The sequence below is a fragment of the Cannabis sativa genome, chromosome 5 (assembly GCF_029168945.1).
Source record: "Cannabis sativa cultivar Pink pepper isolate KNU-18-1 chromosome 5, ASM2916894v1, whole genome shotgun sequence".
In the NCBI taxonomy this organism is placed as follows: domain Eukaryota; kingdom Viridiplantae; phylum Streptophyta; class Magnoliopsida; order Rosales; family Cannabaceae; genus Cannabis; species Cannabis sativa.
This window is the reverse complement of record NC_083605.1, coordinates 70,255,041-70,399,219: the sequence shown is the minus strand read 5'-3', so window position 1 is coordinate 70,399,219 and position 144,179 is coordinate 70,255,041. Positions and strand designations below refer to the sequence as shown.

Sequence of the window (144,179 nt, the reverse complement as noted above, 5' to 3'; positions counted from 1 at the left end):
TTTGAACTTCAAGTTCACATTGATTTGTACGAGGATCAAATTGAGATAATGATTGTGCATTCCATATAATTTCTTTTTCCAACTGTTTCTTTTCCCCTCCCCCTAAAGCTGGGAAACTTGTCTCATCAAAATGACAATCAGCAAAACGTGTTGTAAATACATCTCCAGTTGTGGGTTCGAGATATTTAATGATAGATGGAGATTCATACCCAACATATATTCCCAGCCTCCTTTGAGGACCCATCTTTGTTCGTTGTGGTGGAGCAATCGGAACATATCTTTGTACAACCAAAGATTCTTAGATGGGAAATATTTGGCTCCTGACCAAAAGCCAATTGTAGTGGGGAGAATTTGTGATATGATGTTGGCCTAATGCGTACAAGTGTCGCAGCATGTAAAATAGCATGTCCCCAAGCTATAATTGGGAGTTTTGTTCTCATAAGTAATGGTCTTGCAATTAATTGGAGGCGCTTAATAAATGATTCTGCTAGACCATTTTGTGTATGTACATGAGCAACAGGATGTTCAACATTTATCCCTATTGACATACAATAATCATTAAAAGCCTGTGATGTAAATTCACCAGCATTATCAAGGCGGATTGTCTTGATTGCATAGTCTGGGAATTGTGCTCGTAATCGGATTATTTGAGCAAGCAATCTTGCAAATGCTACATTACGAATAGATAATAAGCAAACATGTGACCATCTAGTTGATGCATCTATCAATACCATAAAATATTTGAATGGTCCACATGGTGGGCAAATAGGCCCACATATGTCGCCCTGAATTCGTTCAAGAAATCCAGGGGATTCAATTCCAACCTTTACCGGTGAGGGCTTAATGATTAACTTTCCTTGAGAACAAGCAGCACATGAGAACTCACTGGATAAAAGAATCTTTTGGTTCTTCAATGGATGACCATGTGAGTTCTCTATTATTCTACGCATCATAATTGAACCGGGATGGCCTAACCGGTCATGCCAAATAACAAATAAATTTTTCTGGTTTGTGAACCTTTCGTTCACAATAACATGAGTTTCTATTGTACTTATACGTGTAACGTACAAACCTGAAGACAAACCAGGTAATTTTTCTATTATGCATTTTTTTCTTGAAACAATAGATGTAATGCAAAGATATTCAAAATTATTTTCATCTATTGTCTCAATATGATATCCATTACGACGTATATCTTTGAAACTCAACAGATTCCTTTTTGATTTGGTGGATAATAAGGCATCATCTATAATAATTTTTGTTCCTCTAGGCATCAATATAATTGCTCTTCCGGAGCCTTCAATTAAATTTGCAGTGCCTGATATTGTATTAACATTTGCCTTCATTCTTGATAAATTTGAAAAATATTTATCACTTCTAAGTATTGTATGAGTGGTTGCGCTATCCACCAAACACATATCATCACCATTATTTGTAGAATCATGTATAGAATGACAAATGTCCATTACTTCATTAACAAAAAAAAAACATAATAAGTTCAAAATATAAATGCTTAAATATTAAAAGTTCATAACATAAACATGCCAAATAAAATAAACACCTTAAAGTAAATAAATGATAATAAAAAAAACATAACAAAGAAAAGTGACTAATTGTGGACATTCCCATCTCCATTATCGATATTCATGTTGTTGTTAATGAGATCTTCATTAAAAAAATCTGCAACATCTAAGTGCGTAATATCCAAAGGCTCTTTGAGAAAACCATCATCTTGATAGGCAAAATTTGCTTCTATTTTCTCCTTTCCTTTCACAGATGCTTGATAAAGATCAGCAAGGTGTTTTGCCATACGACAAGCACGTGCCCAGTGTCCTTTTATTCCACATCTGGAATATAAATTTTCAAAATTTCTATGATTATTATTTTGAGGACTTTTTCGCTTGTTCTCAGTAGTTGTGCTTTTCATTGGAGTATATGAATTTTTATTTTGACCATTACGATGCCAAACATTGCTTCGACCGCGATCGCGACCTCGACCGCGACTTTGATTATGGTCACGACTACGTCTATTACTTCGATTATGATCAAGACTACGACTATGATTATGATTGTCAGCAATTGTAGCATTCACTTCAGGGAATGGAGCAGACCCAGTTGGGCGAGATTCATGATTTTTCATCAAAAGTTCATTATTCTGCTCAGCTACTAGAAGACATGAAATCAATTCTGAATATTTTTTAAAATTTCGCTCTCTATATTCTTCTTTGCGGGAGCACATTAGAGGCATGAAAAGTAGTATATGTTTTTTCTAACATTTCATAGTCAGTAACTTTTTCTCCACACAACATTAATTTAGAAGTGATATTAAACATTGCAGAGTTATAATCACTTACTGATTTAAAATCTTGCAACCTCAGGTGCAACCAATCATTCTTAGCCTTTGGCAATATGACAGTTTTTTGATGGTCATATCTTTCTTTCAAATTTTGCCAAAGCACAAGAGGATCTTTTACGGTTAAATATTCAGATTTTAACCCCTCATGGAGATGATGGCGAAGGAAAATCATAGCCTTGGCCTTATTTTGTTTTGTTTCAGTATTTTGATCTTTGATGGTGTCTCCAAGACCCATAGCATCTAAATGGATTTCAGCATCAAGAATCCATGACAAATAGTTTTTTCCAGAAATATCAAGTGCCACAAAATCAAGTTTTGCAAGGTTTGCCATGGATAAAACTATATCAATATAAAGTGTAAATTATTAGACATATACATAAACTTTGAAAAAAAAATACAACAAAATATAGTACAATATAGAATAAGATAATAAGATTAAACAATATAATATGATAAACAAATCAACACACATATATAATATATAAGCATCTATATAGATATATATAAGCATAGACATATATTGTATAAATATTAATTCATTAAAAAAAATAGCTAACTCGAATGTGTTTCAGTCAGATGAGTATATATATATATACATATATATATATATTTAGTGTATCATGACTTTGAAGCAATTCGAGATCACATAACAAAAACATTGTCATACCTTGATTAGAGGCTTGTGCTGATAACGTGTTATAAAATATTAGTATTATGTAATGTTATAATTTAGAGAAAGAAAATAGAGAAGAGATGAGAATTTTCTGAGTGATTTATTCCAATAGGTGATCTCCTATTTATACACATACAAGAGTCAAATATTAAGAAACTAAGAGAAAGGGAAACTTAGAAAAAGGGAATGTTGATTACATTAATGGTAATAAATAAAAGATTTGGACATCCACATAATTAATACTATTTATAACATTTTTAAAATTGTTTTCATATAGTTGTGGGGTTTAATTTTTATCACAAAATATGACTTTTTAACTTAAATTAAGCTTTTAATATAACCTTTTTTTTTATATTAGGCAAATCTATTACCATATTTGAAATTAAAACATTTTTACTATATAAAATACTTCTTACAAGTACATATTTGTTATAAAATAATATAAAATAGATGAGAAGAAAGAAGAAGAAGATGAAGAGAGAAAGAGAAAGTGAATGAGAATTTCTGAGTTGTTTATTCCAATGGGGTGAACCCCTATTTATACAAATACAAGAGTGAGATATTAAGAAACTAAGAAAAATGGAAACTAAGGAAAAGAGGAATGTTGATTACAATTCATGGTAATAAATAAAAGATTTGAACATCCACATAATTATTAATATTTATAACACTCCCCCTTGGATGTCCATAATAACTGCCTTATTAAAAATCTTATGGAAAACTTGATCAAAAGAAAAAGAGTATAGTGTAAACTAACTCCTCCTCATTTAGGCATTTGTGGAGATCTTCTAATCGACGAATTTCGATCTTGTCTGCCGTCTTCTCAAATGTTGATGTTGGTAATAACTTTGTGAATAAGTTTGTAAGATTGACACTTGATTGAATATGTTGAACACCAATATGCATTTTCTTGAAGTGTATAAAGAAGAATTTCGTGAAATGTATTCTAACTCTATCTCCTTCAATGTACCTCCTTTTAGTTGAACGATGCAAGCAGTATTATCCATAGAGAATTGCTTGGGTTGATACTTCTTTATTGAGTTCAATCCATATGTTTCCCGAATATGCTATGTCAATGATCTCACTCACACACATTCTCTACTTGCTTCATAAAATGCAAGTATGTTAACATGATTTATAGTTGCCTCGTTAAAAACCTTGCCAGAAAAACCCAGTGGGACAAAATCTGAGCTAGGGAAAAGAGTACAATATATATTTCATATTCATAATTATTTGTAAGTTGCCTCGTTAAAAACCTTGCCAGAAAAACCCATTGGGACAAAACCTGAACTAAGGGAAAAAGAGTGCAACATGAATATGTCTCCCCCTCATGCACATATGATTCATAATTCTTTTGGTGATAATATATCTCACAAGATTATTGTTATCACTTTTAAAATATCACCATATATAATCTTTGATCATATATTTTCTATAACTCTTCCAGAGTATGTATGGACTTCTAAATTATAGATGAGGGGTTCATGGAACATTAGTCTTTATCCAACTAATTGTATCATTCATGTGTGTACACAACTTTGTTCATACGGAAATTTAAAATTTCAAGTAGATATGAATATAACACATTAATGGTACTATAAATTTTCATTTGTGACAATGATGGTACTCCAAGACCATATATTTATTCCATCTTGTTTTATGATCTTAATTTCCATATCAAATGATCATATATCTATAATTCTTGATACATATGAAGTACTTCAGGACTTCAATACTAATGAACAAACTTTATACATTAATATTTCTCGAAATACAAAAGAAATAAAAGTTTGTTCTTCAATTAATCAAAAACTCTTTAAGAGTCTATCACAACGTATAATTTACGTATTTATATTGCATAGACAACCATAGGTATTTTTCAAATAATAATTTACTTACATGTCTTTATTTCATACAAAGATCTTTGTCATATAGTGCGCGCGACTTTGAATTTATATCACTTAAGACATGTATTAAATTCTTCTAGAATTTTTAGATAAGGCTTATTTCAAATTCTCACTATATTAGGAGCTCCAAATAAATAACCTTTTGTTGCAACATTTATGTGACGCTTATAAATCCTCATAAAATATATTCCAGGCTATAATCAAATCATGATTATATTTTCTCAATATTTAAGCCTTACTTCAATCAATCTCATGTCTATGCAAACTTTGTACAACAATTCATTATGTACAAATACATATATGCAAATTTCTCATTATAAATATTTATTTGCACACCCTACAGGTCTTACTTCACTTTATGTGAGTAAATTTGCCTAGATTGCATCATAATATTTTGGCCAAAAATCAAAATGTATGTCGATGATTCTCGACAAATCTAATACCATGATCCTTGCTATCTCATGTTAGTTTATTGCATATGCAAACATCCAATATTTATTATCGACAAAAATTTCAATAAATGATAATTTCCTCCCATATTGACATAACTTATAGAGATCTCTTTAAATTACATATTTTTCAAATATGTTTATCATTTATAGGTACCTATATAGAATCACTTCAGGGATTCAATTATGATCAAATGTGTTATGTCTAACTTCTCTTGGGAGTCTTTTCGAGTACCGTTTTCATCACGGTTATCATTTTAATACTTTATAACATTAAGGTATCTCCATGAGTACCTCTAGATTTAACAACTTCATGGCAAATCAAATGAACATTTATTAATAATTTCTACATTGTTCATTTACGCTTCAGGCGTTTTCAACTCATTCTATCTCAACTTTGAATAATATTGATTTGCAGTTGGTATATATCATTTTGAACTATATTGTTCTTATATACTTTGTGCAAGGATCATTTTTCAAAAATTATCATCGATCCCAACTGCTTCTCTCCCCCTGATCGAGAGAATTTTTAAAAATTGTGATATCTAATAATATTAATATACCTGTAGGGATTTCAGTATATCACAATGAATCAATATTTGTTTAAACTCATATATACTATGACATTGAACTTCAGGTTCAATAAACTTCAGTTTCAAGTTCAATCCTTATGAACTTAATTCATTTCTAAGAATGAGTCATACGTGTATAATTAGAAATACATAAATTTACACATTTTGTAAATGCATGATTATATAATCTTATCACATCGATAAGAAACTATGCAATAAAAATCTAACAATGACTCAAGATTGTTAAGAAAATATAATTTAAATATTTTCTATGTGCAAATATATGCACATTCTTCTTTTGAGCCTTATAAATAACAATGAGAAGAATCTTCTGGTTCTTCAACAAAATTTAGTCAAATTCTTTGACAATTTATTGCATATGATTGATCATGTCAAAATAATTCAATTCATGAATTTCAGGTTCACTATAATTTGTATTTCAATGAAACTTTCAAAATGTAATGTAAATTCATTACAACATAATCATTACAAGTTTCATTTTATATACACGAATAATATAATTATATTATTCTCCAAAACATATACACTCTTCAGGAATCACTATCATCAATTCAATGATGTGTATAATTTAAAAGATACATGACAACTTCATCATGTTATTGTAATGGTCAAATAGATATAACCATAACATATCATTCATTTTTCCTGATATCTTTTTAACAAGTCGTCTAATTTATTAATAGACTATTCATCAGTCTAATTATCATGACTTGATATATTATATATTTAAATGTACAACAAGTACATATAATAAGTTATTTATTATCACTTTCATAACTAGATAAAAGTTACACATCTAGGTACATACAAAAACATTTTACTACTCAAAGTAGCAATTGTATGTAAGACTTCTTCAGGAAGCTTTTCAACTAATCATTTTGTGATTCTTTATCACTTTGATTATATTGGATCACTAACAAATATTAGTAAATTATATATCCACTTTAAGGAATATGCAAACTGAATTATATGGTAACTATATATTTACATATCATGTACCAACAATAGTTTGAAACTATTGATTTCAAGAAATAATAAAATATGTATATATTAATTTGCTTCTGGCATTACCAATATATGTGAAATCTATATTCTTTGAAATAGAATTTCATGTCTGTTCATTCTCTTTAGGTAATGATATTTAAATATTCTAAATGTACAATAAGTTTGTACAATTCACATTCTATTAAATAATCAAGTATACTTTTATCTTGATTACAAGTGTGTCCGTACTACAAGTACGCGACCACTATTATTCAATTCCACACATGATATATAGATTTCATGCACTTTGATTGTGTGTGGTATCTCATCTTTTGGTTGTTTCCACTTTTTTTTGGAAATATTTGAGTAGTAAATAATGTCATTGATCATTTAAAATCATTACATTTACTTCGGGGAATGACGTTGAACAAGTAGAACATTATTATAAATTTCTTAAAAATTTATTACTTGTTCATCCATAAAAATATAAGAAATTATTCAACAATTTCTTTTACGATATTTCAAAGAATATATGAATGCAATTTTTGCATAGTCTCCAAGATGTATGCAAAATTTAATCTTTAATATATGTCAAATTCAATAATTTCCAACATTGCAAGTAATAACAATGTATAATAACATGACTAATACGAGGAATCTTTAAAAGTAATTGACTTCAATTCGTATCATTCTCTGCAGGGAATGATGAACAATAAATACATGCCTCATGTATTTAAATAACATTAGTCATGCTCATTGTTATTCTTATACTTTGATGTTTCAATGCAATTTTCTTAACATTCTTTTTGGATATTCAAAACCCACTATAAAATTGCATCAATAATAATCATTTTTAATGATTCTTTAGTTGTATTCACGTAAATACAATCATTTTTTTTTGACAAATATAAAACATTTACTTCAGGAAATGTTTGTCAAAATCTATATCGATATTAGATTACTTTTCATTGTCCTCAAAGAATACAATAACATATATATAAATATGTATTCATCTCTTTCATTATATATATCCATCAACTATATAATGAATATTACGTTTGCATAATCTTCAGGATATATGCAAGATTTTATTGAGGACGCATAATCATCAGGATAAATGCAATATTTTATCGAGGATGCATAATCTTCAGGATAAATATAATTTTTTTTATCGATGATGCATAATCTTCAGGATATATGCAATATTATATCGATGATGCATAATCTTCAGGATATATGCAATATTTTATCGATGATGCATAATCTTTAGGATATGCAATATTTTATCGATAATACATAATCTTTTGGATATATGTATAATTTATATAGATTTTCTCTATCATATCATAGGCACACATATATTGTAAATATTATGAATGATAAGAACATAATATATATATGAAATTAATAATAAATATATAAAAACATATACATACATATATAATATATAGATATATAGATAAAAAGAAAAAGGAAACCAAATGATTCTTGAAATTGTTTCAGTCAAATGAGTATATATATAAATATATATTTAGTGTATCGTGACTTTGAAACAATTCAAGAACTTTAACAAAATACTTACATTGGGTCTTAGGCAGAGATTCATGCTTGAAGCTTGGGCAGAGACTCGTGCTGATAACGTGTTATAAAATAATATAAAATAGATGAGAAGAAAGAAGAAGAAGATGAAGAGAGAAAGAGAAAGTGAATGAGAATTTCTGAGTTGTTTATTCCAATGGGGTGAACCCCTATTTATACAAATACAAGAGTGAGATATTAAGAAACTAAGAAAAATGGAAACTAAGGAAAAGAGGAATGTTGATTACAATTCATGGTAATAAATAAAAGATTTGGACATCCACATAATTATTAATATTTATAACAATATTCAATTTTTTTTTTTGAAGGAACAAGTACATATTCAATTAATAATAAAGAAATAAATAAAAATTTATAATAAAATCAAGTTATATATTTAAATTTTTCGAAAAGAAAGTGTATATATTAATATAAGTAGGGTGTGCCTTCTATGGGGCCATATTGTGAAAGTCCTCAATAGTCAATATTGTTATTGGGAACTCTTTTCATTCAATTAGATATGACATGTTGGTTTACGTTTTGTTTTAAGAAGCATTGGATAATTTCTTGTCCACTTTTTTTTTTTGGAGCTTTTTTCATAAATGTACAACAAAAACAAAATAATTATAAAAAATGTGCAAAAAAAAATTATTTAAAAAATTTATACATTTTGAAAATCTATTACATAAAACCATACATTTTAATCATTAAATAATATAAATCATTAATAATTAAACTAATTACCATAAATAGAAAACTGTAATTAATGTTTCCAATATTATTTTGTAATATTTTATCCTTATGTTTATTATATTAATGTTTTAAAAATTATTAATAATAAAACATGTTTATTAAAATTCAAAACAAAGAATTCTGTAAAATTAATTAAATAAATAATAAATAGTTTTATAAAAATAAACAAATAAAATATTTTTTTTATTAAAGAAAAAATGTTTATTATCTATTTTAGTATGAATTATTATAATTTAATAAGTTTTTTTCAATAAAATACAATATCAAAATTATAAACATTAATGTATATAAATATAAATCAATGCTTAAAATTACTAAAAATAAACATGACACACATAGTGATATAATAAACATATGTGAATATTATTATTTTATTTATTAAATTAGTAGGTTTAATAAATAGAAAACAAAATAAACATATATACACAAAGTATTTTATATTATTAGTATGTTTATTATAATTGTAAATATAAAAATAGACATAGTCAATTTATACTATACTAAAATAAATATATTTTCTTTTTATTGTTTCTATATATTCATTATTTTCTAATGAGTAAGTAAACGAATTAAATACAACTCTTACATCAAAAAATAAATAAACAAAAATAACTTTATAAACTCCAAATATTATTTAATTAAAAAAAAAATAAACAGGACACAATAAACAAAAACAAAAGAAAAAGATAAACAATTTTTTTTATATATATATTATTTATTTTATAAAAAAATTACTAAAAAATAAACATGACACACATAGAGTAATATAATAAACATATGTGAATATTATTATTTTGTTTATTAAATTAGTATGTTTAACTAATAGAAAATAAAATAAACACATATATACATACAAAATATTTTATATTATTGATATGTTCATTATAATTGTAAACATAAAAATAGACATATCTAATATTTATACTATAATAAAATAAATATATATTTTTTTCTATTGTTTCTATATGTTGATTATTTTCTAATGAGTTAGTGAACGAATTTATCTATTGAAAAATAATTCTTATATTAAAAAATAAATAAACAAACATAACTTTATAAATTTCAAATATTATTTAATTAGAAAAAATAAAATATAAATTGTAGATAAGTGGAAATTAAGATTTTTAAAAATCAGCTAATAATGATATTGGACATAGTTAATCAAAAAAATTATGATTATATATGTTTTGAATTTTAAAAATATATCATTTATGTTGTTGACGTGATTTGTATGATAAATACAAATTTTATTGTTTATTATTAGTATCTTATTATGTTTTGTAATTATTAATTTATAATTTTATGTAATTAGTAGGCTTACTCATTAATACTATATAAATTAGTCATAAAAATAGTTATACAAATCTAAATATAGTAAGTTGACTCATTAATTTATCTATTATAATTTAATTAAGAATTTGTATGAATTTTTGTAAATATGTTTTCAAATGTGTACTGTTGACCGAGATTTTCGGCAACTAGTAAAATATTATAATACTATTGAGCTGTAAGAAAGTGAGAGAAGGATTTTACGTGGTTGGGGCGTTAATGAGCCTTAGTCCACGAGTCTTTGTTATTTATGGATGTATTTAATACAGAGATTATACTTGGGGGAATGTCACCCTTATAAATACAGAGAATGTTCTTGGTGAGTATTTGCTCTACTTGCTCATATGCAGCCCAAGATCCTCGATCCCATTAAATGAGCTTTGAGGGGGTATTTATAGTGTTTTTGGTGGGGTAATCCCTAGAATTGTCCTTACAAGTGTAGAATTGTCCTTACAAGTGTATCTGTAAGTATCCATAAAGTTGGGTATTCCCAATGAATATACCATGGGTAATGCATGGTCAAATCCCTAGGTGTTGTAGGGTTTTTATGTGGAATGTCCTTATTGCCTTTTGATTGACGTGACTCTTCACAGTGTAGCCGTCGCTAGACTTAAATGATCATTACTGTGGCGCTGCTGGTTGGAGGTTGTGCCGTCAGACTTTATTGCGTGTTGCAGTCCCAACACACTTCCTCTCATGCGGCATTTAATGCAACTTGATTGCTCAGGAGAAGCCTGACACCTCGCGGAGATGCCTTAGCGTTGTGTGAGCCTCCGGGAGCACCTTAAGCTCCATGTGCCTTCTCCGGGACCTATGTTCGGGACGTTACCTTGTGGCATAAAAGACTTAGCAAATATTGTGATTGCTTGATCCACGTGTCCCTGTCCGGTTGGTCCACGTATATTGGGCGAAATCAGGGGCAACATTTACCCCCCAAGCCTTGTTTATTTGAAAAATGAAACAAGGCTTGCTCAGGTGCCTCCGGTTGACTCCTCGGTTTCCTGGCACGAGCTTAAAGCGCGTGAGGGTGTATTTAATGATGGCATTTAATGCAGCGATTCACTTTTTGCAAAGGTCGATTCGTTTCACGCCCATTGATTGATACGGCGCATTAATGGTGTCAGACGGATACTCAAGCGTTTCCACTGCCTTTATTGTAAATTAATCTGGTTTGTTGATCTTTGGGTATTTGAATCGTGCGCTTCCCCCACCATTCGATTGGTAGGTGGTGACGCCTGTTCCTCATGTATTTTTGCCTATAAAAGCCACCATCTTTCCTTCATTTCGGTTACTTCCCATTTCTTGCCAACTTTGCTCGAATTTCCTAGAGAGAAAATTCTCAGACCTAGCACGAAGCCTTTGAACACTTTGCGATTTTCCCAGTTCTTCTTTGCTTGCTGCTACCAGTCCTTCTCGTCTTCACTCGACCTGCATCAGGACCCCCAGTTCAACACTTCATTGTAAGTTTTTTGCATCCTTTGGTATTATTGAATGGCATGCTATTACTCATTCTGTTTGTTCTTTTCTGGGTTTGCATTCGAGATTTCTGGGCATGCAAGTGTTTAAGTTCTTCATGTAGTCTGTTTTGAATTTACTGCTCTAGTTGTAGGATCGCCATTGTTATGCCTCTGTTGTTATTGTGTATTTTCTTTGTAGAAGACCATACGCTCTTCGTACAATGGTTGCTTAGGGCATAGAATAGGATCTTTTCTTTCTGTTTCCTTTATCGTGTAAAGCCATCTTCTGCGAATTTACTGCACCCGACACTTGTTCAGGGAATCCTTATAGGGTTTCCCATGTGACACGTGTCCGGAGGGGGCCTCTTTCCAGTGGTTAGGGGACCCCCATTCCCTTTTTCTTGATTTAGGGTTTGGTACGGGGCCTAACTGCTGGAATTTTACTCTCTTCTTTTTTCACAGAATAGAAAAATGTCTGCTTCTGGCTCAAAGTCCTCAAAGAAAAGTGGAAAGCGCATCGCTACTCTTGAGGAGGTCTCCTTGGGGCCCGTTGCCTAGGAGGGGTTTAAGTCCCGGGAAACCGGATGGGAAGCGGCCGAGCTTCATTCCACCTTGACCTGTCCCCACCAACTGGAGAACATTGTGGAGGTTGCTGGGATCAAGCCTTCCACCTCAGGAACCTACCATCGGCCACCTCGCGACGCGAAGACGCCCAACCACAATTATGGCGGCTTCGGAGCCTGGAGCCAAACGCACCTGATGGCCGGTGCCATGCTTCCTCTTCAGGATTACTTTGTCAATTTTCTTGTTTTTGTCGGCCTTGCGCCATATCAACTCATTCCCCAAGCTTACCGCCTGCTTTCAGGCTTGTTTATTTTTTATGCCGCCCGAGGATGGGGATCTCCCCGCCCGGCGGAAATTTTGTACTTTTATGAACTTGTGTCCGTCCCCAAGAAGGGGGACAAACTTAAGGACGGTTTTTATGGGTTCCGGATCCACCCTGCTAACGAAGGGGTGGTCCCGTATAATAGGCAGACTCACGTCAAGGAGTATCACCATCGCTTTTTCTTTTCCTCCGGATTTAGGGCAATGGACCACCCGGAGCTCCTCACTGAGTGGGTGAGGATCCCTCCATATCAACGGACCGCCCCTACCCAGACCTTTCTCCGGAGAGCCCAGGCCTTTGCTTCTTACGACCGAGCCGATCTTGACGTCGGGGGTTTGGTCACTACGGAGAACTGCAGAAAGGCCAAACTTATCCTTCCGCATCAATCCGTGGAGGACTCTAACCTCTCCCGGGTCATCTGTCCCAATGTGAGGGCGCCGGTCGCGGAGAAGACCTTCCGGGACGAGATCATTGCCACGGCAGAGAAGAAATACCAGGATTATCTCTACCGGAAGGCCCAGGAGAAGGCGTACTCTAAGGCCCAGGCGGCCTCCAGGAGGGTGCTCTGTGTGGGGAGCCCGGTGGAGAGAAGAAGCCAGGCGATTGCCGGGAAGTCCGAGGCTAAATTTTTTGACAAGATTCTTCAAGAAGAGATTGGAGATCGTCGTGCCAGGAAGCCCCTTCACATTGAGGATTCATCGGAGAGAAGGGCTCCCAGGCCACAGCCTTCGGTTCCAGAGCCAAACACTGGGGCTCCTGGTGCCAGCACTTCCAGCGCCGGTGGTAAGTCTCCTTTGATAATTCCTTATGTTCCTTCTGTTGGCGAATATGCCAGTCGTAGGCCCGTAGGGTTCGACGAGCGTCTGTATAGGTTTAGGATGCCCTCGACCCGGTGGGGGGATCGTTTGAAGGAATTTTATTTTTCAAACTTAGGAGATTTCCTAGGTCGGTCCCGGATGGGTTCTGGTCCTCCGGAGCCTGTTCCCTTAGGTCCTTCAGCTTACATTACATCCAGCTAGTTCTGGCCTTCGGACAGTTATCTCGGAGATGATGCTGCCAGCATAAAAGTTCAGAACTTTGCTAGGGCCGAATTAGGAAGTCCGGGTAGGAATAGCTTATTTGCCATATCTTGTGTAAGTGGTTTCTCACGGATGTTCTAACACTTGCTTATTTTTGTTGTAGCAGGTATCTCCATGGACGCCATCTTGGATCAGCTTGCTGGGGTTCACACTCCTGAGGCTCCTCCGGCCTTTACTTCTTCCTCAATAGCCCCTGCTCTAAAGATTTCTTCCAGCGCTCCCCCCGACACTATTGATTTAGTGGATGACGAGGAGGTGCTGCCGGGAGAAGGTCAAGAAAAACAATGGGGCTTTTCTGAGGAAGTTGCAGAAGGTGCAGGAGAGCTCCGGGCTCTTCCTGAGGAAGCTGAAGAAGGTGAAGAAGAGCCTGAAATTGCTCTGATTCGCAAGCGCAAGGGCAAAATGATTGCCCAGGATGAGCCCAAGCGGCCTCGGAGAGCTGACACTCTGGCCCATGGTCTTGATGGTGGGGTCTCTCCCATGGAAGAGCATCCTGCTCCTCCCAACATTGTGCTGACTCCGGTTCCTGGAGATGAGGTGAGGCAAGAGCTCCGGATAGCCAAGCATAACTATGCTATGGACGAATACTCCCGGGGGTATGCCGAGGTGGAAGCCCTTAGGAGGGTTTTACGGGTTGAGGTGCAGGAAACCATCAACAACCTAGAGTACCAGGATCCGTGGGACCTTAACTTGGACCCCCTATCGGACTGGTTCCGTCGCTTCCTTGGGCCCACCTTGGCTCCCTTCCCCGCGGAGATGACTGGCGAGTTCGCTTCTCAGCTTACCCGGTGCGCGCCTAAGCGGTTCGCAACTTGCGCCTCCCTGAACTCTATCTTCCAGGTCCAGGACCTCAGCCACTCCCTCACTGTGGTAAGTGCTTTGTAGTTTTGCTTTTCCCTTTATTTTTCTTTTTGGGGATTCTTTCTTACACTTGTGTTGTTGTTCAGCTTGCTGCTGAGGCTGGCCGCCTCTCCAAGAATATTATTAACCATGGCTTCGTTCTGTCTGATTTTGGGGACATGAACGACGTTAGGAAGGTCCTTCAGGATCTTACTGCGGAGAGGCAGCTCTACCAGAAGGCTGCTGAGCGCTGGGAGGCGGCTGCCAAGGCCAATGAGGAGGAGGCCAAGCGGAGGGAAGCCCAGGCGGAGGCCATGATCCGAGATGAGGCCCAGCGGAGGGACAGGCTGGAGGCCCAGCATCAAGAGGAACTGAGGGCGGAAAGTGAGGCTGCTGCAAAGACCAAGAGGGAGCTCCGGGAGGCCAGGGAAGCCTTGGACGAGATGGTTGCCAAGGTGAGATCCTTAGAGAAACTCACCAAGCAAACTTAGAGTCCAGGGCCGCTCTAGTCGCGGAGCTGAAGGAGCTCAGGGACTTCAAGGAACAAGCCACCAAGAAGGCAAAAAGAGCCGAGCTCCTTTCTCCTGTTTCCTGCGGCCGGTGCCCAAAGCACTTCGACGATGGAGTCTTCATGGCTTGGTCTACCAACGACCAAAATATCAAGCTTACCTTCTACCCCAAACCTGAGGAAATGATTGCCAAATTTCGGGAGAAGAAGAAGAAGCTTGATGCCATGGTAGAGGCGCGTATTGGACCTCGCCTTCCTCCGCGCATTGACTGAGCTGCTTCGAGATTAACCCAGTGCAACCAGGATTCCACCCACTTCTTTTATTATTATTATATCTCTTTTTTTTTTTTTACATATTTGCTGCTACCTTGGGACAATATATTTAGGTAGCAGTTTTTTATTTGAAGGGGAGACAATTTTTTAAGGCCTGTCCCCGGGCCATTTGTATATATATGACCTGCCCTTTGGGTCAGGATATTTATATGTGATCTCTCTTTTGCCACATATTTCTCTTTTTTGACCTGTCCTTTGGATCAGGATTTTTATACTTATGCTTTTTATTTTTGTGCATATTTTTTGATCTGCCCTTTGGGTCAAGATATTTTACTTAGTTTGTTTTTCGTCTGTCCGTGCGGTATACCCTAGTACCCCCCTGAGTGGCATAGAAACTTTGTTTTTAAGGCACTTAGTTTTATTCAACATGTAGAGGAGGTATACATTTGGACGGTACAAACTCTTTGAACAAAGTCTAAGTTATATTTTTGCTATTGGTAATATTTTCTAAGGTGATCGGCATTCCAGGCTCTTGGCACAATGGTTCCATCCATTCTTTTTAGCTTGTAAGTGCCGGAGCCGATTTCGTCCTCGATTTCATATGGTCCTTCCCAATTTGGCCCAAGTACCCCCACTCCGGGTTCCTGGGTGGCTGGGAAGACTCTTCTTAGGACCATATCCCCAATAGCAAATTTTCTGTTTTTAACCTTAGAGTTAAAATACTCGGTCACCTTCTTCTGATAAGCTGCCATCCGTATCTGAGACTCATCCCAGAGTTCTTCGACTTGATCCAAAGCCTCTTGAAGTAAAGCTTGATTCGTGGCTGGGTCGTAAGTCGTCCTCCTATGGGATGGGAATAACGTTTCTACCGGGACCATCGCTTCACAACCGTACGCCATTGAAAAAGGCGAGTGACCGGTCGTGGTTCTGGGGGTCGTCCGGTAGGCCCATAACACCCTTGGCAACTCTTCAGGCCAGTTGTTTTTGCAGGCCAGCAGCTTTTTCTTCAAAGTGACCTTTAGGATTTTATTGACTGCTTCCGCCTGACCGTTTGTTTGAGGTCTAGCCACCGAGGAGAAGCTTTTCACTACTCCATGTTGGTTGCAGAAGTCAGTAAATTCCTCGCAATCGAATTGCTTTCCATTGTCAGAGACTATTTTGTGAGGCAAGCCATATCGACACACTATGTTTTTAATAACAAAGTCCAATGCTTTCTTAGCAGTTATTGTCTTCATACGCTCAGCCTCTGTCCATTTGGTGAAGTAGTCTACTGCTACTATTGCATACTTTACTCCTTCATTTCCTGTTGGCAGGGACCCAATAAGATCTATTCCCCAAACCGCGAAGGGCCAGGGACTAGTCATCAGGGTGATTTCATTTGGAGGAGCTCTCGGTATGTTCGCGTACCTTTGGCACGAGTCACACTTTTGGACATAGTCTATACAATCTTTTTTCATTGTTGGCCAGAAGTACCCTTGCCTCAATATTTTCTTTGAGAGACTAGGTCCTCCCGTATGATCTCCACAGAACCCTTCGTGGACCTCTAGCATGATTTGTCTAGCTTCAGGGTCCGATACACACCTTAAATAAGGCATGCTGAGTCCTCTTCGGTAGAGAATTTGATCCATCATTACATAACGATGAGTCTGATATTGAATCTTCCGAGATAGTGCCCTTTCTTGGGGCAACTCACCTGTTGTTATGTATTTTATGATGGGGACCATCCAGCTGGGTTCTTGCCCAACCGTTAGTGTGGTCTCTTTTATTTTGATGCTTGGCTCTGCCAAGCGTTCCACTAGTACTACCCCCAGCTCCTCGATTTCGCTATCTGAGGCTAACTTAGCCAGACAGTCCGCGTGAGCGTTCTTTTCTCCAGATACCTGGTTTACGACCAGTTGGGAGTCACTGTAGACTTCCACTCTTTTGGCTTCTACAACTTTTGCTAATTTCAGCCCTGCTATCAGGGCTTCATATTCGGCCTCATTGTTTGAAGCTGCGAAGTCAAATCGGAGGGCCGCCTGGAGTCGCAGTCCAGTTGGTGATATCATAGCCACTCCAGCTCCGGAACCGTTCTCATTGGAGGCTCCGTCCACAAATACCCTCCATGTGGGGATTGGCGGTACCGGCGTATTCGCGGTTGCCTCGGCTTCGTTGTATTCAGTAATGAAGTCCGCCAAGGCTTGGCCTTTTATAGAAATTCGGGGTATGTAGTGCAAGTCGAATTGACTTAGCTCCATTGCCCACTTGAGGAGCCTTCCGGATGCTTCAGGTTTTTGGAGAACCTGCCGGAGCGGGTGATTGGTCAGAATTTTGATCGGATGGGCTTGGAAGTATGGCCTCAACTTCCTTGACGCCATTAGGAGGCAAAACACCAGTTTTTCAATGACCGAGTATCTTGTTTCGGCCCCTATCATGCGCTTGCTGACATAATACACGGGATGTTGAGTTTTCTCTTTTTCCCGGACCAAGGCAGCGCTGACCGCGTGTTCGGAGACGGCCAAATAAAGAAATAGGTCTTCTCCGAGGACGGGTTTTGATAGGATAGGAGGCTTGGCCATGTGCTCTTTTAGCTTTTTGAATGCCTCCTCGCACTCGTCCGACCATTCGAACTTTTGGCACTTCTTTAGCACATTGAAGAAGGGTATGCACTTGTCCGTGGACCGTGAGATGAAACGGCTTAATGCAGCTACCTTCCCGGTCAGGCTCTGCACATTGTTTTTTGGGAGATGGCATATTCAGGAGAGCCTGGATTTTTTCCGGATTTGCCTCAACCCCCCTTTGACTGACGATGAAACCCAGGAACTTTCCTGATTTGACTCCAAAGGTGCATTTCTTTGGGTTGAGCTTCATGCTGTATCTCCGGACAACTTCGAAGCATTCTTCTAAGTCGCTTGCATGGCTGTTGCATGCTTTGGATTTGACGAGCATGTCGTCCACGTAAACCTCCATGTTTCGCCCTAGGAGGCCTTTAAACATTCGGTTAACCATTCTTTGATAGGTTGCTCCGGCGTTTTTCAGTCCGAAAGGCATGACTAGGTAACAGTATACCCCCTTATCGGTCCTGAAGCTAGTGCACTCCTGGTCCGCCGTATGCATTTTTATTTGATTGTACCCAGCATAGGCGTCCATGAAGGATAGCAGTTTGAATCCGGAAGTGGCATCTACCATCTGGTCGATCCTGGGCAGCGGGAAGTAGTCCTTTGGACAAGCTTTGTTTAGATCGGTGAAGTCTATACAAACTCGCCAAGTTCCGTTCGGCTTGGGCACCAGGACCGGATTGGCCAGCCACTCCGGATAGTACACGTCGCGGATCATGCCGTTAGTCAAAAGTTTGTCCACCTTTTTCTCTAGAGCTTCGGCTTTCACCGAGTCGAGCGGGCGTCTCTTTTGCTCGACGGGAGGCATGTCCGGATTGACGTTGAGTACATGGGTGATGACATGAGGGCTTATGCCAGTCATGTCTTCTTGGCGCCATGCAAAGATGTCGATGGCGCCCTTCAGTGTTTTTATTATTTTTTCTTTTTCCTCCGGGTCTAGGTTCTTCCCTAACCGGAGTACTTTGGTGGAGTCGACGTCGCACACTAATACTTCTTCGATGTCCTCCATTGGTTCCACGATTCTTTCGGACCCTACACGGGGGTCCAACTCATCCTCTTCGGCCACTTCTGGCTCAGCTGACTCCCGGACCATTAGCACGGGCAGGTGGGTTGCGACATTGTAACATTGTCTTGCTTCCCCCTGGTTTCCCCTTACAGTTCCGATTCCGGCCTCCCGGGTAGGGAACTTTAGGCACAGATGTCGGATTGAAGTGACTACGCCAAAGTCTACCAGGGCCGGTCGGCCAAGGATCGCGTTGTAGGCTGTCGGACAGTCCACCACTACGAAGGTGCAGTATTTGAATGTGCTCTGGGGGGTGTCCGGGCACAAGGTGACGGGGAGCCTTACTTTTCCCATTGGGATAAGTGTCGTCCCGTTAAACCCTGTGAGCTGGGACCCATTGGGTGAGAGGTCCCGATCTGTCAAGCCTATCACGGTGAAGGCTTCTTTGAAGAGTAAGTTCACGGAGCTCCCATTGTCAATTAAGACTCTGGCCACCACTTTATTCGCGATGGGGGTCTCTATGACCAATGGGTCATGATGAGGGAAGCGCACCGTCTTGGCGTCTTCTTCCGTGAACGTGATGGGTTGGTCCATCAACCGGGGCCTTTGAGCTGGGAGTTGAGTAACTTCCCATACCTCATTGTGTTTCGCGGCCCCGGCGTATCGCTTACGCTCCTTGCGAGTAGTCCCTCCGATATGGGGACCTCCAGAGATCATGGCTACCCTTCCATTAGGCTGGGGCGACAGACCGGGGATATGCTGGGCGTCGCCCGTGGGAGCAGTTGGAGCCAATACTCCTGCTGTACCCCCCGGTGTTCCCTGAGGCATACCCGCGGTCACCTGACCCGGATTGAGGTGGGGCAACCTATTCTTGATCCACTCGTAGAGGTGGCCCAATCGGATTAGATTTTCGATCTCGTCCTTGAGATTCTTACATTCATTGGTGCTATGACCAATGTCGTTGTGGTACTCGCATCTTTTGCTCGGATCTCTCTGGGAGCTATCTTTGTACAACGGTTGTGGTCTCCGGTAGTGTGTATTTTGCCTAGTAGCAAAGTACACACGCTCTTGGGAGTCTAACAGCTCCGTGTATTGAGTATATTGGGGGGTGTACCCCTTTTTCTGGCGCTTCTCTCCCGTTCGGGTGCTGCCCTTAGAGGACCTTTTACTCCTTGATCCCTGGGAAGGGCCTGTCAGGCTAGCAGCCGGAGTAGAGTGTGAAGGAGCTTGCCCATTCACTCCGGACGGGTTGCCAAAATGAGATGATGCTGGTGCCAAGGCTTGGCCCTGGCTATACCCGGGGGTAGTAGAGAATTGTATGCCACTGGTTTGTGGAGTTGCGGTCGGGGCAGTACCCGAGGGCGATACTCCGGGCATATACCCTGCTATTCCGGTGGGATAGTAGCCTCCATAAGCCACGATTTGGGCTTCTTCGAGGTTGATATATTTTTGGACTCTCTTCTGGAAGTCCTGGAGGCTAGCAGCTCCTTCTTGTTGCAACTCATTCCAGAAAGGAGTCCCAGTACGGATGCCTGCTTGGAGAAGTGCAAGCTGTTATCCGTCATCAACCTTCTTGGTTTTCGAGGCTTCCTCTCGGAACCTCTTGATGTAATTCTTCAAGGTCTCGGTGGGCAGTTGCTTGATATTAGTAAAGGCACTGACCTCCAGATTGACCTTTCTTGCGGCGACAAACTGTCTCCGGAAGTTGGTCTGTAGCTTGTTCCAACAGCCCACGGATCCTGGTTCCAGTTTTTTGAACCATTACTCCGCGGACCCACTTAGAGTAAGTGGGAAACACAGACACTTCGCGTCATTGCTGACCCTCATGACCGTCATGACACGGTTGAACCGTGACAGGTGGTCGCTAGGATCGGAGTTCCCGGTATAAGCTGCCATTTCGGGCATCTTGAAGTTCTTAGGGAGCTCTGCCTCTAAGATGTGCTTAGCACATGGCTCTCGATCCTCGCTGTCCGAGTCGGTGTCGTCTCCCTTCTGCCTCCGGGAGACTCGGGCAATGTCTTTTCGAAGTATGGCGAGTTCCACCATAATTCCTTCATTCAACGTACTCGAGGAGACCACGGGTCCGTATCTTTTTTGGTCAAGGTGATCTCGGAGATCACCTTGGTTCCCGTTGATTTGATTTCTCAGATCAACGGGAGGACATCTCTGTCCTCTTCTTCCTCTACCCCGGGTTCTTGGTGTACGAAAACGCTTTTTCGGTCCCCTCGGTCCTGAGGGCCAAGGCTCCCTTTTTGGGGCTTGCCCCTCTGCGGACCTCTCCCTTTAGGAAAATCTGAGCGGACCTTTCGCGGATCCTGCACCTTTTTCTTTCGCCCTGGGGTAGAAGTAGGGTTTTTTGTTTGATTCCCTTCAGCAGGGTATCTTATAGGGCTAGGCTCCCTAGATTTCTGCTGCTGGGAATTAGGCGAAGACGTCTCTGGCTCCTTGTCGGGTCCAGCGGTCATTGCCTTGGGGTGCACGTGAATGCCAGCTACTTCCATGGCTTTTTGCATGGCCAGCATCACTTCCTGCATTTTCTGGTTTTGTGCTTTCTAAGCTTCGATCTCGGCTTCGTGATCGATAGCTTTTTGTCTGAGAAGCACCAATTATGAGTAAGTACCTTCGTCATAGGCATACTCGTCGAGGTTTCCCTCGTAGTCATCATCGGGGACTATTTCTTCTTCCTCGGACTCCTCTGCTGCTCTTGAGGCTACATCTTCCTCATTTGGGTCTTGAGCGTCTTCCAGAGGACGAGGCTGACGAGTACTTCTTGTCTCCACCATGTTTGTGAAGTCAAATGTTTGTTTATAGTAGCTTTCTTCAGCTCTTAATGAAAGCACCAAAATGTTGACCGAGATTTTCGGCAACTAGTAAAATATTATAATACTATTGAGCTGTAAGAAAGTGAGAGAAGGATTTTTCGTGGTTGGGGCGTTAATGAGCCTTAGTCCACGAGTCTTTGTTATTTATGGATGTATTTAATACAGAGATTATACTTGGGGGAATGTCACCCTTATAAATACAGAGAATGTTCTTGGTGAGTATTTACTCTACTTGCTCATATGCAGCCCAAGATCCTCGATCCCATTAAATGAGCTTTGAGGGGGTATTTATAGTGTTTTTGGTGGGGTAATCCCTAGAATTGTCCTTACAAGTGTATCTGTAAGTATCCATAAAGTTGGGTATTCCCAATGAATATACCATGGGTAATGCATGGTCAAATCCCTAGGTGCTGTAGGGTTTTTATGTGGAATGTCCTTATTGCCTTTTGATTGACGTGACTCTTCACAGTGTAGCCGTCGCTAGACTTAAATGATCATTACTGTGGCGCTGCTGGTTGGAGGTTGTGCCGTCAGACTTTATTGCGTGTTGCAGTCCCAACACGCTTCCTCCCATGCGACATTTAATACGACTTGATTGCTCAGGAGAAGCCTGACACCTCGCGGAGATGCCTTAGCGTTGTGTGAGCCTCCGGGAGCACCTTAAGCTCCATGTGCCTTCTCCGGGACCTATGTCCGGGACGTTACCTTGTGGCATAAAAGACTTAGCAAATATTGTGAATTGCTTGATCCACGTGTCCCTGTCCGGTTGGTCCACGTATATTGGGCGAAATCAGGGGACATTTTTTGTAATTATTTAAGAAAATGTATACATTTATGTAAAATGCCTTTTTTTTTTTCTTTGTTGCCCCTTATTTGGTGTTAAATAACATCCTTTTTTTATTATTATTATTTTATTTTGTGAAACAAATAAAGAGAGTTCAAGAATTTGAAACGAGGGAGAGAGAGAGTGGTGAGTTTTGTTCAAGTGTATTTTGAGATTTCACTGTGCAATTGTTTAGAGGTTTTACAGGATCTTCTTTACTATTTAGAGACCACCAATTACCAAACCACCCGTCGCACAAAAATCGTCAAAAATCGCATGAACATCGCATAATATAACAGAGAACCCATTGTTCAGAGTAAATCGCACAAAAATCGCCAAAAATCGCATAATATAACATAAACTATCTAAGCTAGCAAAAATCGCACAAAATCGCATAACATCGCTCAAAATCCCTAACAAAAACTTGAATTCAATATTAAATCGCATTAAAGTCACATAAAATCGCACAAAACACCAAAATCCAGAAAAACTAATTCCCCAGCCTACATTCATCCCCAAACACAAAAACTAGCAATTCGAAACTTTAATAAACTACATATTTCAGTTATATCACAGATTCACAATTTAAAGGATAAATTGCAAAAAAAAATTAAAGGAAGCCCATACCTGGTTCGTCGACGGTGCCGGGGACGATGATGAACGGATGGAGTGGCTCGTGGGTCGACTGGGATCGAGTGGCTCTCGTGGGTTGACTAGGATCAAGTGGGTTTCGTGGGGTTCGGGTCTCGTGGGTCGTCACTGTTCGTGTGGGGTCGAATGGGTTCGTGTGGGTCGACGTCGACTAGGTTCGTGGGTCGACTGCGTGTGGTGGTTCGAATGGTGTGGTGGTTCGAATGGTGCGGTGGTGAGAATGAGGGTTAGGTTCGAATGGGGGAACGGTGGTGAGCTTGAAACCGAGAAAGGAAGAGAGAGTGAGGAGAGAGGGAAGTTAGAGAGATTGGGGAGAATTGAAATGAGGGGGGTATTTTTGGAACAAAATTGAAAGTTAAGAATAATTATTAAATGTATATTTTCTGTGTATAAAATAACACCATGTGCATTTTTTTAGCATAAAATGTCAAATTTCCCACAGAAAATCATCTCTATTAGCATATTATTTAATAAAAAGATAATATATTTATTAAATGTAATTTAGGTTAAAAAAATATTAAGAGAATATATTTATTAAAACTTATTTTTGAAAAACTTATTTTTGAAAAATAATTATTTGATGATAGGAAGGAGCCATGTGACAACCAATTAATTTTGTTAGAATATGATAACTAATTTGATTTGTCACATGGAATGAATAACAGATGATGTGTAGGATTTTCGTTCTTTAATGTTTAGAATAGCGTAAGTTTGTTTCAATTTTATTTGTGTCGTGTTTGTGTTATATTTTATGTGACTCGTTTCTATATTTTGTGTTATGCTTGTCGACGTGTTTTTTGACTTTATTTAATTTTCTCAACCCTAACTCGACCTGTAAAAAATCATATCATATTAACCCACTTTGACCTGTTTTGCTATTATTAAAGCTAGAATTGTAGAGAAAAATAATAAATTTAGATTGCATTGAAAAACTTGTAAATATTTATGTGTATATAGTTTGTTATATATATATAATAAAAATTAAAAATTTTAAAATGTTTTTAATCTCATGTTAAAAAAAATTAAATTTAAATTTTTTTAATGAATCATGAAATATTTATTTGTATATAATTATATTATTATTAATAATTTTTGTATTTATTTTATTTAAAAAATTGTGTCAAACGTGTCAAATTAGTATTAAGAGGATCGTGTTGTGTTTGACCTGTTTTTATTTCGTGTCAAGTTGTGTTGACTCGTTTTCAATTTGCATCTAATTTTTTGATCCTAACTCATAAAATTTGTATCGTGTTCGTATTCATGTGTCGTATCGAAACTCGTTTTGCCACTCTTAATTATAGTTGTCGAGATAAATAAAATAGAAGAATATAAGAAGAAAAGTAATAGCAGAGGAAGAATTGAAGAAATGAAATTGCGGCGAAACCCTCTTATGTTTTAATTTTTATACACTTAACCCCCTTATCTTTTTTTATGGTGGCAAAACCCCTTTATGTTTTAACTTTTATACACTTATCCCCCTTATTTTTTTTTGTGGCAAAATCCCCTTATGTTTTAATGTTTATACACTTAACCCCTTATTTTTTTTTGTGGCAAAACCCCCTTATGTTTATTTTTCTTTGTAAATTTGACACGCTAGGTAAATATTACCGTTTAATATCAACTAGATGACCACTGTATACACCTGTGTATATGTAACGGTAAAACCTCGAAGTCAATGCAGTAGTAATCCAGTTAGTATTTAACGGTAATATCTAACTAAAACTTTAAATTTACAAAAAAAAGTAAACTTTAGGGGGTTTTTCCACCAAAATAAAAGATAAGGAGGTTAAGTGTATTAAAACTAAAACATAAGGGAGTTTTGCCACAAAAAAAGAAAAGATAAGGGGTTAAGTGTACTTTAAATTTGCAAAGAAAAGTAAACTTTAGGGGGTTTTTCCACCAAAATAAAAAATAAGGAGGTTAAGCGTATTAAAACTAAAACATAGATAAGATGGTTAAGTGTATAAAAATTAAAACATAAGGAAGTTTCGCCGCAAATTACTCTTTATTTTTTAATATTTTTGTAATTTTGTCTTTTTAAATGATTATTTTTTATTTTGAAATAATTTTAATATTATTCTAAAAAAATAAAATAATATAAAGTAATAAAAATATGTCACGTACACTTGTGTACACAACAGTAACATTTAACAAAAGTGTAAATAGTAAAATAGAAGTGAAGTTGATAGCGTATCTTCTATATCCAAATATGTCAAGGAATTGGATACCAATCGATATCTTTTTCAGTTCTACCATGAAATCGATATCCAGGCTGTTATTGACGGAAGTCCATGGACCTTTAATCGTATTCAATTTGTTTTTCATAGGTTGAAGAGGGGGGAAGACCCTCGATTGATTCGTCTGCATAAATTGGATATGTGGATCCAATTGCATGATTTGAAGTATGGATTCATGTCTGATTGGGTTGTGAAACATGTTGGCAATTATATTGGCACGTACGTGAAGTCTGACCCGAAGAATTTTGTCGGAATATGGCGGGATTACCTCAGAGTTCGAGTCACTATTGACATAGAGAAACCTTTGAAGAGGCGCAAGAAACTGATTAAGCCAAATGGGGATTGGATTTGGACTACATTCAAATATGAACATGCTCCTATGTTTTGTTTCATATGTGGCCTTATTGGTCACTCTAAAAAATTTTGTCCAAAGAGATTTGAAGAACACTATGATGATTCGATTCGTATGTATGGAGAGTGGATGAAAGCGCCTACTCGAAAGAAGAACTATTTGATAGGAGCCCAGTGGCTGCGTACAGGGCGTGAGGAGGAGGAAGGAGTTGCTGATGGTGGTGATCGGAGCCGGAGCAGGCGGGTGGAGGGGATAATTAATGATTCTGCTGTAATTGGGATTGATAGAGAAAATTATGGAGGAGATCATGGGATGCGAATGGAGATAGCTCAGAGAAATCGGCAGAGTGAGAAATTTGTGGAAGTTAATGCTAAGGAGAGTAATGACCAAGATTCTCATGAGGAGGCAAGGGTAATCAGTCAATCTGAAAAGGAAACTATGTTAATTTTGGAAACAAAAAGGAGACGTACAGAGAATGTTGAGCAGAGGATATCACGTATGGTTGATGATACTATGGTAGATAATGTTGATGAAGTCAACTATAGCCAAAAAAACGAAGAGCAGGTGGGCCTTGGTGTTCAGGCCCACCAATCATCATGAGTGTATTATCCTGGAATTGCCATGGGCTTGGGAACCCGTGGGCCATACAATTCATTAAGGATTTAATTATCCAAAAGAAACCCAATCTAGTTTTTCTATGTGAGACTTTGTCAAAGAAGGAAACAATAGAAAAGCTTCGTATTGCAATTAATTTTGCTGGTGCTTTTTCGGTTGATGCTCAAGGGAAGAGTGGTGGAGTGGCGTTGCTATGGAGAGTTGAAGGGGATGTTAACTTGCTTGGGTTTGGTCAGAATTACATTGATGCTTCGGCTATGGGAGGGGATAAAGGTAATTGGAGGCTTACTGGTTTATATGGGGAGCCGAATAGGAGCTTGAGAAGAAACACTTGGACCCTCATGAAAATTCTTAGAAATCGCTCAACACTTCCCTGGTGTATTGTTGGGGATTTAAATAACGTTACTTCTCAGTCTGATAAAAGGGGAGGGAACCCCTATCCCAACTGGTTAGTGGATGGTTTTTGTGAGACTTTGGATGCTTGTGGCTTGGTTGACTTGGAATTGAACGGTTATCCCTTCACATGGGAGAAGGGCAGAGGTACAAATGCGTGGATTGAAGTTCGTATTGATCGTGCTGTGGTATCCCAAAACTGGTTAGATTTGTTTCCCATTGCTAAGTTGCTAAACTTAGAGGTATCTACATCAGATCATTGTCCTTTATTATTGATGTTAGATAATGTAATTCAAGTTGCTGCCAGTCGTTCGTTCAAGTTTGAAAATTCTTGGCTCCGTGAACCAATGTGTTTGCAAATTGTTAAAGAAACTTGGGAGAGTAGTGGTGATTGCTCGATTACCCAAAAACTTCACCACTGCGGTGAGAAGCTGAAGGCTTGGGGAAGTGATTTTAGTGGAAATTTTAAAAAGCGAATCAAAGAGTGTAAAGCGGATTTGAGATGTTGGAAGAAAGGCAGAGACCCCGTGGCCATTCAAAAGTATAAGGAAGCTGAAGTTAAGTTGCAGGAGGTGCTTCTTCAACGTGAAATTTTTTGGCGCCAAAGATCGAAGCAACTTTGGTTGAGAGAAGGGGACCAAAATTCTAAATACTTCCATGCTATGGCAAGCTCTCGAAGAAGAAATAATTCCATACACAAGCTTCGACGGGAAGATGGTACATGGTCGGATTGGGAAAGTGATTTGCCCCATGTTATGACGGATTATTTTCAGAATTTATTCACTTCATCTTCGGCCGACTGTGTTGAGGTGGTGAATTCCATTCCTCAGGTGGTTTCGAATGAGCATAATTTTTATCTCCAACAGCCGATCACAGATGAAGAAGTAAAAAAGGCTCTATTCCAAATGCACCCGGATAAATCACCGGGCCCAGATGGTATGACACCGGGTTTCTTTCAGAAGTTTTGGCATGTGGTAAGCAGTGATGTTATTAACCATGTTAGAGGTTTCTTTGATTCAGGTTCTTTCTGTTCTGAATTAAATGAAACTAACATTGTGCTTGTTCCTAAAAAGAAACATCCCGAGTCTATGAGTGACCTTCGACCGATTTCGCTGTGCAATGTCATATACAAGGTAATTTCTAAGGTTCTAGCCAATAGAATTAAAGGAATTCTACCTTCGGTCATATCTGAAAATCAAAGTGCTTTCTTGGAGGGAAGGTTGATCTCTGATAACATCATGATCTCATTTGAAATAATGCACTATTTGAAACGAAAAAGGATGGGTAAAGAGGGGTATATGGCGTTAAAACTTGACCTCAGTAAGGCCTACGATAGAGTGGAGTGGGTTTTTCTTGAGCAAATGATGCTTCATATGGGGTTCAATCAGAAAATTGTCTCCTTGATCATGCATTGTGTCTCTACGGTTAAGTATAGCATTACTCATGGTAGTCATGTAATGGGGCCGATTACTCCAAGCAGAGGGATTCGCCAAGGTGACCCTTTGTCGCCTTATCTTTTTCTTGTTTGTGCTGAGGGGTTCTCTTCATTAGTCAGACGGTTTGTGCAAAAACGATGGATATCTGGTTGTCGGGTGGCTAGAGGAGCTCCTATTGTATCTCACATGTTGTTCGCGGATGATAGCTACGTGTATTGCAAAGCTAATACCTTCGAAGCTACCAATGTACTTAATCTATTGGCCATCTATGAACAAGCTTCTGGTCAAAAGGTTAACATCAATAAGTCATCTGTGTTCTTTAGTAATAACACTAATGCTATAATTCGTGATCAAGTGTGTAGTCTCTTGGGTATGGCAGCTGCTTCTGAACATAGCACTTATCTTGGACTTCCCTGCACTATGGGGAGAAGTAAGAATGCCATTCTGGGATTCTTGAAGGAAAAAATGAAAAAGAAAATCAATGGTTGGGAAACTAGGTTCTTGTCTAAGGCTGGGAAAGAGATTTTATTGAAGTCTGTGGCCCAAGCTTTGCCTAGTTTTGCTATGAGTGTCTTCCTCCTTACTAAAGAGATTTGCTCTCACCTTGAAGGATTAATGTCGAAATTTTGGTGGAAATCACAATCTAACTCTACTACTAAGGGAGTTAGTTGGATGAGTTGGCAAAGATTGAGTCGGCATAAGGATGCTGGGGGGCTTGGATTTCGTAATTTAAGGGACTATAATTTGGCTTTCTTGGGTAAACAAGGGTGGAGACTAGTAACTAATGATAATTCTCTTGTGGCAAAGATTTATAAAGCAAGATATTATTCGAATGGGAGTTTCTTTAGTGCTGAATTGGGTCAGAATCCTAGCTTTATTTGGAGAAGCTTATGGGAGGCTAAAAGCTTGGTTCGGATGGGAGCTAGAAAAGCTATTGGGGATGGGAAGTCCACTATGATACTGAATGAGCCATGGTTGCCTGGAACTGGGTGTAATTTTATCACAACTTCTCACCCGAATCTTGTTGGCAGAACTGTGGATAGCCTGATGAAAATGGAAGACAAAGCCTGGGATGAGGAACTGATATATGACATGTTTACTGAGGAAGAAAGCATGAGAATTTTAGCAATCCAACTCAGCGATTCTGATGCTGTTGATACCTGGTCTTGGTCTGAGGAAAAATCTGGCGTGTACTCGGTTAGCAGCGCGTATAAAATGTTGCAGCAGCAAAGTGGGGCGTGGCCGTGTACTGGTGCAGAATCATGTTGGCAGAAGCTTTGGCAGATGCAAGTTCCAGCTAAGGTGCATCATCTGGTGTGGCGTGCGATGTCGGGGTGCCTTCCAACAAAGGTACAACTCACAACTAAACATGTGCATGTGGATTTAACTTGTCCATTATGTAATGTTGAAGTTGAATCCATTTCCCATGTATTGTTACATTGTCCATTTGCAAGATCTTGTTGGAATATATCTATGGTGGGATACAATGGAGAGGCAGCCACTGATTTTCATAGCTGGTTTGGGGATTTACTAGCAAAAAACCAGCAGTCTGTTGTCGAAGAGGCTGCAATGGTAGCCTGGAGGATTTGGTTGGCCCGAAATGACATTCTGTGGAATAATAAGAGTACTAAAGCTTTGGATGTGGTAAAATTAGCTAGAACTAATCTTGTTAGTTGGAGAAATGCTCAAAACCAAAAATCAGAGGCTTTACTTAATGTGAATTATAGTAAAGATCTGGAGCATTGGAGGAAACCGATTGTGTACAAATACAAGATCAATGTTGATGGAGCCATCTTTGAAGCTGAAAATTGTTTTGGTGTGGGAATAATCATAAGGGATCAGGCCGGTTACCTAGTTGAAGCTGTGTCAACTAGAAAAATTGGTGTAGTGACTCCAGAAATTGCTGAAGTTATTAAAGTCAAAAAAGCGTTAAGCTGGATTAAGAATCATGATCTTTCGGATGTTGAAATTGAGAGTGATTCTTTAGTTGTGGTGCAAGCTATTAATGGTGAGGTTCAAATGCCTTCCCAATTTGGTATGATAGTACAAGATTGTCGTCTGATGATCTCTACTTTAAATAATGTATTAATTTCTTTTGTTAAGCGATCTGCTAACAAGGCCGCGCACTGCGTTGCGAGAAAGTCTTGTTTTTTGTCAGGTTGTATCTTTAGTGAGCTTAATGCTCCTTCAGATTTACTATCTATTGTAATGGATGAACGTTCTGGTAAAATAAAATCTTATTCCATTTCAAAAAAAAAAAAAAAAATTACTTTGCAAAAAAAAGAAAAAACCAATATTATGCTAATCATTAATTCATGAGCCATCTATTTATTTAGAGATTCATAAAATAAATTTTGCAACAAAACCGAAAAGGACCAAAAGTTTCATAATCTATAAAGGAGGAAATTCATAACATAAATTTTGCAAGATTTTCAATATACAGAGAAAAGAAGGAAACGAGCAAACATCCCATTCCAATCTCAACTGAAACTTGACAAAGTGTATACAAATAAATTCAACCCAAAAAACTAAAAAAAAAAAAACAATTTTTTTTATATATATATATTTTTAAGAAAAGGTCTTATGAAGAAGTTTGATTTGAACATATAAATTTTAATTTTGTGTAGTTGGTGAAGAGGACAATAGGTTAAAAAGGAAGCCCACCATTATTCCGATGAATCCCACTATTACGGCGAACCTAAAGGAGAATCCAGGGTCGCCTTTCCTGTTTTTTCGCCTTCTAGCCAAATCCTAAATCACACATATAAATAAAATATATTAAATTGAGTAATCATGCTACAAATTTAAAAAAACTATGTTACAAATCCAATTTGTTATTACAATGTTTTCTATTATTAAATTCAAGTTCCCATTTCAATAAAAAAATCAAGTTAATAAGTAGAAGAATAATTATTGTACTAACCAGTTCCACCTGAAGCTGCAGTGTTTGCCTAATCGCTAAATCTCTTTCTTCCTTGAGCTGTTGTATAGTCTGGTTCTACATAAAACGAAACACTTTTTTTAGCAACAGACTTAATAATTTCAATAACTTTAAAATGTAATTTTTAACTATATCACATATGTATTAATGTTGTTAAGCAGTGAAAGAAAACCCGAGATCAAAAGCAAAGAAAACTACGCAATTTTTATAACTTACAGAAGTGGTATCGGGGCTGCGCATAGAGCTCCTTGTTGTTTCATCGTCTAAGTTTCCTTGAGCTGTGACATACACAACTCTAAGCTTGCACTCCTCTAATGCCCTTCCACCCTCCTTGGTAAACTGTTTAAAATATGGAACAAAATTCCGCAAACATTAGTGTTTTCTTCGAAGGTAGGGGTGTTCATAAAAACTGAAAAATCGAAACCTACCAGACCGTAACTGAATTTTCAGTTTCACGTCATCACTGAATTTGGCGGTCGGTTTCAATTTTTTTGACATGACAGTTTTATACGGTTTTTGAAATATAGAAATGGTTAAATTAAAAAACTGCAAAAATCATCAAAGACTGCAATAAACTGCTCAAAACTACAAAAAATCGTCGAAAACTACCAAACTGAAAAATCACTAAAAACTGCCAAAAACCGTACGGTCGGTTTTATACGGTTATAATTTCTAAACAGTCAGTTATAAAATTATAAAAACCGACCATAACTGACCGATTTTCACCACTATTCGAAGGAAAGACAAATCGAGTATTCAAACAAAACATTAATTTTGTCATAATTAAAAGCAGAACATCTTACAGTATCTTGTGGAAGGTCATCCACATCAGTATTTGGAGAAACTATTGTACTCTGCAAGAGAAATTTGTCTTTACATTGCATATCCGGGGGATAATCTCGTTGCGCTTGGAGGGTCACTGAAAATTCAAAAGTTAGTATCCAATCTTTGTTTATGAGTACTCATAGTATGGAGTGCAGGTTACATATTGGTCAAGGACAATATGTTTCTTCTTAATTTTGGCTGCAATAAGCTAATTTTTCATTGTTGTTTGTGAAAATAAAATAGGCTCATTTTGTGCTAGTTAATTCAAATTCAAGATGCTAACAATGTAACAAGCAACACCTCTTATGACACATGAGTCCCAAGGGAGTATAACACCAGTGTTTGGCCGCACGAAATACTTCTTAGGAGATGTGGTTTTGACCTACACAATAAAAAAGAAAAGAAAAAACATCATGTAAATTTATTATTAAATAGTGAGAATCAACAGTAAGATAGTCATATTTACTTACTTTATTAAAATTAAAAAAGAAAAACTTTATAATATAGCATAAAAGAAATGGAATACTTTCCCATTATTTTTTTAAAAGAATGCTATTAAAAGTAAAAAATTTTATTTATTTTTATTTTCGTTTTTAATGTTAAATATACAATGACAATTTTATCTTTTAAAATATGTCTTAAGATAATTACTATATATTATAATATAACAATAAAGGAAAATTTAATCAATTTAAATATTCTATTACGTTTCTTCATAAAGGAAAAAAAGATAAATTATTATTATTTTATTTCTAAATAATTTTAATAAATAACATATTACAAATATTGATTCAAATTATTCTTTATTTATTCCATTATATTTTCCTATTAATTTATTCTAATTCTGAATACTGTATAATAAACGTGTCATTACAAAAAATGTGAATAATTATAATTAGGACTGCACTTAGTAACGTTTGGTTGGGAGGAAATAAAAATATAAAAATAAGAATAGAATAAAATTTAAAATTAATAAAAAAAATTATTAAATTTTTTCAAATCTTAGAATATACATTTTTTTTCATTAAATTTTAATAATGCCACATATATTTTAAATAAGGGCCTTCCAAAGGCCCAATAAATCTCAGGGCCGGCCTGATTGTAATGAATTGCTAGTGTAAATGTAAGTTCATAGTGGTTGACATATACCTTAAACGCAACATGATGTTCTGTGTTATTGACAACTTTTAGATCACAAAAGGTTTGCTTTTCCAGCTCAACTGATCACAAAAACCACAATCATTAGTCCAATAATAACTTAAGAATAAGAGAAGAAAAATGTCCAATCGGATTAAACTCGAAGTTAAATATTCACAACACTGCAGATTCAAAGAAAACCTGATTGGATGGTGCAGCAGAATTTCTGATTTGTTTTTCTTTCTCAAATTGTTAATAACAAGCATCCAATAGGCCTAATCACAGATTTTCTATCCCTAATTAAACTCAATCTTCATAATAGCAATTCAGTAAGGTAGCATCAAATTATGATAATAAAGTTAATGTTATGGTACATGTTTCCTATTTGTTAAGTATTTGCAAAAGTACCATTTTCTTTTAATTTTCTCTATTCTACCAAACTATTTTTAAACTTGTTTCAAGTTGGCTAACTTGCTTTGTCTATAGAAATCACTAAAATAAAAAGGTAAGACATCATTCATTGTAAGTAACTTGGGAAGAAAGCAAACCTCTTAGAAATAGGAACACTGTATATACTTTTTGGTTTTTAATGCTTAAAGGGAAGATGTTTACATAATATAATTAAGTTGTAATCACTTTCCTTAATTTTTAATCCAAGAATTATAAGCAATAATAACCCTGAAATTATCTACCTTGCCACCTTTTGATCTTTCTTAGAACCAAAAGTGAAGAAAATTCATGTTTGAACAAACCCTTCTCTACCCAACAAGTAAACAAACATATTGCTCTAAAAATCCATACTAACCTTGTTCAATTAAAAAAAAAAATCCATACTAACCAACACAGCACAAAATTCAAAGATAAATCACCCACTTAATAATCTCTTCTACATCAATTCTGCTCTTTTTATCAACCCTTTTCATAAAAACCCAAACGATTTACACAGTCAAATCTATTCAACAATAAATAAATTAAAAAAGAAAACTTTCCCCTGATGGTAGAAAAAAGAAACACAAAATTTGACACTTTTTTGAGACATTAAGAAAAAAAAAGCTGTAAAATGAAGAAGAGAAGAAGAAGCATACATTGAAACTTGAGCTCATCAGGAAGAACAGAGATCAGACTATTAGCATTAGAAGAAGGAGCAGTCATGATCAACAACCTCTTTCAAAAAAGTAGTATCTCATCAATCAAATTTGAATCCCTGTTTTTGTATTGCATTCAATCATTACCAAAATACCATCCCATCTATTTTGACAATTAATAATAATAATAATAATAATAAAGCAATGTTTTGAAAAGAGAGAATGGTTGTATGTTGATGAGTTTTAGAGAGAGAGAAAGAGGAGAAAGAAGTGGAGATGGGATTGGATATGGCTTGGTCCAAATGGTGAAAGCAAACACTCCTTGTTCGGCACCAAGATCGGTCTCCAACTCACTCACTCACCCTTAATCTTCAATAATCACATATAGAATAGAGAGAGAAGCTTTTGGATTATGTGCTATGGCAGACCTTCAATCAAGGTTGGTCCCTAGAAAGAAAGAAAAAAATAAAACAGAGAGAGAAACCTTATGTGTGACACGTGTCAAACTATGGGAGTTTGATGCCCGCTTCAAAAGAAAAGAAAGGGTGTACCAGAGTGGATGTGGGTCCCTATGACGTGTCACCTTAATCATATGTCGACGTGTCACCTTAATTATTATGTATATATGTTCATTCTGTTCTACCTTGTTTTGTTTCTCAACTAAACAATAAATTAGCGGGGAGTGTTCTCATTTTTATTTTATTTTAATCCATCATTTTCATTTATTTCTTATTAAAAATAGGGCAGGAAATCTTTTAATGGAGGCGAGAATTGGACGAAAAATCTCCTAATAAAAATAAAAAGTAAAGTTTATAATAAAAATTTAAATATATAAAAATATTAAATTACATAAAAAAAAATTAAAATATTACTCATTAATTATTATTTAATACATTACTTATTATTTAAAACACAATTTAAAATTTATAAAAAAGATACTAGTAATTTTCAAAAAAAAAAAAATACTAGTATATTAAAAAAATACAAATATAAATTATAAAATATTATTAGAAATATAAAATAAAATACTAAATGAGTCACCATCGGGACAAAGAATGTCATTCTTGTCCCCGCATCATTTAATATTCGGAAATAAAAAATAATTCATATCCGCGTCGTGTTCTCTATTTAGACAAAAAAATTCTGCACACAAAACCATCCTTATAGATGAAATGTGCATCCATTGTACATAAAATCATTATGAAAATTAACAAATCATTTTATATTTTAAAATTTCTGTTATGCACTAAATAAAATCTTAATTATCTACCATCCCTGATAATTCAGAATACATATTTTAGCCATGTCAAAAAAAAAAAAAAAAAAAACAAACAATCGGAATTGAAAAAACCATTTGATATCTAAAACTTAATAATCAAAGCTAGAAGTATCAGTTGAACAAAAAAAATTGAAAGTCACGGTTTGGAAAAATATGACCAAAAATGAATGTCATTTTAGAGTTTAAGATTTTTTTTTTTTTAATAGAAATTGATTAAGATTCTCAATTAGAATCGGTTGCTGTATTTATTATTTTTATTTTTGCTGTTAATTTTTTATATTATCATTGTGGAACTTTAATTTCAATTATTAAATAACAGATTTCGGTTGTCTGAAGTTTTGGGTACAAATTACAAATACAATAATTTCAGATTTATCATTTATTTATATTTGAGTTGCTAGTTTTCTTCTTTTAGACATAAGTTTGTTTTGAAACGTATACCATTTTAGGCAAATACTAAATACGCAATTTCTTAGGAAAAAACAATGATGACATTAATATAGGAATAATTAATTAATTAATTAAAACTTGTCGCCATTACCATAACCGGATAGTTTGCTTTGCTGTCTCTAATAAATCTACCTCAAATATAGGACATTTAATTACGTTTTTTTTTTCTGAATCTAAATGTAATGATTCTTTCTATTTTTTAGTGAATTAATAAAGTAAAATATTAACAATAAAATGTCAAACTCCCATTTTTTTAAATGTGTAGGGAATATTTAAAACAACATAATTATATTAGAGGCAAAATAAACATATAATAAAGATATTTTATTGTCGACAATTAAATTACAAAGAAACAAATATTAAAACAGGCTAAAAATAGTAAATTACTAAAAAAAAAAAGTAAAGAGTGAAACCGCCCCACTCGCACTATGTAAACATACTACAATTTTTTCTTCTTCTTTTTTTTAATAATAATTTTTCGGATGCTTAATATATTATAGTTATTTTTATCTTAAAGTGCTTTAATGCATTATAGTTCGCTTACCTAATAATTTTACTCCAGTTTGTTCAAAATAATAAGACATATATTTTTCTTTTTTTAATTTTTACACTTTAAAATAGTTTTCTTATTTACTGTTATGAAAATTAATATAAAAACTCACATAATAACTAATTGAGCGATTTAAATCGCAACCAAAATTTACATAGAAACCTACATAAAAATCACCTGAACAACCACTAAAGCAACTAAAATTATAAATTAAAAAATAATATATAAAGTAATTCTTCAAAAACATACTAAACAATAAATTACATATTTGGTCTAACAATTTATTTATTTGTAAATAATTGTAGATAAAAATATTTAATTGAATAAAATTGGCTCATGGCTTTTTATTCTTTAACATTTATTTTTATGTCGTTTTTAATTACATACGAATTTTTACATTATTATATTTGAATAATGTTTGAACAAAATATATTTAAATAATACATATTTTCTTTTCCTGTGTTAGAAAACAAATGTGATATTTCAGAATTTAAGAGTTAAAAGATATATAAGCATAAAAATTAAATTTATTCTTTATGTTTTATTGTGTTTAGATTATACATATAGCTGGCAAAGCAAGTGGGTGTTTATATAATCTACAATTTATATATGGTTCCAAACTCCAACTAATTCAGACCAAATCATTTGAGACTGGACCAAATAAATTCAGTATGTATGATTTGATCAATCCGAACCGTTTTGAATTCGCTGGTTTAGTCACGTTTTTAAAAATCTTGGTAACGGTTCTAACCAAACCAATCAGTATAATTATCATATATATACTTAATATATATTTTTTTAGACAAAATGTTGACATTTAGAACAACTTTAAGTAGAAAATATTGATATTGAATTTATATTGCTATGATAATAATTTTTTATTGTTACTCATGTATTATAAATTTATTAAAAGTAAAAAAAAATATCAAAAAAATAAACAATTATTGTAAAAAAAAATAGAACAACTACCAAATACAAACTATAGTTTGAACCAAACCAATTTGTTTTTAAGTGGTTTGGTTTGGTTTGATCATTTCATTAGTTTGGTTTTGAATTTTTAAAAACTGAAATAGTGGTTTGGTTTGTAAAAATTGAAAATTCTGACCAAATCAATCCATGAACACCCCTAAGCAGTGGCCATGCTTAAGGCCTCCACGATCAGTCTAAAAAAACTTTTAACAAAAATATTCTAATTAAATTTATTTTTTAAAAATATTATATTTTGTATATTTACCATTATTTATTAAAATATAACTATTTGCTTAAAAAATATCTAATTTACTTTTTAAGATACTTCATTTGATTATATTTTATTAAGAAGAAAGCTTGAATATATCTTTAAAATACTATATAGATTTTTACCATTATACATAAAATAATATATTTTTTTATATAATAAAAAACCCAATTAAATTATTTTACGATCCTAATTAGTTTGAGACGGGTCTGATAGATGGTATTATTTTTCTCACCTAATCAAACCTTTGTACATCTATATAAGTAAAATATAATTCATTATTTTTTATTTAAATTATTATCTTCTCCTTTATAATATACAGAGATGGATGGATACATCTTTTATAATGTATACAGAAATGTTATGGTGAGATAATATTTAGGATGAATAAAGAAAATATTAAAGTAAAATTTTAGTGATATAAAATAGAAATCAAATAACTCACTCAAGCTCACATATGATTTAAAGTAATATGTGCCTTTGTAAAGAGATTATTTCACAAAAACATAAAAACAACAAAAAAAAAATTACAAAAATACAGTTTTATGGAATTTTAAACATTTTTATTATTTTTTTGATTTTATTTACAGAAAATATGGTCTTTTTATGTTGTAATCTTGTTAATTTGTTGTTGATTTTTTGTTATATGTATGTTATTTTTTGTTGTTATTTTCATGTTACTTTTATGTAGTTTTCTTGTTGATTTTATGTTGTTTTCGTGTTATTTTTTAGAAAACCGTAAAAATATAAAAAAATATTCTTTGAACGTAAAAATGTAAATATTTTATAAAAAATGGTGCTTTATGTAATTATTCCATTTATAAATTACATATAAATGTCAAGTAAATAGTATCCATCTTAAATTAATATTATTCATATAATTTATGTGTGGATATGATTATATTAAATTGTCACATAGATTAATCCATACCAACTTGGAACATTTTGTTGGTGTTGATAAGTCTAATTAATCCCTTTACTCAAGTGTCTAATGGAAAAATGTTATTAGTGTTATAAAATAATATAAAGTAGATGAGAAGAAAGAAGAAGAAGATGAAGAGAGAAAGAGAAAGTGAATGAAAATTTCTGAGTTGTTTATTCCAATGGGGTGAACCCCTATTTATACAAATACAAGAGTGAGATATTAAGAAACTAAGAAAAAGGGAAACTAAGGAAAAGAGGAATGTTCATTACAATTCATGGTAATAAATAAAAGATTTGGACATCCACATAATTATTAATATTTATAACACTCCCCCTTGGATGTCCATAATAACTGTCTTATTAAAAATCTTGCTGAAAACTTGATCAAAGGAAAAAGAGTATAGTGTAAACTAACTCCCCCTCATTTAGGCATTTGTGGAGATCTTCTAATCGACGAATTTCGATCTTGTCTGCCGTCTTCTCAAATGTTGACACTTGATTGAATATGTTGAACACCAATATGCATTTTCTTGAAGCGTATAAAGAAGAATTTCGTGGAATGTGTTCTAACTCTATCTCCTTCAATGTACCTCCTTTTAGTTGAACGATGCAAGCAGTATTATCCATAGAGAATTGCTTGGGTTGATACTTCTTTATTGAGTGCAATCCATATGTTTCCCGAATATGCTATGTCAATGATCTCACTCACACACATTCTCTACTTGCTTCATAAAATGCAAGTATGTTAACATGATTTATAGTTGCCTCGTTAAAAACCTTGCCAGAAAAACCCAGTGGGAAAAAATCTGAGCTAGGGAAAAAGAGTACAATATATATTTCATATTCATAACTATTTGTAAGTTGCCTCGTTAAAAACCTTGCCAGGAAAACCCATTGGGACAAAACCTGAACTAAGGGAAAAAGAGTGCAACATGAATATGTCTCCCCTTCATGCACATATGATCCATAATTCTTTTGGTGATAATATATCTCATAAGATTATTGTTATCACTTTTAAAATATCACCATATATAATCTTTGATCATATATTTTCTATAACTCTTCCAGAGTATGTATGGACTTCTAAATTATAGATGAGGGGTTCGTGGAACATTAATATTTATCCAACTAATTGTATCATTCATGTGTATATACAATCTTGTTCATACTAAAATTTAACATTTCAAGTAGATATGAACATAACACATTAATGATAATATAAATTTCATTTGTGACAATGATAGTACTCCAATACCATATATTTGTTCCATCTTGTTGTATGATCTTAATTTTCATATCAAATGATCATATATCTATAATTCTTAATACATATGAAGTACTTCAGGACTTCAATACTAATGAACAAACTTTATACATTTAATATTTCTCGATATACAAAAGAAATAAAAGTTTGTTCTTCAATTAATCAAAAACTCTTCAAGAGTCTATCACAACGTATAATTTACGTATTTATACTGCATATACAACCATACGTATTTTTCAAACAATAATTTACTTACATGTCTTTATTTCATACAAAGATCTTTGTCATATAGTGCGCGCGACTTAGAATTTATATCACTTAAGACATGTATTAAATTCTTCTAAAATTTTTAGATAAGGCTTATTTCAAATTCTCACTATATTAGGAGCTCCAAATAAATAACCTTTTGTTGCAACATTTATGTGACGCTTATAAATCCTCATAAAATATATTCCAGGCTATAATCAAATAATGATTATATTTTCTCAATATTTAAGTGTTGCTCCTAAAATCGCCCAATATACGTGGACCAGTCAGGAAGGGACACGTGGATCAAATTACTTGAGAAGAACTGCTAAGTCTTTGTATGGCACCAGGAAGCATTATTCGCATGAGTCCCGGATGATGCTCCCGGAGTACAAGGTACTCCCGGAAGCGAGCATAGCTTAAAGGCACTCCGGGATGTGTCAGGTCTCTCCCGAGACATCAAGTCGCATTTAATGCTGCATGGGAGGAAGCGTGTTGGAACTGTAACACGCAATAAAGTCTGACGGCACATCCCCCAAACAGCAGCGCTACAGTAATGATCATTTAAGTCTAGCGACGGCTACTCTGCGAAGAGTCACGTCAATCATAAGACAAAAAGGACATTCTCCATAAAAACCCTACAGCACCTAGGGATTTGACCATGCATCACCCATGGTATATTCATCGGAAATGCCCAACTTTATGGAGACTTACAGACGCATGTGTAAGAACAATTCTAGGGATTGCCCCACTAAAACACTATAAATACCCCCTCAAAGCTCATTTAATGGGGTCGGAGAATCTTGGCTGCTTAAGAGCAAACAGAGAAAAAACTCACCAAGAACATTCTTTGTATTAAAGAGAGAAACATTCTCCCAAGTGTAGAATCTGTATTAAAGATATCCATAAATATCAGTGGCTCGTGGACTAAGGCTCATTAACGCCCCAACCACGTAAAAAGTCTTCATCTCGCTTTCTTACAGCTCATTATTATATTCATATTTTATTAGTTGCCGAAAACCTCGGTCAACATTTTGGTGCTTTCATTGAGAGCTGAGGAAAGCTGCTTCACAACAAGCATTTAACTTCACAACAATGGTGGAGACAAGAGCTACACGTCACCCTCGCCCTCTAGAAGACGCTCAAGATCCCAACGAAGAGGATGTAGCCTCAAGGGCAGCAGAGGAGTCCGAGGAAGAAGTTCCAGATGAAAACCACGAGGAACACCTCGACGAATACGCTTACGATGACGGAAGCTACCAAGAGCTGGTGCTCCTCAGACAAAAAGCCATCGATCACGAAGCTGAGATCGAAGCTCAGAAAGTGCAAAATCAAAAGATGCATGAGGTGATGCTAGCCATGCAGAAAGCCATGGAGGCAGCTGGCATTCACGTGCATCCCAAGGCAATGGCCGCTGGACTCGATGGGGAGCCAGCTACGTCTTCGCCCAATTCCCAAGAAGAAAGGCCTAGTGGAACCTAGCCCTATAAGGCACCCTGCTGAGGAAAACCAAATAAAAAACCCTACTTCTGCCCCTGGTCGAAAGAAAAAGGCGCAGGATCCGCGTAAGGTCCGCTCAGATTTCCCTAAAGGGAAAGGTCCGCAGAGGGGCAAGCCCCAAAGAGGGAGTCTTGGCCCTCAGGATCGAGGGGACCGAAAAAGCGTTTCCGTGCACCAGGAACCGGGGGGTAGAGGCAGAGGAGGACAGAGATGTCCACCCGTTGATTTGAGAAATCAAATCAATGGGAATCAGGGTGACCTCCGGGATCACCTTGATCAAAAAGATACGTACCCGAAGTCTCTTCGGGTGCGTGAACGAAGGGATTATGGCGAGCTTGCCATCCTTCGAAAAGATATTGCCCGAGTCTCCGGAGGCAGAAGGGAGATGACTCCGACTCGGATAGTGAGGACCGGGAGCCCTGTGCCAAGCATATCCTGGAGGCGGAGCTCCCTAAAAACTTCAAAATGCCCGAAATGGCGGCATACTGGGAACTCCGACCCCAGTGATCACCTGTCACGATTCAACCGAGTCATGACAGTCATGCGGGTCAGCAATGACGCCAAATGCCTATGCTTCCCCCTCACTCTGAGCGGTTCGGCAGAGGAGTGGTTCAAGAAACTAGAACCAGGATCGGTGGGATGTTGGAACAAACTCCAAACCAACTTCCGGAGACAATTTGTCGCCGCCAGAAGGTCAATTTGGAGGTTAGTGCCTTGACTAACATCAAGCAACTACCCACCGAGACCTTGAAGAATTACATCAAGAGGTTCCGAGAGGAGGCCTCGAAGACCAAGAAGGTTGACGACGGACAACAGCTTGCGCTTCTCCAAGCAGGAATCCGTACTGGGACTCCCTTCTGGAACGAATTACAGCAAGAAGGCGCTGCTAGCCTTCGGGACTTCCGAAGCGAGTCCAAAAATATATTAACCTCGAAGAAGCCCGCATCGTGGCTTACGGAGGCTATTATCCCACCGGATAGCAGGGGTACATGCCGGGAGTATCGCCTCGCATCGTCCCGACCGCGACCCCTCCGGTTAGTGGCATACGCTTCGCCACTCCCGGCACAACCAAGGCCAAGCTCTGCCCCCGGCATCTTCCCATTACGGCAATCCGTCCGGGGTGAATGGACGGGCTCCTTCACAGGCTGCCCCAACCGCTAGCTTAACAGGCCCTACTCAAGGGTCTAGAAGCAAGAGGTCTTCCAAAGGCAGCACCCGAACGGGAGAGAAGCGCCAAAAGAAGGGGTACACACCCCAATACACCCAAGACACGAGCTCACGGACTCTCGGGAACGTGTCTATTTTGCCACAAGGCGGAATACACACACGGAGACCCCGGCCATTGTACAGGGACGGCTCCGGAGAGATCCGAGCAAAAGGTGCGAATATCACAACGACATCGGCCACAAGACCAACGAGTGTAAAAATCTCAAAGATGAGATTGAGAATCCGATCCGGTTGGGCCACCTCATGAGTGGATCAAGAATAGGTTACCCCACCTTAACCCGGGCAGGTGGCCGGGGCATGCCTTCGGGAACACCAGGGGGTACAGCAGAGTATTGCCTCCTACCGCTCCCGCAGGTGACACCCAGCATATACCCGGACTACCGCCTCGGCCTAATGGACGGGTAGCCATGATCTCCGGAGGTCCCCATATTGGAGGAAACACTCGAAAGGAGCGAAAGAGATACGCCGAGGCCGCAAGGCACAGTGAGGTGTGGGAGGTCACTCAACTCCCAGCTCAAAGGCCTCGGCTAATGGACCAACCCATAACGTTCACGGAAGAAGACGCCAAGACGGTGCGTTTTCCCCATCACGACCCACTGGTCATAGAGACCCCCATTGCAAATAAAGTGGTGGCCAGGGTCCTGATTGATAATGGGAGTTCCGTGAACTTGCTCTTCAAAGAGGCCTTCACTGCGATAGGGTTGACCGACCGGGACCTCTCTCCTAGCGGATCGCAGCTCACAGGGTTTAACGGGACAACTCTAATCCCGATGGGAAAAGTCAGGCTCCCAGTTACCCTGTGCCCGGACACTCCACAGAGCACGTTTAAGTATTGCACCTTCGTGGTGGTAGACTGTCCAACAGCCTACAACGCAATCTTAGGCCGACCGGCCCTCGTCGACTTTGGTGCAATAACTTCTATCCGACACCTATGCCTAAAATTTCCTACCCAGGAAGCCGGAGTCGGAACGGTGAGGGGAAACCAAGGAGAGGCTGTGCAATGTTACAACGTTGCCACCCACTTGCCAGTGCTCATGGTCCGGGGGCCCCCTGAAGTAGAGAAGGCTGAAGAAGACGAGTTGGATCCTCGTATAGGATCCGAAAGGGTCGTAGAACCAATGGAGGACGTCGAAGAAATACCAGTGTGCGACGACGACTCCACCAAAGTACTCCGGATAGGGAGAGGCCTAGATCCGGAGGAAAAGGATAAAATAATAAAAACACTGAAGGGCGCCATTGATGTTTTTGCATGGCGCCAAGAGGACATGACCGGCATCAGCCCTCATGTCATCACCCATGTCCTCAACGTCAACCCGGACATGCCTCCTATACAACAAAAGAGACGCCCGCTCGACTCGGCGAAAGCCGAGGCCTTAGAGAAAGAGGTGGATAAACTTTTGTCCAATAGCATGATCCGCGACGTATACTATCCGGAATGGCTGGCCAATCCGGTCCTGGTGCCCAAGCCGAACGGGACTTGGAGGGTTTGCATAGATTTCACAGATCTAAACAAAGCCTGCCCAAAGGACTGCTTTCCGCTGCCCAGGATTGACCAGATGGTGGACGCCACCTCCGGATTCAAACTGCTATCTTTCATGGATGCCTATGCTGGGTACAATCAAATAAAGATGCATACGGCAGACCAGGAGTGCACTAGCTTCAGGACCGATAAGGGGGTATACTGTTACCTAGTCATGCCTTTCGGATCGAAAAACGCCGAGCAACCTATCAAAGAATGGTTAACCGGATGTTTAAAAGCCTCCTGGGACGAAACATGGAAGTATATGTAGACGACATGCTCGTCAAATCCAAAGCATGCAATAGCCATGCAAACGACTTAGAAGAATGTTTCGAAGTCGTCCGAAGATACGGCATGAAGCTCAATCCGAAGAAGTTGTACCTTCGGAGTCAAGTCGGGAAAATTCCCGGGCTTCATAGTCGACCGCAGGGGGATCGAGGCAAACCCGGAGAAAATCCAAGCTCTCTTGGACATGCCATCCCCCAAGAAACATAAGGACGTGCAAAGTTTGACCGGAAAGGTGGCCGCCTTGAGCCGTTTTATCTCACGATCCACGGACAAGTGCATACCCTTCTTCAACATACTGAAGAAATGCCAAAAGTTCGAATGGACGGACGAATGCGAAGAGGCATTCAAGAGGCTAAAAGACCATATGGCCAAACCTCCTATACTATCAAAGCCCGTCCTCGGAGAAGACTTGTTCCTTTACTTGGCGGTCTCCGAACATGCGGTCAGTGCTGCATTGGTCCGGGAGGAAGAAAAGATCCAGCATCCCGTGTACTATGTTAGTAAACGCATGATAGGGGCCGAGACAAGGTACCCGGTCATTGAAAAGCTAGTATTCTGCCTCCTGATGGCATCGCGGAAGTTGAGACCATACTTCCAAGCCCATCCAATCAGAGTTTTGACCAATCATCCACTCCGGCAAGTTCTCCAGAAACCTGAAGCCTCCGGAAGACTCCTCAAATGGGCAATGGAACTGAGTCAGTTTGACTTACATTACGTGCCCCGGATTTCTGTAAAAGGCCAAGCCTTGGCAGACTTCATCACCGAATGTAATGAAGCCGAGGCAACAGCCAATACTCCGGAGCCACCCATCCCCACTTGGAGAGTATTTGTGGATGGAGCTTCAAACGAAAACGGTTCGGGAGCCGGAGTGGCTATGATATCACCCACTGGGTTGCGGCTCCAGGCAGCACTCCGATTCAACTTCTCCGCTTCGAATAATGAAGCCGAGTATGAGGCCCTGATAGCAGGACTAAAATTGGCTAAAGCTGTAGGAGCCAAGAGGGTGGAAATCTACAGTGATTCCCAGCTGGTCGTAAACCAAGTATCCGGAGAATACCAAACCCGCGGCGAAAGAATGGCCGCATACGTAACAATAGTCCGAGAACTGCTCCACGAGTTCACGGACTATAAAATAGAAAGAATCCCCCGAGAAAAGAACGCTCATGCGACCGTCCGGCTAAGTTAGCCTCGGATAGTGAGATCGAAGAGCCGGGGGTAGTACTCGTGGAACGCTTGGCGAGCCAAGCATCAAAATAAAAGAGACCACACAAACGGTTGGGCAAGAACCCGTTGGATGGTCCCCATCATAAAATACATAACCACAGGTGAGTTGCCCCAAGAGAGGGCACTGTCTCGAAAGATTCGGTATCGTGCTCATCGTTATGTAATGATGGATCAAATTCTCTACGGAGAGGACTCGGCATGCCTTATTTAAGGTGTGTATCGGACCCTGAAGCTAGACAAATCATGCTGGAGGTCCACGAAGGGTTCTGTGGAGATCATACGGGAGGACCCAGCCTCTCAAAGAAAATATTGAGGCAGGGATACTTCTGGCCAACAATGAAAAAAGATTGTATAGACTATGTCCAAAAGTGTGACTCGTGCCAAAGGTACGCGAACATACCGAGAGCTCCTCCAAATGAGATCACGCTGATGACAAGCCCCTGGCCCTTCGCGGTCTGGGGCATAGATCTCATCGGGTCTCTACCTACGGGAAAAGGAGGAGTAAAGTATGCAATAGTAGCAGAGACTACTTCACCAAATGGACAAGAGGCCGAGCCTATGAAGACAATAACCGCTAAGAAGGCGTTGGACTTTGTTGTCAAAAACATAGTGTGTCGATACGGCTTACCTCACAAAATAGTCTCAGACAATGGAAAGCAATTTGATTGCGAGGAATTTACTGACTTCTGCAACCGACACGGAGTAGTGAAAAGCTTCTCCGCGGTAGCCCGGCCTCAAACAAACGGCCAGGCGGAGGCAGTCAATAAAATCCTAAAGGTCACCTTGAAAAAGAAGCCGCCGGCTTGTAAAAATAATCGGCCCGAAGAATTGCCAAGGGTATTGTGGGCCTACGGACGACCCCCGTAACCACAACCGGTCATTCGCCGTTCTCAATGGCATACGGTTGTGAAGCAATGGTCCGGTGGAAACATTATTCCCATCCCACGGGAGAACGACCTACGATCCGGCCACTAATCGTGCCCCGCTCCGAAGCTCTGGATCAAGTCGAAGAACTCCGGGATGAGTCCCAAATACGGATGGCCGCTTATCAAAAGAAGGTGACCAAGTATTTTAACTCCAAGGTTAAAAACAGAAAATTCGCTATCGGTGACATGGTCCTAAGAAGGGTCTTCCCAGCCACCCAAGAACCCGGAGTGGGGGTACTTGGACCAAATTGGGAAGGACCATATGAAATCGAGGACGAAATCGGCCCTGGCACTTACAAACTGAAAAGAATGGACGGAACTACTGTCCCAAGAGCCTGGAATGCCGATCACCTCAGAAAATACTACCAGTAGCGAATTAAACTTAGCTTTTGTTCAAAAGGGTTTGTACCGTCCAAATGTATGCCTCCTCTATATTAAATAAAACTGAGTGCCTTAAAAACAAAGTTTCTATGCCACTCAGGGGGGTACTAGGGTATACCACACGGACAAATAAAAACAAGCTAAGTAAAATATCCTGACCCAAAGGGCAGGTCAAGCTAAGTAAAACATCCTGACCCAAAGGGCAGGTTAAGCTAAGTAAAATATCCTGACCCAAAGGGCAGGTCAAGCTAAGTAAAACATCCTGACCCAAAGGGCAGGTTAAGCTAAGTAAAATATCCTGACCCAAAGGGCAGGTCAAGCTAAGTAAAACATCCTGACCCAAAGGGCAGGTTAAGCTAAGTAAAATATCCTGACCCAAAGGGCAGGTCAAAAACATGCGCAAAAATAAAGAGCGTAAGTATGAAATCCTGAGCCAAAGGACAGGTTGAAATATATAAAGTGTGGAAAAAATATCGCACATATATATAAATAAAAAAAAAATAAAATATCCTAACCCGAAGGTTAGGTCATACACATATAAATGGCCCGGGGACAGGCCTTAAATTGTCTCCCCTTCAAATAAAAGCTGCCGCCTGTAAGTAAATTGTTCTAAGGCAGCAGCAAATATGTACAAAGAAAAAAAAAAGAGTTATGAAAAGAACGGGTACAACTGGCCGGGCAATATGGCAGCTCAGTCAGCCCGCGGCGGAAGACGAGGTCCGATCCGTGCCTCAAGCTCAGCATCAAGTCTCTTCTTCTTCTCCCGAAATTTGGCAATCATGTCCTCGGGTTTGGGATAGAAGGAAAGCTTGATACTCTGATCGTTGGTGGCCCAAGCCATGTAGACACCATCATCAAAGCGCTTCGGGCACCGGGCACAGGAGACGGGAGAAAGGAGCTCGGCCCTCTTGGCCTTCCTAATAGACTGATCTTTATAGTCCGAAGCTCCTTCAACTCCGCAGCCAGAGCGGCCTTGGATTCAATATCCGACTGGTGAGTCTCCTCTAGAGACCTCACCTTGGCGGCCATTTCGTCCAAAGCCTCCCTGGCCTCCCGAAGGTCCCGCCTAGCCTTCTCGGCAGCCTCGGTTTGAGCCCTTAGCTCCTCCTGATGATGGGCCTCCATCCTGCCTCTCCGCTGGGCCTCGGCCTGGATCATGTCCTCCGCCTGAGCCTCCCTCCGGATGGCCTCCTCCTCCCTGGCCTTGGCCCTCTCTTCCTTAGCCTTGGCCGCTGCTTCCTGGCGCTCGGCAGCCTCCTGGTAGATCTGCCTCTCCGCTGTAAGGTCTTGGAGGACCTTCTTGACGTCGTTCATGTCCCCAAAATCGGACAGAGCGAAGCCATGGCTTATGATGTTCTTGGAGAGGCGACCAGCCTCAGCTGCAAGCTGAACCATAACGGGATGTAAGGAAAAATTTCTCAAAGGAAGAAAACAAAATACAAACACCAAAAAGGAAACGCAAGAAGTTGCAAAGTACTTACCACTGTGAGGGAATGGCTGAGGTCCTGGACTTGGAAGATGGAGTTCAGGGAAGCGCAAGTGGCAAACCGCTTGGGCGCACAGCGTGTAAGCTGAGAGGCGAACTCACCGGTCATTTCCGCGGCGAAGGGAGCCAGAGTGGGCCCTAGGAGGGGACGGAACCAGTCTGCCAAAGGATCCAGGTTGAGGTTCCACGGATCATGATAGTCCGGATGGTTAATACTCGCCTCAACCTCCGCTCGCAAAATCCTCCTAAGGGCCTCCACATCGGCATATCCCCGGGAGTACTCGTCCATAGCGTAGTTGTGTTTGGCTATGCGAAGCTCCTGCCTTGCCTCATCCCCCGGAATCGGGGTAAGCTCAATGCGAGGAGGAGCAGGATTTTCCTCCACCGGAGACACCCCGCCGTCTAGGCCATGAGCGGGAGTGTCGGCCCTCCGAGGCCTCTTCGGCTCGTCCCGGGCGATCATCTTGCCCTTACGCTTGCGAATCAGAGCCACTTCAGACTCCTCCTCGTCCTCCTCTGCTACCACTGGAAGAGCTTGAGGTTCTCCAAGCACCCTCGGCGGCTTCCTCCGAGAAGTCCCACCCTTTCCCCTGGCCTTCTCCCGGAAGCACCTCCTCGTCATCCACCAAGTCGATGGTTTCGGGAGGAGCGCCGGAAGAAACCTTCAAGGAAGGGGCCGGGGGAGAGGGGGTGAAAGCCGGAGGAGCCACCGGAGTATGGACCCCAGCCACTTTGTTCCAGGATGGCGTCCATGGAGGTACTGTTCCAATAAAACAAGCAAGTGTTAAAAGTCCGTGAGAAACTACTTACAAAAAGGTGCAAAGAAATAAACTACTCCTACCCGGACTCCCTAGTTCGGCCCTAGCAAAGTCCCGAACTTTAATGCTGGCAGCATCATCTCCAAGATAACTGTCCGAGGGCCGAAACCAGCTGGACGCTATGTAAGCCGACGGACCTAAGGGAATAGGTTCCGGAGGGCCGGGGCCCATCCGGACCCGACCTAGGTAATCTCCTAAGTTTGTAAAATAAAATTCCTTCAAATGATCCCCCCACCGGGTCGACGGCATCTTAAACCTACGGAGACGCTCGTCGAACCCTATGGGCCTACGACTGGTATATTCATCAACGGAAGGAACATATTGAATTATCAAAGGAGACTTACCACCAGCACTGAAGTGCTAGCACCGGGAGCACCCGAGTTTGGTTCGGGACTGAAGGCAGAGGCCGGGAAGTCTGGTTCTCAGAAGAACCTTCAAGACGAAGGGGTCCCCCGGCGGAAGGACCTCCAATCTCTTCTTGAAGAATCTTGTCAAAAAATTTTGCCTCGGACTTCCCGCCAATGGCTTGGCTCCTCCGCACCACCGGGCTCCCCACGCGAAGCCCTCTCCCAGAGGCAGCCTGGGCACTGGAATACGCCTTCTCCTGGGCCTTCCGGTAGAGATAATCTTGGTACTTCTTCTCTGCCGTAGCAATAAGCTCATCCCGGAAGGCCTTCTCCGCGACTGGCGCCCTCACGTTAGGGCAGATGACCTTGGAAAGGTTGGAGTCATCCACGGATTGGTGAGAAAGGATAAGTTTGGCCTTTCTACAATTCTCCGTGGTGACCAGGCCCCCGACGTCAAGATCGGCATGGTCGTAAGAGGCGAAGGCTTGGGCCCTACGAAGGAACGCCTGAGTGGTGAGCGTCCGCTGGTAAGGTGGGATCCGCACCCACTCCGTGAGAAGCTCCGGATGGTCCACGGCCCTAAAACCGGAGGAGAAGAAAAATCGGTGGCGGTACTCCTTAACATGAGTCTGCCTATTATACGGAACCACCCCTTCGTTAGCAGGGTGGATCCGGAACCCATAAAAACCGTCCTTAAGTTTGTCCCCTTTCTTGGGGACGGATACAAGTTCATAAAAATACAAAATCTCCGCCGGGCTGGGAGACCCCCAGCCGCGCGCGGAGTAAAAAATAAATAAGCCTGAGAGCAGGCGGTAAGCTTGAGGAATAAGTTGGTATGGCGCAAGGCCGACAAATACAAGAAAATCAACAAAATAGTCCTGGAGCGGGAGCATTGCACCGGCCATCAGATGGGTCTGACTCCAAGCCCCGAAGCCATCATAGTTGAGATTGGGCGTCTCCGAGTCCCGGGGAGGCCGGTGGAAGGTCCCTGAGGTAGAGGGTTTGATTCCAGCCACATTAATAATGTTCTCCAGCTGGTGAGGGCAGGTCAGGGTCGATCGAAGCTCGGCCGCTTCCCAGCCGGTAGCGCGGGACTTGTACCCCTCCTGGGCGACAGGTCCCAGAGAAACCTCCTCCAGGGTGGCAATATTCTTCCCCTTCTTCTTCGAGGACTTCGAGCCAGAAGCAGACATGTTATGCTCTGAGAAAAACAAAAAGGAAAAACCCAGCAGTTAGGCCCAGTATCAAACCCTAAACCAGAAAAAAGGGAGTGGGGGTCCCCTAACCGCTGGAAAGAGGCCCCCTCCGGACACGTGTCACCTGGGAAACTCAAAAGAGAATCCCTGAACAAGTGTCGGGTGCAGTGAAATCGCAGTAAAAATAGTTTTGCAAAAAGGAAAAGAAAAGAGAAAAGTTTTCCTATGCCCTAAGCGATTGCTAAACGAAGGATACATGGCCTTCTTCAAACAAAACTGTACGCCTACAACTAATACAGTAAAACGTAAAGCAGAACTCGAAGAACTCAAACACTCACACTCCAGAAATCTCTGAGTACGAACCCAGAAAACAAACAAAATAAATGTAAGCATGTTAGTGTCTAAAGATGCGAAAAACTTACAGTTGATTGTTGAACTGGGGGTACTGGGTATGATTGAGCGAGAGTTGAGAAGCACTGGCAAAACCAAACACTGGAAAATTACCAAAAGTGTTTAAGTGTTAAGACGGTTTGTGCTACTTTGAGGAATTTTTCTCTCTGAGAAATTCAAGCAAAAATGGTAAGGAATGGAAAGTAACCGAAATGAAGGAAAGGTGGTGGCTTTTATAGGCAAAAGTGCATGAGGAACAGGCGTCTTCACCTACCAATCATACGGTTGGGGAAACGCACGATTCGAATTCCCAACAGATCAACGGGCCAGATCAATCCGCCATTAAGGCGGTGCAAACGTTTGAGTATCCGCCTGACACCATCAATGCGCCGCATCAATCATGGGGCGTGAAACGAATCGACCTCTGCAAAAGTGAATCACTGCATTTAATGCCATTATTAGACACTTCTTCACGCGCCCCCAAGTCGTATCATAAGACCGAGGAGGCGGCTGGAAACATTCCTGCGAACAAGCATATTGTCGCATTAAATAACATCATTTAATGTGCCCCCACGCGCTCGAGACTCGAGCTGGGGAAACAAGGGGTCAACTGGAGACACTCGTACAAGCCTTGGTTTATTTTCACTAAGTAAACAAGGCTTGGGGGGTAAATGTTGCTCCTAAAATCGCCCAATATACGTGGACCAGTCAGGAAGGGACACGTGGATCAAATTACTTGAGAAGAACTGCTAAGTCTTTGTATGGCACCAGGAAGCATTATTCGCATGAGTCCCGGATGATGCTCCCGGAGTACAAGGTACTCCCGGAAGCGAGCATAGCTTAAAGGCACTCCGGGATGTGTCAGGTCTCTCCCGAGACATCAAGTCGCATTTAATGCTGCATGGGAGGAAGCGTGTTGGAACTGTAACACGCAATAAAGTCTGACGGCACATCCCCCAAACAGCAGCGCTACAGTAATGATCATTTAAGTCTAGCGACGGCTACTCTGCGAAGAGTCACGTCAATCATAAGACAAAAAGGACATTCTCCATAAAAACCCTACAGCACCTAGGGATTTGACCATGCATCACCCATGGTATATTCATCGGAAATGCCCAACTTTATGGAGACTTACAGACGCATGTGTAAGAACAATTCTAGGGATTGCCCCACTAAAACACTATAAATACCCCCTCAAAGCTCATTTAATGGGGTCGGAGAATCTTGGCTGCTTAAGAGCAAACAGAGAAAAAACTCACCAAGAACATTCTTTGTATTAAAGAGAGAAACATTCTCCCAAGTGTAGAATCTGTATTAAAGATATCCATAAATATCAGTGGCTCGTGGACTAAGGCTCATTAACGCCCCAACCACGTAAAAAGTCTTCATCTCGCTTTCTTACAGCTCATTATTATATTCATATTTTATTAGTTGCCGAAAACCTCGGTCAACATTAAGCCTTACTTCAATCAATCTCATGTCTATGCAAACTTTGTACAACAATTCATTATGTACAAATACATATATGCAAATTTCTCATTAGAAATATTTATTTGCACACCCTACAGGTCTTACTTCACTTTATGCGAGTAAACTTGCCTAGACTGCGTCATAATATTTTGGCCAAAAATCAAAATGTAAGTCGATGATTCTCGACAAATCTAATACGATGATCCTTGCTATCTCATGTTAGTTTATTGCATATGCAATCATTCAATATTTATTGTCGACAAAAATTTCAATAAATGATAATTTCCTCCCATATTGACATAACTTATAGAGATCTCTTTAAATTACATATTTTTTAAATATGTTTATCATTTATAGGTACCTATAACGAATCACTTCAGGGATTCAATTATGATGAAATGTGTTATGTCTAACTTCTCTTGGGAGTCTCTTCGAGTACCGTTTTCATCACGGTTATCATTTTAATACTTTATAACATTAAGGTATCTTCATGAGTACCTCTAGATTTAACAACTTCAGGGCAAATCAAATGAACATTTATTAATAATTTCTACATTGTTCATTTACGCTTCAGGTGTTTTCAACTCATTCTATCTCAACTTTGAATAATATTGATTTGCAGTTGGTATATATCATTTTGAACTATATCGTTCTTATACACATTGTGCAAGGATCTTTTTTCAAAAATTATTATCGATCCCAACTGCTTCTCTCCCCCAGATCGAGAGATTTTTTAAAAATTATGATATCTAATAATATTAATACACCTGTAGGGATTTCAATATATCACAATGAATCAATATTTGTTTAAACTCATATATACTATATGACATTGAACTTTAGGTTCAATAAACTTTAGTTTCAAGTTCAATCCTTATGAACTTAATTCATTTTTAAGAATGAGTCATACGTGTATAATTAGAAATACATAAATTTACACATTTTGTAAATGCATGATCATATAATCTTATCACATCGATAAGAAACTATGCAATAAAAATCTAACAATAGCTCAAGATTGTTAAGGAAATATAATTTAAACATTTTCTATGTGCAAATATATGCACATTCTTCTTTTGAGCCTTATAAATTAACAATGAGAAGAATCTTCTAGTTCTTCAACAAAATTTAGTCAAATTCTTTGACAATTTATTGCATATGATTGATCATGTCAAAATAATTCAATTCATGAACTTCAGGTTCACTATAATTTGTATTTCAATGAAACTTTCACAAGGTAATGTAAAATCACTACAACATATAAGTAATCATAAAAAGTTTCATTTTTATATACACGAATAATATTATTATATTATTCTCCAAAACATATACACTCTTCAGGAGTCACTATTATGTTTATCAAACTTTATATTTCTTCAGGAATCACTATCATCAATTCAATGATGTGTATAATTTAAAAGATACATGACAACTTCATCATGTTATTGTAATGGTCAAATAGATATAACCATAATATATCATTCATTTTTCCTGGTATCTTTTTAACAAGTCGTCTAATTTATTAATAGACTATTTATCAGTCTAATTATCATGACTTGATATATTATATATTTAAATGTACAACCAGTACATATAATAAGTTATTTCTTATCACTTTTATAACTAGATAAAAGTTATACATCTAGGTACATACAAATATATTTTACTACTCCAAGTAGCAATTGTATGTAAGACTTCTTCAGGAAGCTTTTCAAATAATCATTTTGTGATTCTTTATCACTTTGATTATATTGGATCACTAACAAATGTTAGTAAGTTATATATTCACTTTTGGGAATATGCAAACTGACTTATATAGTAACTATATATATACATATCCTGTACTAACAATAGTTTGAAACTATTGATTTCAAGAAATAATAAAATATGTATATATTAATTTGCTTTTGGCATTGCCAATATATGTGAAATCTATATTCTTTGAAATAGAATTTCATGTCTATTCATTCTCTTTAGGGAATGATATTTAAATATTCTAAATGTACAATAAATTTGTACAATTCACATTCTATTCAATAATCAAGTATACTTTTATCTTGATTATAAGTATGTCCGTACTACAGGTACGCGACCACTATTATTCAATTCCACACATGATATATAAATTTCATGCACTTTGATTATGTGTGGTATCTCATCTTTTAGTTGTTTCCACTTTTTCTGGAAATATTTGATTAGTAAATAATGTCATTGATTATTTAAAATCATTACATTCACTTCGGGGAATGACGTTGAACAAGTAGAACATTATTATAAATTTCTTAAAAATTTATTACTTGTTCATCCATAAAAAATATAAGAAATTATTCAACAATTTCTTTTACGATATTTCAAAGAATATATGAATGCAATTTTTTGCATAGTCTCCAAGATGTATGCAAAATTTAATCTTTAATATATGTCAGATTCAATAATTTCCAACATTGCAAATAATAACAATGTATAATAACATGACTAATACGAGGAATCTTTAAAAGTAATTGACTTCAATTCGTATCATTCTCTGCAGGGAATGATGAACAATAAATACATGCCTCATGTATTTAAATAACATTAGTCATGCTCATTGTTATTCTTATACTTTGATGTTTCAATGCAATTTTCTTAACATTCTTTTTGGATATTCAAACCCCACTATAAAATTGCATCAATAATAATCATTTTTAATGATTCTTTAGTTGTATTCACATAAATACAATCATTTTTTTTGACAAATATAAAACATTTACTTCAGGAAATGTTTGTCAAAATCTATATCGATATTAGATTACTTTTCATTGTCCTCAAAGAGTACAAGAACATATATATAAATATGTATTCATCTTTTTCATTATATATCCATCAACTATATAATGAATATTACGTTTGCATAATCTTTAGGACATATGCAAGATTTTATTGAGGACGCATAATCATCAGGATATATGCAATATTTTATCGAGGATGCATAATCTTCAGGATATATGCAATATTTTATCGATGATGCATAATCTTCAGGATATATGCAATATTTTATCGATGATGCATAATCTTCAGGATATATGCAATATTTTATCGATGATGCATAATCTTTAGGATATATGCAATATTTTATCGATGATACATAATCTTCTGGATATATGTATAATTTATATAAATTTTCTCTATCATATCATAGGCACACATATATTGTAAATATTATGAATGATAAGAACATTATATATATATGAAATCAATAATAAATATATAAAAATATATACATACATATATAATATATAGATATATAGATAAAAAGAAAAAAAACCAAATGATTCTTGAAACAATTCAAGAACTTTAACAAAATACTTACATTGGGACTTGGGCAGAGACTCATGCTTGAAGCTAAATTGGGCAGAGACTCGTGCTGATAACGTGTTATAAAATAATATAAAGTAGATGAGAAGAAAGAAGAAGAAGATGAAGAGAGAAAGATAAAGTGTGAAAATTTCTGAGTTGTTTATTCCAATGGGGTGAACCCCTATTTATACAAATACAAGAGTGAGATATTAAGAAACTAAGAAAAAAGGAAACTAAGGAAAAGAGGAATGTTCATGGTAATAAATAAAAGATTTAGACATCCACATAATTATTAATATTTATAACAATTAGGTTTTATTGTTATTATTTTTTGAAAAGGAGTTATATTATATATTATTGAAATATTTTTACGTATTATATTTTCATAAAATAAACCTATTAAACAAATAACCTGTGACATTAGAGTAGTGATGGAGAAAGGTCAGAAAAACAAGTAAAAGGTGTATAATTAATATTTTCCTTTCTTTGGTTTGTACGAATATATAAGATTATTGTTTGCACTAATTTGATGATAATGATGATTACGACATTTTTGGTTGTTAGGTTGGGGAACGTTAAGTCATGATCTTTGGGCACATGTGTCACTTGCTTAAGTAAACACTAAACTATTGATAATATAAATGTATAATAATGTAATTAAATAAAAATTATAATGAAAATGGTATTATGATATTTGGTTTAAATAATAATATTGTAATAAAATAAAGTAAATAATAGTATATTGATAAAAATAGCATTAGTTTGATTATTTTTAATATTTAAAATCTAAATAAAAGTAAAAAAAAAAAGGAAAAGATGAATAAAGTAAAAATAGCATTAGTAACTCTTTGTCTTTGGCTTGTTTGTTTTGAGCTCTCAAGCAGCCTCCTCTACATTTTGGGGGTGTTTTTTGAAGTTCTCCTATGTTATTTGTTTCCTTATTTTGTGTATTTTAATTTAATTAGTTTTTTTTGGTGTTGTTCACCTTTTGTTTTTGGTGGCGTTAGTCTTAGACTATTTTGGGGTTTATCCCTCTAAATGCTTTGTGTGAGCCTTGAGCTTTTTGCTCATTCTATCATTAGTGTAGTTAGCCAATATTTGTGCCATCCCCTTATGAGGTTATGCGGTTCGTCCGCTGGGTATGTAGAGCTTCGGCTCCTTTCTTAACCTTGAATGAAATTCTTTTTTCTTAAAAAAAAAAAACAAACAAACTAATTATCATTACATTAATTTTATAAATACAATGAGAATTACAAAATATATATATATATATATGTGAAAGTTATTAGCCATACCAGAAAACAGAGAAGAAGAAGAAAGAGAGAAAGACAGAGAAAGATAGTGAAAGAGAGAGATTGAAGATTGAAAGAGAATCTTATTGATGAATGAATCAATATGATCTTATATACACAATCAGTAGCTCTAGGTGATCACAACAAGAATTGGTTACAACAGAAATAGAGCTAACAACCAAACTATCTGTAACTAACTCATAACAGAAAAGCAGTTAGACAAACAACTAACTGTAATAACTGTCATGGACAGTTGTTACTTTGTCTTCACAGCCCCCCTCAAACTTAGAATTGAAAGATCCTCAATTCTAAGTTTGTCTCTAAAAGAATGGAACCTCTTGCTTGAGATAGCCTTAGTGAGACCATCGGCAATTTGATCAATTGCAGGAACATGTTTAACTTGAACCACCTTGCTTTGAATTTTTTCTCTGACAAAATATAGATCCAGCTCGATATGTTTGGTTCTTGCATGAAGAACCGGATTAGCTGTAAGAAGTATAGTACTTAAATTGTCACACCAGATGGTAGGGACACGTGGTAATGAAACTTTTAACTCCAAGAACAAACTGTTCATCCATGTCAATTCTGCAACAACACATGCCAAGCTCCTATACTCTGCCTCTGTACTTGATCTAGAAACTGTTGGTTGTTTCTTGCACTGCCAGCTAACCAAGTTTGGACCAAGAAAGATTGCAAACCCTGAGGTGGACCTTCTGTCATCTGGATCCGCAGCCCAATCTGCATCACAGTAGGCTACAAGTTCTAGGGATGAAGATGTAGGCCTTCTAAGATGCAAACCATGCTTAATCGTGCCACTTACATACCTCAAGATTCTTTTACGGCCTATCCAATGAGATTGCAAAGGTTGATGCATGAACTGGCATACCTTATTTACACTAAATGCAAGCTCAAGCCTAGTTATGGTCAGATATTGTAAGCCCCCAACAATCGAACGATATTCCTGCACATTATCAATAGGATCACTTCCATAACCCGATAGTTTGCTTCCACTGGTCATTGGAGTTGATGAAGCTTTTGCACTTTGCATTTTGGCTTTACAGAGAAGATCTCTAGCATACTTTTCCTGAGACAAGTGCATCCCTTCAGTCGTGTAGTTAACCTCAATTCCAAGAAAATAGTTTAACTCTCCAAGATCTCGAAGAGCAAACTGCTTATTCAAATCAGTAACCAGCTGAGAAACAACCTGGGAATTACTTCCTGTAATCAAAATATCATCCACATACACTAGTATAAATGTAGTAGACTGAGGTGTTGAACAGATAAACAAGGACTGATCTGATTTAGAGGAACAGAAACCAAGACTCAATAGGCATTGATGCAGCTTGTCAAACCAAGCCCTTGGTGCTTGCTTAAGACCATATAGAGCTTTATTAAGTTTGCACACAAGATCAGGGGCTGTTGGATCCTCAAAGCCAGGTGGCTGAGTCATATAAACCTCTTCTTGTAAATTGCCATTCAAAAAGGCATTGTGAACATCAAGTTGCTGAACTTTCCAACCACGAGCTAAGGCCAAAGTAAGAACCACCCTGATGGTTATGGGTTTCACCACTGGACTAAAAGTCTCAGTAAAGTCAAATCCAGGTTGTTGGTGAAACCCTTTAGCTACTAGTCTTGCTTTATGCCTATTGACTGAGCCATCTGCATTGAGCTTTTCCTTGTACACCCATTTACAACCAATAGCAGTTCTCCCTTCTGGTAATTTGACAAGTTTCCAGGTGTGATTCCTTATTAAAGCAAGTATCTCATCAGCCATAGCTTGATTCCAAGCAGTAGGCTTTGTAAAGCTTCAGCTAATGTCTGAGGTTCTTTGGAAGCCATGTAAACTTTTGGTTTAGTGATCCCAGACTTTCCCCGAGTTTGCATTGGATGAGAGTTGATAGTTCTTGAGCTGCTGGATACTGGTACAACCATGTCAGTATGCAAAATTGGAGAGACACCAGGTGCTGTTGTAGGTATTGCAGCAGAGTGTGTAGTTTCCACAGGAATAGATTGAACAGATGTTACAGCTGCATTGTCAAAATTCTGAGCAACATCTACATCAAACAACACATTAGATGAATCCTGCATATTGTTAAAAACAGAAACAGTAGGTGAAAAAGGAGTGTCAATAGAAGCAGGTTGGTCAGACACTTGATTTGGTAAAAAGGATGTAGCTGAAGGAGTAGCAGATTCAGTATTCGAGTGGGAGTTAACTGAATCTGTAGGAGTTAGAACAGGTGCATCACTATGAGTGATTGAAGGAATAATGCCAGAAGTGAAAAACTCAGGAGAGTAATTGATTGGTAAAGCAGTAGCAGTAGAGATTTTATGAAAAGGGAAGGAATTTTCATCAAAAATAACATCCCTGGATATGTACATTCTACCACTTGAATCAAGGCATTTATACCCTTTATGGTTTAGGCTATAGCCCAAGAATGTGCAAGGGGCAGATCTAAACTCCATTTTATGTTTATTATAGGGCCTTATATTTGGGAAACAAGCACACCCAAAAGTTCTAAGAGATAGGTAGTCAGGTTTTTGATTAAAGAGAACTTCTAAAGGTGTCTTGTTATTTAAAATAGGAGTAGGTAGCCTATTATGAATGTAGACAGCAGCTCTAAAAGCTTCATCCCAAAACTTAAGAGGCATAGATGCTTGAGCTAGCAAGGTTAAACCATTTTCCACAATATGTCTATGTTTTCTCTCAGCTAATCCATTTTGTTCATGTGTTGTGGGACAAGGATGTCTATGAATGACTCCAAGCTTGTTCAGAAATGGTGTGAAACTTCTATATTCCCCTCCCCAATCTGTTTGTAAAACCTTTAATTTGGTGCCTAATTGTAGTTCACTTTCAGCTTTGAAATTTTGAAAAATTTTAAAGGCATCAGATTTATTTTTCAAAAGATATAACCAAGTGAATCTTGAGTACACATCCATGAAATGGATGTAGTACTTATAGCCATTGGATGAGAGAGTATGGGAGGGACCCCATAAATCGGATACAACAAGCTGAAGTGGTTGTGTATACTCAGTTTCAGAGAATTTAGGAAATGGAAACTTGTGTATTTTTCCAAGACAACAGGCAGTACAAATCTTATTGCTCTCTACATTATTCAAGGACACATTACAATGATTTAGCACAGTTTGGACAACCCTAGAAGATGGGTGTCCAAGTCTGTTATGCCAAATAGAATACTGAGAGAAATTATTAAGAGAACAATTGGAACAAGTATTGACTTCAGCTGTGACACCAGTAGGTGAAAAAGAGAGATTCGAACTTGGTTGACTAGAAGGTTTTGAACAATGAAACTGGAGTTGGGAAGCATCAAACAAATACAGGCCATTCTGAAGTGTCCCCTTCAGTAAAGTTGAACGAGTCTCCTTGTCCTTGACAAAACAAAAATTGTCATGAAATTCAAAGAAAACATTGTTATCCTTTGCAAACTTAGAAACACTCAACAAATTTTTTGTAATGTCAGGGACATGCAAGAGATTATTCAATTGAAATGACTTAGATGAGTAAGGTGTAGAAAAGAATGACTGACCAACATGTTGTATTGACAAACCTGCCCCATTACCTACAAAGAGTTTCTCAGTTCCATCATATTCAGCTCCATGGGTGAGATGTTGCTGGTCTGGAGTGCAGTGATTCGTAGCTCCAGAATCAGGGTACCAATTGTTGTCTTGAGCAGTGTTGATGTTAGCAACATTGGCCTGTGCTGAACTGGAGGAGTGGTACTGACTTGAAGCTTGATTTGGTGTTGTACCAGTGAAATTCTTATCGAATCTATAGAAACAATCTATAGCAGTATGACCAAGCTTAAAACACAACTGACATTGAAGTTTGTTTGCTGTGTTCATTGACCTGCCAGCACCTCTGCCATACATTCCAGATCCAAAGCTAGAATAGGAGCTGTTGTTGCCACTTCCACGATTGTATCCACCTCTGTAGCCACCTCGATTAGAAGGAGAGAACTGAGATGGATAATTGTACCTCGGGGATGGAGATTGCTGTCTGAAATTACCAAAGTTATTTCTGAAGTTGGCAACATTAGCTTCTGGATTATCAATGTCAAGTGAGGCAACTTGAGCACTGATCTCAATCTCTCGATCGGTTTTCTCGATTCTGGATTCTGAGGCTAGAAGAAGAGACTCAATCTCTGCAACAGAGTATGTTTCTAATCTAGTATTAGTGGATATGACAAAGGTGTCATATTCACTTGGAAGGCCCTTAAAGATAGCAGCGACATGATCTTTTGCTGTGTAAACTTCTCCAACTGAGGCAAGAAGATCAACGTGATGTTTGACCTTGAGTAAGTAATCAGATAGTGAGAGTGAGCCTTTCTTCAAGTTCTGAAGCTTGGTTCGAAACTCAAGTATTTTTGCAGAAACTTGAAGAGTAAAGAACTTCTCCAATGTTGACCAGATCTGCTTCGATGTCTCACATCCAACCATACGCGTGAGGAGATTTTCAGACATTGAAGACAGAAGCCAGGACATGAGGAGCTGATCTTGGACTTCCCAGTCCAAATAAGCAGGGTTAAGCACACCAGATTCTCGATCTGCATCAGAAAGAAACTTTGCAGGGGGATCTGCTTTGATATACTGTTGTAACCTGTTGCCACGAATCGCAGCTAAGACCTGTTGTTTCCACAACAGGAAGTTGTGATCATTTAAACGAATTGAAAGATTGTGAGTGAAATAGACAGGAGAGAACTCATCATGATCTCTAGTTCTTCCTCGATTGAGAGTCGGTTGACGACTGGCAGGTTGACCAGTGGCACCTCCATTGTTGCCGTCACCAGAATTAGTTCTTGAACCATTCAGACCAGCTCCACCAGAAACAACATTCGCCATTAATGGCGGAAATTGCTCTGATACCATGTGAAAGTTATTAGCCATACCAGAAAACAGAGAAGAAGAAGAAAGAGAGAAAGACATAGAAAGATAGTGAAAGAGAGAGATTGAAGATTGAAAGAGAATCTTATTGATGAATGAATCAATATGATCTTATATACACAATCAGTAGCTCTAGGTGATCACAACAAGAATTGGTTACAACAGAAATAGAGCTAACAACCAAACTATCTGTAACTAACTCATAACAGAAAAACAGTTAGACAAACAACTAACTGTAATAACTGTCATGGACAGTTGTTACTTTGTCTTCACAATATATATATATATATAAATATATAATATAATGACATTGCAATGCTCCTTCCATTAAACCAAACATGCTAAAACCTAAAAAGTACTTGTCGATATTTGTAACATTTAATTTTCTAACCATCTCTCTCACCTCACTCCATTATTAATTTTGTCTAGCTAAAGTGAGAAAATCCAGTCAAATATAATTTTGTAACCCTAATATGGAATAAGTTAATGTATAGTTCAATGTCAACTAATTAAATTATTTATGTCTTGTCACCATACATTCTAACATTTGATTTTGACCATTGAATGGTGAAGTGATGACAAGATATGTTTGATCGAGAGGAAAAGGGTTAGGAGAAAAAATAATGTAGGTTGTAGGTAATAGAAAGAGAGAATTGTGAATGTTTGGTGTGGAGTTAAAAAGTTGGTGAAAAATATGGGATTGGAGGAAAAATGAGAGGAGAAATTTGATTTTTTATGCTTACATTTGGTTAAAAAAAATTTCCTAAACAAATAATAATTAATATTTGTAGGATACGATAACTTTTATGATATTCCTAAAATATCTCCCATTTACATCACCCTCATTTACACCATCAGACAATATCTGCTACCAATTTTTTTTTTTATTATTTTATGTTTTTATACATAAAAAAAATAGTTACAGGTGACCATCGGACCACTATCGGACCCCATCAGACCACATCTGCTACCAATTTTTTATTTTTTATTTTTTTTTATGTTTTTGTACATACAAAAGTAGCATCAGGTGACCATCGGACCTCATCGGACTACCAATTTTTTTTTTTTTTAATGTTTTTGCACTAAAAAAAAAGTATGAGAAATTTGAGAGGGGTATTTTTGGGTTTTAAATAAAGTGGTCATATATTTTCAATGGCGATATGTATTAGTTTATGAATAAAATATTAGGTATATGTAAGTATAGAAAATCAAATTTTCCAAATGAAAGTGACAAAAAAAATAAAAATAAAATAAAAGTGAGTGTGTGAGATTGAATTGTGGTATGCCACTAAGTTATTATTGTGATTTGAGTTGAAAATCCTTAATATTACAACTCGAACTGAAATATCCAAAGAATTAAAATAGTTGAGGCAAGGACAAACTAATTGGCAGTATAACAATTTGAGATATTTGAGACTACAAATTTAAGAGCAATACAAAGTTGTCCTTAATAATATAAGTATTAGGGGCGACAAAAGAGTGTCATCTTGAAAGAGAGGCTTATCAATATAATTCTTAACTAAAACAACAAAGATTGGACACAAAGAATTGTAAAAGCTCTAAAAATGAAAGAGCTGAACCTTTGTTTATATAGCAGAACAATTACAAGAAGGTTCAAACAGAAAATAACAGACTCTGTTAAAACAGAGTACAAGTTACAAGAAAACAAATAACAACTTTCTGACAAGAATAAAACTAACAGAAAACTAGTAAAACTGTTATTTATCATCCCCCCTCAAGCGAAAGGGAGTGGAGCACACTTTGAGCTTGGCTTTGAGATAGAGGAAGCGATCTGTGGAGAGAGCCTTTGTTAGTATATTTGCTGTTTGATCAGTGGAAGGAACATACCGAACCTCAATCTCTTTAGCTAGAATTTGATCTCTCACAAAGTGAAGATCAATTTCTATATGCTTTGATCTTGCGTGGAACATTAGTAGCAAGAGAGGCTGCACTTTGGTTGTCTACCCATATAATGGGAGCAGCTGGTAGGTGCACCTGTAACTCACCTAAAACAGAGTGTAGCCATTTGATTTCGGCTGCTGTATTTGCTAAAGCACGAAACTCACTTTCTGTGCTTGATCTAGCAACTACTTGTTGCTTTTTGGCAGACCAAGATATGAGATTGCCCCTAGAAAAATGGCATAACCACCCGTTGATCGTCAATCGTCTGGACAAGATGCCCAATCGGCATCCGAATATGCTTGTAAGCATAGCCTTAGAGCAGGTCGAATTAAGAGGCCCTCATGTATTGTGCCTTTGAGATATCGAAATAATCTCTTGCAAGCATCCCAGTGGACTGTAGTAGGGGCATGAATAAATTGGCTTAGCTTATTGACAATGAAGGCTACATCGGGCCTGGTCAATGTTAGATATTGTAATGCCCCTAGTGTACTCCTATACAGTGTATGATAAGTGAAAGGCTCCCCATTTGTGAGAGATAGAACATGTGAAGCTCTAGTTGGACTGGGACACAGTTTTGTACCCTCCATTTTAAGTTTCGTCAAGAGGTCTGCAATATACTTTGATTGGGAGAGATATATGCCAGCTGGGGTCCTGTGAATTTCGACACCGAGAAAGTAGTGGAGAGGCCCCAAGTTTTTGATGTCAAATTCATTATTCAGATCTGTGATGATAGCAGAAATGAGAGCTTGATTAGGACCAGTAATGAGAATGTCTTCATAGAATTTAATGCTTAGTAAAAATATTTAAATATTGAACATTTCACCATAATTAATTGTAATAGGGAGATTGAGATAAATAATTATCTACGGGGTTAATAGTTTAATTTTGGAATAAAATATAATATTTATCATTGTTGTTCTTGATTGATTGTTGGAGATGGAGAATAATTCTGAACTACTTTTAAAATCGTAAATGTCATTCGTTATTTGTTTTCTTTTTATGTTGTTTAATTGCAACTCAAAACCCCCTTTAATTTTTGTTTGATATTGAATAATAAATTAAACATAGTAATTGTGGATCGACATGTGTTCATCATTATACTGAAGTAATTGGTAAGATAAGGATAAAAATAAAAAAATAATTAGTAAATTTAATACGACATACGACACACATTAAATTTTTAGCACCGTTGCCAAAGACTATTTTTCTATTTTATTATTCACAATTATTTTCTGTTTCACTAACTATTTTCACTTTGAAAATCTCAAGTGTACATATTTTGTGAAGTCGATACTCAAGAAAGACTATCAAAGCTAAAGCAATATCTTGAGTCATCTTCTACTTATCGCTCTTATAGGACAATCTTCGACAATCCACTCTTTCAACTTCTTCGTCTTGTTAAAGAGCCACTACCATTTGATCACGGGTATGTTCTTGACCATTCAATCAATTCTCACAAGTTTTAATGGCTCAAAATAGGGCGTTGAAAAAGCTGGTTGCGCTAGATCTTAATCAACAACTACTATGCATCCATTATCCACCCCTGAATGTTAACATTGAACTAAAAATCGCGCATCATTCACTTATTGCCCTCTTTCCACAGGCTTCCCAATGAAGATCCCAACAAGCATCTAAAGAAGTTTCATATCGTCTGTTCTAAGTCGCGGGCTATCCCTATCTTCCACATGGTATTATTGAAACATAGAATAACATGAAAACTATGTTCTTGGAGCATTACTTTCCAACTTCTAAAGTTAGAAGCATTAAAAAAGAAATCTATGGTATCAAGCAAGTTACAGGGGAGTCGTTATATGAGTTTTGGGAATAGTTCTAGCGATTATGTGCTAGTTGGAGGTGTTCGCAGTGTGGGTAGTGCGATTTTTGACCATTTTTTCAAACCGACCCGTACATGCAGTTTTTTCAATTTCCTAAACCGCACCCGCATTGCAAAATTAAAAAACTGCGGAAACCGCACCACAAAAAATAGTGTGGTGCGGTGCGATTTTTGCGGGTTGGACTATTATCAATAATTAAACTATCACAAATACAACAAAGCTTGAGAAACACTTGTCAAAAATACCATAAGGCTTGAAAATAAATATGAAAATAAAAATTAAGTTTCAATAATACAATAATTAGTGGACTTTGGGTTGGACATTCACATATTGGATCTAAATAAATATAAAAATTAGTATTTTTATAATGTGCGGTACGGTTTGAACCGCATATTAACAATTCAAAACCCCAAACCGCACCGCACCGCGCAGTTTAGAAAAAATTCAAACTGTGACCACACAACAAAGAATTTCAAACCGCATTTTTTTTCAATGCAGTGCGGTGCGAACTATTTAAGCAGTTTGATGAACACCTCTAGTACCCGCATCACCAAATAAGTTACTCCTTATCAAGTCCTTTTATGAATGCTTACTACCACTAGATATAGATAGGTGTATGATTGATGTAGCCAGTAAAAGTGCACTAGTAGACAAGACTCTGCAATAGCCAGGAGCATAATTTCAAACATGGTTGCCAATTCACAATAATTTGGCATTCGTTGCAACTCTACTCCATGACCTCATTAGGTTAATGAAGTGAGCAACCCCATTGAAAACTAGCTTACTCAACAATTAATTCAATTAACCTCCGTGGTACAACAATTCGCTCTAGGCCAACACGTGCAATGCAACCTTGTGAGTCATGCTACTGATACTTGATAGTCAATGGAGGTGACAAAGTTTCTTATGCCAAAGCTAGTTAGGGGAGCTTCATAGTAGTTAATTAAATTGGTCTAATAGAATGAAATTTTAAAGATGCAATGCTTACATTTAATGAATGAGATAAGGTGATTGATGACTGAGTATTTTCCCGCTTTTTTTTTTCTAGCTGGTTTCCCGTTGTTACATTTGAATTGAAAGAGAATTCACAAGAATAAGACATTTATGAAGAAAACAAGAGAACAGATACATTTACCAAAAATGAATTCAGGAGGCACAAGTTCTTACAAGAACATGAGATGATAAGGGAAATAAGTTTCAGAGCAAAAATAACCGGTGACTGGCAGCGTTTTTCACTTGAAAGTGGAAAGCCTAGGAAGTTTGTCCCTCAAATAATATAGCCTTGCTCTTCTAACCTTCCTGTGACTCACTACTCTTATCTCTTTTATGTTAGGTGAGTACCTGTAATTAAAGATACAAGGCAAAGAAACAAAAATTAAATGACAACTATATGAAATTGCTATTTGTTATTTCCAATTGAGAGTCAAATGAAAACTTGGAAAACCATCAACTTTGCATTTCTTGTCCTTAACACTAACAGAGTTTAATATCAAATGGATAGAGTTGTATCATGTAACCAGGCACACAGATCTAGTTAGTTGAATGTGTGCCTTTATTAACAACTGGTTTTCTACATAAAGATGAGCTTACTCAATGAGCCTTGTCAGCTATAAAGATGAGCTCTTTACTAACTTAAAGACAGATTCCGATAAATGCATGTAGGAAGCATCATACTTCAGCTTATATGGTTCGTGCACAAGTACAAACCAAACATTATTTTAAAATGTATAATCCTTATATTCATTGGTACGGTACAGTATGGTATATGGATGTAGATATACATAATTTCCTTAAATATTAAAAAGAAGAAAAAAAAAATGAGAAGCAGGAAAATTGTGAAAAAATTGAAAGCAAACAAAACTTAGATGAGACATGCTCTTATTATAGGTGCTATATGTTCTAAGTTACTATATTAATCACAATTAGCTAATTTGTCATGACTAAGAATCAGCATGTAATAAACATTATAAAACTGAATCAAGCAGAGTAGCATACTGAAAATTTTACTTATTGGAAAAGGACTTACAGAGGGAATACAATCTCGACTCCAACACCAGCAATAATCCTCCGAATTCGAATTGTTGTATGAATTCCAGCATTTTGTCTTGAAATGACAATACCTTTATAGACAGACAATCTACGTCTATTTTCAGGAACTTCCTGTGAATCGTTCACATGAACAAAATCAGAAAAGTTTCATTTAAAACAATTACAGGAACTAAAACTAAGTATGAAAGCCAAAAACCAAAAGCATCATTACAAATTTGATCTCCACAACATCTCCAGTCCTTATGTCTGGAACTGGCCTTTCTTTCTGTGACTCGTCAACCGCCCTTGTATTTAAAATCTGGTAAAATAAACAAAGTTTTCATCAAAATCTTCAATGACAAAAATGATCCATTGATGAAACAAGAGAGCAGGAAAAGCAACTTGCCAATTATTTACATTCCTTCTATATAGTATACAAGTTAATGTTTCAACTAGTTAAAGTTGCTATCAGCAAATGCAAAGAGGATCCCAGCAATCAATGCTCAGCTGAGTGAAAATTGAATCGTAATGGTAATGATAACACACAACAAATAATCATTGTTTAAAGAGTCATGACAACTTTCAACTTAGAGAGACATCATTCATCATGAACAAAGTGAATTTAACTCCCTACATTACACATGTATATATAAACACGAAATTGTAATACTATGATGAGTTTTCTTTTCCTGCTTATTCTCAAGAACCAAACAAAGATTCCCTTTAATAATCTTTATCAGGTGATAAGAATTTAAAAAGAAAAACTGAAAAAGCTATTAAAAAGAGTACCCCCATTATATCTCCAAGCTTAACCCGAGGCTTTCTGGGTGGCTTCGCTTCCTCAGTCTCCAAAACTTCTTCTTCTCCTTCAGCATTGACCTCCGAAGCCTCTTCAACTCCAACTTCTTCATTCTCCACACCACTCTCAGCTGCTTCAGCTTCAGCTTCACCTTCGGAGTTCGACTCCGCCCTCACAACAAAACACCGTCTCCCATTCGCCGCGGCAAGTAGGGGACCGAAATTGCAGCCAATTGAGCTGGTTGAAACCCTGGAAGTCCAAAGCCGAGCAGAATTCGAGAGAGAAGGGCGACGAGAAACAGCACTGGTAAACCCTAGGTTCTTGATTGCGGGTTGGTTAGGATTTCTCGGAATTGTAATTAGCGCCTGTATAATCCAAAAACATTCAATTTAAAAACACACCCAACATTCGATATAGATGTATAAGAGAAAGAGGAGAGTAGTACCTGGGGAAGAACTTTGGAAGCCATGATTAGGGTGTCGAGGTTTATGAGAGAGAGAAATGAAGAGAGTGTTCAGTGAAAGGTCATGACTTTATGAAACTCTGAAATTTGATTTACTGTCTCGTATGGTGTCTGTCTGAGCTCACGGAGAAGAAACTCCCTTATCTGTTCTATTCTATCCTTTTACACGTGCTCTGCACGTGATGTTATACAAATACTTTCTTTTTTTTCTTAATTTTTAACCAAAACAAACAAACCAACATTGTTTTCGTTCCATTTCATTTTATTACCTTTAACCAAAGGCCACTTTAGTTTCTTATCTCGGGATCCATCGCATTATGAAAAATGAGATTTTTTATCTCACTTTTTATCTTTAATAAAAATAAAAATAAAAAATAGAATAATAAGATGACCCATTAACCTTACTAATACCGTTAAATTATAAAATTAATCTTACTAATACTGTTAAATTTTACGAAATATTATTTTATTCTTAAAATATTTCGTTAAACCAACAAAATTCATTAAATAGTCACATTTTATATATAAAGATAAAGATATATCTAACACAAACAAATTGTTTAAAATAATAAAGATGATAGAATAGAACTGAAGATAAATATTTGTAGTTTTTTTTAAATATATATTGGACGTGCCATAGACACATAACCCCTTTTAAAATTTGTGGGTTATAATTATATATCGTACTTATATTAATTATGTTTAAATAATAGTTAAAAAAAGTTATATTTAAACAAGGACATAGTGTGGTATAAGTTAACTTATTTAAATTAAAATCAGTAGTCATCTTGATTAAATTTAAGTCCATGTAATTTGTTCTACTATAATCTATTAATAAGTAAAATTTAGAAGAAAAATAAAATAATAAATAACAAAAAATCTATGAAAAAAAGAAAGAATAACAACACAAAAAATGATTAATATCATATGTATGCTCGTATAGTCTTTTACAATATTATATATTTACTAATAAATAAATAAAAAAAAAAAGAAGTAATAAAATAAATAAAAAAAATGGAGAAAAAAGATGATTAAAAAAATATAAAAAGACTTAAAAAATATTTTAAACAATAGAGTAAATTTTTCGAAGAAAAAAAAATTGAGGTTTTAAAAAAATGACAAAAACATAAATACTTGGTACAAACAAAACATAACGCACAACTCCAAACATGGCCAAAAAAAAAAAAAATACAAATTACTCTGATAATCTTATTTAGCTTGAGAAAATACATAAGAGCAAAGACTATAAGAAAACTTCATTTAAGCGGTGCGTAATAAGTAAAAAAAAAAAATTAAAAATTATGTATAATAAAAAAAATTAAAATTATAATTAAAATGATTAAAGATATGTACATATTAAGAGCAGATCTAATGGAGAGCTAAAAATGTCGCGTATATGCATATTTCAAGTCCTCTTTATAAAAGTGAACTCTAATAGTGGTATATAAAGTGGTCCAAAATTAGCACCTACTAAAAGTTGTGTTAAATTTAATACAAAATATAGTATGTGCCAAATTTTATATCATAATAAATATTACTTTTTTTTATTTACTCTTGGCCACTTATTAATGTAATTAATCAATTTTTACATTTTATTTATATATTTAATAGAATTTTTATATAATTTAGTACAAATTTAATACTTTGTTTAATTTTTTACACATTTCTATCAAAAAAGAGTTAATTTTATCCTAAATGCATTAAAGCACTGTTATAAAATTAAGGCCAAATATAATTTGACTCATTTTTTAGCTCAAATTATACACCATTTATTAAAAATAATAAGAAAAATACTAAGGAATGGGCTAAATACCATAAATGGTGGCATACCGTTATTGGTGTATTTTATTATTCGGTCACACATATTTTAATTTAGTGAATAATATTAGAAAATACTAATCAATTATTAAGTGTCATATTTGTATAATGTTAGACATCTCAAAGTGTCAAATAATAATAATAATAATAATAATAATAATAATAATAATAATAAATACATGATTCACCAGAAAAAATATTGTATAAAAAATTATATATATATATAAAAAAAAAGAATTAAGATCACTAAACAAAAAAACTCCACAGAAGTTATTGTAAAAAAATTATCAAATAGTAGCATATTGTTATTGGTGTTAAGTACCACAAAAGGTAATAAAAGATAAAAAAACTTATATAAATTGTAAAAAAAATTGTAAAAGAAAAGAATTATACAAAATAATTGTAAAAAAATTTGTGAAAAAAAAATCATAAAAAAATTGTAAAACAAATTAAAATTATAAAATGAAAAAAAAAATTTATAAAAAGACAAAAATTTATAAAAATTTATTGAAAAATTTACAAAGTTATTTTTTTATTGGTAAAATTCTATTTATTTAAAAGTCATTAAGGCTAACATTTTTTTTTTTTTTTTAACAATGAATAACTTTATTTAAAAAAGAAATTATAATGTCATATAAACAAGTCTTATAAAATCTCAAGTAATTTATCAAATTATACTAGTTTTCTATCCACTTAAAGAACATGCCGAGCTAATGTTCAGTTCTATTGGCTCTCAGACAAACATGAATTAGGAATAGAATGGAAAATGGAAAAATCATGGTTCGAACTCATAATTTTTAAACTATTAAGTTATTATTTAATTGTAAAATACTATGCTACCTTAAAAAAAAAAAAAAAAAAGCAGTTCCTTCCTATTCTAACTTCCTTATCATGAACTGAAATGAAATGAGTCATGTTGTTAGGAGTTGCCACGTGGTAAGATGGCGCCTAACCATTTCAAATTCTCACCATCACTCGCCACGTGTCCTCCACCCTCCCTCCTCCTTCTCCATGTCTTTCCCCGCCTTCCTCGGTTTTCCTCTCACCCTTCTCTAATCTGATCAAGTTTCTTCTCCCAGTTTCATCGATTACTGTTTCTTTTCTTTCTTTTTCTCTGGTTACTAATTCCAATGAGGCTTCATTTCTCTAAATTCTAAAAAATATTGCAAATTCAGACACAATGAGGGGAACCCCACCTGGGATTTCGCTCGTCAGAGCCATTAGAGGTAAAGATTGGAGCCTTACGAGTTACAGATATGTGATGTTGTTAGTTACTTTTGTAGCCTATGCATGTTACCATGCTTCCCGAAAGCCCAGTAGTATAGTCAAGAGCGTATTGTATCCAGACCCGACTAAAGTTAACGGTCTAGTCACTGGTTTCTACCCTTGGCCGATCGGTGAGGTCTTTTTGAAGAAGGAAGAATTTGTTAACGAGCACAGAAATGTGTCTCGAGAGAAGGGTTGGGCTCCGTTTAATGGGAAAGATGGGACATCGAAGTTGGGGGAAATTGATCTAGCTTTTTTGGGATGTTATTCTTTGGGGATGTATGTAGCTGGGCATTTGGGGGACACTTTGGATCTTCGATTGTTCTTAACGACAGGGATGATTGGAAGTGGTATTTTTGTGTGTTTGTTTGGAATGGGATATTTTTGGAATGTTCACTCTTTTGGGTTTTATCTAGTTATGCAAATGCTTGCCGGTTTGTTTCAGGCCACAGGGTGGCCTTCGGTTGTGGCGGTGATCGGAAACTGGTTTGGGAAGAGGAAGAGGGGTTTGATAATGGGTGTTTGGAATGCTCATACTTCTGTTGGTAACATAAGTGGTTCACTTCTAGCTGCTAGCGTTTTGGAGTTTGGTTGGGGTTGGTCTTTCATTGTTCCAGGTGGATTGATTGTGATGGGTGGGATTCTTGTTTACATGTTCTTAGCTGCTTATCCTGAGGATGTTGGATTCTCGTGTTCTCAAGGCTCAGCTACAAATGAGGAAGAAAGTCCTATTGAGAAAAGGGAAAGTAATGGTGGTGGTGGTGTTCTTCCTTCACATGGGTCAGTGAGTAGAAGTAGTGTTGGACTTGTTCAGGCCTGTATGATACCGGGTGTGATTCCTTTTGCATTGTGCCTCTTCTTTGCCAAGCTTGTGGCCTACACGTTTCTCTACTGGTTACCCTTTTATTTAAGCCAAACAGGTAATATTTCATGTATTGGTTTTTGGTTTCAATTCATAACTATTAATGTTAGAGACCATAATGCAACTCTCCAACTTGTTGAATATTAGAGAGTAATGAAAGTTATTACATTCAATTATGCGGGATCCGAATATTTAATTGCGCCGGTGTGGTGCCTTTAGGTCTCGAGTATTTTTATTGGGCACTAGTGCTAGACACCACTGGTGTCTTTTAGCATTTCTCTTTAATATAACAGAAAGAGTAAGGCTAAAGGGTATCTATAGTGCTTAGCACTCTCGTCATTGTAATATTGTTATTGGTGTAACTTAATATCGGGTCCCACTTGGTTTACTTTAATAAATATTATAGAAAATCGCTAATTAATTATAGAGTTACACTTTACGGTGGTGATAGGCACCATCTCATAGCAATGCTCGAAAATATCTGCACTAGAGAGTTTAAGATTTAAAGTAGAAATGATGATCTCGGGATTGATGTATAACGTTTTTTTGTAAGCCCAAAATTCAAATTTTTTTACCAGAGTTTAAGAGCTTGTTAGGTTTCCCAGTTCGATAAATGTGTAGTTGTACATGTGTCCCGAGCGTATGTATGTGCATTTATCATTGCAGTATGACATTTATCATATATTGTGCATCAAGTATTTTTGTATAATTACCCTGCTCTCTGTTTGTATACATGTCATATTTTCTTTCTAATGGCTTTTGTTTGTTTTTAACAAACAAATTTAAGATACACAAAGAAAGTATTGTTTGGTAGACGCACTCTCAATGGATGTGTAATTGAAAGTACAAATTGGGAGTTTGTTTATCATTGGATGGAGGACAATTAAGAGATCATTCTACTCATTGTCTCATGTGCTATAAGTATGATTGACTTCTTACTCACTCTGCTTAGCCACTTGCTGAAAAGTTCAATGATAAAAAAAGCAACTTCATGTAAATCAGACTTGGACAGGACACACTTATAGCTGAGGCTCGTTTTCAATGGATATATTGTTTTTTTTTTTTGTATGGCATTTCTTTCTGCTTGTTATTTAATGTTAGAGAGAAACAGAGGTGAAAAGAAATGCATTTTAAAAGAGACTGCTGATGTATTGGTCACTTCTACGAGTCCCTCTTCTGTGTGCATGCTCCTAGAATTATTCCTTGCATGAGTGCTCTTAAATATTTTGTTTTGTTATCTTGGTTGTGTTTGTGTATTTGTGGATGGTTCAATCACTAAGAAGTGACTTGTTCCTTGTTTCATCACTCCACAGAAATTGGTGGGGAGTATGTTTCAGTAAAATCTGCTGGAAATCTCTCTACTCTATTTGATGTAGGGGGCATATTTGGTGGAATCCTTGCTGGATATGTATCTGATAAGCTCCGTGCTCGGGCTACAACTGCAGCCTGCTTCATGTATGCTGCGATTCCTTCCCTTCTTCTGTATCGCTCTTATGGGAACATTTCAAAAACTGTCAACATTGTTCTTATGATGACTGCTGGCTTGTTTGTAAATGGACCCTATGCACTCATCACCACTGCAGTTTCTGCAGACCTTGGCACACACAGTTCTCTTAGGGGAAATTCTCGAGCGCTGGCCACAGTTACTGCCATTATTGATGGCACTGGATCTGTTGGTGCAGCTCTTGGCCCTTTACTTACTGGCTTTCTTTCAACAAAAGGATGGGATACGGTATTTGTGATGCTCATGTTAGGAGCTCTTATTGCTGGACTACTGTTATCCCGTCTGGTTGCGGCTGAAATTTCTGAGAGAGCTTCCAAACAGTTGCCAGTTTCCAACGGGCAACAAAATTGTGGAGGTAACCCTGTGTTCCTTTCGCTTTGATAGCTAGACAAAAGTGTTGATATCCAACATTTATGTAAGTTATATTTTTATATTATTTTCTCGGAAATCAAAATTGTGGAAGACTTGACTACAAGAAACAGAGGCACATGTTTGAATAATTCCAGACATTTTCTAGCAGAAACACCGAACAATTAAATTGAAACAAACCAGGCAGAAAATTTACTTGTTATGCTATAGAAATTTGCTCGAATGCATAGAATTTGTCGTAGATATGCATTGCAAGGATACAAGTTTTTGTTGCTGCTCTATCTTGCTCTTTTTTTTGCTTAATGCAAGAGACAAGGAATATATAAGCATTTTCAGCATCAAATTCAAATCCATTGAAGGAAGTAAAAAACTTTCTTTCTAAGATTACCTGTCTACTATTTCATCAGTCTTCTTACTCAATACTTATGTCTTCTATTGCAGCTTCTGCATCTCAACCACTACTAGGTGACCAGAGGTAATTTTTAAGAGATTTGGCCTCCTCAATAAATTTTGTCATAACTGAAGAGACTCATATTTAAGTGCCCATGCTGTAGCAGTGTGAAAATATCGGTAAGATATCTTAAACCAGATTGTTCTTTTGGTCATATTATATCATTAAACAAAAATAGAGCACAAGTATTATAGATAATTCAAATGGTTTTGGAGAGTAGCTTTTGGCACATACTTTATGTTAGTATGTGCATTCTTGTAATTGTACCCTCATTTTGTTTACCACTGTGCTTCGTCAATGTCGGGCTCTTGAAGCTGGCATATGGCGTATCGACACAAATCACAGACTGAGTTCAAGTGAAGTTATAGCTTGCTGAAAAAAATGCCCAAATAAAATGGTTTTTTTTTTGTTTCTTTGTAGAGACTGCATTTTTTTGAAGTTGGCTTTTTGTTCTTTGATTTATTTATTATTAGTGTTTTTGTTGGTAATGTTGTTAGTCTAAGATCTTGTGTAGTACAATCCAGACTGGTGTTGTTGGTGCATTTTTTTTTATCGAACTTGGATTTATCATTACCTATTACAGACCCTTCAAGTTTTGATTTTTGACACTGACAATAACTAAGAAGTGTATTATAAATAAATGGAATCATTGTATATTTATCAACCGATGGGCCTTCCAAATTTGGTACAAGTTCACATATTTATTTAACTTTAAGCATAGGTTTGGTCAAATATTTTTTTGGACTCTAGAAACTCCACCATGGATTGCATGGTCATTTCTTTCACAGTTTCTGGATCTACGGTTCCGGTGACTTTGGGGTGGTGTTGCTGGTAGGACTTGGCAGACTCCAAAGTATCGTCGTAACGATTGTTGTTGATGGTGAAAAATATCACACTTCAAAATGATCGGAAAAAAAATTGAAGACAAAAAAGAGAGACGGAAAAGGAACCTAAATAAAGCACGGATACACAAAAATAGTAAAGTGTAAATGATAAAAGAGTAATTAGCAACAACAATTTTTATTCAATTTTCCATTATCAAATCGTGATCTTATTCTATTATAAGACTTGTTAATAGTATTTTTCGAAATATTATTTTTTACAATAATACAAATAAATATTTTTTATTTTTTATTAAGAAAATTAAAAATGTAAATATAAATTATTAGAAAGTATTTTATTTTATTTTATTTTTTGACGCGGTGATTAAAATCACACATGATTAACAAAGCAGCAATCCTCAATTGGCGACGACACTTCCTTAAACCAGGATAGATAACCGAAGGGCATGCTTTGTCAAACCAAGCACTGCAGAATTCTCATTCCGAGCCGCATGGGACAAAACTGCTCCCGGAAATTTAGATAATACAGCTATAACGAAGTCAAAACAGCACCCCATCTCATCGAAAAATATCTTCTCAATATAAATTGCCATTAGAGCTAGCAAAACTGAAAAATATCACAACACCAAACTAAAAAAATATAGTTATATTAGAATAACATTTTTCAAAATAAAACTAAAAAATAAACTTAGAATTTAACACACAACCCATAACCCTAGCTCAACAATACTAAAAACTAAAAAACCAAACATAATTTCTGAGAAAAACTAGCCAAAAGTATTACCATTTGGCTAGTAACAACAAACTATCACCCTAATTAGAAACTCTTGAAAATCAATATCAAACAAATTATTTTTTAAATTAAACTTATCGGTAAATTCTCTGTAATTGTAGACCCTCCACAAACCAACCTACAAAATAACAAAAAATAAAACTCTATTATCACCTAATATAATGAAAAAGATAATGTGAAAGAACGATGGTAAAACAATTCATACTAAATATAAGGACTTAAAAGACTTGAAATACTTATCTGTTAAAAGTGAAACAGTCGTTGAAGTAGAATATTTTATTTTATTTTATTTTATTAAGGTAAAAATAAGTAAAAGGTATTTACTTTGCATCTATTTATCAACTATTATTTATTGTATTTTGTTTATGTTAAAATTGAATAGAATGTGATAGAAGGACTATGTTATTGTAAAATTTATTTTTCAAAGAGTATTATTAACAAGTCGAATACTATTAAAGAGGCAAGAGTGTAAAAATATTATTTTATTCAAAAATAAATTATACATGTTATCTAAGTTTGAAAAATTGTTACTTTAACCTTTGTATTCATTATTTGTTAATTAGTGAGCATTTGGTCAATTTCTTGAAAGGTAAGTAGCTAGCTAGCTACCCTAAAAATGTATGAAATCAATCTTCACAATTAAGGATTTTGAATTGTCAAAAAAGGAAGCTATAGAATTAATTAATGTATAGTATTATACCATGATTTAAATTTTATTTTGACACAAAATTATCTAAATCTTCTTGAAATCAGTAAAATATTCTAAATAATAACAACTACAAAGTGTCATTAAAAGGAGATTATAACTGTCTACATATCAAAAAGAAAAAATAGGTGTGTGTTGTATATTGTATGTATGTATAACATCACAACAAATACGTTGTACCAAAACCTCAACCCCTGTTAAAAAAGAAAAATGTGTTTATGTATATATGAAATCTAAATAAATATCTTAGACTTAGTCACGAGTTACAACATATAATGATTAGAATAAGGGGACAAAGACATAGTTTATGTCATTTTCAGTTGGGCTGGCAAGGTCCCCCATATGTACTCACATACAGTTTGCACACATATACATCCACTTTTGTAAACTTCATTTTCTTAGGCGATATATGGTAATGTGAGCATGCACTTGTACGCACCAATTACTCCACGGAAAATTTTATTTTTATAGTTTTAAGGTATAAATTTGTAAAAATATTATTTTTGTTTAAAAAGATTATTTTATGGTAATTTTTTTTTTAAAAAATAAATACGTAAATAAACTTTTTTTTTTGATAAAAATAAGCATTGATAAAAAAAAATACATTATTTTTATTTGAGAAAAAAATATAAACTTTATAAGGATAAAATAAAAGTATTCCATATATATATATGGGTATGCTCTTAATGGATATTACTCATGTATGAGTATTTTATTATGAGTATTTTATTCTTAACCATTGGATCAAATATCTAATGGTTGATATTTATAATCATTAATTAAATATTAAAAAATTAATATTTCCTATTTTGTTATTCTCTATATTCCTAAAATAGATAAAACTATTAACAGAAATAAAAAATTTATAAATGAAATTGTTATTTAAAAAATAAAACACACTAAAAAAATTAACAAACTCTTTTTTTTTTAATAAAAATCATTTTAAAGATTAAAAAGAAAAAAAAATGTATATTTATCTTTTTATAAAATTTCTTCATACTAGAATTCTAAATTGCATTACTGAAAATAAAAAAAAAATAATTTTAAGTTTTAAAATGTAATACACATAAAATGTATAATATTTTTTTTTAAACCTAAAATCTTTAATTTTATAATAATAAACAATTATTTATATGTTTTTATTTTTTTTTTAAATACTTGAGCTTACCAAATCTATAAGAACAAAACCAATGAAGAAAATTTGAACAAAAAAAATGAAGGAAGAAAAAAGTGTCATAAACATTATTGAATAATGACAATTGCCAACACATGCAAGAATTTCAGCACAAAAAATTATATTTGACCCCTAGACAAGATTATCATCTTCCAATCAATATATATATATAAAGGAAAGCACAAAGGGAGTTTAGGTGGCAACCTATTATTTTTTCTTCTTATTTTTTCTATTTTATCACACATTCTCTTATTTTATTTGAGAAATACACTATACATATAAACAAAAAGTCCCACATCATTTAAAAATCGTTTAGAAGTTATCCATGTAGGTTATAAGTAGTAGTTTTATCACTTTACTTTCTTTTATCTAAAAAATATTATTTTTTTATGAGTAATTGAATAATTTCTTACTCAATATTTTTTTTATATACATATTTATTTATATAAGTAATTATTTATTTTTTCATAATTAACTTTGTAGTAATAATTTTTAATTTTATATATATTTATGAAATAAATTTTAGTTTAAAAATTTTATTTTACTATTCTAAATTTTTATATGTTCGAGTTAAAAATAATTTTTTATAACTAAAATTAATTTACCAATCATCACTATATATATATATATCAATATATCAATCAATATATATAAAAGAAAGCAAAACAAGAGTTTAGGTGGCAACCTACACGTATAAACAAAAAGTCTCACATCATTTAAAAATAGTTTAGATGTTATCAATCAATATATAAATATATTTATACATATATATATATAAAGGAAAGCAAAAGAAGAGTTTAGGTGGCAACCTATTTTTTTTCTTCCTATTTTTTCTATTTTATGATAAATTCTCTTTTTTTCTTTGAAAAAAAAAAATACTACACATACAAATAAAAAGTCCCACATCATTTAAAAATGGTTTAGATGTTATCTATGTAGGTTATAAGTAGTAGTTTTATTATTTTACTTTCTTTTATCTAAAAAATATTATTTTTTTATGGGTGATTGATTAATGTCTTACCCAATAATTTTTTTTTTATAAATATTTGTATAAGTAGTTATTTATTTTCTAATAATTAACTTTGTATAATAATTTTTAATTTTATTTTATATATTTATGAAATGAATTTTAATTTAAGAATTTTATTTTACTATTCTAGATTTATATATTGTTAAGTGATCGAATTAAAAATAATTTTCTATAACTAAAATATTTTCTCATATATATATATATATAAAAAGGAAAGCATATTTTTTTTTCTTCCTGTTTTATTTTATTTTATGACACATTCTTTTATTTTCTTTGAAAAATACACTACACATACAAATTAAAAGTCTCACATCATTTAAAAATCGTTTAGATGTTATCCATGTAGGTTATAAGTAGTAGTTTTATTATTTTACTTTCTTTTATCTAAAAAATATTATTTTTTATAGGTGATTGATTAATGTCTTACCCAATAAATTTTTTTTATATATTTTTTGTATAAGTAGTTATTTATTTTCTAATAATCAATATATATATATAAAGAAAAGCACAAAGGGAGAAAATATTCAAACGACACCACAAAACAAAATATAAAAACTTTAATAAAAAATAGTTAAACTATTTTTTTGTATTAAGCAAAAAAAGTCTAAATAGTCTTTTAAAAATAACTATATCATCAGATACAAGGTCAGTTTATTAAATTTAGAAATAGTTAACTTTTTCATTTATTTTATTATAAAAGTACATGTAATTTCTTTGTTAATTTTACAATCTTTAATGTTTCTCATAAAATCACTATCTTTCTATATATTTTAAAAATAGTAAATTATATTTATAATTTTAATACTATTACTTTGTTTATAATAATACAAATTAAAATATTATATTTTAGATTATATCACTCAATATAATTGCAATATATATAAAGATTACAAAAATTAGACAACACCGCGCGAAGCGCGGCTTAGTTCCCTAGTCCTAAAAATATAAATAATGAACAACACCTCATTAATTATTCTAGGAGAATGATTCATGGTAATATCAAAAAAATCATTGAATGGTAATAATATTTTTCTAACAATGATAGCCTAAGTAAGAACTAATTAAGAAGTATTGTAGCGTTTTATTTTTAAGAATATGAATAATATTAAGACAATTGGATTCCACAATCAAACTCCTATTCTTCTAATAAAAAAAACACATTAATATACATGTAAATGATTTTTAGTTTTACAATAATAAATTATTAATAAACTCATAATTTCATAAAATAATAAAGTAGTAATTTTAATTAATTTTTAAAAATAATTTATAATTTTTTTTAAAAAAATAATTTTTAGAAACTTGCCATAAAAAGGTTATTAGATTATTACCTTATTAAATTTTTTTAGTTCCCATCAATGGGTATTACCCATTAAGAAGTGTTCCATATATGAGAATAAATGAAAATATATAGCGATAAATGAAAATATCAATTATTGATTAAAGATTCATAAATTTTAATATGTTGCTGACTGTTTTATTTGTGACTAAGTGATTTTTAATTCTCTTTATAATACAAGTTACAACCTTATGTATGAATATTTTTTTTTTCTCGATATTTATATATAAATTATTTAATATTAAATATTTATAATTTAACATTCATGCATATATCAAAATGTTCAACTCTTATTAATAATTAAAAATATCTTTATAAACTTTTCAGGGCATTAACCCTAACATGTGGACCACACTGGAACCAAGGGCCATACAACTAGAGCACAGTGACCATCGTCAAGGCATATCATTCTTATTCGAACAGAGCAAATTAAGTTTTTCCTCATGCCCAACACAAACCACATTTGAAACATACTAGAGGGAGGCGTTCAAACTTGAAGTAGCACAAGATCTTTTTGCTTCCTTCGTCAGGGAGAGAGGCCCCTACCATAAGAACAGAATCAAGTTTAATCCAAACTTGTAAACACATGTTCGTTCAGAAAAAACTCATCTTTCCTGACTTTACAAGCATGTAACTAGGTTCCCATACAATTCACTATAAGCACCGCTCCTCATAAGCTGTGAATATGGTGGGGACTCTTAAAGCACGAAACCAAATGGCCAAGGTGTTGTGATTTTATGCCCTAAATAAAACACATTTCAATATAGTCAGATTTACTAATTAATAAAAGATTAAAAATCATTTTATATTGCATGGTTCACATGATTGCTTTCATGATTATATATTTAATATATAAATTCTATTAAATCTAGAACATATAATTATTCATGATTATAGTGTTGTCAACACAGTGGAATATAATCATGATTATATGTTTTAAAAGTTTATGTCTCATGATTTGTCAGTACACTAGATTTACACTGACATGATAATTAGCGATAAAATTTACTTAGACATTGGATAAATATATTATGTCTTTTTCAGGGCATTGACAAAGTATGCTAGTATCAGATGTATGAAGTATACATTGAATTGGGCTGATATTGACATTGGATAAGATATCATAAACTTACTGTGTTATATAAATCTATCTAAGTCAATATCACCTAGTTGATCTTAGGTCAATAGATCTTAATCCTGATATGGTTAGGTTCGATCTTAACTGTGTTATTTATGTTCTTAGAGTTGTTCGTTAAAACTGACCAATTAGATCGGCCCTATACTCACATCTTTGGAACGTGATAGTATAATTGAGTGAGAGCGCTAATCATTGATATGAAATCTATAGCTTCTATAAAGGCATAGAAGTGAAATGATGATTTCCTTCGAGCTTGGCTTAATAGAGATAAATGATTGAGGCCTCATTTCAGTAATTATATTAGTTTATTGAAATATCAATTATAGGTAGCTAAGTGTTTTAAGGATAAAATACATTGAAGGGTAGAACAGTAAATTTATCCCTACTTGATGTAGATCATCTTTAGAGGATCTTTAATTATTTGAATTATACCAATGAATAATTAATAGCGTATATATATATCTTAAAATATATAAAGCGTTCTATATAATTAAGAGTGTCATTCTGAATCTATAGGGAGTCAAGAGAAATTAATAAATTAGAGAATTTACTTGGTAAATTCTAGATATACTTATTAGAAGTTTGAATATATAGGCTCATGGTCTCCACACTAGTTGAGATAATACTGCTTGTAGACTCAGTTAATTGATTTTAATTAATCAATTATAATTCTAAATAAGATTTTATGAATTTTCACTAAGGAAGGGCTTAATTATGAAGAAAAGAAGTTTTATGGTTTATTTGTTAATTAAGAGACTTTGTAAGATCTAATTAATAAATAAGTTAAATAATAATTTTATTTAATAATTAATTATAATTATTAAATAAATAATTTTGACATTTATAAGATTGAAATTGGAAAATATGGTATTAATGAAAGAAAATATAAATTGTTGAATAAAATAACAAAATTGTAACTAGTGAGGCCCACTATATATGGCCGGTCACTTAAGTAATTTTTAGCCATTATTTTATCTTTTTTAATCCATATAATTTAAATTCTAAATCCTGGTTGAATACTATAAAAGGAATAAGATGACTCTCATTCTCATCCAACTCTAATAACCAAGTTTTCATTCTTTGTCAGACAACTAGAAAATTGAGAGCCTCCTTCTTTGTATTTTGAAATCCCGTCTTCTTCTTCATCATCAATTGTGAAGAATCCAACCAAACTAAAGAAGAGAAAATTCAAGTTCAGATCTTGATAATGCTCTGCTACAGAAAGGAATCAAGGGCTAGAGATCTAAATAGAAGGAGTCATTATTATTCTGCTGCCATCAATGTAAGATTTTCTAAACTAAACTTTATATGTATTTTTTTCATCATATTAGGAAATTCATATTTAAGGTGTTAGATTATAGAATTATAATCAACATACATGTTAGTAAATCTAGATTCTGATAAAACAACTTCCAACATAAGGTATCCAAGTCAGCCAATTGCCATCGCCCGTCTTTTGGTATCGCATTAACCAAGATAAGACCATCACATGGAGACCAAGGAGCATTTGTTAAAATAGTGTGAGCCTTTGAAGCTTTGTTGAGGCAAAACACAAAAGTATTTTTGGCCACCTTGCATCTTCCATCCTTGAGATAGCTTCCACATACCCTTAATGACATCTCTCATCTGAACCTTAGGAACCAGTCTCTTCGCAAAGAATCACCCAACCAAAGATCAGGAGATGATATCTTTGGCAGAGCTATCATCAGTCGGTATCCATAAGGAAAAATCCTCTAGAGTAACCAAAGACGCCATACTCCCAGTCCTAAACAAAACACCCTGATAACACCTCTGTTGAATACATTTATCAATCTCAGAGCCACCACAAAACGAGATTATTAGGTTAGAAGTCACGAAATTCGGCGAAAGCTCACTTTTACTCAATGGGAAAATGAAGATGATTTTGAATCCTCACAAAAGGAGGCAAGTACAATTGTCTTAGGACATCGAAATGGGTCCACATCATCCTGCACCACCCCACTCATCACCGTACTTAACACAGAATGATGGACAAAATAGAATATTTTTGATAGTGTAAAAATAAATATTTTTTTAATTAAGTAGTTAAATTAAATATATACTCTAATTTCTATTTTATAATTTATCGATCAAAATTTAATAATATATTATTTTTTAAATTAATATTTATTGTAACCATTAAAAATGTTCCATATATATTATAACTTTTACAAATGCCAAAAAATAAATGTATATTTATAAAATTATGCTCAAAACACTTTTTTTTTCCTTTTGAACAATTAACTTTCCATTATGCTCAAAGCATTTTAATATCAATTATTCAACATGAAAATTTATGCCTTGTACTAATATCATATTATAAACTAGTATGATATGTTCTCACGATTGTTACCTCATATATCCCTAAACTTAATTAACATAAAGTATTAGAATGTGCTCTTTAATGATAGTGTTATTATTAGTGTGGTTAAAAAACAATTATTTCCTTCCTACGTGTCAAGCCAATATGAAGATAAAAAAAAAAGAAAAGAAGAATCCTTAATGATGTAATCTTATTATTAACAATATAAAGTGACAATCATTATCTTTATAGTTATACATAATGATCATCTTAAGACAAAAATAAATAAATACAAAATTTATTATATTCTTTTACTTTCTAAAATTCCATTCTGGAATAACACGTGTCACAATATTACGATGAGTGACACTCAATTTTGATGAGCTTTACAATTGTGTCCACAATTAAAGATCAAATTCTCCTAAAATTTTCCTCTATATATCAAACCTCACCTCACTCCAGCTCCTACTCTTATTCCTATTCCTCTCTCTCTTCTCTCTCTCTCTATAAATATATAAATATATATATACCGACGCGCTCTGGCGGCCGGAGAAATGGGTCTCACACGCGCCACCCTCTTCCTAGCTGTCTCCCTAACTCTTGCAGCATTTTCCACTGCTCAAATGATGATGCCACCGGCTACTGCCCCAACCGGTTCCATGTCGATGCCACCCTCAACCCCTTCAACTCCTTCAACACCGCCACCTGTCAGTGCCACGCCGCCGAGTACCATGGCAAGCCCACCAACAATGATGGCAAGCCCACCAACAATGATGGCGAGCCCACCAACTATGATGGCCAGCCCACCAACTATGATGGCAAGCCCACCAACAATGATGGCAAGCCCACCGACCATGGGTAGCTCACCTACGGAAAGCCCAGTTGAGACACCGCCGGGCCCAATGACACCTATGGGGTCACCGGCAGCTGGCCCGGGACCTGACAGTGGGAGCGAGTCACCAGTGGAATCGACGCCGGCCGGTGGCAGCGCGTGCGTTAAGGGAAGTAAGATGGGTATGATGGTAATTTTGGGAGGAGTAGCAGCAGTACTTCTTTTCTAAAAGAATAACTAAATAAATTGAATAATAATAATGGAGCACCGTTGTGAGGTGTGGAGATTAAATTGATGTAGATTTAAATATTTATTTGTGTATTCTTTTTCTTATTTAGAAACATATTGTTCTTGTTTCTGTAATTTTTTTTTTTTTGGTATATTTTTATGGATTCTTGGGGGTCTCCATTTGTGATATGTGAGGGTTTTTGGTGGTCTAGTTCATATGATTATGTTTTTCTTTTTAGCATTTTGACTTTAGCCAAATAAGTGAGACTTGATTATTGTTTGTATTTCATTATGTGATATTTTTTTAGTTATATTCACTTTTATACAATGAAAAATAAACGAAATTAAGTCTAATAATCAGTTAAATAACTAACATTTTTATATAGAGGAAAAGGGCATTTTTCAAAATAGAAATATTTACCACTATATAATTATGGTTCTCATCAACTTAACAAATTCAAGTAATTAAATGTAGATTTAACTATACAAAAGAGGCACTATAAAGTGCTAACATCACTTAAGTTAATATGAATTCAGATAATCACGAAAGGTGTATGTTTACCACAATAGTAATATTTTAATAACATAATAATTTTGATAAGGTTTTGATGGATATTATTCATTGGCTTTATTAGTAATCTCAAAATCTTACACAAATTGTTTTTTGATTTCTAAAAAATGTAATGAAATTTCTTTCAAAAAAAAAAATGCTAAAAGATAGGTTGAAAAGAGAAAAGCTTTAAAGACACTTGTAAAAAGTAGGTTGAGGTCCCTTAAGAGAAAAGAAGAGTAGATATGGGGAAGTAGTAATGAATGGGTAGAAAATGGTGGGGAAAAGAGAATATAAGAGATCAAGAAAGAAAAGGTTTTTGGTGCTGAGCTGTGTGTTTGTGTATATATATGTATATATATGTATATATGTAACTAGTGGTGAATATATAGTGAATATTTAGCTTTTGGGTAGGGGAAGAGAGGGAGCCATCAAAAGAAGTTGGCCTTTTATGGGTGGGAGGCATATTGATATGAGGATACAATGGCTTTGTAAATATATATATTGGTGGGTCTAATATATGATATACATATGTGAATGTGACAAATAATACAACACTAAGAAAGTGATATGCGCACATGGTGCCTTTGAGACTTAGCCCCACTCACATTTATGACTTTCACAACATTTCTGTCAAGAAATAAAACAAACAAACAAAATAATAGGACCGCCGACTAAAAATTTAATTACATCTTAACACAACCAAGTCAAGATCAACACCAAAGTCTTCAAACTTAATTACATCTTACTAAACTAAGATTGTGTTTACATATATATATATAATTACTATTTTTGTCTTTGAATTTTTACAATACCAAATTGTACTTTTATAGTACACATCTTGTAAATAATATCTTTTGAAATAGTAAAAAATATAGTATACCATAATTTGAAGTTCTAGAAATGACACTTTATGGAGCCAAAAAATTTATACTATAAATAGGTTGTATATAAAATTAAAAGAGCACTTAGTGATAAATTTTCTCATATACATGTAGAGAAAATTAGTTGTATAGATAGAGAATGGGTTGCCAAATTGTAATCAAGGTAATACATTGCACCATTTATTATGAGAGAGCTTTTACTCATGGAGCTATATTTTTTATTAGAGATTACAATTCGGAACAAAATGAGGATGCCTAACAATTTTCTTTGAGGTTATGTTTTGGTTGAGTCTTGAGCAATAAAACTTTTTTTGCTTACCAAAAGTTAAAAATATCATTTGAAATATAAATATTTTATTGGTTCTTTTATTGTATTTTATTTAATTTTATCGTAATAATAAATAAGTGAAGTGGTAGATGATAGTTGATTATAAATGAATGCAAAATTAAATATTATTCACTTATTTTACATTAATGAATTATAGAATAAAAGATTTTTTTATAATAATAATTCATTTTTTTATTTAATTTTTTTAATCATTAAAGTAAAAAAGAATGAAAAGTATTTAGTTTTTTCTTTTATTTATCAACTACTATTAATTGCATCATAAAATTGAATAAAATATAATAGAAGTACATACTACTAGAGATGAAAATTTATACCGCGGGGATGGGTAACCGCGGGGACCCGCCCCTAATGGGGTGGGGATTCCCCATCTTAGTGGTTAATGGGGCGGTGGTGGGGGACAGTTTCAATACCCGAAGCGGGGATGGGGCGGGGATAATACTATCCGCACCATATCCGACCCCGATATAGATATATATAATTTTTTTTGTTTTTTTTTCAAACTTTGAGACATATTTAGTTTTTATTTTCTATTATGTTATGCTTTTTTTAAGTAGTTTTATCTTTTATCTTCTATGAATTATGAATGTATAATAAATATTTGTGAGAATATTGGTTTAATTTATTTTTTTTCAATTATTTTAAATTAATGTTTTTTTTTTCATTTTACCTTAATGGATACCCGATGGGTTCCCCATAACCGATGGGTATTCCCCTACCCCGAATCCGTTGGTTATTAGACGGGGATGGGGCGGGGATGGGGGTATAAATAGGTAGCGGGGATGGGGGCGGGGATTGCATTCCCCGTACATTAACCGACCAATTTCCATCTCTACATACTACTGTAAAATTTGTATTTCAAGAGATTTTATTAATAAGTGGTATATGCACAGTTTGATAGTATAGTATCATAAAGTTTAAGTTATTTATTTTTTAATAATCAGGATTTACTATTTTGAAAAAGTATGTATTATATCACTATGTATTTATATGACACTCATTTGGTGTTAGGGTCCGACTTTCCCAATTTTATTTTATTTTATTTTTTTTTAAAAAAAAAAAAACTAAAAGCTGTGCTATAAATATTTTTAGTACACAATTAAAAATTAGCTTATATATTGAATAATTTATTTGTTGGTAGAACCTAAATATATAATATATTAGTAATAAAATATATAATATTTATACTAAAATAAAATAAATTTATTTAGGGTAAATACCATTTTGGACCCTGTGTTTTGCAAAAGTTACAGATTGGACCCTGTATTTTGTTAAATGACAAAATGGACCCTGTATTTTTTAAAATAGTAAAAATAGGACCCTGAGCTTAATTTTTGACAACTTTTTTTTTTTAATACAACCAACTTGAAGACAATGCTTAATACGAACAGATACAAAAAATGTAAACAGTTTTGTCATAGCACTTTTAGATCAGATTATAATTAAATTTTATTTTGACAAAAAATCAATTCAGGGTCCTATTTGTACTATTTTAAAAAATACAGGGTCCATTTTGTCATTTAACAAAACACAGGGTCCAATTAGTAACTTTTATAAAACAGAGGGTCCAAAATGGTATTTACCCATTTATTATATTAAAATATATTTACTTATTTATTATATAGTACTAAAAAAATATATTTAAAATAAATAATATTATAATAAAATAAATAAAATTTAAATCTTTAGTTTTTTTTTTTTTTGTTAAAAAAAATATTTTTTATTTATTATAATTTTATGTTAACAAACCATACAAATTAGTTTTTTTTTTTTTTTGAGTAATCTAAAATTTCTTATATACTTATTATAATTTAAAAATACCAAATACATATTTTTTTTTTATAAATAATAAATTTTTTGAATGTCCATAAATTAAAATAATAGCCTGCAATTCAATTGGGACATCTCCCTGTTAGAGACACGACCAGAGTTAGAATTAGAAAAATGAGTTAAATAATCAACCGCCTAATTCATAGATCAATGAGGACAAATTTCGTTAGTGAAATGCTCCTTTTTTGTTAGTAATGCATATCAATAATGACATTTTGTTGATGAAAAGTCGTCAGAAAAAGTTTGTTGGCAAAAAATATTATCAACAACGACATTTAAAATTGTTGGCAATATACAATATCAATGACGGCAATATCATCATTGATAATACTTAATTTTTTATTTTTTTTTTAAATATTTGTGCACATCACGACAATATTGTCATTGATTATGTTATCAATGACGACATTGTCGTCATTGTTAATTATGTTTTTTAAAAAATTTAAATTTATTTTGTTTTCATTTTTAAAATTATATTAAATATTTATATTTTTTAATTAATTAATATACGAAATGATTTAATTAATTAATTTATGAAATTAAGAGTAAAAAAAGTAAATATTTTTTCATAATAAATATTTAAAGTCACAAACATTACAATAAAGACTGTGTCACAAACATTACAATACTGCTTACTTAAATATAGAGTGAGTGTTTATAAAATATCAATAAACATAAAACTAATAGTTCGTAAAACTAAAATAAAATTCTAAGGGCTCGTTTGATACGCCGTATTGTAATGTATTGTATTGTATTGTGCTGTGTTGTGTTGTATTGTATTGTATTATATTAGTATTATTTAATACAATACAATGTTTGGTATTGACTTATATTAATTAATTGTGTAAAGTTATAATATATTTTTAATACACTTGATCCCAACACCAACTACGGGTCCGGGTCCCGGTTTGAGTTTGGGTCCGAGTCCGGGTCGGGGACCCGAGTCCGGGTCCAGGTCCGGGGTTCGGGTCCAGGGTCCAGATTCGGTCCGGTCCGGTTCGTGGTTCGGTCCGGTCCGGTCCGGTCCGGTCCGGTCCGAGTCTCGGGTCCGGTCCGGTCCGAGTCCGGGGTCCGGTCCGGTCCGGTCCGGTCCAGTTCGGTTCGGTTCAGTCCGGTCCAGGATAGTCCGGTCCGGCCGGGTCTCGGTTCGGTCCGAGGTCCGGGTTCGGTCCGGGTCCGGTCCAGTCCTTGTCTCGGGTCGGTCCAGTCCGGTCCAGGGTCTGGGTCCGGGGTCCAGGTCCGGGTCTAGGTCCGGGTCTAGGTCTGGGTCCGGTCTAGGATACGGGCAGGGATCTCGACTCCGGGTTCGGGTCCGGGGTCCGGGCTGGGGTCTCGGGTCCGGTTCGGTCCGGGTCCGGCCGGGTCTCGGTCCGGTTCGGTTCCGGGTTCAGTCCGGGTTCGGGTCCGGGTCTGGGTCCGAGGTTCGGGTCCGGGTCGGGGTCCGGGTCTGGGTCGAGGTCTGGGTCCGGGGTCTGGGTCTCGGTCTCGGGTCCGGGTCCGGGGTCCGGGCGGGGGTCTCGGGTCCGGGTTCAGGTTCGGGTTCGGGTTCGGGTCGGAGATTGGTGTTGACCCCAAATTCTTTGTAAATATTATAATACAAGCTAATACGGACTATTTATTATGTATTAAATAATACAACATATATTGTATTAAAAAATTTGGTCGTAATAATTAATACAATACATTACTTAATCCAAACATAGTGTTATGTATTATTTAATACAATACGACCCTTATACGGCGTACCAAACGAGCCCTAAAAGAAGTTTGTAGTAGCACTGTCATCATCACTAGCATTTCTAGGAACATTCGGTATTTGTGGGTAGTATGGCGGTATTTGCGAACTTGTCATCATGTGAGATGTCTACTGACCATGTGGAGTCGGCATCATTTGAGATGTCTGCTGCCCTTGTTTGTCGACATCATCTGAATATCGTCATTGATAATACTTAATTTTTTTTTGAATATTTGTGTACATCAACGACGACAATATCGTCATTGATTATGTTATCAACGACAACATTATCGTCATTGTTAATTATGTTTTTTTTTTTAAAAAAATTAAATTTATTTTGTTTTAATTTCTAAAATTATATTAAATATTTATATTTTTTAATTAATTAATATATGAAATAATTAAATTAATTAATTCATGAAATTTAGAGTAAAAATAGTAAATACTTTTTCATAATAAATATTTAGAGTCACAAACATTACAATAAAGAGTGAGTCACAAACATTACAATACTGCTTACTTAAATATAGAGTGAGTGTTCATAAAATATCAATAAACATAAAATTAATAGTTCGTAAAACTAAAATAAAATTCTAAAAGAAGTTTGTAGTAGCATCGTCATCATCACTAGCATCTCTAGGAACATTCAGTATTTATGGGTAGTATGGCGACATTTGCGAACTTGTCATCATTTGAGATGTCTACTGACCATGTGGAGTCGGCATCGTCTGAGATGTCTTCTGCCCTGGTTGTGTCGGCATCGTCTGAGATGTCTTCTGCCCTGGTTGTGTCGGCATCGTCTGCGATGTCTGCTGCCCTGGTTGTGTCGGCATTATTTGCGATGTCTGCTGCCATGGTTGTGTCGACATTGTTTGTGATGTTTGCTGATATTGCTGCCCTTGTTGTGTCGGCATTGTCTGCGATGTCTGCTGCCCTAGTTGTGTCGGCATCGTCTGCGATGTCTGCTGCCATGGTTGTGTCGACATTGTTTGTGATGTTTGCTGATATTGCTGCCCTTCTGTCGACATCATCTGAACATTTTGCGGCATCTGTGACATATGTTGTGTCGGCATCATTTGTGGCATTCGAGACTGTGACACATGAGACGTCTGAGGCAATTGCATCATCATATTCATCACTACTTGCAAATTTTTTGGCGACTGTGCCAAAAACTGCAAGTATGACTGATACATTTGACTGTGAAATTGTTCAGGAGTTAATGATGCAGACAAAGGAACAGGAGGCTGCTGTAGCAGTTGCTGAAACGAAATAGGAGTGTGCTGCGGCTGCTGATGATGAAAACCCATTGGCTGAAAAGATGGACCAAATCCATCTCCAGGCATTTGAGAGCCAGACAGTTGTGGACGCATTGGTTGGGTTGGAGCTGCATCATTCATCTCAACATCTATTGGTTCTCGACGTTCACGTGACAATTGTTGAGTCAACATCTGTATTTGTTTCTGCATCTCAACAATTATTTCCTGTAAGTCAGGTTGATCAGTAGTTGCAGGTTGTGAGTGTCGTCCTGATGATTGCCCTTTCAATTTGCGACCCACTCCTCGCTGATGGGCACGCCTCTCTCCAAGAGTCTGCCGAAGTATCTCAAGCTTAGAAACTTGTGAAGATTCAGGAGCACTATTTCGGGTTATCACCATCTCTTCCTATAATAAGAATAAGTTAGAAACCAACCAAAGTTACAATTATTTGAATATATTTAAAAGTAATTATTTTACATAGTCTTACATATTTATTTTTGGCAGCCTCATTGATAAAGGTGTGTGTGCCTTTCTTTGTATGACAATCTTTCCAAGTCTCAATGTAACTCTTTTCTTGCTGATAAATATAACTTGTTAAGAAATTGTATTTAAAGTAAACTTCATAAAATAGAAATTTAATATATTAACTTACATTTTGATGAAGAGTCTTAGCCATAGTTATCGACCCTTGTGTTGAAGAATATTTCATCTTTTGCCGATTGAGAGCGTTTTCCTTAGACCGTTGAATAAATTCAGAAGTTGTGAATAATTGACATATTAGTCGCCATTGTTCTTCACTAAGTTCATTGGGAGGGTTCTTGACTGCATTTTCAAAGTCTTCTGGGTTTTGGTAATATTTTTTGAAATGTGCCAGTCTAATATTCTTTCTCGTTTTGTATTTCTCGGCCATCTCAGCTATCGAAATAGCTATTAGTTTTGGATTGCTGTCCATCTGGTAATAATGCTGCGTATGACAAAAAAAAAATATTAAAATAACATTGTAATAATGACATTTATTAATTTAGATATAAATTTCAAAATATTTACCTTAAGTTTGGTTAAGATGAGGTGTTCAAACTGCTCCGGGACATTTTCCCAACTTGAATAATGTCCAGGCACATGCAATGTAATCTCTCGCCCTATCAAACGAGGAAAAGTTTTACTCTCCAATCCTACTATTTTGTTTGAGACATTGTCAACTTCTAATGGCAACGAGACACCAGCTTTTTTTCTTCTCTCTTCTAAATTTACCAAAACATTCTTCCCACGGCCTTTCCTCGATTCACCGCCTATGTTGTCATCGAAAATATATATGTATGAACATTTGAATTAACAAATTAAATACTTAAATAGAAAAATAACAAAAATACCAGAAGTCTCGCACGCAGCAGGTACCCCAGTAGAATCTAACGGGTCATCCCCATCGCCATCTCCACCATGATAATTAGCAACATTTGCTGACATTTTTATGCTAAAAAAGGAATAATAAAATCATATGAGCCCTTACTTAAGAGAATACGAACAACCCATTAATTATTAAATAATAATACAATGATAATTTCTTAAATCAAAATGAAAGAAAAATAATTAGTCATCAATACAAACAATACTAAAATCCATTATTCACAATCATCATCACTAATGAAATGTAAATTTGTTGCGGGCACATCTTAAATTTCATCTTCAAGATGATCAATAAGCAAATCATCATCCACGTCTTCTAAAATTTCTTCATCTTTGTCATCCCTAATATCATCAACATTTGCAACCATCTCGGAACTTTGAGGGACATCTACAATTCTTGGTGGTTCATTAGTTTGTTGCTCAATCAACTCCCCCAAATCCACTGATAGTGTAAAATTTGATGAGTTTGTGTCACGTACAACATCAACATCATCCGTCTCATTTGAAGCATCCAAAATATTTTCCCAAATTTGGCGGTGATGGATATTATGAACAACTCTCCAATTTTTACCTCTAACTAGATCATTCACAAAGAAAACTTGTTTAGCTTGATTAGCAAGAATGTACAGATCATCTTTGTACCATACACCACTAACATTTATGCTAGTGATATTATTTTTGGTAATGATTTTTTTCTTTCTCGGATCTGTGTTGAACCACTTACATCGAAATAATACTACTGGATATGCACCACTAAAGGACAAATGTAATATTTCTTCAAGTTTCCCATAATAGTGAAAACCTTCTGTCCTTGCAACAGACACCCCACTATTTTGAGTATAGTAATCTTTATCTCGACTGTGTACAACAAATTGAACTCCATTAACTAACATGCCGGATATGAATACACAACAAGATCAGAGCTAGATGCTAAAGCTAGCAATTCATCACTATGTTCTAATGACTCGCGCTTATACAAATCAAAAAATTTGAAAAAAGACGCATAACAATCAAGATTTGAGAGATTTGATAATTTAGATTAAGTAAATAATATGGAAAGAAATACTTGCACACAAATCAAAATTTTTGAAAAAAGACGCATAACAATCAAAATTTGAGAGATTTGATAATTTAGATTAAGTAAATAATATGGAAAGAAATACTTGCACACCTTCTTATGAAACCACGAAGGAAATTATTTTTTGTGTAAAAGATTATGGTTAGCATTCGGGTCCTTTTGTCCGATTACTTCTAGGTGCTCTCTATTAAAAGAGAAAAAATTATTACAAATTTAGCTAAATAGAATAATACAATGTTATTCATTAAGCATTATGTAATAATTTGATTAACTTATGTCATATAAGGTTCGATCTCGATACAATTCTGTAATATGTACCACTTAGTTCTTTTGCGAGTCTTCTTGTCGAGAGTTGTTATTGTTTGCTTACCAAGTGGACGACATTGAGATTTAAAAACTATTAAATATGAGATAGAATAGGAGCATTTTCATTGCCCTCATGACAGTTGAATTTTTTATGCACACTTTTGAAGTACATGGAACAAAATATTAAAGCCTAATATATATCGTACCTCTCAAAAGGGTACATCAATATCATAAAAATTGGCCCACCCAATATGGATTCCTCAGGTAAATGTATCACCAAATGTATCGTGATATCAAAAAATGCTGGAGGATGAGTTCTCTCCATTTTTTACAAAATGTGAATAAGGTCTCCCTAGGCCTTCTCCATGTCTTTTACATTCAATGTCCTTAAACATAAAATTTTGAAAAAATTACACAATTCCATTATGGTGCTTGATACTTCCTTCGACAAAAACTTGCCAATACAAATTGAAAGTAACCTTTGCATTATGACATGACAATCATGGGATTTCAATCCAACAATATTGTCATTAGTTACTTTCTTTTTCAAGTTCGAACAAAATCTACCTGGCAATTTAACTTCCTTCAAAAATTTACAAAACACTTGCTTATCATTAGTAGTCAACACATAAGGGGCATGGGTTTTAGCAATCTTTTGTGAGCATCTTTGAAATCCATAAGGATTGATAAATTCTCATATTTTTCAAATCTAATTGTCTAGCATTAGTGGTGTCCTTAAACTTGTCATTATCCAAGAGAGTGCCAAGAATACTATCACAAATATTCTTCTCAACATGCATAACATCGATGTTGTGTTTCAACTCATTTGTACTCCAATACTCAAGTTCATAAAAAATACATTTTTTCCTCCATTTAGTATCAGTCTCACCTCTTTTTTTTTCCCCGGAGCTCGTTCTGATAGACCATTCACTTGTTCTAATATTTCAGAACAAGTAAATCATGTTGGCGGAAGTCTCTTCTCAACATTTCCATCAAATTCACAATCCTTTCTCATACGATGATTGGATGGCAAAAAATGTCTATGGCCAACATCAGATGTCTTACCAATCACTCGAATGGAACTAGTATCCTCGTTGCATGTAGGACAGGCATTATATCCCTGTCCACTCCATCCTGACAAGCTATTATGGGCAAGAAAATCATTAATTTTCCAAAGAAGAGCTGCGCGCATGTTGAACATTGAGTTGCTTGTAGCATCTCTTGTTTAAACACCATGAGTCCACAATATGTTCAACTCACCCACCAATGGCCTTAAACATACATCCATGTCCGTACCAGGTGACTTCGGTCCAAGAATAAGGAGAGTCAACATGAAATTGTTATCTTTTATACACATCTAAGGTGGCAAATTGTAATTCACCAACACTACAGACCACATATTATATATGAAAGGCTCATGTTGCCGAAAGGATTAAATCCATCAGTAGCTAAGCCTAAGCGAACATTCCGAGGATCTCTTGTAAAGTCAGGATGTATGCTATCAAAGTCTTTCCACACGGCAGAATCAACAGGATGACGCATAACACCATTTTCTCTCACACGACCAGTACGATGCCATACTATCTCTTTGGTTGTATGTCTTGAACTATATAATCTTTTCAATCGAGGAGTCAACAAAAAGTAACTCATCACTTTATGCGCTACTCTTTTTCCGCTTGTGTTCTCATTAATTCATCTACTGGTCCCGCACACCGGACAAAAATCTTTCGAGGCATGCTCATTGTAAAATAAGCAACAATTGTTCTTGCATACGTGGATTGATTCGTACCCTAATCCTAATTTTCTTAATTTCTTCTTCGTCACATAGTGTGTTGCATGAATTTTATTCTCCTTCGGAAATGAAAACTTCAGCAACTTCAACAATTCATTAAAGATATAATTTAGTATTTTTTCTAAATTTTTTAAGTGCATCAACTTTGCTATAAAGTTTAGGGAGGATATCCAATCACAACCAGGATACAACTCTACCTCAATCTCCTCAAACATGTCATCATAATATTGACCCCTCAGCATGTCATCATCAACAGCTCTTTCGTCATCATTTATAGGAGGGAAGAAATCTTTAATTACATCAACCATCTCATCTCCATTGACATTGATGTTAGCCTCGACAGGTTCATTCGACTCCCCATGGTAAATCCACCTCTCATAACTGCTTTCAAAACCCTTTGTAAAGATGTGGACCTCCAAAGTCTTCAAAGGATGCAATTTGGTATTCTTGCATTTAACACAAAGACCAAAAATTCTTCTCTCACAATCTTTGTGTTTAGACGCGAGTGCAATAAAGACTTGGAGACCTTCCTAATAACTTAAATCCTTACGATTTCTCATGATCACCCAAGTCTTATTGATTGTCATCTACCAAAAAATTTACGTTGAATGAATTATAATCAAACTTTTTTGTGAAACAAAATTTTTATGAATTTATATAAAAGTTGAACTAAGTCTAATTTTATGTCATTTTATGAAACATTATTAACTTTTATTTTCAATATTATTTTGATAATTCTAAATATTTATTAATCATAAATTCTTTTTATGGTAAGGATTTATTAATTATTAAATTAATTAAATATTTAATTATTAATTATTTATTTTCAACTAATTATATTTATTTATTAATTATTTAATTATTTATTATTATTCTCTAAAAAATATACAGAAATATTATCTTAGTTAATTAACTAATTTTTAAATTAGCTACATAAATTTGTTATATGTTTATAAATAAATAGATACTAAATTATTTAAATTATTTTTATTTAATTGAATATTAAATTAATTATCTAACTACTTATTATCTATTAATAATTAATTCTTTTTATTGTAAGGATTTATTAATTATTAAATTAATTAAATATTAAATTATTAATTATTTATTTTCAACTAATTATATTTATTTATTAATTATCTAATTATTTTATGTTATTTTGTAAAAAATATACAAAATATTATCTTAGTTAATTAACTAGTTTTTAAATTAGTTACATGAAATTTTTATATGTTTATAAATAAATAGATGCTAAATTATTTAAATTATTTTTATTTAATTTAATATTAAATTAATTATCTAACTACTTATTATTTATTAATTATTAAAAAGGATTTATTAATTATTAAATTAATTATATTTATTTATTAATTATCTAATTATTTATTATTATTTTGTTAAAAATATACAAAAATATTATCTTAGTTAAATCAATCACTTTTTACATTAATTTCATTATAATTTTTTTATATGTTTATAAATAAATAGATATTAAATTATTTAAATTATTTTTATTTAATTAAATAATAATCTAATTATCTATCTATTTATTATTTATTAATTATCTAAATCTTTATAATAATTTTTTTAATAAAAAAACAAAAATATTTTCTTAGTTAAATTACTTAATTTTAAACTTTATCCATTAAATTTTTTAAATAATTACTAATTTAAAAAATAACCCATTTTAATTTTAAATATAATTTTATTATGAAATTACTAAGAGTGCGTTTGGAATTAAGTAACTATGTAATTACTAGGTAAAGTAATTACTAGGGTGGTAATTACATAGTCTAGTAATTACACTATACTTTAAAATGCAAGGTGTGTTTCGATATAAGGTGGTAATTACATATGAATTCCTAATATCTTGTTTGATAAAATAGTTAGTAATTACATGAGAAAATAATATTTTTTAGTAGCTAATGTTTAATATGGAAAGTTTTTAGTAATTACACAGTGTAATTACATTCAATTCTCATGGGGGGCCATGAGAATTAGAGAGTGTAATTGGAAGCCCTCAATTACTTCCAATTACATAGTTACAGGGTAATTACATGGTCATGTCAAATTGTATAATTACCTCTAATTACACACAAATTCAGTTACATTGTGGCTTTCCAAACGCACCCTAACTAATTTTAAATTATCAAATTAACATAATTTTTTTTTTTATTATGTCAAAATTTTAATCGCCATAACATTTACATTTTTGGATATCCAAAAATATAAAAACCTACTCTAAATACTTCAAAAGTTTCCAAATACATCAGAGTTTTATAATATTTTTACATTTACAGTTTTTTTTTTATTCAAAAAAATTACATATTTTCAAAATATATTAAACAATTTATTAACATTTAGAAAAAAAAAAATTCACATATATAATCTATTTTTTATTTTCAAAATTATAATAAATCTGTTTTTTTAAAAAAATTATACACAATTTTTTTTTTTTTGTAAAACAGATTTATATATTATAAAAATTACAAATATTTACAAGTAACAAAAATAAACATATAATGAACAAGTATAAGAAAAAAAAAACTCACGATTGCATTATAAAAATATTGTCTGAGTTGCTTATAGTGACTCCAGTATAGATAGTAACACAACTATATCTAAAAGAATTTCAACAAAAAAAATAAAAACAAATTATTAAAATAATATATAAATATAAATAAATATACATATTATATATAACTATTAAAGAAAATAAAATGATATTACCTGAAAATAGCGGCGGTGAGGTGGTTCGGCGACGTTCAGGCGGCGTTGGAAAGGAGCCGACAACAGTGTGGTGGTCCGACAAGGGTTGGTGACGACACTGTGGTGGTGCGACAATATGGTTCAGCCACAAATTTAAGATTTGCAAAAAAAAATAGAAAAAAAAAGGAAGATGAAGAAAAGGATAGATGAAGAGATGGAGATGAATGTTGAAAGTGGGTTTGGAAAACGCAGCTAGGGTTATGGGGTTGGTTTGAAATGGGAGAAATGATTTAATGGGGATCAGATGGGGAATTTAGTCCCAACGACTACTACTAACGACATTGTCGTTAGTGGTAGACTGACACGTTGCAGTGTGTCAGTGTGTCTTTTATTGGAGGGAAAATTGCCGCCTCTTTCAACGGCTATAATTCAAAAGAAAAAAAAATTATTCCTAACGACAATGTCGTTGTTAATATAATTATCAATAACGACATTGTTGTTGGCAAAAAACATGTCGTTGTTAATTACAATTCTGACAAAATAATAATAATAATAATAAAAGCTACCAACGACAGGTCGTTATTGATAATGTGATTAAATTTGATCGAATTATATATATGAAGGGTCTTGCTTTTTTGGGTGTAGGAAAAGCTTGAACGAAAATAAATAAAGCATTGGATTCTCTCTCTCTAAATATATATATTTTTCTATTAAAAAATATATATATATTTAAAAATATATTAGTATAATAACTCTGAGAGGCTGTTTGGAATAGGTTAATCTTAGTAAGAGAATGGTAATGTGAAACATTATCTTGTTTGTTTTGAGGGTTTAGCCTTGGAATGTTATTCCCCTAGTAATATAACTACCCTTGAGGAGGGTAATGTTCATACCTTAAAAAAAGGTAGGATTAAATTATTACCTTCCATCATATTAATTTGAATAATATTTTTGAATTAATAAATAAATTTAAATATTAATAATATTATCATTTATTATAAATAAAATATTACGATATATATATATTTAGTTTGTGAGATCAGTTTTTTTTAACTGAGTTATTTTATATTATTAGCAATAACATATATAGATTTATTACACAAAAATTTTATGCGAATGATGTACATAAATAACATATCGAACAAAAATAAATAACATAGTAATAAAATATATAGAAATGTTCTTTTTAATTAATAAAAAATACAATAAAATTTAATGTTTACTAATTAATAAATATATTTCTTTAATAAATAATTATTTTATTTTTATATGTAATTAACATTAAATAGATATAATAAAAAAAATTATTTTAATTTTTCAAAATAATATATATAAGATTCCTGCACTTAACCAAACAGTGTAATTTAATTAACAGTAATATGATTACATATTACCCTACACAGCCAAACACAGTTTACACATTTCCTTATAATCATATTCTCCTTCATAATATTCCCTATAATCAAATTATTTTGAACACCTCGTACCAAACGCCCCCTGAATCATATGTTTCTTTCCATTGCTTTAGATTTTTCCACGTGTAGTGCATGCATGCTGCAAAAGCTACTTTCGATTAAAAGACTTAAGAAAGCAACTACCAAAGATAAAATATATTATTAGGGAGTGTATTAATAAAATGGAATTGAAATGTATTATTACAGTATAACTTCTATCTAAGAATACACTTGACACTAAATAAATTATATTATAATTGGGAGGTTACACTAGAAAAAAAAAATAAAAAAACCAAAAAATATCAATGTAACAATAATAACAATAAATAATTATTAATACTATATCATAATAGAAATATTTTAGAGTAAATATAATTCATACATGTATTATAATTTAAAATAAAATTATTAATTTTACATAAATAAATTTACAAAATACATGTATATATTTTATTAAGATATAATTATTCTTATATAGAGGTATACTTTGTTAATACGGGACTTAAAAAATATATAACTAATTACAATTTAGAGGTTATTCTTATTTATAATTGGCCCAAATTGGGACTTGATTTTTTTTTTTATAACAAATTAGAAATTATTCTTTAATAGAGTATTCTTAAATAAAGATTGTACTGTATTAATTAAGTTTACTTTCAGCAATGAAATGGAATGAAATTCTCACCCCCAATGTATCTCTTTCTATTAATAGTGCTATTACAAAGACTAGAGCCAATATTTTTATTACTATTATTTTGGATAACTACACTAGAGCCAATAATTACTAATAAAGGGAATCAATAATAAAATAATAATTCTTTTATATTTGTGTACTTACATCATCAAAATTAAAAAATAGAAGAACTCGATTAAATAAGGGATAAAAAAAAAAGAAATACTTTTTCTATCAATTTTATAAGAAGTGTCATTAAAAATAATGAATTTTATTTATTTTTTAATTAAATATATAATGATAATTTTGTTCTTTAAAATATATCTTACAAAATAATTATCATATACTATAGTTTAACTCAAAATGACAATTTAATCAATTTAAACATTCCGATTACGTTCTCGATAAAGTAAACAAGATAAATTATTATTATTCTATTTTCGAAAAAAATTAGTAAACAACTTATTACAAATATTGATTTTGATTATTCTTCATTTATTCTGTTTCATTTCTCTATTAATTTATTCTGATTCTGAATATTGTATAGTAAACGTGCCAAAGATACTATCCTCTCGGAAATGGTATATACTATATATTGTACATCGTGCTACTAGGTAAGACGTTATTTCACAAACACTCCCAATAGATGAAAAATTATGAAATTAAACTTTTATAATATGCAATAAAGTTTAGCTATTTTGCATATTAGTGAGACAATTATTTGATAGGCTAATTTTAAGTGCTTTCTATGAAGTGGTTTAAAGGTGTGTTTTAATTATATTCATTTTGTGCAAAATTATATTTGTTTTGTACTTGTTTTAGGTTCAAATGGTAAAATTCATAATATAAATTGAAAATAAGAAGAAACATATTAAATGAAATGAATATGATGGATTTATCATAGAATTTAGAGTTCTAAAATATAATGGGTGAAAAATTCTAAGTTTTGGATGCTCAACATGCTCCGTTTGTGATCGAAAATCAAATCTGAAGCTTTAAGCCAATTTTTGACTATGATATGTGTTGACCGAGATTTTCGGCAACTATTAAAATATAATTATAATAGGAGCTGTAAGAAAGTGAGATGAAGACTTTTTACGTGGTTGGGGCGTTAATGAGCCTTAGTCCACGAGCCACTGCTATTAATGGATATATTTAATACAGATTCTACACTTGAGAGAATGTTTTTCTCTTAAATACAGAGAATGTTCTTGGTGAGTTTTTTCTCTTCGCTTCCGTTGCAAACCAAGATTCTCCGACCCCATTAAATGAGCTGAGGGGGTATTTATAAGGTTTTGTGGGGTAATCCCTAGAATCGTTCTTACACATGTGTCCGTAAGTATCCATAAAGTCGGGCATTTCCGATGAATATACCATGGGTGATGCATGGTCAAATCCCTGTGTGCCGTAGGTTTTTATGGAGAATGTCCTTTTGTCTTATGATTGACGTGACTCTTCGCAGCAGCCGTCGCTAGACTTAAATGATCATTACCGTAGCGCCGCTGCTCTCGGGTTGTGCCGTCGACTTTATTGCGTGTTACGTCCCCAACACGCTTCCTCCCATGCAAAGCATTAAATGCGACTTGATTTCTGGGAGAGACTCCGACACATCCCGAGGGCCTTCATGCTATACTAGCTTCAGAGTAACTTGTACTCCGGTGTCTCCTCCGGACCCATGCTAATAGCGCTTCCTCGGTGGCATAAAAAGACTTAGCAAATCTTTCCAAGTTATCCGATCCACGTGTCCCCCGACCGGTCCACGTATTTCGGGCGAATTTTGGAGCAACATTTACCCCCAAGCCTTGTTTACTTAGTAAAAATAAACCAAGGCTTGTTCAAGTTGTCTCCTGCTGACCCCTCGTTTCCCTAGCTCGAGCCTCGAGCGCGTGGGGGCAAATTAAATGATGTCATTTAATGCAAGAATATGCTTTTTTGCAGAATGTTTCCACCGCCTCCTGGCCTTCCGATACGACTTGGGGGCGCGTGGAGGTGTGTCTAATAATGGCATTAAATGCGCGATTCACTTTTGCAGGTCGATTTGTTTCACGCCCCATGATTGATGCGCGCATTGATGGTGTCGACTGATACTCAAACGTTTCCACCGCCTTAATGGTAGATTGATCTCGGTCCGTTGATCTTTCGGGAATTCGAATCGTGCGTTTCCCCCACCGTGCGATTGGTATGTGAAGACGCCCGTTCCTCATGCACTTTCGCCTATAAGAGCCACCACCTTTCCTTCATTTCGAGTTACTTTCCATTCCTTGCCATTTTCGCTCGAATTTCTCGTAGAGAAAATTCCTCAAAGTAGCACAACCGCTTTTAACACTTAAACACTTCTTTTAATTTTCCAGTTGTTCGATTTTGCCGTCAGCTTCTCAACTCTCACTCAACCACACTCGCACTCCCAACAATCGACCGTAAGTTTCTTGCATCTTTAGATAATAACATGCTTACATTTACTTCGCTTGTTTTCCGGGTTCGCACTCGCAGGCTTCGGGTGTGTGAGTTGTTTAAGTTCTTCGAGTTCTCGCTTTATGTTTATCGTGTTAGTTGTAGAGTCGCCATTGTCATGCCTCTCGTTGTAGGCATACAAACCTTTGTTTGAAGAAGGCCATGTGTTCTTCGTTTAACAATTGCTTGTGGCATAGTGAAGGCTTTTCTCTTTTCTTTTCCTTTTTGCAAAACCACTTTTCTTCGCGATTTTACCGCACCCGACACTTGTTCGTGGATTCTCTCCGCAGTTTCCTGTGTGACACGTGTCCGGAGGGGGCCTCTTTCCGGGGCTGCTAGGGGACCCCCACTCCCTTTTTCCCGATTTAGGGTTTGGCATGGGGCCTAACTCGGCGGGTTTTTCTTTTTTGTTTTTCTCGAACATAAAATGTCTACTTCGGCTCGAAATCTTCGAAGAAGAAAGGGAAAAACATAGCCACCCCGGGAGGAGGTTTCTCCGGGGACCCGTTGCCCAGTGAGGGGTACAAGTCCCGCGCAACCGGCCGGGGAAGCGCCGAGCTTCGATCGACCCCCGACTTGCCCTCACCAAATTCGGAGAACATTATTAATGTGGCCGGGATCAAACCCTCACCTCGGGGACCTTCCACCGCCTCCTCGTGACCTCGAGACGCCTAATCACAACTATGACGCGCTTCGGGGCTTAGAGTCGACCCATTTGATGGCCGTGCTATGCTCCCGCTCCAAGATTACTTTGTGAATTTTCTTGTATTTGCCTGCCTTGCGCCATACCAACTTATTCCTCAAGCTTACCGCCCGCTTCTCGGCTTATTTATTTTTTACACCGCCCGTGGCCGGGGGTCTCCTGTACCCCGCGGAAATTTTGTATTTTTATGAACTTGTATCCGTCCCTAAGAAAGGGGACAAACTTAAGGATAGTTTTTATGGGTTCGATCCACCCCGCTAACGAGGATGGTTCCATATAATAGGCGTACCCATGTTAAGGAGTACCGCCACCGCTTTTTCTTCTCGTCCGGTTCGTGGCCGTGGACCACCCGAGCTTCTCACGGAGTGGGTGCGGATCCCACCCACACGGACGCTCCCCACTCGGGCTTTCCTTCGAAGGGCCCAAGCCTTCGCCTCCTACGACCATGCCGATCTTGATGCTCTGGGCCCGGTCACCACGAGAATTGCAGAAGGCTAAACTTATCCTTTCTCATCAATCCGTGGATGACTCCAACCTCTCAAAGGTCATCCGCCCCAATGTGAGGGCGCTTGCGGAGAAGGCCTTCCGGATGAGCTCATTGCTACTACAGAAGAAGTACCAAGATTATCTCTACCGAAGGCCCAGGAGAAGGCGTATTCTAAGGCCTGTGCTGCCCTCGGGGAGAGGCTTCGCGTGGGGAGTCCTGGTGGTGCGAAGGAGCCAAGCCATCGCGGAAGTCCGAAGCTAAATTTTTTGACAAGATACTTCAAGAAGAGACGGGGGTCCTTCCCGCCGGAGGCCCCTTCGTCTTGAAGGTTCTTCGAGAACCGTACTTCCCGCCTTCGCCCCTCGAACCAAACTCGGGTGCTCCTACAAGGCACTTCGGTGGCCGGTGGTAAGTCTCCCTCGATAATTCGCTATGTTCCTTCCGTTGATGAATATACCGCTCATAGGCCCATAGGGTTTGACGAGCGTCTCCGTAGGTTTAAGATGCCGTCGACCCGTGGGGGGATCATTTGAAGGAATTTTATTTTACGAACTTAGGAGATTACCTAGGTCGGTCCCGGATGGGCTTACCTCCGAACCTATTCCCTTAGGTCCGTCGCGCTTACATAGCGTCCAATGGTTTCGGCCTCTGCGTTATCTTGGAGATGATGCCGCGCATTAAAGTTCGGACTTTGCTGGTGGCCGAATTAGGAAGTTCGGTAGGGAGTAGTTTATTTGTCGCACCTTTTATAAGCAAGCTCACGAACTTCTAACACTTGCTTAATTTATCGGAACAGTACCTCCATGGGATGCCATCCCGGAACAAATTGCCGGGGTTCATACTCCCGTGGGCTCCTCCGACTTTCACCCCTCTCCCCCGGCTCCTTCCTTGAAGGTTCCTTCCGCACTCCCCCGAAACCATTGACTTAGTGGATGACGAGGAGATGCTTCCGGAGAAGGCCAAGGGAAAGTGGTGGGACTTCGAGGAAGCCGCCGAGGGTACCGGAGGAGCCTCAAGCCCTTCCAAAGGGTAGCAGAGGAGGACGAGGAGGAGCCCGCTGGCTCCCGATTCGCAAGCGCAAGTGGCAAGATGATTGCCCAGACGAGCCGAAGAGGCACGTGAGGGCCGACACTCGCTCATGGCCTGGGACGATGGGGGTTTCCCCGATGGAGGAAAATCCCCGCTCCTCCTCACATTGATCTTACCCCGATTCCGGGGATGAGGTGAGGCAGAGCTTCGCATAGCCAAACACAACTACGCTATGGACGAGTACTCCCGGTGGCCGCCGAGGTGGAGGCCCTTAGGAGGATTCTGCGAGCCGAGGTTGAGGCGAGCATCAACCATCCGACTATCATGATCCGTGGAACCTCAACCCGGACCCTTAACTGACCGGTTCCGTCCCCTCCTGTGGCCCACTTTGGCTCTCTTTGCCGCGGAAATGACCGGTGAGTTCGCTTCTCGCCTACACGCTGCGCGCCCAAGCGGTTTGCCACTTGTGCCTCCTTGAATCTCTATCTTCCAGTCCGTGACCTCGCCCATTCCTCACAAATAGTAAGTACTTTGCAATTTTTTGCGTTTCCTTTTTGTTGTTTGTATTTTGTTTTCTTCCTTTCGAGAAATTTTTCCTTATACCTCGTTATGGTTCGCCTTGCCGCCGAGGCCGGTCGCCTCTCCAGAACATCATAAACCATGGCTTCGCCTCCGTCCGACTTTGGGGACATGAACGACGTCGTGAAGGTCCTCCAAGACCTCACAATGGAGAGGCGCATCTACCAGAGGCCGCCGAGCGCTGAGGTACGGCCAAGGCCAAGGAAGAGAAGGCCACCCGAGGAGGCCTCGTGAGGCCATGATCCGTGTCGAGGCCCACGGAGAGGCAGATGGAGGCCCATCATCGCAGGAACTAAGCGGCTCGTACCGAGGCCGCCGAGAAGGCTGTGCGAGATCTTCGGAGGCTGTGGAGGCTTTGGATGAAATGGCCGCGCCAAGGTGAGGTCTCTGTGAGGAGACTCACCATGATATCGAATCCAAGGCCGCTCTAGCCGCGAGTTGAAGGAGCTTCGGACTACAAAGATCGCCTACCAGAAGGCCAAGAGGGCCGAGCTCCTTTCTCTCTCGTTCTCGCGCGTGCCCGAAGCGCTTGATGATGGGGTCTACATGGCTGGGCCACCAATGATCGTAGTATCAAGCTTACTTTTTATCCCAAACCCGAGGACATGATTGCCAAATTTCGGAAAAGAAGAAGAGGCTCTGACGCCGAGCTTCGAGGCACCCGATCGGACCTCGTCTTCCACCGCGGCCGACCGAGCCGCCGTATTATTGACCCGCATTCTACCCGTTCTTCTTATAACTTTTTTTTTGTTTGTACATATTTGCCGCGCCTTAGAACAATTTACATATAGGCGAGCCTTTTATTTGAAGCGGGGAGACAATTATATCTTAAGGCTCCGTCCCCGGCCATTTACATGTGTAATGACTCCGCCCTTTCGGGCTAGGATATTTTTATATATGCGATCTTTATTTTTCACACTTATATATTTCAACTCCGTCCTTTGGCTCGTGGTTTTTATACTAACGCTCTTTATTTTTTTCGCGCATATTTTTTGACTCTCGCCCTTTCGGGTCGATATTTTACTTAGATAGATTGACCCGCCCTTTCGGGTCGATATTTTTTTTTTTAGATTGACTCGCCCTTTCGGGTCGGATATTTTACTTAGATTGACCTCGCCTTTGGGTCGTGATATTTTACTTAGTTTGTTTTTGTTTGTCCGTGCGTATACCCTAGTACCCCCGAAAGGGCATAGAAACTTTGTTTTTAAGGCACTCGCCTTTATTTAATATGTAGGAGGCATACATTTGACTCGTACAAACCCTTTGAACAAAATCTAAGTTTAATTCGCTATTGGTAATATTTTCCCGAGGTGATCGCATTCTGTGCTCTGGGACGTAGTTCCGTCCATTCTTTTCAGCTTGTAAGTGCGCGAACCGATTTCGTCCTCGATTTCATATGGTCCTTCCCAATTTGGTCCAAGTACCCCCACTCCGGTTCTTGGGTGGCCGGGAAAGCCCCTTCTAGACCATATCCCCAATAGCGAATTTTCTATTTTTAACCTTGGAGTTAAAATACTTGGTCACCTTCTTTTGATAAGTCGGCCATCCGTATTTCCGGGACTCATCCCGAGTTCTTCGACTTTATCCAGAGCTTCGGGAGCAGGCTCGATTGGTGGCCTGGATCATAAGTCGTCCTCCCGTGGGACCTGAATAATGTTTCCACCGGACCATTGCTTCACAACCGTACGCCATCGAGAACGACGAGTGACCTGGGTTGTGGTTCCTGGGGTCGTCCGTAGGCCCACAATACCCTTGGCAATTCTTCGGTGCCAGCTTATTTTTACAGCCGCAGCCTTCTTTTTCAAGGTGACCTTTAGGATTTTATTGATCGCTTCCGCCCGGCCGTTTGTTTGAGGCCGGCTACCGCGGAGAAGCTTTTGACCACTCCGTGTTGGTTGCAAAAGTCGCAAATTCCTCGCAATCAAATTGCTTTCCATTGTCCGAGACTATCTTGTGAGGCAAGCCGTATCGACACACTATGTTTTTGATAACAAAGTCCAACGCCTTCTAGGCTTATAGCTATTGTCTTCATAGGCTCGGCCTCGTCCACTTGGTGAAGTAGTCTATCGCTACTATTGCATACTTTACCCCTCCTTTTCCCGTAGGTAGAGACCCGATGAGATCTATTCCCGTACCGCGAAGGCTGTGGGCCGGTCATCAAAGTGATCTCATTTGGAGGAGCTCTATGTTCGCGTACCTTTGGCACGAGTCACACTTTTGGACATAGTCTATACAATCTTTTTCATCGTTGGCCGAAGTATCCCCGCCTCAATATTTTCTTTCGAGAGGTCGGTCCTCCCGTATGGTCTCCACAGAACCCTTCATGGACCTCCAAAGATGATTTGTCTAGCTTCGTGGTCCGATACACACCTTAAATAAGGCATGCCGAGTCCTCTCCGTAGAGAATTTGATCCATCATTACATAACGATGAGCCCGATACATCGAATCTTTTCGAGATGCTGCCTCTCTCGGGGCAACTCACCCGTGGTTATGTACTTTATGACGGGGACCATCCGCTCGGGTTCTTGCCCAACCGTTTGTGTGGTCTCTTTTATTTTGATGCTCGTCTCGCCAAGCGTTCCATCGGTACTACCCCCCCCTCTTCGATTTCGCCGTCGGAGGCTAACTTAGCGTGCATGGGCCCGCGTGAGCGTTCTTTTCTGGGATTCTTTTCTATTTTATAGTCCGTGAACTCGTGGAGCAGCTTCGACTATTGTTACGTACGCGGCCATCCTTTCGCCGCGAGTTTGGTATTCTCCGAAACTTGGTTTACGACCACCGAGAATCGCCGTAGACTTCCACCCTCTTGGCTCCTACACCTTTGGCCAATTTTAGCCCCGCTATCGTGGCCTCATATTCGGCCCATACTGTTCGAAGCCGTGAAGCCGAATCGAGTGCCGCCCCGGAGCCGCAACCCAAGAGGGTGATATCATAGCCACTCCGGCCTCGAACCATTCTCATTAGAAGCTCCATCCACAAATACTCTGGGGATGGGTGGCTCCGTGTATTGGCTGCTGCCTCTGATCATTACATTCGGTGATGAAGTCCGCCAAGGCTTGGCCTTTTATGGAAATCCGTGGCACATAACGTAAGTCGAACCGACTCGCCCATTGCCCACTCGAGGAGTCTTCCGGATGCTTCGTGCTTCGGAGAACTTGCGGGAGTGGATGATTGGTCGAATTCGATCTGATGGGCTTGGAAGTATGGTCTCAACTTCCTCGATGCCATCAAGAGGCGTAATACTAATTTTTCAATAACCGGGTACCTTGTCTCGCCCCTACCATGCGTTTACTAACATAGTACACGCGGTGCTTGAATTTTTCTTCCTCCCGACCAAGCAGCAAGATCGACCGCATGCTCGAGACGGCCAAGTAAAGGAACAAGTCTTCTCCAAGGACTCGGTTTTGATAGGATAGTGAGGTTTGGCCATGTGGTCTTTTAACCTTTTGAATGCCTCCTCGCATTCATCCGTCCATTCGAACTTTTGGCATTTCTTCGCATGTCAAGAAGGGTATGCACTTGTCCGTGGACCGTGAGATAAAGCGGCTCGCGCGCTACCTTTCCGTCAAACTTTGCACGTTCTTATGTTTCGGGGGATGGCATGTCCAGGAGAGGTTGGATTTTCTCCGGTTCCGCCTCGATCCCCTTTGGCCGACTATGAAGCCCAGAATTTTCCCGACTTGACCCCGAAGGTGCATTTTTTCTGATTGAGTTTCATGCCGTATCTCCGACGACTTCGAAACATTCCTCTAAGTCGCTTTGCATGGCCGTTGCATGCTTTGGACTTGACGAGCATGTCGTCTACATATACTTCCATGTTTCGTCCCCAGTGAGGCTTTTAAACATCCTGCTAACCATTCTTTGATAGGTTGCTCGCGTTTTTCATCCGAAGGGCATGACTAGGTAACAAGATACCCCCTTATCTGGCCCCGAAGCTAGTGCACTCCCGGTCCGCCGTATGCATTTTTATTTGGTTGTACCCAAAGATAGGCATCCATGAAAGACAAAGAAATTTAAATCCGACGTGGCGTCTACCATCCGTGTCGATCCCGGGCGCTGGAAAGCGGGCGGGGCCTTGTTTAGATCCGTGAAATCTATACAAACCCGCCAAGTCCCGTTCGGCTTGGGCACTGTGGACCGGATTGGCCACCATTCCGGATAGTATACGTCGCGGATCATGCCCTTGGACAAAAGTTTATCCACCTCTTTCTCTAAGGCCCTCGCTTTCACCGAGTCGAGCGGGCGTCTCTTTTCATTGTAGAGGCATGTCCGGGGTTGACGTTGAGTACATGGGTGATGACATGAGGGTCGATGCTCTGGCCATAGTCTTCGGCGCCATGCAAAAATGTCGATGGCGCCCTTCGGTTTTTATTATTTTATCTTTTCCTCCGGATCTAGGCTTCTCCCTATCCGGAAAGTACTTTGGTGGAGTCGTCGTCGCACACCGGTATTTCTTCGACGTCCTCCATTGGTTCTACGACCCTTTCTGGATCCTATGCGAGGATCCACTTCGTCTTCTTCAAATTTCTCTCTATCCCGGGGGCCCCCGACCATGAGTACCGGCAAGTGGGTGGCAACATTGTAACATTGCTCGGCCTCTCCTCGATTTCCCCTCACCGTTCCGACTCCGGCTTCCCGGGTAGGGAATTTTAGGCATAGGTGTCGGATCGGGGTTATTGCACCAAAGTCGACGAGGGCGGCCGGCCTAAGATTGCGTTGTAGCCGTTGGAGCCGCCTACCACCACGAAGGTGCAATACTTGAATGTGCTTTGGGGGGTATCCGGGCACAGGGTAACTGGGAGCCTGACTTTTCCCATCGGGATTAGCGTTGTCCCGTTAAACCTTGTGAGCTGCGATCCACTGGGAGAGATGTTAGCCCAAGATATGTTTCCAAGAGGGGGGGTGAATTGGAAATTTAAACTAATTTCGGAAAATTAAAACTTTTAACACAAAATTACGCAATTAGTCAATTAATCAAGTAAAAGCAAGTAGTATGGCAAGCAATATATTAAGACAAATAATTAAACTTGTAAAGTAAAGAGTTTAAGGATTAGAAAATGCAAACTCTCGATTTTTACAAGGTTCGGTAGAACTATGCCACCTACGTCCTTGGTCTTCAAAGCTATGGACCTAGCTTGAGTTCCAATATCGAGCCAAGTTAACGGCTTCGACTAACCCTTACAACCGGAAATTTTCACCAAGGTATTTCCAAACCTCTTACAATAGTTTCGCACCCCCGAGGACTATTAACCTCTTTCTGGATTGTTAAAGTGCCAATCTCACTATTTCCTGGTTGTTTACAAAACCTATACAACCTCCCCTCAATCACAATATGGAAATGTGTTTGATAGACAAGCTAAAATCACTCTAGAAATATGATGATACAATGGAAACCTAGAGTGAAAAGCAAGCACACTTAAGATGAATAAAATCAAATTTTGGCTCAAAGTGTGTGAAATGTGTTGGTTTGGATTTCAAACTTAGAAGCTCCTTAATCTCACTTAGATAGGTTAGATATATGTAATAAATGCTCAACCAACTTGATTTTTTGAGTGAAAATCGAGTTTATATAGTGTTTGAGTGAAAAATAGCCGTTTATAGCCGTTGGGCACGAAAAACGAGACTCCCTCTCGGGGAAAATGCTCACCGTTTACAATAGGGTAACTGTTCATGGAGAACCGCTATACCTCTTTGAAAACCTAGTTAACCTAAACTGTGCAAAGGGAAAAAGTTCGATTTTTCGCACTAAAACGGCCATAACTCTCTACTCGATTATCCGATTTCAGAAATTCAAACTTTGTTCTCTTAGTTAAACAAAATGTGATTTAGAAATTCAATCAAAAAATTTTTTGAACTATCGTGTGAGAAAACTTGTTGCACAAGTTAGTGAATGGGCCAAAATTCAAATTTATAAAAACTTAGTGTGCTATGCAAATCACTTTAACAAGACTAAAGTAGATTTATACCATTTAATTTTGAGTAGTCTTGATGTAGATGAGCCTCCTAGCTTGATTTGCATGTTTTTGATCCCAAGTTGACTTTTCCCGAGAGTTGACCTTGACCTTGACTTTGACTTTGACTTTCGGGTTGACTTTTTGACTTTGCGCTTTTGAAGACCTCTTTTGAATAGGGTCTTGAGTTGTTGATCCCTTGATGAATCTTTTGCTCTTGATATGCTTGTTGAATCCATTTAGTGTTGCTTTCAAAAGTTTGGTAAAAATACCAAAATATTTATTTTCTCTTTTAAATTTGCTACAAAATCAATAAATCATTAGTAACAAATAATAATCAAATATTTGCTAATCATCAAAACAAGGAGATCGAAAAGTTTGAGTTAACAAGAGAGGTCCCGGTCGGTCAACCCTATCGCAGTGAAGGCTTCTTTGAAGAGCAAGTTCACGGAACTTCCATTGTCAATCAGGACCCTAGTCACCACTTTATTTGCGATGGGGGTCTCTATGACCAGCGGGTCGTGATGAGGAAAACGCACCGTCTTGGCGTCTTCTTCCGTGAACGTTATGGGTTGGTCCATTAGCCGAGGCCTTTGAGCTGGGAGTTGAGTGACCTCCCACACCTCACCGTGTCTGCGCCCCCAGATATCTCTTTCGCTCCTTTCGAGTGTTTCCTCCGATACGGGGACCTTCGAGATCATGGCTACCCGTCCATTAGGCCGGGCGTAGTCCGGCATATGCCGGGTGTCACCCGCGGAGCACGGAGGCAATACTCCCCGGCCGTACCCCCGGTGTTCCCGAAGGCATACCCCCCCGCCACCTCGCCCCGATTAAGGTGGGGCAACCTATTTTTGATCCACCTCATAGAGGTGGCCCAAACGGACGATTCTCAATCTCATCTTTGAGATTTTTACACTCATTGGTGCCGTGGCCAATGTCGCTGTGGTACTCGCACCTTTACTCGGATCTCTCCGGAGCCGTCTCCGTACAATGGCCGGGTCTCCAGAAGGCGTATTCCGCCTTGTGGCAAAATATACACGTTCTCGAGAGTCCGTGAGCTCGTGTACGGGTGTACGGGGGTGCGTACCCCTTCTTGGCGCTTCTCTCCCGTTCGGTGCCGCCCTCGGGAAGACCTTTTCGCTCCTCGACCCCCGGGCAGGCCCTCGCTCGCCGCGCCGGGGGCGCCCGTGGAAGGAGCCCGTCCATTCACCCCGGACGGTTGCCGTAATGGGAAGATACCGGGGGCAAAGCTTGGCCCTCGTCGTATCCGGAGTAGCAGAGAACCGTATGCCACTTATCGAGGGTCGCGTTCGGACGCACCCGAGGCGATACTCGGCATGTATCCCGGCTATCCCGTGGGATAATAGCCTCCGTAAGCCACGATCCGGGCTTCTTCGAGGTTAATATATTTTTGGACTCGCTTCCGGAAGTCCCGAAGGCGTCGCCAGCCGCCTTCGTCGTAATTCGTTCCGTGGGGGAGTCCTGGGCAGCGCATTCCCTCGCTTGGAGAAGCGCAAGCCGTTGTCCGTCGTCGACCTTTCGGGTTCGAGGCTTCCTCTCGAACCTCTCGATGTAATTCTTCAAAGTCTCGGGCGCTTGCTTGATGTTGGTCAAGGCACTAACCTCCAAGTTGACCTTCCCGGCGGCGACAAATTGTCTCCGAAGTTGGTTTGGAGTTTGTTCCAACATCCCACCGATCCCGGTTCCAATTTCTTGAACCATTCCTCCGCCGATCCGCCGAGTGAGGGGAAGCATAAGCATTTGGCGTCATTGCCGACCCGCATAACTCGTCATGACTCGCTGAATCGTGACAAGTGATCACCGGGCTCTGAGTTCCCGCATATGCCGCCATTTCGGCATCTCGAAGTTTTTAGGAGCTCCGCCTCCAGGATATGTTTGGCACAAGGCTCCCGATCCTCACCGTCCGAGTCGCGAGTCATCTCCCTTCGCCTCCGGAGACTCGGCAATATCTTTTCGAAGTATGGCAAGTTCTCGCCATAGTCCCTTCGTTGGCGCACCCGAGGAGACATCACGGCTCCGTATCTTTTGGTCAAGGTGATCCCGGAGGTCACCTTGATTCCCGTTGATTTGATTTCTCGCATCAACGGGTGGACATCTCCGTCCTCCTCTTCCTCTACCCCCGGTTCCCGGTGCACGAAACGCTTTTCCTGGTCCCCTCGATCCCGAGGGCCAAGACTCCCTCTTTGGGCTTGCCCCTCCGCGACCTTCCCTTTAGTGGAAATCCGAGCCGACCTTTCGCGATCCCCGCGCCTTTTTCTTTCGACCAGGGGCGTAAGTAGGGTTTTTTGTTTGGTTTTTCTCACAGGGGTGCCTTATGGGCCAGGTTCCCAGGCCTTTGCCGCCGGGAATTAGTGCGAAGACGTCGCCGGCTCCCCGTCGAGTCCACGGCCATCGCCTCGGGATGCACGTGAATACCACCGCCTCCGTGGCTTTCTCTCGCATGGCTAGCATCACTTCATGCATTTTTTGATTTTGCACTTTCGAGCTTCGATCTCGGCTTCATGATCGATAGCTTTTTGTCCGAGGAGCACCACTTGGTAGCTTCCATCATCATGTGCATACTCGTCGAGGTGTTCCTCGTGGTTTTCCTCGGGAATTATTTCTTCTTCTTCCTGACTCTCTCGCTGCCCTCGAGGCTACATCTTCCTCATCGGGATCTCGAGCGTCATCTAGAGGGCGAGGATGACGTGTAGCTCTTGTCTCCACCATTATCGTGAAGTTAAATGCTTGTTGTGAAGCGGTTTTCCTCACTCTCTCAATGAAAGCACCAAAATGTCGACCGAGATTTTCGCAACTATTAAAATATAATTATAATAGGAGCCGTAAGAAAGTGAGATGAAGACTTTTTACGTGGTTGGGGCGTTAATGAGCCTTAGTCCACGAGCCATCGCTATTAATGGATATATTTAATACGTATTCTACACTTGAGAGAATGTTTTTCTCTTAAATACAGAATGTTCTTGGTGAGTTTTTTCTCTTCGCTTTCCGTTGCAAACCAAGATTCTCCGACCCCATTAAATGAGCTGAATGGGGTATTTATCGTGTTTTGGTGGGGTAATCCCTAGAATTGTTCTTACACATGTGTCTGTAAGTATCCATAAAGTCGGGCATTTCCGATGAATATACCATGGGTGATGCATGGTCAAATCCCTAGGTGCTGTAGGGTTTTTATGGAGAATGTCCTTTTTGTCTTATGATTGACGTGACTCTTCGCAGAGTAGCCGTCGCTAGACTTAAATGATCATTACTGTAGACGCCGTCGTTCTGGGGGTTGTGCCGTCGACTTTATTGCGTGTTACAAATCCCAACACGCTTCCTCCCATGCAGCATTAAATGCGACTTGATTTCTCGGGAGAGACCTGACACATCCCGGAGGGCCTTCATGCTATACTAGCTTCCAGGAGTAACTTGTACTCCGGGTGTCTCCTCCGGGACCCATGCTAATAGCGCTTCCTGGTGGCATAAAAAGACTTAGCAAATCTTTCCAAGTTATCTGATCCACGTGTCCCCTCTTGACTGGTCCACGTATTTTGGGCGAATTTTGGAGCAACAATATGTACGTTCACTTTCAAGAAAAATATCTTGAACCGTCCAATTCTGAGAAATATCAAAAAAGTTATGGCGAAAACAATATCGGTCGTCGCACCAGAAAGCTTGTATAGCCCAAAAACCAAGTACCCGGACCGCAACATTGAAATGGCTATGTCGCGACCCACCTGCTTTTAGAGGCCTAATAGGGTTTCTAAACCCTAATTTTGAAAATTAAAAGGGGGGCTTTGGATATACAACTTTGGAGGCACCAAATTTAGAGAGAAAAAAAGGGATTTTTCTAGCATAACCATTGTTCTTCATCAATTCTTCTCTTCTCTTCTATCTTTTATTTTATGTTTCCTGTTTGTTATTAGCAATTGTTTAGAAAGACAATGAGGAGTTAAACACCTAATTAGGGTTTTTAATGGATATTTTAATTCTTTTTTATGGTTTGATGCAATTTTAAATTTTCTTCAATTTCTTATGTGAATCTATTTCATTCGTGTTTAATGTTTATAACTGCTTGATCCAATTATTTATTTTATGATTTCAATGCAAAACATGAAAATAGAGTATTGATTATGCTATAGTGAAATAGACATAGATTTCGTATTTGATAAAAACACCTGTATGGTTTGTGTAACAATTAGGATCTTTATATTTAATGCGAATTATATGTGTAATTTACCACAAAAGTGTAGGGTTTTTTTTTCATATGATTTGGATTCTATATTTCCTAATAAGAATATAGATTGAATTTTAATCCGCTATCACATAAAATTAAAAGAGTAATTAGATTGTATTTTTCCATAGAAAGTTGATGCGAAGTTAAATTTTCTATATTTCTAAATCGTTGTTATTTGCTTCTTTTATTTATTTGTTTATTTCTATTATTTTTGATACTTTCAACATCAAATTATTTGTCTGACAAATATAAACAAAAATTCAATTATTTAATTGGTACTTAGCTACAGTTTTTGTGGGATCGACTTCACTCACGCGAGTTTATTACTTGAAAACAATACGTATACTTGTGCGGTTGAATTTTCACTATTTATTGAGTTAAAAATATTTTATTATTATTTACTTAGCTTTTTTATATATACGTGTTATATTATTATATTGTATTTTATAAAATGAATAAAATATATTAAAAATATAATATTTAAATGATATAGAGAAAAATAGAAAAATCATGATGTAAAAATTTAAGGTATTTTAATAATGTATTTTAAAAAATAAAATACTAAATGTTTGCATACACTTTTTTTGATGAATTTCATTTTGAAATAAAGGTTCAAACCAGAGCAAAAAAGAAAAAAAAAACAACAACAGAGAGTTAGATGGCCACAAAAGGGGCCAACTCCTCAACTGACAAGAAACTAAAAAAACTAGAATTACAAGAGGGGCCATAATCCCCTTTCCTCGAAAGAAGCATTGGGGATTTTAGAGGACCAAAAAGAAGTATCTAGACCTCCCCAATGCTTAGCCTAAAAAACTCTACTCCACATAGAATCGTCCCCAGTAGCAAGTTTCCACCCAAGCTCTGTCACCAAAGCGAGATTGACATCTTTATATCTTTTGAAATTGAGACCTCCAAAATCAAAAGGGAGGTAGAGTGATTTCCAATTTGTGAGAGCAAGGAAGCGATCCTTCTCGGCACACCCCGTCCACCAAAATTTGCAAATTACCTTGTCCAACTCTTGACACAAGGATTTCAGAAACAAAAAAATCGCCATAGAATAGATTGGAGTGCAAAGCGCGACTGAACAAATAAGGGTAGATCAACCAGCTTGCGAAAGCAAGTTACACCTCCAGTCTTCGATGCAAGAACAGATCTGATCTTTAAGAAACTTGAAATCACGAATCTTGCTATTTGACCAAGCCAGCAGATTTCCCAAGGATTTATCCTCCCTATTAAGCTCACGGAACCCCAAGCTATCCACAATTCATGGATAATATTCTGCCTAGCATTTTTTGAACAGATGTAGGTAGATTTATGGACATTCAAACTCTGTCCCGACCACAAACAATACATGTTAATGCACTCCTTGATAACTTCTACCTCCGTCAAATCAACCTTGCAAAAATAAATGTATCATCTGCATACATCAGATGGGAGATAGTCAAACTGTGGGTGCGAACCTAGAAAACAGAGATCAAACCTTGCTCCTCCTTTCTCAACAACATACGGGACAAAACCTCACTAAAGAGGATGAACAAATATGGGGAGATAGGATCTCCTTGTCGAAGCCCCTATTGAGGGAGAAAATACTTAAGCGGCCCCCCATTCAGTAGGACAAATATAGACACAAAGTTGACACATTTCATTACAAATTTAACAAATTTAGCTCCAAAGTCAAATGCCACCAAAGTCTTTTCAAGGAAGCTCCACCAAAGATTTGATCATAGGCTTTTAACATGTCTAACTTGTCCAACAAAACTTTCTCGACCTTAAGCCTTTTAAAGGAATCCAAAATTTTATGAACCATAATACTATTCTCGGTAATTCATTTACTGTGAACAATTGTAGATTGGAAAGGAGAAATCAAATCTTTGAGGAGCGATCGTAAGCAATTAGCTAACAACTTTGCTACAATCTTGTAGGCGAAATTTCACAAGCTAATAGACCAATAATCGTCAAAATTATTAGCTCCTAGTTCCATAGGAATAAAGACCACAAAGGTTTGGTTCAGAGCTAGGGGTGTTCATAAAATAGCCGATCCAATCCAATCCGCACGATCCAATCCAATCCAATCCGCAAAGTGCGGATATCCGCACTTGTGCGGATTTGATTGGATTGGAAAATTTTAAATCCGCACTTGTGCGGATTTGATGTTGATTGACATGTAAAAGTAACCGATCCAATCCAATCCACACATATTTATAACAAAATTAAAAAATTATTTATACAAATAACATTTTAATGTAAAGAAAATAGAAATTTAAAAGTCTAATACATATAATACAATTATATTGCAAAACTTAATAGATAAAATATATATTCTATTTTTATATTTTTTTTTTATATACATACAATTTAAAATAAAATTAAATATTTTTTTATATATACAATTTTTTTTCCTTTAAATTTGTTATGTGTTATTTATTAATTTAATGTGTTATTGTAGACATAAAATAACTATAATTTATTTTATTTTGTTGCTAGTTCAGTGAAAAAAAAATATATTTTTTATAAATATTAAATAATTTAATATTAAAAAAGCAACCAATCCAAAGTAATCGATCCAATCCGCACTTTTGCGGATTAGATTTGAACTATTGTGCGGATTGGATTGGATCCAAAAAATGAAATCCGCACTTAGTGCGGATTGAATGTTGTTTGACCAAAAAAGTGCGGATTAGATCGGATGAACATCCAATCAGAGCCTTGACAAATTCTACTGTTTCAAAAAAATTGTATCACTATTGCCACCACATCATCACAAACTGTTTCCTAATGATCTTATAAAATTTACCAAGACCTAGAGCATTGAGAGATGGCATAGACCACACCACCCCTTTAATTTCCACTGCTGTTGGGATTTGAACCAATCCTCTATTCATCTGCTCCGAGACTTGGGGGTTAATCAAGCTATCAAGTAAAGGAAACACATGAGTGAAATCACGAAGTTAAAAAAAAAAAGGACAGTAGAGAAAACTAGCAAAAAGAAACTTCACTCTGATTTGGATTTTCCCATTTAAAAAGTAGAACATTGTATAAACATGAAGAAGTACAAACAAGAATCATAAAATTGCTTTGTATTTTTCTGGCAGAATTTCTCTTCATATGTCAGTATGGTAATCTTCTCTAGACTACTTGGTAAAACATGATAATGGTAAGGACACTTCATTGCATTTGCATCATATATTAATTAATATATATATCTTCAGTCTATTTTTTTCTTTGTCTTCTTCTACATTCAAAACAATCAGAACATGGATAATTATTTTTACTAGAAGAAGAAGTAATGTGCAGCTTTTCAAATGGTATTTTCAGCTCTTCCACTAATACTTGGCGAAGCTTCTCATTCTCTTCTTTCAACTCTTCAATTACTTTCTGGTGTTTCAATACCTATGCCATAAGAAAGTGTTAAACCATATTGGTGCAGTGCCATTTGAGACCATAATCATATCAGAATCTAAGCTATCAATTGTTTGCATTGAAGATTACCATGTGAAGCATGGTGTTTTCTGTCCTTTGCCGGCCATCCTACAAAATACAAAATCATACATTATAATCCCAGAAATCAATCAAGGATGTGATGATCAGTAAAGATACTCTACAATACTCCCTCTACTTCTCCGGAAACAAATGCTTTAATCGGTGTGCAACATTGTCATATAGTGTCATGACATACTGAAACATACACATTCATTACTAGAAAACCCAAGAAAAGCATATGCAATCCATGCAGGATCTCTATTCTTTATTGTGGAGCTGAAATGAAAAAAGTGTTTAATCTGCCTTGTTCAGGGGAGCAAGTTGTTTTCAGGATGCTCAATCATTTCTCAAGACTATATAACTAATCGATGCTACAATCCCTGGTAACGAACAGAAGACATCACCTATTTCTATAATTTTCAGAAATTGTTCAGACATTTCCAAAAGTTTGTGAGCAGGCAATCGATAAAAAATCAACAGGTCTGAACAGCCTTTTTCAAGAAAAGATGTATAATTTTCTTCCAGTAATATAGTAATAGCAGTTATAGTTATCAATTGGATGACAGACACACAACGAAAATATTGTGAGAATTTGTTCACAAATCAGTGTTCCATCTATCAGTGTGGTTCTAAAATAGCACAAAATAAATACAATTACATTTTTTTTTTAACAAAAAAGAAAAATAGTAAAGGCGATTTCTATGAGGTGAAGTTTGGTTGGTAACATTTCCAGCCAAACCATAACGAATTATAGACTGAAGAAGGTGATGTGAAGTGATGCTCTGAACTCAAGAAAACCAATAGAACAGTAGCCAAACAGTAAAAAATATAAGTGAGCATTATTGAACTAGAGGAAGAAGGTTACAAACTATTGGAGCCTTTAGGCCCCTGTGATGCAAATAGTAATACTCTTCTTGCATACCATCACTCTCCCCCTATTCTTCTATCTATACTGTCCTATTCCCTCCCAATCACTACCCTAATACAATAACTCATATACCCTCTCCTACTAATCCTGGAGTCCAACAGAAGGTTAAAAACTGAAAATAAACAAAAAACATTCTAAGCAATAACACATGGAAACCTTTTAAAACAGGCAGAAGTGTGCAATACACAAAAGCTAACAATAATTAGTGATATTGTTCCATCCATATATATAACATACCACTTCTTTTAGTTCACTTGTCTCTCCCTTCAGAACTGGATTCTGTAGAAAATTGCTGAGAACCTTTTCTGTCCTACTACCATAGGGTGTTTCAATTGAAGGGTTTTTCGATGAAGTAATTGCATAACTTGAATCTTTACTTTTACTTTCATATCCAGTCAGGCCTTGAGATGCATTGTCTGGTACTTGTGTTGCCAACTGCATGATACTTCCCATTGGATTTTGGCTTGAAGAATTATTCAGCAAGCTCATACCTCCTTGCAATGAGCTTGGAAGGACTCCTTGACCAAAAGGTAATTGGGGACCAAGACCCAACTTCGTCATCACCTTTGACATGACTACCTAGCAAATATTTTTAACTCTATTTTCAGGTCTATGATTAGCTAATGATTAATAAGCCGCATTACACATAACAGAGATGATAATACTTACAGCAAAAGAAACCTGAATTTTCTGCAATGCGGTCGGTTTCAAAGCAAGGCCTGCCATGTGAGGACAATGTTTAAGACAAACTATTATTTTAAGAGGAAAGTTGTATCAATAATTGGTTCCTAAAATATACTTAATCATTACATACCAATTCCAAAACCATGGCCAAAACCAACTCCACATCCTACGCCAGCTTGAACGTTCTTAGCTCCAATCTTCTTAAACTTGAAGAAAAAGAGATATTGTTAGTGTTAAAGCTTTTGATTACCATTTTCATTTTCCGATTTCGAGTCATAGAAGCAAAGAGGTTTGCCTATTCAAAAAGAAAAACAAATAACAACACAAATTTGACTTACTGAGTCGTTTACATGTCTGGTAGCACCAGAAAATGCATATGTTGCACCTCTTGCAGCACTCATAACTTCATTCAATACAGGAATAGAACCTGGCACACGGTTAATCCAATTCATCAGAACAATGAATACCACCATAATAATCAAATTCTAATTTGAAAATAACAAAAATCTCAAAAATTGTCACTGTCATTATATATCTACAAACACTTTCGAAAAAAAAAATTATACTCTTTAGCCACAAAATCGGCTGCGTACAGTCTAAAGATACAAAATTTAACAGAGAAAAGTGAAGTACATGGTGTCTTAGCATCTGGTTTCAAATGGGTTTCACCATCTTTGGATTTAAAGAGCTTCCAAAAATCCATTATTAAATAATACTATATCTTCTGAGAGAAAAGATAAGCGGAAAGAATTAGAACTGCACAACGAGAAAAGGCAGTACCGAGATTTATGGGGCGACCCACGCCGATACCAATACCGCAACCAAAGCCAAAGCCAGTAAATACTTGACCCACTTTCAAAGTAAATGGATTCTCCAATCGGATTCCCTCACTTGGCTTTTTCTGATTCGCAACTAAAACGCCATTGTTAGTGATACTGCTGGTGCTGCTACTATTCTCCATTCCTAACAAGTTTTTGACAGTGGAAACTTCTCTCTCTAAAGCTTAAAAGGTAAGGCGTTTTGTCTTTTCCCCTCCATTAAAGCTAAAGCTTCATTCTTACAGAGCTCAAAACCTCTCCGCCCTGGAATTTCCCTCTTTTTGCCTGAAACGAATTAAAGAGAGAAACAGAGCTTAACTTATTCTCTGGAGCCAAATCTTTTCTCCTTGCTTAGGTCTAAAAGAATTCACTAATAGAAAATTGCCACGTAAGCAAATAATATTTGCTTCGACGTCAGTTGACAGTTTTTCTTTTAAAAAAAAAAAATCTTTATTAAAATTGATGTAAATATTCACATTCTTTTCATTTCTAAGCAATTTGTTAATTTTTTTTTAAAATAAAATGTTATTATATTAAAACATGAATGTTATAATTACAATAGGCATAATTGGTAGAGGCATCTTCTCATACCATGAACATTAGTATCCACGGAGAGAGTAAATTTTGCCAGAGTGATATTATTAGCAGATCTAAACACATGAGGGTCTGACTACCAGGGAAATTTGACACTAAAAGAGAAATATTATTTAATAAACAATGAAAATTTTAAAACCGGCATTTTGGGAAGATTGCAATCCTTTAACCACCAAAAGAGAGTCAGTCTCGATAAAATGAATTGGTAGTTGAAGCTCATGAAGCCATTTCAAGCTATGCATTAGTGCCATAGCTTCCATGATCATTTATGGTTTAAAGCATCCTTTAAAGGGGACCGCCATGGCAACAAGTATATCTCCCGAACTATTTCTAAGGACTGCACCAAAGCCTGTAACATGTTTCGTTATGTCAACTGCAGCATCTGTGTCAAGTTTCAGATGGCCTGAAGGGGCATTCAACCATGAAGCATCCCAAGATACCAATTTTGCACTCGATTGATTGCTAACAATGACACAGTTTTGGGCTTTCCTAGCTTCATGATAATCCTCCAGATAGGAGAGAGCAAAATAAAGGATAGTATCAGCTTGTTTTGGCAAAGTACCATGCCTCTCTTTATTTCGTTCACTCCATATACTCCAAAGAATGGTAGCAAATTTTTCCAACTGCAATGAAGATCATGATACAAAAAATTGCATGATTAATTCTTTCAAACTCCTATTGTTAGAAAACAGACCATCGAGACAAAAAGAGGAGCGCTGCCACACTTGTCGAGCCCGTTTACAGAGGAAAAGAGCATGAATTATTGTCTCTTTGTCACCATTGCAAATAAAGCAAGTGGTCGAATCATTAATATACCTAGTGTGAAGAATATTAGCTACTGGAAGGCAATCATGATAGCACACCAGAGGAAAATTTGAATTTTCGAGGGTAATGACAGCCCTCAGAATTTTTTCCACCATTGTTGAGCTTGAATACCACTAGCTGAAGGAGATTGGTCTTTCAAATGCATAGCCAAAGCATAACCCGATTTGACTGTGTATATTCCATTAGATTCATGATGCCACATAAGAGTGTCTTGTTGTTCATCAAGCATTAGCGGAATGTTAAGAATTTTGTTGACATCAGAATCCAAAAATAAAGATCTTAACATGGAATGGTCCTATTGTCGAGTAGCCAAAAGTAAAACTAAAACTTTCAAAGTTTTGTCCTGTCCTTGAAAAGTCAAAGGCTTAAAGGAAGTGAATCCTAGCCAAGGGTCTGAAGCGCAAAAGATATTATCACCATTACCAACCTTCTAACGAAGACCGTTGGCAAGTAATTACTTACCCCATATAATGCCCTCCAAATTAAGGAAGGATAAGAACCCAATTCAGCATCCAAGAAAGAACAATTTTTAAAATACTTGGGCTTTAGAACACGGCTAAGCAGAGATGAGGGGTTAGCAAAGATCCTCCATGCTTGCTTTGCTAATAAAGCTTGATTAAAATGGACGAAGCTCTTGAAATCCATCCCACCTTCAATCTTAGAGTGACACAACGCTTTCCAAGTCTTCCAATTGATTCTATTATATGAAGAGTTTGAGCCCCACTAAAATTTATTCATCATAATCTCAATTTGTTTGGTTAAAAATTTAGAGAGACGGAAATAACTCATCGCATACGTTGGAATTGATTAGGCCACAACTTTTAGAAGAATTTCTTTGCCAACAATTAAGAACAATTTTTCTTGCCAAGCAGAGAGGAGATTCCATAATTTTTCTTTAATTTCCCCAAAGAGAATATTTTTGTCTCGACCAAAATAAGAAAGAAGTCCCATATATCTTTCATGGCACGGTTTGATGAGCATTTGCAAGATCTGATGTATGTGAGCTTGTACTGCTGGACGAGCATTTGGAGAGAAGGATAAGACATATTTTTCTGTGTTTAATCACTGACCAGAAGCACTATAGTAAAGATCAAGTGAGCGCTTGATTGCAACAACAGATTTATGATTTGCACAGCAAAGCACAAGGCTATCATCTGCAAAAAATAAATGCGAAACAATTGGGGCACCACGGGAGACTTGCAAACCATGTAAGTTGCTTATGTTTTCTTCCTGCTGCAGTAGACAAGAAAGACCTTCAGTGCAAATAATAAAGAGGTATGGGGACAATGGGTCGCCTTGGCGAATTCCTCGGGTAGGAAAGACATGACCTTGGACCTTACCATTAACAGAGAAAGAGTAAGTAACGCTGCTTATGCAATGAGTAATTAAATCCACAGCAGCTGAAGCAAAGCCCATAACCAACATAATATTTTGAACGAAATGCCACTCGACCCTCTCAAAAGCCTTACTCATATCAAGTTTGATGGCAGCATAACCCTATTTTCCTTTCTTAAAATGTTTTAGAGAATGTAATAATTCAAAAGCAACCAACACATTGTCAGTAATAAGTCGAGATTGAAGGAAGGCACTTTGCGATTCAAAAATCACCAATGAGAGAAAAGGCTTTAAACGAAGCACAATAGCCTTTGAAACCAGCTTATAAAGCATATTGCAAAGGATGATGGACCTCAATTAAGACATAGAATTTGGCTTTTTGACCTTTGGAATCAATGTTATCAATGTCTGGTTCAAGCTGCTAGGTTACCTCCATCATTAAGAACTTTAAGAACAACAGTAGTGACAAGATCCCCCACCAAATGCCAATAATTAGTATAAAACATTAGTAACATACCATCCAATCTGGGGCTGCTATCATCACTCATTGAAGAAAGTGCATTATAGACGTCTGAAACTATGTACGGTTTAGTGATTTCTTCCTTCATAGCAACAGTAATGGAGCATGGCACTGAAGAAATAACTTGTTGAAGAACCCCATCATTAACTTCTGTAGTATAAATGTCTTGAAAATAATCTACAATAACACGACTGATACCAGCGTGAGAAGACTGCTCAATACCATCGTTATCAAGAAGAGATTTAATGTGGTTAACATTCTACCCGCTGGTGGCTTTCTGATGAAAAAAATTGTGTGTTAGAGTCTCCCGATTTTAACCACAAAGTGTGAGATCGCTGCTACCAATAGTCTTCCTCTTGAGCTAATAAATCATCTAATACACTTTCACTTCTCTTAAGCTCATCAAAGTGAGAAGGACTAACATCATAGGATTTATTAAGAGCAGCAACCTTTTCTTGGGACAACTTAATCTTCTTTGGAAGATCTCCAAATTTAGACCGATGCCACAATTGCAATTGAGATGAGCAAGCTGAATTTTTTTTAAGAATTTGCTTAGCAGGATCTGTAGCAGTGGATTTCCAATTGGTTGCTATGATAGCAGGACATGTCTCCTCTTGAAGCCAAAGTTTCTCAAATCTAAATCTAGATTTTGTATTTTTGAGGGGGACAATGTGCTAGTGGTAATATTGTGATCTTTAAAGCTCTATGGTCCGATTGGAAAAAGTCCAAGTGAGCAATGACATGTAGTGTGAAATTGTTAAGCCAAGATGAGTTAACAAATCCATAATCTAAATGCTCTTTAACATTGATACCACTAGAGTTCTTATTGTGCCATGTGAATATATCCCCATCAAAAGAAAGTTCTTGCGATTCACAGAAGTCTATGGTATTGTGAAAAGTATCAATTTGTGACTCAGGTTTCAACGGACCACTAAGCTTATCCGAGTGAGAAATATTTTCATTAAAATCACCCATGACAATCCAAGGCATTAATGGGGTTGTGTCTTTTAGTTTCTTTAAGAGTTACTAAGTCAAGTGTCTTTGAGTAACACAAGGAGTACCATAGAAACTAGAGTAATGCCAAGAAGGGCCATAATTAATAGACATATAACAATCAACAAAGTTCTTGCCATAATTCAAAATAGTTACATTGACATCAGCTTTTCAAAGAAAAAGAAGACCACCACTAAGACCTATTCTAGGAACTTCTATACTATTAGGAAACTTTAAAGCATTACAAAATTTAGAAAGAGAACCAATACTAAGTTTAGACTCCATAATAAAGATTACATCAGGTTTATTTTGAGAAATGAGCAGACAAAGTTGGTGGAATGCTCTTGAATTGCTCAAGCCCCGAGCATTCCACGTGATAATAATCATGGCAATTGGCGAGGCTGAGTATCAGCCTGCACCAAAAGGGCACTAATTCCCTCTTCCCCCAATGAAATTTTAGAGAATTTAGAGGAGGTGATAAGATGTTCATGCAACAATGAGTTAGTAGAATCAGCAAGAGGTGTGGCTCTTATACGACATCATTTAAGCACATTTCAAACATTTTCGCCTGAAGTAACCAATTGCCTTTAAGTGAACATAGAAGACATCCGATTTTCATTAATTGTGTCCACATCAGTCGAAGAAGTAGCTGGTGTGTTGTTGACATCAGTAGCCACATTAGGATGAGTATTAATCAAAGTGGAGTCAGTCAAAATGGTCCTTGATTGAGATGTAGTAAAGGTGTTATTCAGTGGTGGTGAAACATGAAAGTAAGCAGGAGGGACTGCCATAGAGATAACCGCAGAATTTCTTGCAGGATGATGTGATGTGACAGTACACATAGCATTGGACTGGTCATCAGATGATTGATTATATGATGTTGTTGTAGTCGATGTAGCACAATGAGAAGTGAGAACAGGATCAGTGCTGCAGTGTTTGTCAATCTTGCAATTAGTATCAAATGTAGGAGCAGCATGTGGAAGATCAATGATACAATTTGGCAGTTCTACACTTGTATTAGGCAAGTGATCAATTTCCTCCCTAGAACTTTCAGCAATATTCCTTTTTCACGGTTAGTAATTTGTGGAGGGGCAGCAAGTAAAGTTCTTTATATAGGGATAATTGGAGAAATAGTGTTGCGTGCAAGATGAGTAATGAATGGCCATGGATCTGCCTTTGAGAAATCCTACCTATAACGATCATAACCAGTCTTGGGTAGTGCAGCACCTTCTATCCAAGGTCCATAGGAGAGATCAGGCTCTCTTCCTTCATCAATCTTCTCCAAAAATAGTGGGCATATTTCATTAAGGACAATAGGGAATGGAACCTTTCTTTGCTAAATACTCACTTTTCTCCAATTGGTATTTATCGGATCCTCACAATACTGCTGAGTTTTTTCCAAAATCAAGATCAGCTCATATGGCATCATACGACTGTAGGGGTTTACACAGTCAAGTATGGTTTTCATTTAGCTGATTCCTTGGTTGAAGTAGATGTGTCTTTCACATCTAATAATCGCAACAGTTGGTGGAAAAGTTTATGGAACCTAAATTTGTCTCCCAAAATAAAGATCTTTGCTTGGAGGGTTATCAAAAGTGCTTTGCCTATTGCCGTCGCACTAAAAAAGGAGAAAGTTATTGACTCAACGACTTGTTCGTTGTGTAACCATGCTTGTAAATCTATAAGACATGGTTTGTTTACTTGTTGGTATGAAAAATCAGTTTGGAAGACTTCACAATTCATGATTGACTACCAGAAAGCTCATAATATGTAAGATGAAGGATATGTGATCCATTTATCCTTACTGTACTCAAAAACTGAGTTTGAAACTCTAATCTATATAAAGTGGGCTATATGGTTAGAAGGGAATAAAGTTTTTCATGGTGAAGCTAAACGTGATGGATCCTATATTGCTTCCTATGCAATAACCTACTATGGAAACTTTATATTCTCTCACAACCCTGCTACAACGCCTGCTGTTGTGGCGACTCATGTAGTAACTAAACAACGCCCAGACCGACGGAGGGAGTCCCATGGAAGCCACCTAATCTGAATGGTATCAAACTTAATGTGCATGCAATAGTCAATCTGACCACCAAAACTTTGGGTATTGGAGCAATTATTCGCAATCATAAATGAGTTCTTCTTGCTGGCATTTCTAAACCAGTCCAAGGTTGCTTTCAATCAGATGAGATGGAAGAAAATTCTCTTTTTCATAGCATCATGCTAGGCGAGTCAACTAAAAATTCTCATAACAAATATTGAAACACATATTTTACGCGTCTCTACTGTATTATCTACAACATCTTTAGATTTATCTTCCTTTTTAGATTTAATCTCTGATGTTCGTTATCTTTTATCTTCTTTCCCTAAAATTATTGTTTCTCATATTTGGAGACATACTAATCAAGCATCACATGGTTTAACAAAATATGCTCTAGAGTTAGATAAAAATATCTATTGGATAGGTGAAATACCTTACCCTATTTTTTCTATTATTGTGAATGACTCTTAATTTATAATAATAGTAGAATTTTATTTTCAAAAATATATATATATAATTTAATATAATTTTATAATTTAATTATCACTAAATAAAATATTGCGATATATTTCCTATTATGTTATAAAAATGAAGAAAATATATATACATAGGTTTTTTCTTATAAAAACAATAATTGAAAATAATATTATTAATAAAAGGAAAAGTAAAATTAATATGCGTCTGCCGGGAGTCGAACCCGGGTCTATTGCTTGGAAGGCAATTATCCTAACCGTTGGACTACAAACGCTTTGATGGTTGATATTGGTAACTAACTGTAGTACTCACAACATATTTTGATCTTTCAATTCATATTACACTTATATATATATAATAAATTGAGTAAAAAACTTAACAAGAACATAATACTGCCAATAAACCAACTTATTTTTATTATTATTATTTTGAATGAAAATAATCTTTATTAGACAAAAATATCCGCTAATACAAAGGACTAAAGAGCAACGAGAATATCACTCTCAGAAAAAAAAAAACCGACCTGACCAATAACAAGCACCACGTGCCATATAGTGCGCGACTTTATTAGCAGACTGTTTAACATGACCAATAAAAACATTACTTAAAGAAGATAAAATAACTTGACAATCTTTAACAAATAAACTAAAAATAAAAAGCATAGATACCGAACCACGAATAGCTTGAACAATTAAAATGCAGTATGTCTCTAAAATGACATTTGAATAAAAGATACACGATAATTATGAATTGATATATAATAAAATTTTTAAGTTTCGATTGGCATCTATTTATTTATAGAATCCATCTTCACAATCACTTTTAACCCAGAGACATTCTCGTGATTATCGAAATAATATGGAATTGCCATGATAAATCCTTTGGATATCGATCCAATCCAATTAGAAACACGAAGTGGCAAATTCCCTTTACGAAATTCCAATTTATTGGTTCCAAAATCGTCCCAACTTGCAACTTGATCCTTGAAGCTTAGATTTTTCTTATTAGTTGCAAGATCATACTTGGATGAACATTTTTCTAGCTTCATCACCATATTATTATCATTGTTGGACTCTTTCACATAAGAGAAAGAGAAATATTCCAAAGCCATTTTAGTACCAAGCTTGGTCTCAGCCTTCTCAACGCAAAGCAATGCAATTGTATTATCAGTAATAGGAGGGTTGTCTTCATTTGAATATTTGACATTAAAGATGATTGTTTGATCATCAGCAGAGTTGTCTTGGCTAGCACTTGAGCTAATAACATCTGTTATATTTGATGCAGGAGTGTATTTTATATTTGGAAGATAAAATAAAGGTCTCTCTTTTGTTACCATATTTTTGTGGATGTCAGCCCATTTTCTGAGAAAATTTTCCTTGAATAAAATGTCAACTAAAAAAAGGCTGCAACTTATCCCAAAGGAGTATCCACCACATGCAAATTTTGTCACCTGAGAAAGAAAGAGAGATCAATCAATATTATTACTTTTTTCACATTTCAATTTTTACTTTTATATACCGTATTGAAAAATTCTACACCTATGTACTTTTATTTGTTTTGGCAATACAGAATAATTTTTTAATCAATTTTTTTTATGGTCATATACGTTGTAGTTATTTACAATATTCTATAGAATTTTGTAAAATTTGAAAAAATTTAACACGCTGAAAAATAAAATTCAAATAATATATTACACGAGTGATTCTTTTTATTTTATATATACTTATAAAATAATCTATTTAAATATTACTTTCTATACTATAAATTATATTCCATATTTTTTTAAAATTTTTACATGATGTCTTAAATAATTATAATGTATACGATTATAAAAAAATTGGACTGAAAAATTCTCCTATATGCCGAAATATAGATAGGAGTTGCATTAATGTATCCTTTTTATGGGGGTCAATGTAGAAGTACCCTACCATATATATTGGAATATATTGTGCCCCTAAAAAGAGTACATCGATGCACTCCCTATGTGTTGTCATTCTGAAATCTTTTTAGTCTAATTTTTTTAAATAATCGTATATGTTATAGTTATATAAGACATTTTGTAAAATTTTGAAATATTCAAGAAAATTTAACATACCAAAAATAAAGTTTAAATAGTCTATTGCACGTGTGTCTTTTATTATTTTATACGAGTGTGAAATAAACTATTTAAACACTATTTTCTATATTATAAATTATTTTAAATTTATCAAAATTTTACAGAATGTCTTAAAAAACTAATGACAGTCCCTATAATACTATATATAATGATATCTATTTTTTTTTTAAAAAAAAAAACTTATATATATCTGACATTAAATATGGATATCGAACCGAAATTATTAATTTGACGATTCTTTTTTATTTTCTGTTAAAGTTAACGATTAAAACTAATACTGTTAAATTAATCAATTAATTATCTTTTTTTAAAAAAATAATTTTAAATATCTTTAATTTATTTATCAAATTATAACTTAAATTATTATTTAAAAGTATCAACAAAACTAGATAATTATTTTTTTATATAATTTTTAATTTAAATTTAAATTAGACGTAAATTTATTTAATTAATCACACTTTATAATAAATCTATTACATATATTGTTTAAATATCTAAATTTATTTATTTTATTGTTTGATTAAATTATAGTTAAATGTATTTTCTTATAAATATAAATTTAAAATTAGATTATGTTTTATATATTTGAAAAATATAATTGAATTGTATTGATATAATTATTATTATTTAAATTAATAATTAAGTAATAGCAACTCTACAAACATGCATGGTATGTTTCTAATATCTAGCATACATATTATATTAATGTGGATATGTAAGAAAAATGATGTTCTCTTTTTTAAAAAATTGTAATTCAAATTTAAACATACTGTATATATTTAAAATTGTAATTGGCTATATAACAGAAATTGTTGTTATGTTTTTTAAACATTACAATTCAAATTTAAACTCACTTTATATTTCTTTTATCTTTTATTTTATATTAAATGTGCCAAGATAACATAATATATATTTAACATTGCACATATCTAAAATATATCTTCCTACTATTTTTTTTTTTACCTAATTCACATATTTAAAAAAAATATATTTCTATTTTTGTTTTCTTTTTAAACAATAAAATAAAAACAAAGACTAATTAGCAATTTTTTCCCCCAAACTTTGACATGTACTAAATCATGCCCCCTGAACTTTTTTTGCCGTTAAAAATTCCCCCTGAACTATTAAGATTGTTAAATTTAAGGACTTTTATCTAATTTTAGTAAAAAAATTCTAACATGGATGAAAGTTCAGGGGGCATGATTTAATACATATAAAAGTTTGAGGGGCATGATTTGGTAGATATCAAAGTTTGGGGAGCATGATTTAGTACTTGAAACAGTAAAATTGAATGAAATTAGACAAAAGTCCTTAAATTTAACAATCTCAATAGTTCAGGGGGAATTTTTAACGGCTAAAAAAGTTCAAGGGGCATGATTTGGTATATGTCAAAGTTCAGGAGGAAAAATTACTAATTAGCCAAAAACAAAATACTTATACTTTTTTAAAGAATCATTGTTACGTCGGTACCTAAATTATCAAAAAATATCTTTCTATATATTATTATTTTTTTAAAAAAAAATAGAAAAATGATATGATATTTCTAAAAATATAAAAAAAAATATGATTAAACTAAAATTTATAATTAACAACAAAATTTGAATAATATTATATTTTTGGCTAAATACTATTTTAGACCTTGTATTTTATAAAAATTAAAAATTGGACCCTCTGAAATAACAAAATGAACCTTGTATTTTCTAAAATAGTATAAATAGGACCCTAAACTAATTTTTTTGCGAAAATAAAACTTAATAATAATCTGACCTAGCTAGAGGTGTTATGACAAAACTGGTTAAATTTCCTACATCTGTTCGTGTTAGGAATTAACTTTGTCTTCAAGTTGATTATATTAAAAAAAGTTGTCAAAAATTAAACCGATGGTTCTATTTGTTTTATTTTAACAAGTATAGGGTCCATTTTGTCATTTAATAAAATAGAGTGTCCAATCTATAACTTTTGCAGAACACAGGATCCAAAATAAAATTTATTATATTTTTTTTATAAATAGCACTTAAATTAAATATTTTTTACAAAAATTAATATTATTTATTGAATATACGTAACAAAAATAAAAATTATAACTAACTACAGGTGTATTGAATGTAATATTAACTTAATATATGTATATCTATTCTACATAAAAATTCTTAGTTTATGAAAAATTATTGGGTGACTTTTTCTTTTTAAATAAAAAAAAATAACAAATTATTAAATGTTGCCACGTAAATGGTCAGCATATGTAGTTAGTTAAACCTAAATATAATTAATCCACCTTAAGTGTTGTAATTAATAATAAATTTGTTCATATTGTTTATTTTTTTATTAAAAATTATTTTAAAATTTTGATATTTAGAATTAGTTAAATTTTAAATTAAATTTGAATGTTTTGATAGTTTAACTAGATGAACATTTTCATTAATTCCGAAGATAAATTTAAGACGAATAATAATTTTTTTTAATTACTATTACAAAGTATAATAGTAATTTTTATTTTTATTTAAATCACTATTATGCTTCAAATTTCAATGATTATCACTACATTAAATATTATTAATTTTAAAATTATGATATTAAAAAAAATTAAAAACTAACATACGTGACTTGGCACGTAATATCTATCTAATTTATATATATATTTAGTTTATATATATATTTATATATATATATATAAATGTGTGTGAGAAGTGTGAGAATCATTAACTTATTACCTAATTTCTACTATATATATCACTTGTATATTATGGTGACCTAAGAGCATCTCAAATGGTGTTTTTTATTTTTATCCAAATTAACTTTAGCTAAACAGTTAAAAAGTTAAAATAGAGAGTTACTTTTATTATTCTTGCTCCAAACTATGCTTGTTACTTTAGTTAGCATTTAATTATTTTAATAATATTTTATAACTTAAATTTTATGAATTAATTTATTACAATAATAAAAAAAATGTAATAGTATTTTTATTTTAGTAATATTAAAAAAAATAGCAAAAAAGTAGAAAGTTTTTTATCCATTCTTTATTATAGAGAACCATTATTTATGTTTTTTTTTTCAAGTGTTTATATATACATACATTGCACAATTTGAGACTCCAACCCAAATTCCCCCTCACACACCCTCTCATGCCCCCCTCAAATAATTTTTAAATTTTAGGAGTACAACATGAAGACTTCCTAGGATGTCACTCATCTTATAGTACTACTTTCCCTTAAGTATGTTTAACTGCCGAGTTCTAATCAGGACCGACCCTAAGGATATGCTAACTAGGCGTGCGTCTCGGGCCCTAAAATTGTGAAAAAAAAAATTATTCATATATAAATAAAATTTTAAATAAGAAAAAAGTATAATAATATTATTTGGTGTATACTTTAAGCCAAAAAGCTAAAAATCAATTTCTGATCCCTACTTTTTTAAAAAAATATTTATATAAATATATTTAATGAGATTCAGTACATTAGTACTGATATATTGCACTCAACTAATTTTTATGGTTGGAACTTAATTTTTAAGACTTATTCTCTATTTCAATTAAAGAGTGTTGAAAAAACGTGATTAAAGATAGAGAGCAGTATTAAATTCCATTTCAATTAAAGAGTGTTGTGATTGAAGATAGAGAGCAGTATTAAATTATTGGTTGTAAATGCATGTGGGCTAGAGTAGACTTTGTGACGCAGGAGCTTATTATGAGGCACGTATACATACACGATATCATAAAAAAGAGAAATGCTAAAGGGTACCAGTATTGTCAATATTACTATTGGTTCAATTAAGTATCGAGTCTCATATAATTTAATATAATAGTTTTTAGAAAGTATCAAGGCAAATCACGACGTATAACGTATATGCCGAGAAGGTCACCACTAATATTTAATAGAATAGTAATAGTGCATGCAAAATATATGATGTGAATTATTGACCATTCTTATTAATTACACATTATTATCTGATGCCAATAAATACTATTCTCCTATTTGATGTCTTCGCCAATAATTAAATTAAAATATATAAAAACCATTTTTAATTGTAAAATATTTCACACAACACCAATTTTGACCAACAAACTCATAACAACAAGTTCAGAAGCAAGCATCACGTGTAATTTAAGTGCAAATGCTTCTAATTTGGCAAAGTACTCTATATAATTTTTAGTTACATATAAAGTAAGATAATAACAAAACTATGAGATAACTTCTGTCAAGGAAAAAAAATTGGAGATGATTAATTTATTTTAGAAGTATTTGAAGTATAAATATTTAATATTTTATCTTCTATACATTAATCGTATTATTTATTTTGTTTCAACAGTTTAAATAATACTTATGACATTATTTTTATTGTCACCACTTTGTTATAGTAACACTTGTCACCTTGTTATTGGACCACATCATAACTTTATTAATAAAAATAATTCATTTTAAAAATAAGAAAAGTAACTTAGAGCATCTCCAAGGAGCTCATCAAATTTGGTGTCACACTATCACCAAATTTGATGTTAAAAACTATCTTCACTCCAACCACAACACCAAAAATTACACTAAAAAAATATTCCTTATTATTATATTAATTTTTTAATAAAAAAAAAACTAAAAAATCTGTCAAATGCGAAAACAAGTAAAAGTATATCAATATACTACTTTTAAAAAAATACATTATAATTTCATAAATTCAATTAATAATATAAAATATATTAATTAAATATAATATATTATATATATATAAAAAAAAAATTTTGAAAGTCTCAAAATTTATTTTCGGTATGTTAAATTTATTCAATTTTTTTAAAAATTTTGCAGGATTTCTTAAATAAGTATAATGTACGCTACTATAAAAAAAAAGTCTCAAATTTTGAAACAAATAGAAGTACATCAGTGTACCACTTTTAAAAAGACACATTGTAATTTAATAAATACAATTAATAATATAGACATATATAAAAATTAGTTATAAAAAAAAAAAAAAAGTATGTCGTGTGAACAGTGCACGGCATATATGCCGTGCACTGTAGCACACACAACAATTTAATGTAATATTTGCAGCTACGTTGGAGGACTAATTCTACTGCATCACTAAATTTGATGCCTCCTTGGTGATGCTCTTACCATATCAACATGACACCAATTTAGATAAAAAAAAAAAATAATAATATGTCACTACATAATTTACCTAGTAATTTTTAATGTTTTTTTAATTTAAAATGTGTAAGAGTCTATATTAAAAAATATACTAATAATAATACACTTATTTTTTTAATCGTGCTGTCAGTATAAGTGTCATTATTTTTAATAAGACAATACTTATAATTAGTAAAAGCACACACATTATTTTAAAATATATTTTTTTTATTTTCCTTCTTATTTACGTATTTAATAATTTTTCATACAAAAATTAATCTAATGATTAATAATTTCAAAAATTACTTACTAAAGTCTCACATGCTACTTTTTAAATAACATTTTAATGGGCTGGTTTGATAAAGTAATTTTTTTTTAAAAAAAAGGTAAGTATATTCCACTTGACCGTACCAAATATAGACAATAATATTAATAAAATGACTTTAAAAATATTAACCACATTGTCCATGACAAAAATCACTTTATGGGCAAATCTATCATTTTTTTTTTTGAAAAGGACAAATCTATCATCTTAAAATATAATATTTTATTTGTCTTTCATTTACATTATTTTTTGAAATTTTTACATGAAAAATCCATTTTACATAATTTATTACAAAATTACTCACACACGCCTATGACTACATTTTTACTTACAAAGTTGCTTTTATTACACAAATACCACTTAGTCATCATTTCATCCATCATCAATCAAATCCTACTCTCTTCCCTCTCTTTTTTCATTTTCTATCAATCAATCCATCATTTCACTCTCTTTTTTTTTTCTTTTCTTTTTATTTTTAATTTTATTTCAGTTTTTAATTTTATTTCAGATTTTAATTTTTTATTTTTAATTTTATTTTCAGTTTTTAATTTTTAATTTCTTTTCCATAACAATTCTTCTTTTATTTTTATTTTTAATTTTTAATTGTAAAGCTAGTTTCTTATATATTGTTGCTTAGGTCTAGGATTGACTTCTATCAATCAATCCATCATTTCACTCTCTTTTTTTCTTATTTTCCTTTTATTTTAAATTTTATTTCAGTTTTTAATTTTTAGTTTTTAATTTTATTTCAGTTTTAATTTTTAATTTTTAATTTTATTTCAGTTTTTAATTTTAAATTTTTTTACATAACAATTCTTCTTTTCTTTTTATTTTTAATTTTTAATTGTAAAGCTAGTTTCTTATATATTCTTACGAAGAAACGGACCTTGATAACATATGGAGCGACTGTGTAGAGAATAAAGCCAGAAAGAGTATAGAAATCATTGTGCTTCTTATGTATGTTTGCTCAACAAATAATGCAGAGATTTCATTGTCAACGTTTCTGGGAAAAAAGCTAATGTTGGTGCTGATGTTCGAACCGAGGTTTGTTTTCGGTTTCTTTTTGGTTTTCTCCCATATTTGAAATTTTACACCTTCTATATGTATTTTTTTAATATGTTTTTTATCTAGTTGTTTCCTGTCCATTTTTATATCATCAATGGGTAACAATGAGATTTATCATGGATGTTGATGTTCAAAGAGTTTTTCCTGTATTTTAGTTTGTATACAGTTGTTTTGTAGTTTTATTATAGTTTTGCTACTTGCATATGTTATTTCACTATAAAATTAATATGCAACTATTTGCACAAAACTTACTATGTATAACTACTATTTTTTAGTCCCCATCAAATTAAATTCTTGCATAATATATAAACTATCATAAAACGATAATGCAACTATAAAGCAACTATTTGCACTTGCATACAGTTGTTTTGTAGTTTTATTATAGTTTTGCTACTGGCATATGTTATTTCACTATAAAATTAATATGCAACTATTTGCACAAAACTTACTATGTATAACTACTATTTCTTAGTCCCCATCAAATTAAATTCTTGCATAATATATAAACTATCATAAAACGATAATGCAACTATAAGGCAACTATTTGCACTTGCATACAGTTGTTTTGTAGTTTTGTTATAGTTTTGCTACTTGCATATGTTATTTCACTATAAAATTAATATGCAACTATTTGCACAAAACTTACTATGTATAACTACTATTTCTTAGTCCCCATCAAATTAAATTCTTGCATAATATATAAACTATCATAAAACGATAATGCAACTATAAGGCAACCAAAACAAAAAATAAATCAAAATGCAATTGTATATAACGTAGATGTATTATTCATGAGGTTTTTTTTTTAAAAAATTTTCACATCATACATTGTTTTGGATTTAGTGGGAGCTCCAGATCTGTTTGTTACAGATCTACATTTTATGAATATAGATTTCGATATTAGGGGGAGTTATTTTGATCGAATAAAATAGAAAACAAATGTGTAATTTCAGTTTCTTCACAGTTTTTCTGATTTATTTTTCGTCATTTTCAGTTTAGATCATTGCAGGTATTCTATTCCAGTTGATTTTGCCAGAATTAATAGTTGTATTTTTCTCGTTTTGGTTTCATTTTGGTTGTTTTGCGGTTTTGAAACGAGCGCGTATTTTCATCTTCATGGTTCGCTCTGTACAGCTGAAGGCTTAGTGCATGTGGTATTTTTGTAAATATTTGTATGTGGACTGTATAAATGTTTAATGGGCCGGCCCAAAGTATTTTTGTAATTTTTTTTCCTTTTTTGTATTTTTTTGTTTTTTTCCCTTATTTTTTTGTTACCTTATTATTAAAAAAAATACTTCAATGCTAAATAACTCTTAAAAATTAAAAGTTGTCCTACAGCTTTTAATATATATTTATTTTAAATTCTTACTTTTTTTATTTTAATTTTAATTTTAATTTCTTAAAAAATAAGAAAAAAAATGAGAGATGTTACCGTAATAATAAATGCCGACTAAAATCTCTGTAATGCAATATAGCTATTCTTTAAAGTAACTACCATTAAAACATGTTGGAGGTGAGTGTGTGAGTGTTAGAGGTCCTGAGTTCGAATTCCAAGTAAAATATGTTATAATATATAAACGCCTAAATAAAAAAAAAAAAAAAAAAATAAAACAGTAACTACTATTAATTTAAACCTGGATACACAAGTTGACTCAATTTTTACTTAAACCTACTATCCAACCCATATTTATAGCTTTAATAATTAGGCACCATGCCCAAAGGTCCCAGTCCCAATATAAAAGGAGGTAAAAAGAAAAGTCAAATTTTAAATTACCATAGTTTATAAGAGTTCACAGAATAATATTACTATAATCAATATTAGTCAAAAAAAAAATATTGTCCAATGTCCATATCACTATTTTTAGCTGCATTTATTTATAGTGATTTGATCTCTATTGGAAAACTTAATCAATTCACCTTTTCTCATCAGTATTTAATATTGCAGTCCATTTTTATTATATATAAATTTCAAGAACAAAAAGGGAAATAAGACAAAAAAGAGAATTAGTAGATCCTGGACAAGTTTATTGACTTTTTGCAATTTTAATCCCACAATATCTTGTAACATATCATTATATGACATATCTATAGATATAATTAATGCCCTAATAATACATATAAATATACCAGAGCCAACTTACCAATTTAGTTTTATTAATCTCATTATTATTAAATAACTGATTGATATTTATCACCTCACAAATTATATGCATGTTATATCAAATCTAATGGCCAAAAATTTTCTAACTAGCTACCCAAATAACTTATTGCTTACATCAAGTAGGATATCAAACTTTATTACTAGAGAAAATCATATGCATGGTTTTTTTTTTTTGTTGAGAAAATATTAAAATTTTCAATCATAGTTTTCTTAAATAATTACAGTAGAACCTCTATTTAAGAATACTCTATTCAAGAATAACCTCTAATTTGTTATAAAAAAAATCAAGTCCCAATTTGGGCCAGTTATAAATAAGAATAACCTCTAAATTGTAATTAGTTATACATTTTTTAAGTCTCGTATTAACAAAGTATACCTCTATATAAGAATAATTACATTTTAATAAAATATTTTGTAAATTTATTTATATAAAATTAATAATTTTATTCCAAATTGTAACATATGTATTACCATTATATTTACTTTAAAATAATTCTTTTAGAATATAGTATTAATAATTATTTATTGTTATTATTGTTACATTGATATTTTATAGTATTTTAATTTTTTTTTTCTAGTATAACTCTATTTAGTTATAACCTCTCAATTAGAATATAATTTGTTTGGGACATGAATAGAGGTTCTACTGTACTTAGATTTATATTTATTGTATAAAAGAAAATATTATTAACTACTTCAGCCTAGCTCAAGTGACCATAAAAAAGTACGTGTGTAATATATAAACAAAACTGAGGACAAAACACAAAAGAAATATATAAACAAAAGAAAGAATAATAATTATAATGAAATATTACTAACCTGAACATAAAATAGAGGACAAAACTGAGGATCTGTTTGATCAACATCTTTCCAAAACACAAGCTGAGCCTCAGCTTCCCTCCTAGTGGAGCCACAAGCACGATCAAGATGAAGTAAAAACTCCGACACGGTGACCGGAAGCCGAGCCTCGATTAATCTGACTCCGGCATCATTAGCAACAATTCCGTAATTAACATCATCTAGTTTCTGAAGCCTTCCAGAGAATAAGGGTTGTTGGGAGAGAGCTATGGCTAGAGACTCCTTGATCCAGCCGGCGTGAAGCGAGCCAGAGTCCTCCTCCTCCTCGGCTAATGGCTTCTTGTTGTAGTAAAGGACCGTGTGAACGCACCCTCCCCAACCCCAAACGTACTCACCCATGGCTCCAGCCGCCGATGACATCACTATTTGACGGACCTTTCTTGGAGCCGTTATCTCTAACGGTGGCACCGTCTGAACCGCTTCCATTTCTGATCTAACAATCACTACTGATCCACTGCCACTACCCATAATGTTTTGATCAGTTGCTGATTGTGATCTTTTATACATTTATTTTACGTGATCTTTATACTCATGTATGATATATATATAGGCAAAAGCCCTATCTGTATATGTCATATTTAATTTTGTTTAGTTGGTAAAATTGTAATTTTTGTCAAAATTATAATTGAATAAATGCTATGATTGTGATTGATATTTACTAAATATATATATAATATATATAATAAATGATGGCTTTTAGACATTAGTTAGGGATACATTTTAAAAGTTATTAAAATTAAATTATATGAAAAAAAAATATATAAATGTATAATTAGTACTAATAGTACTTTTAATTTTAGCATTTTTTTTTACAAAAATGTATTAAATGAGAAAAATTGAAGAGGTTCATAATTGAAGATGGTAGCCGGCCAATCATAAATGTATAAATGTATATAAAAAAAATGTAGTTGAGTGATGTAATATGATATTATTATTACTTCAATATATTTATAAAAATAAGTAACAAAATTTATTTCTAAATTGTACGTGAGCTCGTAGTTTAAATACTTTTTCTAATAAATTTGTAACATGTTAATTCTTTGTCTTAATTTGTAAATTAATAAAGACTAAAATTATTTATTAATTTTGTAGCTCTTAAAAATATTTAGGATATTTTAAACACGTTCTATTTTTATAAAATAGAATATTATAAAATTTTTTAAGAAAAAAATAATTAATACATAAAATACCTAATTAATTTTATAAAATAAATAATACATACATGTTATGAAATATTATAATATATAGATATTCAAATCACCCAAATTAATTATACCATAAATATTATTGTATTTTTCTTTATTTCATTAATTTAATTTTCCATTATTCTAGTCATATTTTTGTATAAATAGGGTTCACCCGATTGAAATAAACTATTAAGAAATTCTCATTTAGTTTCTCTTTCTCTCTTCATCTTCTTCTTCGTTTTTTCTTATCTATTTTATATTATTCATATATTAATTTTATAATATGTTAACCCACGTCCAACGCGTGTAATTAAGTCTTGAATGTTCTTAACTATAGTACGATTGACCATAATATCAACCTATACTCAATACTCTAGTAGTACTAATGTGATAGCATCAATCAATACTCTAAGTACAACTAGCCATAATACCACAAGAAAAGAAAATAGCAGGGAAGCAAATATGTAAATCTCAGCTCAAAAGACTGAGTGATGCACCAGTATATTATATAGCCAAAAGGCAGGGGAGAAAATATTACAAGGGCCAATTGAAGGCCTACACGTATGAGTTTGTTAAAGCAGAAAAAGGGAATATTGTATATCCCTATGCTAACGGTAAAAGGACACAAAATCATCAAAGATTCTATTACATCAGCACTCCTACATTCTTGGAGTAA

At 35.3% G+C, this 144,179-nt stretch overlaps 10 protein-coding genes and 1 non-coding gene across 14 annotated transcripts; 3 read left to right on the top strand and 8 right to left on the bottom strand.

Annotated features, from left to right (window-relative positions):
* The first annotated feature begins 12,550 nt into the window (after nt 1-12,550).
* LOC133038479 (uncharacterized) lies at nt 12,551-31,082 on the top strand. The gene is made up of 4 exons (XM_061116643.1): nt 12,551-12,613; nt 25,779-26,714; nt 26,870-30,637; nt 31,038-31,082. Exons 1-4 carry the CDS (start codon nt 12,551-12,553, stop codon nt 31,080-31,082), a joined length of 4,812 nt encoding a protein of 1,603 aa, XP_060972626.1.
* On the bottom strand, nt 30,966-35,084 carry LOC115715623 (vesicle-associated protein 2-1). Of its 2 annotated transcripts, none has more exons than XM_030644279.2 (7): nt 34,583-35,084; nt 33,510-33,580; nt 32,661-32,742; nt 32,339-32,454; nt 31,752-31,874; nt 31,518-31,592; nt 30,966-31,345 (listed from the first exon to the last, which is right to left on the bottom strand). In XM_030644279.2, exons 1-7 carry the CDS (start codon nt 34,647-34,649, stop codon nt 31,208-31,210), a joined length of 672 nt encoding a protein of 223 aa, XP_030500139.1. In that variant the 5' UTR covers nt 34,650-35,084; the 3' UTR covers nt 30,966-31,207. The 2 variants fall into 2 exon arrangements, with proteins under 2 accessions (XP_030500139.1, XP_030500140.1); XM_030644280.2 differs by having other exon boundaries at nt 31,518-31,586; nt 34,583-35,017.
* A 756-nt stretch (nt 35,085-35,840) lies between these two features.
* On the bottom strand, nt 35,841-49,575 carry LOC133038478 (uncharacterized). Its single transcript, XM_061116642.1, has 3 exons — nt 49,079-49,575; nt 48,524-48,983; nt 35,841-35,857 (listed from the first exon to the last, which is right to left on the bottom strand). Exons 1-3 carry the CDS (start codon nt 49,544-49,546, stop codon nt 35,841-35,843), a joined length of 945 nt encoding a protein of 314 aa, XP_060972625.1. The 5' UTR covers nt 49,547-49,575.
* An 18,094-nt stretch (nt 49,576-67,669) lies between these two features.
* On the bottom strand, nt 67,670-70,093 carry LOC115716949 (large ribosomal subunit protein bL19cz). Its single transcript, XM_030645876.2, has 5 exons — nt 69,841-70,093; nt 69,386-69,760; nt 68,829-68,915; nt 68,595-68,728; nt 67,670-67,909 (listed from the first exon to the last, which is right to left on the bottom strand). Exons 1-5 carry the CDS (start codon nt 69,862-69,864, stop codon nt 67,801-67,803), a joined length of 729 nt encoding a protein of 242 aa, XP_030501736.2. The 5' UTR covers nt 69,865-70,093; the 3' UTR covers nt 67,670-67,800.
* A 2,486-nt stretch (nt 70,094-72,579) lies between these two features.
* On the top strand, nt 72,580-76,541 carry LOC115716565 (putative glycerol-3-phosphate transporter 4). The gene is made up of 3 exons (XM_030645383.2): nt 72,580-73,862; nt 75,118-75,663; nt 76,119-76,541. The coding sequence occupies exons 1-3, from the start codon at nt 72,857-72,859 to the stop codon at nt 76,154-76,156; spliced, it is 1,590 nt and encodes a 529-aa protein (XP_030501243.1). The 5' UTR covers nt 72,580-72,856; the 3' UTR covers nt 76,157-76,541.
* Nucleotides 76,542-86,024: 9,483 nt separating this feature from the next.
* Nucleotides 86,025-86,531, top strand: LOC133038477 (classical arabinogalactan protein 9). The gene has a single exon (XM_061116641.1). The coding sequence runs from the start codon at nt 86,025-86,027 to the stop codon at nt 86,529-86,531; it is 507 nt and encodes a 168-aa protein (XP_060972624.1).
* A 5,733-nt stretch (nt 86,532-92,264) lies between these two features.
* Nucleotides 92,265-101,105, bottom strand: LOC115718031 (uncharacterized). Of its 2 annotated transcripts, XM_061116075.1 has the most exons (7): nt 100,442-101,105; nt 100,264-100,332; nt 94,502-94,602; nt 94,179-94,420; nt 93,784-94,095; nt 93,619-93,708; nt 92,265-93,536 (listed from the first exon to the last, which is right to left on the bottom strand). In XM_061116075.1, exons 2-7 carry the CDS (start codon nt 100,269-100,271, stop codon nt 92,577-92,579), a joined length of 1,713 nt encoding a protein of 570 aa, XP_060972058.1. In that variant the 5' UTR covers nt 100,272-100,332; nt 100,442-101,105; the 3' UTR covers nt 92,265-92,576. The 2 variants fall into 2 exon arrangements, with proteins under 2 accessions (XP_060972058.1, XP_060972059.1); XM_061116076.1 differs by lacking the exon at nt 100,264-100,332.
* Nucleotides 101,106-120,962: 19,857 nt separating this feature from the next.
* On the bottom strand, nt 120,963-124,238 carry LOC115717411 (uncharacterized). Of its 2 annotated transcripts, none has more exons than XM_030646376.2 (7): nt 123,858-124,238; nt 123,416-123,504; nt 123,208-123,283; nt 123,063-123,112; nt 122,631-122,972; nt 121,475-121,513; nt 120,963-121,375 (listed from the first exon to the last, which is right to left on the bottom strand). In XM_030646376.2, exons 1-7 carry the CDS (start codon nt 124,036-124,038, stop codon nt 121,196-121,198), a joined length of 957 nt encoding a protein of 318 aa, XP_030502236.2. In that variant the 5' UTR covers nt 124,039-124,238; the 3' UTR covers nt 120,963-121,195. The 2 variants fall into 2 exon arrangements, with proteins under 2 accessions (XP_030502236.2, XP_030502237.2); XM_030646377.2 differs by having other exon boundaries at nt 123,711-124,225.
* Nucleotides 124,239-124,755: 517 nt separating this feature from the next.
* LOC133038476 (uncharacterized) lies at nt 124,756-125,543 on the bottom strand. The gene is made up of 3 exons (XM_061116640.1): nt 125,426-125,543; nt 125,215-125,327; nt 124,756-125,112 (listed from the first exon to the last, which is right to left on the bottom strand). The coding sequence occupies exons 1-3, from the start codon at nt 125,541-125,543 to the stop codon at nt 124,756-124,758; spliced, it is 588 nt and encodes a 195-aa protein (XP_060972623.1).
* Nucleotides 125,544-130,882: 5,339 nt separating this feature from the next.
* Nucleotides 130,883-130,954, bottom strand: TRNAG-UCC (transfer RNA glycine (anticodon UCC)). The gene has a single exon. It is a non-coding gene; the product is annotated as a tRNA-Gly (tRNA).
* A 393-nt stretch (nt 130,955-131,347) lies between these two features.
* Nucleotides 131,348-142,858, bottom strand: LOC115715753 (uncharacterized). The gene is made up of 2 exons (XM_030644424.2): nt 142,278-142,858; nt 131,348-132,130 (listed from the first exon to the last, which is right to left on the bottom strand). The coding sequence occupies exons 1-2, from the start codon at nt 142,821-142,823 to the stop codon at nt 131,468-131,470; spliced, it is 1,209 nt and encodes a 402-aa protein (XP_030500284.2). The 5' UTR covers nt 142,824-142,858; the 3' UTR covers nt 131,348-131,467.
* Nucleotides 142,859-144,179: the final 1,321 nt, after the last annotated feature.

What these genes read in the sequence shown, in the direction of transcription:
- LOC133038479 (XM_061116643.1), top strand. Translation starts at nt 12,551, where the DNA reads ATGTCTGCTTCTGGCTCAAAGTCCTCAAAGAAAAGTGGAAAGCGCATC. An exon ending in GCATCGCTACTCTTGAGGAG is followed by an intron (nt 12,614 to 25,778) that starts GTCTCCTTGGGG and finishes AAATATGTCAAG; the next exon opens with GAATTGGATACCAATCGATA. An exon ending in CTTCCCAATTTGGTATGATA is followed by an intron (nt 30,638 to 31,037) that starts GTACAAGATTGT and finishes TTCAATATACAG; the next exon opens with AGAAAAGAAGGAAACGAGCA.
- LOC115715623 (XM_030644279.2), bottom strand. Translation starts at nt 34,649, where the DNA reads ATGACTGCTCCTTCTTCTAATGCTAATAGTCTGATCTCTGTTCTTCCT. An exon ending in TGATGAGCTCAAGTTTCAAT is followed by an intron (nt 33,581 to 34,582) that starts GTATGCTTCTTC and finishes TTTTGTGATCAG; the next exon opens with TTGAGCTGGAAAAGCAAACC. An exon ending in GCAGCCCCGATACCACTTCT is followed by an intron (nt 31,593 to 31,751) that starts GTAAGTTATAAA and finishes CGTTTTATGTAG; the next exon opens with AACCAGACTATACAACAGCT.
- LOC133038478 (XM_061116642.1), bottom strand. Translation starts at nt 49,546, where the DNA reads ATGATCGCCCGGGACGAGCCGAAGAGGCCTCGGAGGGCCGACACTCCC. An exon ending in TCAGCCATTCCCTCACAGTG is followed by an intron (nt 48,984 to 49,078) that starts GTAAGTACTTTG and finishes GTTATGGTTCAG; the next exon opens with CTTGCAGCTGAGGCTGGTCG.
- LOC115716949 (XM_030645876.2), bottom strand. Translation starts at nt 69,864, where the DNA reads ATGGCTTCCAAAGTTCTTCCCCAG. An exon ending in ATGTTGTGGAGATCAAATTT is followed by an intron (nt 68,729 to 68,828) that starts GTAATGATGCTT and finishes AACGATTCACAG; the next exon opens with GAAGTTCCTGAAAATAGACG. An exon ending in GTCGAGATTGTATTCCCTCT is followed by an intron (nt 67,910 to 68,594) that starts GTAAGTCCTTTT and finishes CTTTAATTACAG; the next exon opens with GTACTCACCTAACATAAAAG.
- LOC115716565 (XM_030645383.2), top strand. Translation starts at nt 72,857, where the DNA reads ATGAGGGGAACCCCACCTGGGATTTCGCTCGTCAGAGCCATTAGAGGT. An exon ending in CTTTTATTTAAGCCAAACAG is followed by an intron (nt 73,863 to 75,117) that starts GTAATATTTCAT and finishes ATCACTCCACAG; the next exon opens with AAATTGGTGGGGAGTATGTT. An exon ending in CGGGCAACAAAATTGTGGAG is followed by an intron (nt 75,664 to 76,118) that starts GTAACCCTGTGT and finishes CTTCTATTGCAG; the next exon opens with CTTCTGCATCTCAACCACTA.
- LOC133038477 (XM_061116641.1), top strand. Translation starts at nt 86,025, where the DNA reads ATGGGTCTCACACGCGCCACCCTCTTCCTAGCTGTCTCCCTAACTCTT.
- LOC115718031 (XM_061116075.1), bottom strand. An exon ending in CTAAGACTCTTCATCAAAAT is followed by an intron (nt 93,709 to 93,783) that starts GTAAGTTAATAT and finishes TATATTTATCAG; the next exon opens with CAAGAAAAGAGTTACATTGA. An exon ending in AGGCTGCCAAAAATAAATAT is followed by an intron (nt 93,537 to 93,618) that starts GTAAGACTATGT and finishes TTCTTATTATAG; the next exon opens with GAAGAGATGGTGATAACCCG.
- LOC115717411 (XM_030646376.2), bottom strand. Translation starts at nt 124,038, where the DNA reads ATGGAGAATAGTAGCAGCACCAGCAGTATCACTAACAATGGCGTTTTA. An exon ending in CAAGTGAACTAAAAGAAGTG is followed by an intron (nt 121,514 to 122,630) that starts GTATGTTATATA and finishes TGTATTTTGTAG; the next exon opens with GATGGCCGGCAAAGGACAGA. An exon ending in AAAACACCATGCTTCACATG is followed by an intron (nt 121,376 to 121,474) that starts GTAATCTTCAAT and finishes CTTATGGCATAG; the next exon opens with GTATTGAAACACCAGAAAGT.
- LOC133038476 (XM_061116640.1), bottom strand. Translation starts at nt 125,543, where the DNA reads ATGCTTGATGAACAACAAGACACTCTTATGTGGCATCATGAATCTAAT. An exon ending in CCAATCTCCTTCAGCTAGTG is followed by an intron (nt 125,328 to 125,425) that starts GTATTCAAGCTC and finishes ATTGCCTTCCAG; the next exon opens with TAGCTAATATTCTTCACACT. An exon ending in TCTGTAAACGGGCTCGACAA is followed by an intron (nt 125,113 to 125,214) that starts GTGTGGCAGCGC and finishes TCTTCATTGCAG; the next exon opens with TTGGAAAAATTTGCTACCAT.
- LOC115715753 (XM_030644424.2), bottom strand. Translation starts at nt 142,823, where the DNA reads ATGTATAAAAGATCACAATCAGCAACTGATCAAAACATTATGGGTAGT. An exon ending in GTCCTCTATTTTATGTTCAG is followed by an intron (nt 132,131 to 142,277) that starts GTTAGTAATATT and finishes TTTCTTTCTCAG; the next exon opens with GTGACAAAATTTGCATGTGG.